The sequence below is a fragment of the Thermobia domestica genome, chromosome 14 (genome assembly GCF_964235325.1).
Source record: "Thermobia domestica chromosome 14, izTheDome1.hap1.1, whole genome shotgun sequence".
NCBI classification, from domain to species: domain Eukaryota; kingdom Metazoa; phylum Arthropoda; class Insecta; order Zygentoma; family Lepismatidae; genus Thermobia; species Thermobia domestica.
This window is the reverse complement of record NC_137467.1, coordinates 199209819-199353997: the sequence shown is the minus strand read 5'-3', so window position 1 is coordinate 199353997 and position 144179 is coordinate 199209819.

Genomic DNA, 144179 nt, shown 5'->3' with positions numbered 1-144179 from the left:
ATATGAGGTAGTTTAATTTTGCTGTGGTGAAGACTTTTAAGGTTTTAAATTCTAGGAGGTCCTACTTTCATTTTTCATATTTCATTAATAGAAGGTCAATTTCATATTTTTCTGAGGTGGAGGGGCAAATATTAATGCTTGCCCCTCCAGGAATTTAAAGTTACGAAACTGAACCTGGGTCTTATGCGTAAAAGTAAAGATCATTAATCATTTAGCCATTGAGAAAAATCCGTCACATTGTACAAATCTACGGAACCCTCATATTTACTACATAAATCAGTACGGAGCATAACGTCCACATGCTATACACGTACTGCCATTTTCCCCGCTTAGATGTTACACCATGCCGTTGCCTGACGTCTGATATCTAACAGTGCTCCGTATATTACATATGTATACATATGTATACATATGTTACATACGTCCATTTGTATGTGAGATCCTGACCGCCTATATACAGTTCTTTCGTTCGTACGCAAAGTACGTTAATTCGTAGCGCTTGTACAGAAAATACGTATAAAATATACTTTTTCAGTTATACGTTTGCTGTACGTTAAGTCCAAAAGCTACAGGATTTACACATGTATCTTACGTTTTTACGTAAGTCACATGCGAATTTTTTTCTCAGTGCAGAGTTACATACATAATAATAATGAAGAACGTCTACTCTTACTAAGCTAATTATAACTGTAACAATAATTTACTTTAAATGGGGTTAAAAGTCATGTGCAATGCAAAAATAGCAAGGGTGGTTCTATGGGTAACACTACTGGAATAAATAATTCTTTCTTTTTAACTCTCTGCTTTGTGTGTTTCCTAATGCTTATTTCGGTTGTGGTGAAGATGTATGGTTCTGAGTTTCTGAACTCGAGAAACAAAGGAAAAAGTGTTAGATGGAGTTTTTTTTAAAAAAGCGGATACTGTAGTCCATTTCAGCTTCCGAGGGGATGGTAAAGAGGGGAAAATAAATATTCGAACATGAAAATGCGAGGTTAGCCATAACTAGGCGTAAAATTTCAAACCCAATTATACGTTTGATGTCAGAAGTAACACGGGTCGTAACGGTGAAATCAAACAATGTGTTTCCAGACTCACTCTTCTCCCCTCCCCCTTTCTCGCACTGAAAATGATTTGCGTGCTGGTAATGGACCGAATATGACTTGTGGGTTGCTCTTCTGATGATAAACTGACTACGAACATCAGGGTTGGAAACTTATTTAATATCAATGGTTGTAGAGTACGTGCTATTAAAGCAACTGTATTTGGTCTTTAATCACAGTACATTCTCGTAAATCCGATGAAATCATGAGTTTGAGTTTTTCACGAAAGCATTACTTTGTTGTCTTGTTTGGTAGCTCGAAGTTGAAAGCGGTAACATGAATTAAGCTCAATAATTACGTCTTCAAACACTTCCAGGGCCGAATTTCCCAATAGGCCCAGTAGGCCCGGGCCTATGGGCGCAAGCTGCCAGGGGGCGCACGGCCGAGAGAAAAAAATTTAATAATACCTAGAAATAAAAGTAAATAGCCATAACTTAACATAATTTTTGAATTGATTAAAAAAAGTCATGCTAATAAAGCATTCTGATTTTGAAGTTCATTGGGACAAATAATTATTGGTAAAGTTAAACTATTTTTCAACATTAGGCATCAACTTCGTTACAACATTGATCTCAAACACGGGAGAACTGGCTGTAGGGATGTCGTTGAGCGGTACGCATCGTTGAGTGGAAATCTCGTAATCAAACGGAAAAATGTCATTTTTTTATACTAGTACAATTTACTATTTGTACATACAAAATATCTAGTTTTACTTTAAAACACAGTTTTTGTGTCACGTTATCAAAATACTTCATGTAAGCTGTGTTTCTGAGATTAAAACTATTTTATAATGTATTACAGAGTCTTTTTTTTATTTATTTGCCCAAATGGCTAAATTGAACAAAACCAAAGTTATTCACCAATCTTTTGTTAATACATTAACGGTATTTTTTTAAGGCCAGAACTAAGCAAATTCCTCAAAAAACTTGCAATGATAAAATTGCATCGTGGAGTGGTGTTTAACCAATTAACATATAGTCCTGATATATATTTTTAATAAAGATTTTTGGAAAAGTAACTTTAACGAGACTAGGGGGCGGAAAAAATTATTGGGCCTAGGGGCGCCAAAATGCTATATCCGGCCCTGAACACTTCAATAACATACTATTGTTGTATGTATTGTAGGAACAAAATTCGAATTCTGAATATTTGCCTGGTCTAAAATTTTAAGAAAGGATACAAACATTTTCTTAACTGCATTTTCAATGTTTTCATACCTCTATATAATTTAGGCCGCAGTGACTCAGTGGTACAGTGTTCACCTCTGGTGCGTGGAATCCATGGTTCGACCCCCCACTTATGCCAAGTGAACTTCGTAGTGGACAAACTCCGTGTGTGTGGATTTTCTCGGAATTCTCCCGTTTCTTCCCACCCTTTTCATTCATTTCTCATCTTCACTGTCTCCTTTAGCCTACACGACATAATCGTGGGACGTAAAACTGAAAGATTTTATTTTATTTCCTTTCTGTATATAATTCTTGATAATTCTTGACATGACATGATGTTATACTTGTATGATCTTTGGTATTAGAACTGCGAATAAACAATTGAATTATTATTTGTAAACATCTTCCGACAAATATCTCATTTAGGAAGATACTTACTTGCTGAGGGGAGAGATTCAGTGCTGGGGTGATATTTTTAGATTTGTTGCCATTAATTTAATACAGAAAGACCTTGAATGGGATAGCCAAACAATGAATGTTTTGAGAGAAACAGAAGTTCTCTGAGTAGTCAAATTATACAGATGTTAGACTTGAGCCTAGTCATAGTAATTTTGATGAATGGAATACAACTGTATGGAATGCAACGTTAAATGTTGGCCACACTGCTTTCCCACGTTTGCCGCAAACGGAAATAGGAAAAAATGTACAATTTTAATTTGGAATTCAAAATAGGTATAAGAGAGTACCTCATTAATTGGTTGATTGGTTGTATTGGAGTTTAGAGTACTCATCACCAGCGAGGAAATTTGCTACATGGAGCTATAATTTAACATGAAACTGCTTGTATCCACGTGGAGAGAATTACGTATCTGGACAGCTTAACCGTTTGGCTACCACTATACTAAACGCAATGTTAACTTGAGAGCCGCATCACAAGCGCATTAATACATGTCGGCGCGCGAACCTTTTCACAGGGAAGCCTTTGTATGTGTGTGTGTGTGTTTTGGTTTGGCTCTCAATCGCCAGGGTTTCAACTGGCGCTGTTCTGAGTTTCAGCTGATACGCGCGGAGCGATGATTTCTCGTCATTTTCCTGCCGCTTACGAAAAATATGTTTCTTGGTTTATTTGTTTTAATAATTCATGAAGACACGACAATAGTAATAAATGTATTGGAAATTCGCACGTCATATATTTTCAATCCTCACAATTAAAACCCGAGAGCATGAAAACTATTTTGCTTATTCATTTCAATTGATTAAGGTAAGAAAGGATAAGAAATGAAGTTATTCTCATATATCTACCTGGAAAAGGTCAATCATAAACAGAAACATACGAGCAGCTACCCTTCCACACAATAAATTAAAAATACGATTTTTTTTTCTAAAAGCACAGCAACTCTACATTGACACTGAGTAAACCACAGCGAACCGGCAACAATCATATTAACAATTTCTTCAATAGTTGTGTCTGCATACTCTTCTCTTAATCGAGCGTACAAATTGTTGGCAATTTACTTTGCTTGACTTTAAAGAGGTTTCCCTTCCTCGTGTTTGCGATAATACTGAGAAGATGATAATTCGGATTCATTCATATTTTCAACTTCGCGCTTAACACTCTTCATGGTTTCAATTTCAGTACACCCACGTACCCACTCTAACGCACGCGCGAAGACGATATTTGGCAGAGCAGTGTTACTCTCTGCACAAAAATTGCAGAAGTTACATGTGAGTTCCGTTATTTCTTTTGTTTCATTTATCAGCAGGCAATGAAGTTTCTTACGGGGTAGTTACTCTATTTAATTTATATATCATATAAAAATATTAAGCCATTTCCTATCCATCGTGGACGGTTTCTAACATTGACCAATTAAGTAATTTTACTAGTCCTCTGCTTTTGTTATAAGATTTTTCAAGTTTATAGTCTTGCAACACTTGCAAGAGACTCGCATCTTAGCTGCCGGCTTTTCACTCCTTTCTTTCCTTCTCTCTTTCCGATTCTGAGTCGTGACGTCATTTTCATAACCCTTTACTAATAAATGTAGTATCATTTATTTTAAATATAGTTTCTGTTTTGACATTTTTATATACTTAAACTCAATTAGCTCTTTGAATTGATCTCCTAAGTAATGTTTTACTTGTGTAACGCGAGGAACTATGTAATGTGCGCGGAGTCGCCTGAATTCAAGCTGCGTATCTCGGCTATCAGGATAAGGTCGCGGCAAGTATACGTACGGCAGTACAGAGCTGGTTCCAACGGCTGAAGGGAAAATATTCTTTTATGGTAATGGCCACGAAAATATACGAATGATTCCATTCTGGAAGGACCGAAGTCTACGTGTTGCTATGACATCAGAGCACGTGAGCTTTGCAAGCAATGAGCAAAGTACGATCGTTACGCCATCTGTTGCTGCGATTTATGAGAAGTGTGTTTTTGTTCTTGTGTACTTTGTATCACAAGAGCAGTTGAGTTGAGTTGATTTTGAGTTTAACGTCTTGTTCAGCAGCGAGGCTATATGAGACGTGGACCTACTGATTAACGTGGAATCCGAACCACATGAGCTCCCGCCGGGAATCGAACCCGGATCTCCCACGCCAAAGGCGCGTACGCTAACCACTTAGCCACGAAGGAGCTCGTATCACAAGAGCAGTAGAACATGGAGGAACAGGAGGGTTCCTAGTTCGTCAGATTATGTTTCGGTGGAAGAGGAAAGTGAATTAGCAACCAATGTGGTTGATGATTTGTTTACGCTATTCGTTTCCTAATGATCTCCGCTTAGCATGGTTGTAAGATTCTGCACTCTATCTATAGGACTGGGATTCAAGGGGTTAATGTACACAATAAGTTTTTTTTTTTTTTTTTTGCTATATCTCGACCACAATAAGATCAGCTTTGCTCATCGAATAGAGTAGTATCTACGTCATTGAGTAAACAGATTGTCAGATCCACATCACCGACTCGCAGCTCAGAAGACTTTCTACAATCAACCCCACCTACTTTATTTTTAACTGTTTCACTGAGCAAAGTAGTCGCGGCTAATATGCAGTCAAACCGAGATACTGTGCATAAAATGAACGTGTATGCTAGCAACTACATTAGGGATAAACTATCTATATAGATATTCTCGTAAGAAACCACTTACATCATATTGTAAGGAATGTTACTGAAATATTGGCATAGTTTTCGATTTGGGGGGCTAAAATTAGGTAAAAAAAAAAAAAAAAAAAAAAACAAGAAAATCGAGTTGATGTTAGTGAAGGGTAATTACTATGCAAAGGACAATTGTTGTAGGGACTACTTCCATCTAGCGGAAGAGTACGTCATAGTGTAAGAATACAAAACTGAAATTATTTGGCATTGTGATTTCAAGTATGGGAGGATCAACGTAAATTCTAGTCTAACTTAATCTAACTTAAAATCACCTCACCAGTACCATCAAAAAATACAGAAAATATACCGAGAAAATTCGAATTTTAATCAAACAATTCTGACCTTCAAATCCAAAATTATGCCGAAATATATATAAAATAAGAACAAAATATCCTGAAAGAAAATTCATCCCTCAAAAATAAATGGAACCTATGGTTTAACAGCTCAAATTTGCAATCAAACCAGAGTCTTTCGAGACTAAAGCACGTACGCCAACGAGCTTCCCAATTGCATCACGATGATTGAAATCTGTGCTACATTAAGAATAGGACATGAAACCTTTAGTATAAAAGGAGCCCGCGCTAAACAAAGGTTACAGGTAAGCGTTTATTCCGTATCAACAAGGATGTTACTGTATGAATACAGTAAATGGCGCACAATTTCCATCCCTGATATAACATGCTTTGTTTCTTTCTCTCTTTATACGTGTATGAGAGAGAGAGAGAGAGAGAGAGAGAGAGAGAGAGATTGTAGAGAGAGAAGAAAGGGATTCCAGAAAACAACTACGCAATGATGCTTTCTACTGTGTTTTTGAGACCCCGAGAGTCGTTTTGCTAAATCCTACCAATTACCTCGAATAGGTGCACAGACGCAAAAGGGTAAAGGGTGGAAAGAGAGAAATACTATTGGGGGAGAGAACCGAAGAAAGTAACCGTGTAGAAAATTTAATTGGCTACGCCGGGCAGAAATGGTTTAGGACGCGCAAGGGAACTGAGAAAACACAACGAGATTTTTTTATAGCCAGAACAATGAAAAAAGTCAGGGTTTTTGAAAGGGCACCCTTTGCTCTCTTTCTACTTCCACTCTATCATCATCGTCATCATCATTGTAATTATCCGCCCTCGCTCTCTGTATTTTGTGTTGAACCCTTTGGCCCGCATTTTGTAGGCAACTTGTGTGTTAATTCCCCCGATGTCACCAGACCTTTCCGCTATCTGTCAGCGTATTTGTCTACGAAGCTGATCCGCTCAAAGAGATACACCCCTTTCTCCTCTGGATACAAAGCGAAGGGCACTTTCAGGGAGAAAAAAGGGCAACGTATAGTCTATTTGAAACCATAGTGATGCATTTGGATGGATGCTGTTGTAAAATTCTATGATAAGTAAAGACTTGTTATAGTGAAATAATGATGTAAAGGAGAGAGGCAGCATCGTGTACACATTTTTTCTATTCTCAAATTATTCCAGGTTCACAGAATTCTATACAATCATTCATTTGCAGTTTTTATTTGATAGCAGGACGTAAACGTTGGACGTTAAGCTAAATTCAATTTCAGTTAATTTCACATAGCTAATCAGACTTAATGGACGGTGACCCTACTTGTTTTCTAATCAGAGTACACGAATTTTACTTGGTTGGTTGATTTCTTGACGTTTTCTGTCACGTTTCAGCAATAAAGAATATATAAAAAAGACTATAGAACAACAGTTTAAGGATATTTGATATAATAACAGTGGTATACAAAATAAATAATTAAACAAATAAAGTTTCTGTCACAAGAACAAAAAAATATTGTTTTTGTAAGATAATTTGGCCTTGAATCCAGATTAAATTGCAGAATTTCTCCATCGGTCTCAGTTTTCATGTGAAAATACTTTTGTGCATGCCTATGGTAGCTTACGTATTAGTATATGTATTTATATAACGACATGGTCTTGCACCAATAGTTTTTTACATAAGTTTTTAAAAATCGGTATTAGCACACGAAGGAATAAAAAGAGTGAGCAGCATAGAAGTAAGTAAAAATTAAGAAACTTTAAGTCCTGTCGTATGATCCACCAATAGTCAGACAACATTGCTGCATTCCATTTCAATTGATAACGTTTTTCCATTTGAGAAATATTCTGGTGAAAGCGTTCACAATGTTCGTCATTAATGGCACCAAGGTTACCCGGGAAGAAGTCCAATTGGCAGTTCAGGAAATGCAGTTTAAGTGACATGTTACCTCCCATTCGGTGATATGATCTCACTAGTTCATATACAGTATCGTCATAATTCTTTGACTTATAGTTACCTAAAACCTTCTTGCACACATTTACAAAGGACAGCCATGCCATTTTCTCAACATCACTAAACGAGTCAACAAAATTCTCATAATTCATTAATTCTCTAATTTGCGGTCCTATCTTCCTTTCTTTTAGCATCACTGACCTTTGAAAACTTAGCTTAGAGCCCCCCTCCTCTCTCTCTCTCTCAAGAGAGAGAGAGAGCCTCAAAAATAATTTAAAGCAAAGAAAACTGGATGCACCTTTCAAAAACATAAGATAAAAGCAATTACAATGAATTCTACCTATCCTTACAACAACAGTGTTTTGTGTTCTGTAAGCTCCTGTGATGTAAGTAATTGGCGCCCCTCTTGCTAGCCTTCTTCCTAAAATACATTACTAGTTTGCTCATCTCTGTATATAAGGTGCCTACGTTCTACATGGATTGGTTGCATGGCAACATGGAGCATACAAATGAAGACTGCTGTTCAGCCAAATTTGTCATGGAAAAGAAGAGCTGAACATTAGCGTGGAACGAAAAAAAAATGATCTTTTAAAAATTTTATTTCCAATAGTGTGGAAAGGTTACTTTTCGATGCGAAACAAGACAAAAATAAAATTTTAGGGTGATCGGAACATGTTTACTTCGTGTACTATTTCAGAATTTACCTTTATTGTTCTTGTTATACCTATGTATTGATGAAACAAACTTCTGGGTTGGGGAAGGTGAAGAAATTTAAATTTATGATTAAGTTAAAAAAAATGATAAGGCAAAAATGGACAAAAAATATATTCTTTTAGAAGACAGATTACTGCATTCGAAGGTAGAATTATTTCTGCTTATTCCTCCTTCTCTTTCCAAAATGTTTGTTTTTTTTCAGTAATAAGAAATAACAAGTTCAATCAACGTTTTTATAGTGCAAGTAAAAGAAGAGTGAAAAAGGTTGAAATGGAATAAGAAATATCAATTTATGAAACTTTATCGTTCTTGAGGCACCTCAATTCATACTTCGATTACCATGAAATCTTATTTTTCTGTTTTATTTATTTATTTATTTTGTTTACATCAAAAGGCAACTTTTCTACACTATTAGAAATAAAATTTTAAAATTTGAGTTTTTTTTCGTTCCACCCTACTGAACATATAAAGCACCCCGATTACCTTCAATAGCTCAGGATTTCATCAATCCTAAATCCGACTCTGATTATAATAGGTTTTACAATAATGTTTGTTATCGAGCACAATTTTCATGTTTTAATACCTTCGGTCAGTTATGGATTCGATATATTTTGTTACACAGAATCCAAATTTCTAAACCCCACGACGATCGATTGTGTCAATTTTTTTATGGGCGTAAAATTTCTGGGATTTTGCATAGGGAGAATACACGTAAGATAGTCATACAAAAAAAAGTTCTGTGCAGTGGATTCCAGGGTGTGGATTCGATATATTTTGGTATACAGAATCCAGATTTTGATATCTCAAGACGATCGACCGTGTCGGTTTCTTTCATTGGCAAAACTAGCGAATTTTGGTATGTAAGACAGCACATACGATTTTCGCCCATAAAATAAAATTGGCACGATCAATCGTCCTGCGGTTTCTAAAATTGGATTCTGTGTACTAAAATACATCGAACTATTCCTTGGGGGTAAGCTGCACAGAACTTTTTTTTCGTATTTTTATGTTACGTGTATCCTCCCTATTTAAATTCGCTACAGGTTTTCGTCCATAAAAAAAATGACACAATGAATCGTGCTGAGGTTTCTAAATTTGGATTCTGTGTACTAAAATACATCGAATCCAAGCCGTAGGTTCTCGTGCACAGACCTTTTATCCTTTTGTATGTAGCTGTGTTCAAGGGCGCCCATGTTGTGGTTTCCAGGGGGGGAAATATAAGCGACGTTTCAAAATTAGTTTCAAATTTTGCTGTAACTAATGTAAAAATATTATTGGATTTTCGATATTCTGAAGTACAATTTCCTCTAGGGGGGCGGGCGCCCCACCTTGCCCCCCTGATGGGCGCCGTTGGCTGTGTTATCGAGCACAATTTTCATGTTTAATACCTTCGTTCTATTCCAAGTGTCGCCAATACCTTTATGGTGTGTTTAAATCAGAGATGTGCGTCTACGCGTAAAAAACGATAGTTTACGTTTACGTGTCAACTATGCGTAGACAATGTAAACAACGTAGACTATGTAGAATATGCCAACAACACGTAATTTAATATGGCTTCGTGGACAATAAAGGAGCTTTATTTTGTCGTTACCTTGCGAAATTGCGTACAAAATAAAATGCCTAGACCAGCGAATAGTAACTTTCGAATACTTAGTTTCGTCTTGATGAAGGAAAATGAAAAATATTATGCATTTTGTAAAATATGCAAGAAAAAATTGGCAAATACAGCATATTCAAGACTGAAAGCTCACAGGTGAGTATTAATTTTGTAAATTTCATTATAAAAGCATTGCTCGAAGTGGAAAATCTTAGGAAGTGGTATGTGCAGAACAGAGTAAACATACAGATTAGATAATTCCCTCTACTTTTTATATGTTAGTCGTTTCCCTAATCTTTCGCTGCACGGAAGCAAAACAACTGAATGAGGAAATATGAACAAACAAGCAACGAAATTGTTCCTTACATTTGATAGTGGTTGTCTACATAGTCTACACGGGAAGAGGTGTAATGTAGATTACGTATAGATTACAGTAGACAATCGCGTAGACGTAAAATTATAGTTTACGGCACATCACTGGTTTAAATATTGATAAAAGCAAAATATTAACATTATTTTTTAAGAGAAAAAGCCTTCGAATCTTGCTAAACCACATAATTCATTGCTAGAGGCGATTTTCCTCTAGGTACAAAAGTCTCTGCTTTTTCTCTCATTCTTTCCTGCTTCTTAAGAATTTACAAGAGTCATTATTTTTCCTTCGTTTTCTGAGTCTTTTCTGCTTTCACAAATTGTGTTGGTATTTAGTGAGATCTTTTCTTCTCTTACTTCTTTTCAGAATGCGACATTCCTTCTTCACAGTGACAAGGATAACCGTAGAATTTTGTTTGTTCCTTTAAGAAAAAAATAAAATCTCCCGAAGTCCTCACAACAAAAATCTGCCAAAGAAAGCGCATTCTTTCACGAACCTTTGTCGTATGCTTTATTGTTGTTATAAAGTTCGTCTTTCTTTGAAATTCTTTTTGGATCACCCGACGAGGAAAGAAGTTCCAACAGAAAAATTTAGTTTCTGGAATTTTTTTTACTTAATTCTTCCAGTACAATTATTTCTGCGCGGCACGATTTTTTTTTTTAAGAAACACTTTTTCTAATTTGTTTGCTCTGACATTTAACGAAATGTTTTTCACTTTATTCCTTTAATAATAACGATGTAGGTAAACTAACGTCATTAAACAGAGTCAAACTTTGTCCTTATTATTGTATACTCGAAAAACTGAATAATGAAAATAAACGAATTTACATGCTTATTTAATGTACTGACAAAAATTACCCGTTCTCCGCAGGGCAAAATTGACATATGGGAAGTTTAGTTATCTTTTCCCCCCCCCTACTAGAATATACGTTTCAATGAAAAGTAATAATAAAAATCCGGAACGTCAACCCTTCCTATCTCCATCCATCACCCTTTCTCACCCCTATACTGATTGGAGTTGATCTTGGACTTGAACGTCATTCGGAGTCACTATTCATATCTTCTTGTTCACCTCAATCATAGGTTGGTGCGCAACATGGAAATTTTAAATATTTTCTCTCCCTTGGGAGAGCTGTTTTATAGTTTGATAACTGAATCTAGATATTCTATCCTTGGTCTTCCTTTTTCTGGTTTTCCTTCTGTCTTTCCTTATATCATCACAGTGATCCAATCGGAGTGACGAATAAGATGATCAAGCATCCTGTTTCATCTTTTTCCTACTATCTTCATGATCTGTCGTTCCTCATTACCTTCCTTTAATACATCTTCATTCCTTTTCCTTTCGGTACATGATATGTGAAACATCCTGCATCAACACCACATTTCAAATTCTTCTAGTTTGGATATTTCAGCTTTTCTCAATGTCCACGTCTCCGATGCATAAAGCGCCATGCTCCATACCAGAGTCTTAATAAATCGTTTAGGAAAGTCCAATGACACATTTTTTGATGTAGTTCTTTTCTCCTATTGAATTCTTGTTTAGTCTTTGCTATTCTGGAACTGACGTCTTTTTCACTTCTTCCTAAATAGGGAAACGTCTTAACGTCTTCGATTTTCTCTCCATCTAGCCATACGTTTGCTCCTTCCTGTCCTGCTCTTTTGTACTTTATCACTTAGGTTTTATTCTTATTTATCTTCAATTTGCACGTTCTTTTCAGTTGATCGTTCAAATTTGAAAGTGCTTCCTGCAAGTCTTTTTCGTTCTAATTGTGCTGAAAACCTGACTATTTACTTTTATATCAACGGTTCAAAAAACTATAGTTTGTACACTAATATCCATCGTTTTCGTTTACATTTACATATAACCCAATTCTTACCCCTATGCAAAAAAATGTTATAAAATCTTCATATTATAAAAATAGTAAGTTTTTATACTACTAGCATACCAAAAAATAGTATACCACTAGTGATCCATTAGCACACCAAAAATATTTTGAAAAAATAAAATAAATTTGGCGCAGTGGTCTTGAAAGAGTTGGCAGTCAAGCATCCTTATATTTCACGTTTATAGAAAATGCCTCGTACCGCCTTTAATTCGAAAAGTTTTTGAACCACTGGGAAGGGGTCGTCTTATGTAGCCTTCACACTAGGATCCAATGAGCCGCTCGTGTGAGCTGCAACTGCTAGCTTAACATTGTGTTAAATGTATGTCTCTATACATACGCTTCGGTGCAAGTGAGCGTCGCTCTAAGCTCCTATTATCAACCCGCCAGTAGCTGGTGGCTCGAGCGGGTTGTTGGCGGGTAAGAAAATAACACGCATTCTCAAGATAGCCCTTCACGTGAGCGTGAACTCTGTTGCAATGGAGAAAAGTGTACATATTTTTTATGTTGAAAATTTTCTCATTTTAGTGTTACTGTGATAAAATGCACATTTTATACTATTATACAGTTGGTCAAACGAAAAAGTAGACATCCTGAAGAAATTGAAAAATGTTATTTCATCTTCTCTTAGTTTAGGAAACAAACTCTAAAATGAACATTCTTCCAGTCTTGATCGATTAATATAATGAATCCATATTGTTCTATATCTTCTTTTTCTTTATTTCCTTGCAATGTATCTCCAAGACTAAAGCTGCAGCTTCTTTTGGCTCTAGCATAGCTGCCATTTTGTTATAATGATCTTTTGAGTGGCTTACAAATATTCAATGCCTTCATACTACAGGTTGACATGAGCGGCTCACAAGATCCTAGTGTGAAGGCAGCCTTACTTTTAAGAAGGAGTTCATGTAACAAGTTTTGTCTCCCTAACTTGCCGAGGAATTACGGAAATATGCAATTGTAATTAATCTGTTACAGGAGAAAATTTAAGCAGCTGAAGACAGCACAGAATTATATTGCTTACATCTCGAGAGTCTAAATACACCAAAAGGAATGGATCAACGATTTCGGTAATTGTCGTCTTGTGATTTTATAAGTCAGATAAAAGACCACCATATTAGATGTAATAAGTGTCAGAAATCGCATTTAAAGACAAAGGGCCTTATACAGAGTCGTTTTGATGTATGATAAGCATCATACTAATGATCTGACTACTACAAGAAACATGTTAGTCGAACTCCTTAATATGGCACTAATCAAGCGTCAGAATGACTCTGCGTAAGGTCCAAAGTGTCCTTTAGTAAATGTTTTTGGAAGGTTCTAGAATGCTGCTAATATATAGGTGAAGATTGGTTAATGGTAGATTGGTTCTTTTATCAAAGCTCAATATTCAAAATTCACATAGTAACTCTGACTGAGAGATAGCAACTGAAGGTGGATTAGTAGTCAGGTTGATTACTTCTTTTATTACGACTTAATGGGGATGAGGACCAGCGTGCTAGAACTTTGTCCGTTGTTCACGATGCACTGGGCTACATCATTTAGCAGCACCGTGTGTTTTATAATCAACGAACATCCTCAGAGGTAAAGCAATTAAAGAGGAAAACTTTGAAGAAAGTTAAAACGGTACCAGAAAAAAATAGTGTCAAGAATTTTGGTGTATTACCAGTTATCTAAGAAGTTGAAACAGTGGCGGAGCCTATCTTTACTATGGACAAATTAAATTGCTAATCTGAGGATGACCTTCAGATCAACAGTCAAACAGTAAGGAGACGATATACCAAATGGGAGGAAGGCGATATACCAAATGGGAGGACGGCAGCCGAAGATCATAGTGTAGTAATCAGTCAGAGCCAATTGAACAAGGAAACCAATTCTGAAGTACATTCAGCATGGTTACATAGTGAACTCAAGAAAATAAAAAAAATCTGGCAATAAAAGAAAACGGTTCACAGGTGAAGAAAAATAAAATGAAGTTCTTAATGATCAAACGCAAAGCGAAAACAAAGCAACTAGAAGGATTAGGCGATATAGAGAAAGAAAGAAAATGAGCAGATATTTAACCAAAAGCAAGAGATATTACAATGTTTGTTTCTAGAGTTCTTGATTAGGATAAATAGATTCAAGAGATGAGTGACAAGATTATGAAAAATGGGACATCAGTACAGATGCTTAGAGGAGAAAAGAAGACCGGAGAGAAAAAAAGAAGAAAGAAGTCTAGGTAGAAGCAGTAAAAAAATGTTGAAGTATGACTTTTTTGGTAACATCCCGGAAGAATGTTAAAATTTGTAAGGTTTCGGACAAAGTATTAATTAAGAATAATCGGGCAAAGGGTTCAGAGATTGAATGGAAAATGAATGGTGTTACTATGGCAGGGCGCAAAATTTCAAAGTCAGTGGCAATCGCTAATCCAAAAATGATGATCGCTAGTATTTCTCACGTACAAATTACGAGAGGCCCCCCACCCACCCACGAAGACAAACCATTTCGATTGAGGGTGGGAAAGGAGGAGCGAATTACAACGTTGTCAAGACTTCACATTCTGCGTTTTCTCCCCCTCAGTGACAATTATTTTCGTGCGGAACAAACTGCGATGCCCTGTGAGTTTAGACAGAAACCATTCCTAGTAAACAATGGTCGCCAGGTCTAAATTTCCAGTCGGGGGCCGCGGTGGCTCAGTGGTAGAGCGTTCACCTCTGGTGCATGGGGTCTCGGGTTCAAATCCTGCTCCCGCCAAGTGAACTTTGTGGTGGACAAACACCGTGTGCGTGGGTTTTCTCGGGGTTCTCCCGTTTCATCCCACTTTCTTCATTTCATTCATTTCTCATCTTCACCGTCTCCTTTAGCTTAGCCGGCATAAGCGTTTTACGTAAAACTCAAAGATTTCATTTCATATATAAATTTCCATTCGGAAATTTTGCGCCCTGTACTATGCTGTTTATTGTACGTAGTATTGGTTGTAAAAAGGAAAACCCTTGTTAACCTTCGGATTTGGGCTAGAGTGGCTGATAGGATTATGTGACATGAGCCATACGTTGGTGAAGTTATAGTAGTTACTAAGTTAAAATTGTAATAGATTGAGAATTGTATATTTATATGATGCAACAAATAAGATCCTGGAAGAGTTAGTGTCACATACATTACACTTAGTGGTTACAATAGGGCATGTACGAGGGTAGTCTCAAAATACCCGACTTAATAAAGAAAACATAAAAAAATGAGAAAAAAATTATCTTTATTTCTCAACATAGCCTCCTTTTAACTGAATACACTTTTCCCAGCAACGTTCAATAGCTTCGAAACCCTGTTTATATTGTGAACCGTCGAGCTCTTCAAAACATCCATTAACCACAGACTCCAGTTCTTCATTATTCGCAAATCTTTTACCATCGAGCAATTTTTTTCAAGTTTGGAAAGAGAAAATTATTCTAAACGGCTAAATCTTTCGAATAGAGTGTTTGAACAAGCAATTCAAACTTTAGCTCATTGATTTTGGCCATCACGATAAGGGATGTGTATGGTAGTATATTGTTTTCATAAAAAGAAAACACTTTCTTTTTCGCCAAATGTGTTTTTTTCTGATTTCATCACTTAAATGCTGGAAATTAGTTTGCATAATACCTGGCGTTGATCGATTTTCCTTTCTGAAGGTAATGAATAAAATTTATTCCAAGCGCATCCCAAAAAAACTGACGCCATGACCTTGACAGCAGAAAGATCTGTCTTTGCCTTCTTTGAAACTGACCCTCCCATTTTAATCCATTGTTTTGACTGTTTCTTCGCCTCAGTATGAAGTGATGGACCTGTTTCATCCATTGTTATGAATCGAAGCAAAACCTCAGCTTTATTGCTGTGAAACATCAGCAAACACTCAATTTAAACATCCCCACGACGCTGTTTTTCTTCTATAGTGAGGAAACGCGGGAGCCAGCTCTCGCACAGCTTTCTGATGTCCAAATTTTCAATTAATGTGCGAATTAAGCCCTTTTTAAAATTCCTGCCATGTCTGCTAGCTCGCACACTATCAGTCGTTGGTCATCCAATACCACTTTGTAGATTTTCTTCACCATATTTGGCGCGGTAACCTCATTTGGTTCACTATTACGATGTTTGCCTCTGCAGCTCGTACGGCTCCATTGAAACTCTGCCACACAATGTTCTACTGATGTAAACCTGTTGGGGGCAGAAAGAGTTATGGTTTTGTGCACATGCACTCATCTAAAAAAAAAAGAAGAGAAAGAGTTGAAAACAGGAGTGGAGCTTCTCCTCGACTTCAAAGATGGTTTCTTCTTTCAGCCAATTATAACTTTGATATTGTTTATAACAAATCTGTAAAGGTGGCTGATTTTTTGTCCAGATTTCTCATAGAGTTATCTACTGAGAAACATTTACTAGCTCCTAATTATATAATTGAGATTTCGTCGAGTATTTTGGATAAATCAGAGGTAGAAGACGAATCTAAGAAGGATCTCACGATTACAAAAGTTAAAGAGTGGATGTTACACGGCTGGCCTAAGAGGCTACCGGTTAGCCGTACATTAAGGAATATCAGGAGATGTATAAGAGAATATATCAACTAGAATTAAATAATGATTGCTTATTTTGAAAAGGAAAAATCGTACTCTCTAGAAAATTAAGAGCTTCCTATAAGGAGAAATTACATAAGGACCACCTGGGAGTTTTTGCCACACTGGATTTGGCGAATAATGACATGAGTATGGTGGCCCGACATGAATAATGAATTACGTAGTTACCTTAAGAGTTGTGAAGTTTGTTTGGCAATGGCTAACTGCACGCCCGAAAGTAACAATAGTTCGAGCCTAGTTCGGAAAAACCTTTTGATAGAATTCATGTAGACCACTGTCAAATATTCTGTTTCATCTTCCTTATTATGGTAGATTCTACGAACGCTTCTACCACTTTAACTTGTCTAGAAGAGCTGTTTGCTTTGGTGGAGTTTCCTAATACTTTGGTATCGGACAATGGGTCACCATTTAGGAGTAATGAATTTCAAGAATATTGTAAGAATAGAAGCATTAAGTTAGTTTTTACTCTACCATACTCTCCAGAAGGTAATGGCAGTGCGAAGAGAGCGGTGCAAACTTTTAAAAAAACTATTAAAGAAAATATATTTAGAAAATGGTTGTAGAGTCTCCAACCAAAGTGTGGTTAACTAGTTATCTGATATTAATTATGCTTTTCTACACACTCCTACTAAAGTCATCAATTGTTCGCCAGCTTCTCTTTTGTATTCTTTTAAGCCTCGTACTTGGTACAATGTTTCTCCAGCAGTAATTGTCAATATGCTAAAGAGCAAAACTGAAGAGAACTAGGCTTGAAAAAAGGAAGACCTATATGAGTGAGAAATTACAGGGCTGTCTTACCAAAATTTATTAAGGCTTATTTTGTACGATAAAGGGGGAAATAATGTTTTGGAGGTTCAAGTAGATGATTCTATCAGAAGGGTTCGCAGACATCAGATAAGGATTGCAGATGGGAAATCAAGTGCAGAAAATTAAGTAATAAAATACTCAGGCAATAAGTGTGGGTGGAATCAGTAAGTAACGAGTACAAGAATAAAGTTCGTAGAGGAGTAGACCGAAGGTTGGAGACAAAATATCAGAATGAAGCAGAGAGAAGAGCCTGTGTTTGTTCATGAAAGTCAAACAAACAATGAAGATACAGGGCTACAATGAGAGGCAATTGGTCAAAGATATGGGAGAAAATCACAAAGAATAAGAAGACCGCCTGATAGATGGGGATGCGGACAATAGTTGTCTTTTTGAAGGGGAGGAGGATGTTTTGGGCAGAAAGAGTTATAGCTTTGTGCACATGCACTCATCTAAAAAAGAAGAGAAAGAGTTGAAAAAAGAGATGCAAATGGCGAAGATCTTTCAAAGAAAGTTTGTTACTAAGCAATTATGTATTATGGATTGTAAACAAATAGCTAAAAACGGAGGCCTGTTGATTTAGGTTATTTACCAAGTAATTAAGGGAATGTTATAACTAGTAAATAACCATTTTACCAAACCAGGGAGTAGACTTCCTCAAAGTAGAATCTAGTTCAGCATTTATATTTGTTGGGTTGAGGCCTTTCAAATGGAAGTATTGTATACATAGCGATGATCTATTTTTTCAATGTTTACAAATCCACTGACAGTGTTCATTACTTTTGGCTACCAAACAAATACGAAACAACGTAGCGTGTTCAAACATAAAAATTTAAAAGTATTCGTACTTTTGACCATAATAGTGTTTTTCAAACAACAACTGACATCTATAGGTCAGGTCGAGTATTTTTTGGACTACCCTTACACTTATACTCAATATCATATTAGAGACGGATGGAATATGGATAAAGATTATAATAATTAGTTAATAGTCACTTTTTTAAATGAATCAATTTATTAAGACAGTCTACTAACAGTGAGTTTTTTTTCCCAGAATATCTTACGTAAAATCGCTGAGTCGATTTTTACTTATTCCATAAAGAAACTCTTTAATAACAACTTTATAATATGGTATGAATTATTTTCCATGTAGTTTACTTTCGAAAGTGAAATTCTTCAATAACGCCTGTTATAATTTTGTTCACATTTCATAAACAAATGTTTCAGTAATAACTGCAGGATGACTTGATTTAATTTAAGAAATCGGTGCGATAAAGTTTAATATGATGCTTTCTACTTTTATTTTGTTTTTCGTTAGAGAAATATTTTCCCAAATTTGACGGTGTTATCAAACTTATAATCATACAGGGTGGTTCGCTAAGATATACCAAAACTTCAGAAGGTGATTTCTCTGTATGATACCGCGGCGCTTTGGAGACATACAGAGTGTTAAAGAATATGTTCACTAGTTGACAGGATGCCTTTCATACAGGTAACATGGCAGTCATAGTTCTTATTGTAGTCATTTTGAACACCAGTCACGTTAAGTTCACTACGGGATCATGTCTCTACAACCCTCGGAGAGGAACGTGTTATTCTCAAAGTAGTAACAATTGAATGATGCTTCTAATATTTGTCATCATTCCACCTGCCCGTAATAACTATCCCTACGCTACTGAGGTGACTGTTTGAAGGCTATTAGTGTGTCTCTAAGGCTCACCGATAGTATGTCCACCTCTAGTACCACATGTTATAACGTTTCGTGTCTTGTGGTTCATTCTGTATGTCTCCAATATGATCCAATATCAAGTATTTTGCAAGGATTCATATACCCCCACGAACTGCAAGCCACATGTTTTCATTACCATGCTTTTACAGTTATAAACAAACAGTAGAAGACAACAAGAAGGTGAATATATACACCTCCGAGAAGAAACGAAGATGGGGACGGTGAACTACGAAGATAGCCGACAACCCCTACATAGGTTCTCCTTCCAAGAATATGTCTATAAAAGAGGACCACAGAACCAAGAAAATATCAGACCAGTACTGATCGCTCACCTACCAAAACCTTCATCCGAGTCCGCCATGGGCTACGGAGATTTCCTTTAATATCTATTCCTGGGTCTGCTATGAGCTACGGAGTATATTCCTATAAAAGCATCTCCTGAGACTCCTATTAGTGGCAGAGATATCCTTCAATACATATTCCCACGACTGTTGTGAGCTGCTGAGTATAACCTATCACCGTCTGAGGCCGCTGTTGGTTAAGATAAATGAGGTATCAAAATCCGCCACATTCATTTCGCTAAAATTTCGAGTAATCTCGCAAAACGTGCAGAGAAGCTCCATATACACGCGTACAAAGTCCCATATTTGAACTTGTTTTTAAGTATGAAATATTTAGCTTTTAAACAAAATACTGTTTCCATGGAATTCCTTTAGATTAAACATATAACAGGAGATATATAACTCAATTTCGGTAAAAAAAAAAAAAAAATGATTTGGTGGCTTTTGATGCTATAGTCGACTCAAATATCCTGTATTCCGTAGCCATATCGTGTACCGAGGAACTTTGCACTTATTGTACACTGCAAACATTTAAAGACTTAGAGAAAAGTCTTACAAAAACTTCGTAATTTTTTTCATAATACATTATTTTTATAATAAAAGGTAAAGTGTTGAAATTCCGTATACATTATTTAGGCTTTGCCCGCAGAACGTTTGCAATATATTGATATAAAGATTTTTGTTGATTTCCTTAAAGCAATAAGTAGCGGAAGTTTGGCCATACCTTACCGAATCACCCCGTATGAGCAAGCATTACTAATACTATTATAACTATTTAGACGAAGTTAAAAGAGTCCATTCTCTAAACAGCTCCAAATACTCTTGGTTGGTTACTTTGTTGAGAGTCAGAAAGAAGTTTTTAAAGTTAAGAAAGGAAATAAATGTATCTTTTAAATTGCTCAATTAAGTTAAGTTCTTTGTATCTCATTCGTAAAATTAGCAATATTCTTTCTTTTATTTGTGTTGTGTTGAAGCGTAATAAGGGGAAACTTCGGCTATTAAGAACTAGGGAAACGGAAGTTTGTCAGTTTGTTGACAGCAGTGTTTACTTTCGAAAATGGGCACTTTACCAGAACGTTGATGTCAATGTTTACATGAAAACCATTAGCAAAATGGGTTAAAAACAAGAACAAAGAAGAGAAGGCGACTTTTCTTTGTTTTTAAAATTGTGTAACAAATACTCTTATGCACTCTTTATTGCCAAGACGACAAAACAAAATTATATCCTTGTTATGTTGAGACATCCAATATGGAAGAGAATAAATATATAAAAAGCAATAAGTGACCATAATCTACACTCCTTATTTGTTTATGAAGATATAATGTATGATATTATATCTAGAATTAAGTTTAATTTTCTTTTGGGACATCCTTCAATCGATTTTACAACCCCCCGAAAAACGAACGAACAAACAAACAAATCAAAGGAGAAAATAGGAATGCCTGGCATAACACCATTTTCCACAGCATAAGTTTTCCTATACAATAATGGAACGTATCACTCACTAGGCCCAGTGACTCGTAACTCGGTCTGACCCAGACATACCCGTGAATAGGAGTGTGGTGTATAATTCGTTGAGATCCGTGACCTGGTGTGCCCCACAGGCGTAGACCCGTCATACTGAGGTGGAGATATGAAGATGCTGTTAATTAAATTTTAATAGAAATTTTGACTAAGTTTGTGTGCTTCCTTTGTTATTTCTTGATGGTGTACTAGAACTATTATTAGATGTGCCTGCCTCGTGAACGAGATGGTGGGAGTTAGTGAAACAAGATGGCAGCATGTTGCGAAACAAGATGGAAATTCACTGGCGGATGGTAGTGCAATTCGGTGGAAGTGGTTTGAGTAGAACACAAGTGTACGAGTGGGCAGATAAGCTGAAACGAAGTGTAACAAGTGTTAAAGATTCGTAGAACAACATTGCGAGAGTTGTGAGTAACTACGGGAAGGGGCGGACCAAGGGCTGGGCAATCCAGGCAACGCCGGGGTGCCACAGTCAAAGGGCTCCAAAACGAGCCTCAAAAGAAATTTTCTAACGTATTTTCTACTTTTTTGGTTTATATTCTTGTAAAGTAGCTGTCAATTACATCATATTTTTCCATTCCACCATGGAAGAAGAGTTTCACAGTATTAGAGGGCATGTATCGGCAAATTGAGACATGGCATGTCGAAGAAAGAGTGGAAGGGGAGTTGGTATTGTTTATAGCGGACCATGTACTTTGTGAACTTTTCACAGGCAATGGATGTTATTGGACTTTATGTATATATGCTCCTCTTTTAAAGTGATAGTAGAAGGAGGACAGTGTATACAGCACTTACTTTTGATTTCTTAGAAACGACACCACTGCGCCAAACTGTCAGCCTTTGTTGAAAGTAGTGTCTAGAAGATGTTATTATTTCACTATGTAGAAGTATACAGTTCTTCCCAAACTATTCGTTTCGACAGTATTTGTGAAATCGAATAAACCACTCTTCAATAACATAGGAGGGAGATAGAAGCGGCACAAAAAAAAAAAAAAAAAAAAAACGGTGAACTCGTTGGGAAAGTAATATTGATACAGTGACTGATATTGATCTCAGAAGTGATGCGTTTCAGAAAAGCAAAGCTAATACGAGCCCACACGATTAAGACTTTCACTTGCTGTCTCGTACTGTGACATACAGTTCTATTACGAATCAATCTTGTAAGAAAAATGCTTCATAAAGAAGAAATGAACATTTCAAAAGCAATTGAAGTGATTGCGAAAATGTAAAGTCATTTCGAAGCAATGCGAACCGTTAGAGGGTATGAAGAGCTACTAGTGGATGCAAAAGAAATTGCAGAGACTGGAAATCGATCCCCTTTTTCCAAGTTAGTTACAATTACGACCACGGAAAACCAAACACCAGTTTGAATACGAGAGCCCTGGTGAGCGCATTGCGGATCTCAATTTTTTTTTCAAAATTAACATTTTCTTTTGTGTTTTGGATCAAACCCTAAGCTCACTAGAAGAACAGTCTTCTCAACTAAACTACCATCATGATCTATTTTGGTTTTTAGTCAGAATCAAAACTGAAGACAAGGATTCCCTGATGAAGAAATGTACTGACCTTTAGATGGCTTTAACAGATGAAGAGTATTGTGATATTGAGAGTTTCTAACTTTAACAGGAACTATTAGTTTTACTCTCCCTACTACCAGATGAAAATGCTAAAAGCTCTCTTGAAGTATTAAAATACTTGACGAGTAGCCAAGTGACTGAATTTTCCTAATGTATCTATTGCATTCAAAATTGCCCTCACTGTTCCTATCAGTGTGGCTTCAGGCGTAAGGAGCTTCTCAAAATCAAAATTAATTAAAAATTAGAGATCTATCATGTGCCAAGTGCGCCTCGTAGGACACTACATGATGTCCATTGAGTTCGACATTCTTCAAGACATTAACATAAATTTCATTGTCGGAGATTTTACAGACAAAACAGCTCGGAAGGTTATATTATAATTGTTGTGAGATGCTCAATACAAATGTATTTAAAATTGTTTCATTTGTTGATAATTTTCAGTAATAGTGGAATTTAACATTTTACTTAGTTTCTCTTAAGTTTTGTTTTGCCATTAATTATCACGCCTGAGGCCAAAGGTTGCAAAATTAGGAAAACAATTTGTGTAAATTATTCTAGATTTTAAGGTAACTGTTTTTAAGCAAGGAAAAAAAAGGATATGGACACTTTCTGATATAATTCCCTAAATTGACTTTGGTTGGTTGGTAAGTGTGATATTTTTTACTTATCAAACTTACGAAACTTATAGGATTTCTAATGCTTAATAAAACCTATTATTAAACTTTAGTGTTGCAAGTACTCAGCTTTTGTACAAATTCATGAGATAGGTTTCATGAGTGCAATGGGCAGTGGCGTATTTAGGGGGTGGCTTCCGGGCTTAAGCCCCCCCGAAATCTTACTTAGTATAGTAAAGTAAATGAAATATCTTGCAGAATTTTCACATTTCCAGGCAAAGCCCCCCCCCCCGAAAGTTAGCAAAGCCCCTTCTGAAACAAAATCGTAAATACGCCACTGGCAATGGGATTCAACTACTAGGGCCTACATGATAAAGGTTGTTAATATTGCTGTGAGTAAAAAACGTTCAACATATGTGAAATGTATTTATTGGTATTTCACATTATTAGAATAGATTTTTGCATAGTCGGATACATGGTAGAATCACTCCTGATGTTATTGATATAACAAAACAATTTACATCATAGCAGTAATCATATCAGTATTAGTAGTATTCAATAAATGCTGTTCGATATTGTTTTTGTTTATACATATCGGCAAATAAATAATAATAGCAATAAAGAACACAATGTAATTAATACCATATGTATATTTTTAAGTACTAAATAAATGTAGTGAGTGTGACATGAAATACATAGGGGAGATGGGAAAAAGGCTCATGGACAGATTGAAACAACATAAAGATGATATTCGAATGAAAAGAGAAAATAATGCTATTTACAAACATGTGAAAGAAACGGGACATATGATAGATTGGGAAGGGGCTAAAGGTTTAGAAAGAGAAAAAAGAAAGATTATTAGGAAGTGGAAGGAAGCAAGAAGAATAAAGAAAGAACAAGAGGAGAACTTAATGAACTGAACAAGTGGGATGAATATACACGAGCAATGGGAGAAATTATTAGAAGTGATAGAAAAGAAAAATGCATAAGACTATTAGTGCGATTTGAATATTTTCAAATTTCTGTTATTTTATTTTATTTTATATAAAGATCAATAGAATTGTAAAAATGCATTGACAATTAATATGTATTAACAATGTAATTATATGAATGTTAAAGGGAATATAGTCTGAGTGAAGCATGAACGAATATGTCATTTGATTTCTACCTTTCTATTAGTTTCGTTCTTCTACGGATGCAAGTGTTCTTTTATTGTATTTTTTCTCATCTTTCAGAGGATTTCATTTGGATTTCAATATTTTTGTTGTACTGATTATGCATGTAGATGCTTCCGTTGTTATATAAAATTAAATATTTTGTTTAATTATGATATTGTTACATATTACAAATTTAAAATTTTATATATATAAAAACAACAAAAATAACTGTTCAAAATTTGCTGTTTATCAGTCTGTAAAAAAATGTCAAATATGTTCCAATTTATAGTTAAAAAAATATTCATTAAATTATCAAAATGCACCAAAAAAAAAATAAAAAATAAATAAAAACAACAATTAAAATTATATAAATGAAAATGCTAACTAACGGCTGAGGAAGATATAAGATTTGCTGTCATCTGTCTTTTCTCAATGTCTGATGAAGAGGACGTTAGGTCCTTGAAACTGTAACAAAAATCGTATAGTTATTAAATAATTCATTTTGTTCTGGTCAAAAAAATGTTTTAAAATGTTATTGTGATTATCCAGAACTATAGAGTATATTTATTAAATATACCTATATTAATATTTGAGTATTAATTTTTCTTTTTGAAAAATGGGTTTAAAATATTAAAAATTACTGTAATTAAATATAAAATATGGGCTAGGACTGGGCTTACATAAAAACATTATGCTCTGTCCAAATTTAAAGTTTCAAGCTTACGTAAATTATTTGACCTGAGCACTGAAAATGATTCAATAAGTCAGGACTTTTTCTTTTATATATATACTGGGTGGCCTATTTTAATCTTTCCACGGAAATGTCTCAAAAACGGTTGAACATAAATGAACTGAACAAAAACTCAAATAGGAAATACCATGTCGCAATCCGAATGGTGATGTCGCGGTGCTCCCCAGGGCCGCTCTTCATAGAGGCCTGGGGCCCAACTTTAAAATTTTAAATAGAAACATGGAGCGAGTGACACCTCGCTCGATAGATCTTTAAAAACTAAAAAGCGCAATGCCAAAAGATTTCCCTATCGGTCACCGTATTCAAAATGGCCGCCAAGATATGTTACCTGTATCAGATAAACGTCCAGTACCACTAATATGAAAACGGTTGAATATAAATTAACTTTAAAAAATCTTAAATAGAAAATGCCACGGGGCAAATTGAACGATGATGTCGCGTTGTCCCCAGGGCCGCCTTTCATGGGGGCCCAGGCCCAACTTAGAAATTTTAAACGAAATTATGGGTCAAGTGATACCTCCTTCGATAGATTTTCATACACTAAACAGCGTTGTGGTAAAAGATTGTTCATATGAGTCACCATATTCAAAATGGCCGCTAAGACATGGTGCTTCTATCAGATAAAACGTCCAGTACCAATAATATGAAAACGGTTGGAGATAAATGAACAGAATAAAACTCGTATAGTACACTGAGAAAAATCCGTTCTCCGGACAGCGGTATATTGTACTGTACAAATATATGCTATCCTCTTGCTTACTACGGAAATCAGTACGGATCATACGTTATCCGTATGCTACACAAGCACTGCCCTTAGATGTTACATCATGCCGTTGCAGGATATCTGACATCTAACAGTTTTCCGTATATCACATGCATATAGTTATGTTACATTCCTCAGCTATATGTTACGTACGTCCATTTGTATGTGAGATCCTGACCGCCTACATTGTTTCATACGAAAAGTACGTATATATGGAACACTTATACAGAAAGTATTATAAAACATGCGTTTTCAGTTATACGTCTGCTGTACGTTAAGTCCAAAAACTACAGGAATTACGCATGTAAATTACCTTTTTAAGTACGTCACCTACATTTTTTCTCAGTGTAAATCAGAGTATAAATTGTTCCCTTATAAATTGTTACGTGGTGACATGCATACAGTTTGAATTACGTGCATTAACATTATTATGTATGTCACAGATAAGATCCTCATATATTTTAAATAATTATACATTACTCATGTGAAATAAAGTAGCACATTCTCTCCATAAATTTTCTAAATGTACAGGGTGGGCCGAAAGTAGTATACAACTCTGCATTGATCAAGAATGACATTTTAATTTGTTAAAATATTAATTTTATTTTCTTTGGTCTGTTCCGAGATTAAGATGTAAGTGAAAGTTACGAACAAACAATAAAATAATGGATAACAGTATGAAATATCTGTCTGGATAACAATAAGAAACTATGCAAAATGGCATATGCAGATCAGTACGGTGCTGTATACCTACTTTTAGGCTACCCTGTATGTGCTTCTAAACTAGAACAGCACTGTATGCACAGGGTACTTTAAAAAGAGTGACCTGAATTTAAAAGTCCATATGTATTGATAAAAGCATACTACAAAAATGGGGTAAATGCAAAATACTCACAAAACCTTCAAGTTTTATCTTTGTTAGTACAAAAGCTCTATGTGTCCACCAGCAGCAACACTAACAACATCTAGACGATAGCTAAATTCGTCATGAACTTTACACAATGTATCTGCGTTTACACCAGTTACCAGTTACATCAGCTGTTATTCTGTTCTTCACTTCTTGTATGTCATGAGGTAAAGTGGGTATGAACACATTGTCCTTCACATATCCCCACAGGAAAAAATCGCATGGGTTCATGTCTGGATTAAAATCACTGACTCAGTCTTGGCAAACTGCAGCACACAAAACGCCTTCTGTTGAGCGGACGCCATCTTAAATATGAGTGACTGGCGATTTTCTGAAATTCCAGGCTACGCCCGTACAAACAACACTCATTTCCTTGCCGGCACGTCTCACGTTCCGTAATTATTACCGTCCAAAATCGGGCCATTCTTTTTGAAACACGGTGTATTTCTGCTCCCCTTTAAATACTTGTTCTCAGTTCATTAGAGTGTTACCTCAAGATAATTTTCAGTGAGGTAGATATTATTTAATTCACGGTGTTCCATTATGAGTCTCTATTACTTTTGATGCCTCATTATAGGTTATTTCCATGTACTATTAATACAACAACAGCAAAGTTGCTACAACTCTAGTTAATAAACCTTTATTCTACGTAATTACGATGAGTTCAAGTTTCGAAGACAAGCTGTGTTTACTTTAACAACCAATTAATTTGTAACAGAACTTGGCAATTTCTTGTACTTGTTTTGCCTCCTATATACTTCACTAATTAATCCCACAAACAAATATTTGTGTTGAAGGATCAAAATGACTTGCTTCACACAGTTAAAGCTTAGAAACACCAACGGCAATTAACATAAACAAACTGGCAAAAACAAATTTTTTTTATACTGTCTTTTGCTCAACTTCATTTTAGAGTAAATTCTAAAACAATACAATATTACTGGTGTTTAACGTAAACAAAATGACTAAAAATGAGTTACATACTAATACATTGGTCTTACTAAGATAAATAAAATAATATTGGTTGAGTTGAGTTGAGTTGAGTTGAGTTGAGTTGAGTTGAGTTGAGTTGAGTTGAGTTGAGTTGAGTTGAGTTGAGTTCAGTTGAGTTGACTTGAGTTGACTTGAGTTGACTTGAGTTGACTTGACTTGAGTTGACTTGAGTTGAGTTGACTTGAGTTGACTTGACTTGAGTTGACTTGAGTTGACTTGACTTGAGTTGACTTGACTTGAGTTGACTTGACTTGACTTGACTTGAGTTGAGTTGACTTGAGTTGACTTGACTTGAGTTGACTTGACTTGAGTTGAGTTGAGTTGACTTGACTTGACTTGACTTGAGTTGACTTGACTTGACTTGAGTTGACTTGACTTGACTTGACTTGAGTTGACTTGACTTGACTTGAGTTTAACGTCCCATTCAGCAGCGAGGCTGTATGAGACGTGGACCTACTGATTAACGTGGAATCCTAACCACATGAGCTCCAGCCGGGAATCGAACCCGGGTCTCCCACGCCAAAGGCGCGTACGCTAACCGCTTAGCCACGAAGGAGCTCAAAATAATATTGGTGACGAAGAATGAATATAAATATTAGGCTGGGGCGAAGAAAACTTTTTAAATTCAATTTTCGATTATGGGTACTGCGGAAGAGGCTATGGAACCCTGAGGTTCAATGCAGCGTTCACCAAAGATATCCACTGACTTCTGTCCTTAGCCTACTGGATCCGGTTTCTACTTTGTGTTCCTATCTGTGCGAGATCCATCTTAATATTATTCTCTCATCTGCACATAGATCTCCCTAAAGGTCATTTTCCAATCGGATTCCCAGTTAAAACTTCAAAGGTGTACTTACTTTCTTCCATCTTGGCTACATGACCTGCCCATCTGAGCCTCCTAGATTGGTAATCCGTATAAATTATGTAGTTTCTCGTTATGAAGTTTCCGCCACTCTCCATTCCCGATCCTCTTAGGTCCGATTATTTATGTCAGGATCTTGTTGTCAAATACTTTGAGTCTACGTTCTTCCATCAGAGTAAGCGATCATGTTTTGCAACCATACGAAACAACAGGATTGATTATCGTTTTATATATTGTTGGAACTAAGTTTACAATAATAATAATAATAATAATAATAATAATAATAATAATAATAATAATAATAATAATAATCATACAAAGTAGAAACTGGATGCAGTTAGCTAAGGACAGAAGTCAGTGGAGAGCCTTTGTGAACGCGGTATTGAACCTCCGGGTTCCATAGGCCATAGAGTTAGTTAGTTAGTTAGAACAACTCCTTGATCTGTCAAAAATGCCTTGAAGTTTTCCTAGAATGCAGACTTTTTTAAACAAAAGATACTTCTTTCATTTTTAGTGTATGTATATGTTGTAAATGCCTAGGAAAGCCCTGATTAAGTATTATTTAAGCGTAATGTGCTTCCAAGAGTAGTTGATTTGTTCCGATCATCGCAAATCAATACTCTAAAGTTGTAAGTTTTGTTTAGATTCCATACCGATTTTTTAAAATTTATTTTCTTTGCAATTATTTCTTTTGTTCTGTTCGAGGTGTAGGTGAGTCATATTTTTAGGTGACGTACAATGTGACTTGATTATAAGACCGAAAGTGGAAGAGAGTGTCGAACTGGACTGAACACAGTTTCTTGATAAAACGAATAAAGCGTTTTTTTTCTCGTTCACACTGCAGCATTTGCTCAATGTGGACGTGAAAACATTTTCTAATGGGACAGTGCTTTTATTTTGTATTCTTAATTGATAAACGTGGCCACTATTTTGTTTCGCGCGTTGTTATTGAGACGATTTTACGAATACTTTACGAGTGGCTAGAGCTAAGGGCAAGAGCGCCGATCCCAGGGAGGCCGGGGGACCGACGCCCCCTAAAGCTCATGTGGGACCCCCTATTGTATTTATGAATATACAATATTTTGTATAATTTGAACGCAATATATATATATATATATATATATATATATATATATATATATATATATACCTTCTGTATCTGAATGGGTCCCCCCAAATTTACAGAGAAATCAGCGTCCTTGGTAAAGGGCCATTGTCGCTTAGAAATACTCATTGATGCGAAAAGAGCTTTTCGGGACACCGTGTGAATTGAAAGACTGGCAATTGCTAACTTATGATCATACTATGATTATCATGCTCCATTACTAGTGGTTGCGACATGACAGATGAAAATCGTCATACCTATCCTCAACCAGTGGATGATCTTTTTAAGATGATCGGACAAAAAGGATCCGAAAATCTGGATAAACGAATGCATCCATACTTACGTGCACACTAAGGAAATGTTGCATCCTAGTTGAGGACACAACCACACACACATACACATACGGTTGATTAAGGCAAGTGAATGTGAGGAAAAAATTGGTGGAAATAGATTGCGGAAGAAAACGGGAATATCGTAAGAAAACCCACGGATACGATATTGTCCATCGGAAACTTACTTGCCGGAATCGAACCAAGAATTCCCCAAGCACCAGAGGTAAACCCTCTACCACTGGGTCACCGTGCTCCCAAGCCGGAATTGAACAAAAGAAAAGAAAAGAACATATATATATATATATATATATATATATATATATATATATATATATATATATATATATATATATTTTAGGAGGCACCCAATCGTATTCCAACTATTTTATTTCATGCTTCGTTTGTCAATCTTTAGAACGAATCATGGTCTCGAACGGTAATATATATATATATATATATATATATATATATATATATATATATATATATACAAGGGCGGATCCAAGGGGGCTAAGGGGCTACAGCCCCCCCTTGACGCTCAGGTTTACACTGGATAAAATGGACTTGAATTCTGCTTTACACTGGATAAAACGGTAAATTATGGTTTAGCCCCTCCCTTGATCATATCCAGGATCCGCCACTGTATATATATATATATATATATATATATATATATATATATATATATATATATATATATATATATATGTGTGTGTGTGTGTGTGTATATATGTATATGCATGCCTCACGAATTATGAATTCGTGGAAATTCGCGAAAATTCGGTAAGTGTCAAGGGAAAATGTTTCTGAGATCTGAGTTCACTTGTTGGAGTAACAGCAAGTGTTAAATGTACCAAATATACTGAAAAACGTATCTTGTTCTAGATTATATTCATATTTTTGCCAGGTTCCACTGACGTACGATTTGTAGGTACGAGGAGAGAAACATTTCTCAAAATATGTTGGGACATTTTAAAATATTTTTTTAAAAATGTACGAGAAACTTTAAGAAGCCCGTGCTCATAACCTAAATTATCATATGTTCATGAATTGTATGCCATTGTCTCTAGATAATGCAGTCTTCCGAATAGGGTAATTACTTGACCGAGTTTTGTAGAAAGTCTCGATGTTGCAGAAACAGACTTGCGTCCCGGCGTAACTCTATCAGGACTTTTAATATGTCATGATTTTCATGTTTATTGATGAAGTTGGTGATTTTGTTATCATTCTCATTAGAATTTAGTTCTTGCGTTATTATACATAACCTTCAAATAAAAAGAATGAAATGAATGAAATGAAATCTTTGAGTTTTACGTCCCACGCTTATGCCGGTTAGGCTAAAAAAGACGGTGATTATGAGAAATGAATGAATCGGTGGAATTAAGAAAGTGGGAGGAAACGGGAGAACCCCGAGAAAACCCACGCACACGGTGTTTGTCAACCACAAAGTTTACTTGGCGGGGGCTGGGATCGAACCCGGGACCCCAAGCACCCGAGGTGAACGCTCTACCACTGAGCCACCGCGGCCCCTTCAAATAAGAGGAAACCTCGGGCGTCAGGTAGGTAGGCATGTAACATTTAAGCGTACGCAGCGAAAAATGAGTTGTTGAAATAACACAAAATGACTACCACTTTAGCGTGTTGTTTGTGTGTCAATTCAACACCAAACACATCGCCTTCAGAGCATATCAGAAATACCTTCTTACTGGCTGTGAGTATTTGCATAGGTTTTTATTGTTTGGTATGAGCAAAGCTTTGCAAAATATATTTCGCATTTATAGCAAGTAACTAATAATATTCTATGTTTTCTGTAATCGGTCACAATAATATAGTTGTAAACCTGTGAGTCATCTGACAACAGTTACACAGGTAGCAGTGCTTTCATCTATTTTCTTTATTTATTATTCTTGTGTCTTAGCACGTGTGAACATAAGATGGCAGCACTGTTTCTTATGTAACTGTTGTCAGACGATTCACAGGTTTACACAATATTATTGTGACCGATTACAGAAAACATAGAACATTATTCGTTACTTGGTATAAGTACCAAATATATTTCGCAAAGCTTTGCTTATATTAATCGATAAATACCAATGCAAATTCTCTCAGGTAGTAAGTAGTTATTTCTGATATGCTCGGAAGGCGATGTGCTTGTTGCTTAATCTTCCATTTACGTAATACTCTTCTCTAAGAGAGGGCGTAACCCTCTAAACGGTGCTAGTCATTATGACTAGCTATGAACGAACGAAAAGAAAAGAAAGGTGCTTGGTGCTAAATTAACACACAAGTAACACGCTAAAGTGGTAGTCGTTTTGTGTTGTTTCAACATCTCATTTTTTACAGTGTAAGTGTATACTTAGGCTACATACTGTTTAAATTGGCTATATTGTTATTGTTATTGTTATTGCTAATAAGGAAATAGGGAAGGAAAGCGAGGGATAGGAAGAAGAAGAACACAACACGTTCGATGATTTGAAAAACAGGAGAAAATATTAGGAGTTAAAAGAGGAAGCAGAGAATCGAGAAACATGGTAGAAAAATTACTAGACCCAAACCTGAACTGAAAAAAATCCTCCTTATTAGTGCCAGAACCTGCCAAAAGGTAGAATACTTAATAATAATAATAATAATAATAATAATAATAATAATAATAATAATAATAATAATAATAATAATAATAATAATAATAATAATAATAATAATAATAGTAAAGTTTAATATATCGTCGCTGCGCCTCGAAGAACCGCTATGTAACATTTATGTCGAAAATGAGTTATGTCGTGCAAATAAACCTGAAAGCTGCTAGGCAGCGTCCCTTATAATGTGATAAGTTAATATTCAATTGTTTTGCTACAACAACGAAAAAAATTATAGACTGAAATTAAAGGGTTCAGGTTCTTATCCCGTACGTATTGATTAATGTATGCAAATCCTCTATGTGCTTATAAAGGCGCAAAAGGTGCTACGTAAACACAAAAGTAGTAATATAATATTGTTGAAGCAAGCAACAACAATGTCCAGTGCATAATATAGGCAGAATCAATTTTATTATATTTTTCAAGAATTTCCATGTATATTTGGCAAAATGTTAAGAGTTCGGAATGTTTTTTGCTTCTCCTGAAAAGTTCTGGTTTTAACACATAGCTGTTCTTCGAGGCGAAGCGACGATATAGTATATAATATAGTGTTACATCATTTGTCTCACTTTTATTTTATAAATTAAATACAATATGTAAATATGATTCACTTTTCACTAGACATATATAACTACGGGGGGAAATATCACTCGTACATTTTCCCGTTGTTCCATTAGCAACATGAAATATCCTTACATTTTACTCTCGAAAAATGGCAGTTCTACCTCCCGAATGAAATCACAAATGTGTAACGATTCAAAAATTTGAGTGAAGATTCAAGATATTTTTTCTGCAAATTTTTAAAATAAAACTTACGCACGATCGGGCCTCTTTGATCAGCTACCTGCATAAAAATAAATTCCAAAATGTTTCGCTATAACTGTACTAGGTTTTAGCGACACACGATTAGTAAGTATATAGATAATTTTTTTTATCAAAATAGTGATAAGAGAAACAAAAATAAATATGACTTCTTCAGAGAGGAAATATGCAGAGCCATAAAGGGAGAGAGATTATAGAGAAGCCTTTAGAAAGTAAGTTCCGATCGACTGTAAAATGAAAGACAATATCAGATGACAATGATTGCATTATTGTGGAGTTAGTGTTATATAACCAGCTTCTCAACATGGGCCTATGCACCATCTTTGTAGAGGCATTTGTCGTAATGCGGCACTAGTTTTTGAATACCTTTGTCAAAGACTTTTGTCGACAACCACAGGAACCAAATTTCTCCTAACTGTCTGCAAGTTAGCTATGCTGTCAAACTGTTGTAGGGCTAGAAATTGCTTCAGAAACTCTATGTCGACAACATGTGGGTGGTTGCTTGGTTTCTGGCGTCACGTAGGATATCCATGTTTCGTCCCTGATGACGATACGATTGAGAAAATAATCACCTTCCTGGTGGTAACGGATTAAGATCATAGCGGATATTAGACGGTTCTGTTTTTGCATCGCTGTCAATTGTTTTGAAACCCATCACGTAAACAACTTGGAAAACTGTAATCGTTGATTGAATTACTTTGCACTCAGAGGAAGACTGTATGCATGTAGCCTGTGTACTGTGCCACAGTTCTCTCACTACTCACTCCATGCATCTGCACTTGCACCCCGCAGTTGCTGGCTATGTGTTTCTTCTACACGTATGCGGAAGCACGTCCAAAGCTGATTACTCTTATCATCTTGGGACACTTACGAAACTTGCTTTCTGAATGCGCTTTGTACTTTAATATGTATATGATAGCCAGGACGTAAGGGTTGTGTAAGAAGGGTTGCATAAGCCACACTTACTAGATACTTAAGTAAATGTAATCACCTTTCAAATAACTTTTTTCTTTACCTTATATTGTTGCAAACGGATTAACTAACTGGTCCTGTTTCAATTAACCTCAGTTCTGAAAAGAGATATTAAGTTTCAATCAATGTAAGTCAGGGAGTAAAAGTGAAGGGAACGCTGGAGGACGCCGTCTCCCCACCTCACGAAAATATCTGTGACATCTCCCCACTTTATAAAAAAAATACAATGGGCAAAGATAGGCATGGGTGACGTCAAGCATCCCCCTACCTTTTCAGATCCACCTTTACCCCTGTGTAAGCTATTCACAAACTTAAGCAAACGTGTTGCGAGTATAAGCCGGAATGGCTCAATAGTAGAGCTCTCAGCTCCAGTCCATAGAGTCCCAGGTTCGATCTCAGCTCTTGCAAGGTGAGTTTTGTGGCGGATAAATACAGTGTGCATGGGCTTTGTTGTGCTTCTCCCATATCTTCATTCATCATTAGTAATTATTCATCCATTTTTGTCTTAAAAAAGCATATTCGTGGTACGTAAAATAGAAACTTAAGTTATTTTCATTATGTATTTAGTAGCACAGAATAGGATATACAGGGCGTCTGGAATGGGACTGACAGCTTTTAAAAGTGTATTGTTTTAATATCGCCAGATATAGAGAAGAAAAAAAAAAACATCCATTTTAAAGTAGAACTCAAAACGTTTATTTGGTCTTACAAGTCATTTTAACTCAGTGCAACTCCACGTGAGGTCCATTTGTAACTCTTACAATATCTAGCCTGAACTCAATTTCTCTCTACGCATTCTGTAACATCTGAGGTGTTACTGAAGCAATTGCATTCGTAATACGGTTCTTCAGTTCATCAAGGTTGTGCACCTTTTTACCAGAATACACAAGGTCATTCATATACCCCCACAGGAAGAAGTCCAGGGGCACACATTTTGTCTGTGCAAACCACCACATGCATTCCGCCTTTTCGACTGCCGACGCCATTTCTGTTTATCGACGATACTAGCGTCATCACCGGTAGTTGTTCAAGTACGAAAATTTGCAGAACAAAACTTTTTGAATTTTATTTCAATATGAATGTTTTTTTCTGTATCTCTGACTATATTAAAACTATACACTTTTAAAAACTGCCAGTCCCATTCCGGACACACTGTAATATCGTACTTCTGTTTATGCGGCGCTGAATATCCGGACTAGTTAGTTCCTAGTGCTAGTTTATTGAGTGCACGAAAACGTAATAACATAAATAGTTCTGGGTTGCGTAGTTGCTAACGCTCCCATCTTTGATGTGAGTGGTCCCAAGTTCAATTCCCGGTGTTGTGATTTGGCCGAAAAATGTAAAAGCTTCTTCAGAACAGCCATCCTGAGTGAGGTTTCCTTGGATTTTCCTCAATCCCACCAGGCAAATCCCTGGATAGTACCTGACATACAGGTCCCACGTAGCTTTCTTCCTTCCCTCTCCTTGGATAGTATGATCGCCAAGGAAAATCATCCCTCATACGTGACGGGCTAACGGGACCATAGATACGGTAAACCCAGAAATCTAATTCCTAATTTCTAACGTAATAGCACAGAACAGTGATGAATATTGTTTAAATAAACTCTTCAACAGATTCCAATTCCTGAAAGAGTTGTACTGTGCTTTCAGTGTAATAAAGTTCGACACGGCTCATCAGAATTATTGGACCAATAGCTGTTATGCGTTAGGCTGTGAAAACCAAACTTGACTGTTATTATTAAAGGATATAGAAAACAAGAACCATTTGTCATTCAAATATTTCCAATTGATTGATCAAAAGGTTTCATGCAGGAAATTCCACTTAATTACAATTTTATGAGGGTTAATTAGTGTCAGTTGTTCACACGTTAAATAGCAGAGACAGTTCTAATAAGCGTTTGCCCTACATTACCCATACTGAGAGAGAGTTGCTGGGGAAAATACCCAAATACATTTTTTTTTAGATATAATTAAACGCTAGCATTGATGACAACTTTAGTTCAATTATTCTTATTTAGATCAGCTCTGAAAATATTGGAATATCTGATCCAGTTGTGTTACTATATTACTGTAGTTGATTCCGTCTTAATTGCATTAACATTGATGTGTCAATATTAATGCAATAAGGTAAAAAATATAGTAATAATCGAGCAGATTGCTCTAAAAAATAACATATATACTTATCACAAATATACTGTGCAATGTATGACCGAGCGAAAGCTTACTTTATTTCTTTGAATGCAGATTTTTATCATTTACCATTTAAAATTTGACTATCGTAAAAAAAATAATGGAACCAAATTTTTACGCGTGACTATCATGCTGGCCAGGCAAAAAGAGACGTGATGATGACAAATGAATGAAATGGTCGAACGAAGAAAATTGGGAGGAAACGGGAGAACCACTAGAAAACAAATGCACTCGGTGTTTGTCCAGCACAAAGCTCACTTGGCGCGAACTGGGACAGAATCAAGGACCACATAATCCAGAGGAAAACGCTCTACCACTGAGCCGCTACGGCCCCATCGATTTTAACAGTAAACAGCACTGCTGTGTCGTGACAAAACGCTGTAACTTTGGCGGAGAAGTTTTGCGAAAATGAGCCGTAAAGTTTTCATTCGAAAATGTGATCATTATCGTGTAGAACCAGTGTAGCTAGGCAATAATGGTCGACGAATCAATTTTCACCAAATGTAATCACACAACATGCATTTACGTAACATTACATGTAACCACGTGTTTCCAAAGTCAAGATACACTGGTTCTACACGATACAGATCACATTTTCGAATGAAAACTTTACGGCTCATTTTCGCAAAACTTCTTCGCCAAAGTTACAGCGTTTTGTCACGACACGGCAGAGCAAACGTCCGTCTGTGCATAATGGTAGTCCTAATAGTAAACATTTACGCTAATAGGTGTCGCTTGTCTATATGGGGGTACGGTAGATCAGTGGTAGAGCGCTTACCTCTGGTGCGTAAGGTCCCTAGTTCGTTCCTTGGCCAAGTAAGTTTGTGGTGGACAACATCCTGACCGTGAGTTTTCTCGGGGTACTCCCGTTTCCTCCCACATTCTATTTCCACCAATTCTTCCATTATCATTCACTAGCATTAATCATCGTCTCCCTTAGCCTAACAGGTATAGTCGTTCGACGTTAAGGATCTTCACTACAGCGAAATTTAATTACTGCTAATTTTAAAGTTTTTTTCTGTAATATCTTCAAAACTAATAAAAATATTCGAAAAGCAGAAACGTAGTGAACTAAACAATACGATTTTGCATGTGATATCTTTGTCACAATTCATCTATCTGTCTTTGGTATGCTGCTATTTACAGAACCCGCAAAAAATGCTAAATGTATCTACAGTTGCAAATCAAAAGCAGATACATAAGTTATGATAGCGGTATCATGCAAAATCTTATTGTCTAGTTCACTACATTTCTAATTTTCGAATATTTTTTATCTGTTTTGAAGATATTACAGAAAAACTCTAAAATTAGCGGTAGTTAAATTTTAGAGTTTTTTGTTTTTTCTCTATCTGCTTGTCTGTATAATGCAGTTTTTGAACAGCTGCATACATATACGAGTAGTAGGAAATTTTAGTTGATATAAACAACAACATAAAAGTGAAATATAGACAATCATAAGTTTTAATTAACCATAATTTTAACTTATAGTGTACAGCGAGACGAAGGTTGGGCGGAATAATCTGAAATCTGAAATATATTTACAAAATTCTTGAGAAACATTTTTTTAAAATAGTTGTGATACATGGTTAGTTACATCGACAGAAAAACTATAGACTGAAAATATTTAAAAATAAAATCTGGGGGTAAATTCTGACCCAAGAGTGACGGAAATGGCGAAAAGTAGAAGCTTCCTAACGAGAAACTATATAATTTATACCGTATACCTAACTTTCCTAGGATCACTAAATGTAGGTGCTTAGGTGGGCAGTCGTGTAGCTTGGATGAAAAGAAGTAGGAATGCTTCCCAATTTTAACTGGAAATTCAATTGATAAAGACAACTAGGAAGACCTAGGATCAGGTGGGAGACAATATTAAGATGGATTTCGAAGAAATAGGAATAGAAAGTAGAAACTGGATCCAGTTTACTCAGAAGGAAAGTCAATGGAGGGCTTTTGTGAACGCAGCATTGAACCTCTGGATTCCATAGACCATAGAGTTAATTAGTTATGTTTTGTAATCGGAGAGGGAAAGTGAATTTACTCCCTGGTTATTGATTGTTTTGGCGAAGGGTTATCCACTTGTCTATATTCCAGGACGCACAAATGGGAAACTAACCTGTTATTCATTTCAACAACACTACCTGTACGTCTTTAGTTTCTAGGTAAACGTAAATCTCTTTATTTGTGTGTCCGAAATATAGTTGATGATATCATTGTCTTATTTAACTAACACCTGTAATAAGATTATATTTCATTACTTCGATCGATTCTGTTGTTGGCATAGGTTAGAGTTTTATATAAAACAGAAAGTTGCAGTCTCAGGAGGGTTTAAATTTAAGTTCAGATTCATAAAATGACATTTTCATTTTTTTTATATTCTTCTGTAATATTAGAGATGTTTCATCGTCGAAACATTTAAAAAGCACGATCACCGAAGATGGTGGTTAAATTCCAAAGTAGGTAATCCATTTCTAGCAAAACGTTTGAAAATTTACAGGAAAAAATGGGTAATTTGCTCGCTTATGTGCTTCATAATATATAAGGAGATCGTAGGTTGTGTTTTTTTGTTTTGTTATAAGAGGTTATAAACATGGAACTATTTGGCAAGCGGAGAAAGGTTATCGCATGGTTGAATTGTGGGGAAAATAACAAACATTTGTACTTTGAACATGGCTGAAGGTATACAGGGACGCTCTATTTGGTATCCTTACACAGAGACAAGCAATTAAACATTTATTATTCAACAAAATGGGTCCAAACTTTTCTGACCCTAAGCTAACTCGACTTTAATCTACTCTACTTACCCCTCCCTTACTGTACTCTATGCAACCCTACTCTATTATACCCTCTTAAAGTGGCCTTACAAATTTATGTTTTTTAAATTTTTGTAGATGCTATTAAGCTTTTTGTCGAAAACCAGGCAGTTGTCCAACCTCAGAATAAATGCCGAAGATGGTACTTGTTGTCAATAGACCGTAATATGTATAGTGTTGATCGAAGCAGAACCCTTCTTACAAATTGAAGCATCTCTGAGACACTGAGCAAATGACTGACAAAAACCTTATAACTGGGCAGTGTTTTTATGTAGGTCCAAAACCTGCATTAGTAACAAGCTAGAAAAATTGGTGTTGTAGACCAATAAGAAAGATAAGCAAGGAAAAAGTATTACAGTTAGTAGGTAAAGAAAGATGTGTTATCCAAAGCTATAAGAACGAGTGGATTGATTAACGCCCTGCCATAGTGGTTTAACTATTAGATGATTCAATGCAAAACCGCATCAAAGGGAAAAATAGAATAATATATATCCCGAAATACATGGATGGGCAGTAATTGACTCATGATCAGGATGCACAAGATAACAAGGATGAAACAAAAAGCCTGCGTCCTGAAGAGATGGAGGACACTCGACATAGGAACGAACCAGTCTAAAGACTGAGTTACTGATGATGACGATTTATGAATTAATAATCTGGCTTCTTTGTATTGTGATGTTCTTACTTTCTACTGGTGATAGGAGAGAAGAAAGCATGATGATCGTGAAAAAATGAGAATTCAACGTGTTAATGGATTTACGAAGTTTCATACCCCAAACATGCCACCAAGGGACTTTCTGATGCCTCTCTGTTATTTTGTCTGTCCAAATATATGTGCATTCGCTTAAAATTCATACTATTTACTGTCACCAAACCAAAGTTTACATGTAAGTTTCTTTTATATATATATATATATATATATATATATATATATATATATAAGATTCTGCGTTTTTGTCCTTTCGAACTTCGCTTCTCTCCCAAAACATAAGGGTAACTTACTGAACGATGGAAATCAATATTTGCATTTAAAAAATAAATTCTAACGATTTTGTTTATCTCTCTATCTATTAAAATGCTACAATAGCAATAGAAACGTTTTTTTTTTTAAGTTTAAAGGATTAGGTTTAGGAAATTTCTTTAATCATCTATTTTGTTGGTTTCATGATACTTGGTTTCATATCAAACAAACTAAACTAACCCCAGCCATTAGAGGGTTACGGCCTCTCGTCGGCAAAGGTTTCAATACATGTTGGTGGTGCAAATACATACACAATAGATGGTCTAAGTGCAATACCAAACAACAACAAATTGTCATCATCATAGGTGTTCTGCCTTTATTGGCAGGTCACTTGCAGCAGCTGAGAAGCTTCCATGCTCCACGGTCCTCCGCTAACTTCTTCGTCTTCGCGTATGATCTTTCTGTTTTAATATCATCCATTAATTGTAGTCTCCTTCGCCCTCTCCCTCTCTTTCCCGCCACCATACCCTCTAGGACGTCCCTCATGATACAATCTCTTCTTAGGCAATGTCCCAACCAGTTTCTCTTCCTCTTCCTAATAATATCTAAAAGTGTTCTTTTCTCACCCACCATTTCTAACACTCTCTCATTCGTTTTCCGCTCGACCCAACTAATTCTTTCCATTCTTCTTCACACCCGCATTTCGAAGGCTTCCAGTCGATTTTTGTCATCTTTACGTAATGTCCACGTTTCCGCCCCATACAGTACTACACTTCACACAAATTGAGAAAAGAAAAAAACTACGTAAAATTAGTCTTGATAAACAAAACAATATATAATGTAGTGCAAGCTATCATACTAATGATGCAAATATACAAATATAATATAATTAAAGGATAAACGTAACTAGGTATATATAAGCAGGTATGATAATGATATGAAGTGCATTGACGTCACAAACACATTGGGAACATTAGTTGAGACACATGAGCGTTAGATCTTCTGTCTCGGGGCGACTCGAGACTGATGTAAGACGTGATGATAGCCCAATGTTAGTGATGAGTGAGAAACATGTGCTAAAATAAAAAAAAGAGGTATATGATATCTGATGACGTAAATATCAAATATTGCTCTCTCTGTGGCGTCCAAATTTGTTGTCTTAGCATAGAGTGTGTTGAGTATGTTGAGCGGTGAATGCTGGTATCGAGATTGAGCATCCGTAAGAGAATCAAGTCTTAAAGTGTCCAGATAGCGTTTATGAGCATTTGTAATGCGTGATTGAGTGTATCTTGTCCGGTGTGTAGCAAGATGATTGAAAATGGCTGGAAAGTAGATATGTTCGTAGGTCATGTAATTTGGATATGGCAAGCGAATCCGATATGTCAGGCGAATAACATGGCGGTCCATAACTGCTAACTTCTCGTAGAGTTTAGGTGAAGCATGACACCAGGCAATGACACCAAAAGTGAGAAGAGGTCGGAGAAAAACTTCGTATGTCTTTAGTAAGACATCCGCACATAGTCCCCAAGTTGTGCCCGTAAGACGGCGTAGAAGAGTTAATCTAGTGGATGCTTTTTCGCCAGTTTATGAAAGAAGGCTTCCAGGTGAGTTTGGTATCGAATACCACACCTAGATACGTAGCAGAGGCGCTTGGTCGAAGAAAATGCCCGTCAACTGATATAGTAAGATTAGCAGGATTTCAGCCTACCTTAGTTCTACGTTTCGGTGGAAGAAATACAAGAGATTGCGTTTTCTCTGAATTTACAGTTTATTTTCACTTCCTGCACCAGATGAGAAAATTGTCGAGTGTCAGTTGTAGGCTTCTGATGATCTGAAATATAGTTTTCCCGAGCGATAAAAATGCTGTGTCGTCAGCATATTGGAAAATGTAGACATTAATCGGTGGTCGAGGCATATCTGAGGCATATAATAATGGACTAAGTGCAGATCCCTGAGGTAGGCCTGTGTGTGGAAAAATAGGTCTAGATAGGACATTTCCTATTGAAACATACACTATTCGATTACTTTAAAAAGAGTAAATGAGACGAATGTAGTAAGTGGGTCATCGGAGTGACTGTAGTTTCCGCAGCAAGCAATAGTGCCGTACTTTATCAAAAGCTTTTTCTAAGTCCATTAGGACTAGACATTATGAAAAGGCTTTATTGTATTGATTAGTGAGAACAGTGGTGAGACGTAGCAGTTGGTTGCTAATAGAAAAGGCAGGCCTAAAACCTGCTTGATGTATTGGTTACAAATCGTGTTCTTTAAGATGAATATGTAGTCTGTTGAAGAGAATTTTTTCAAATAGCTTACTGAAGACAGAAGTTAACTGAATGGGCCTGTAAAATTAACATCATGAATGGGCTTGTTCGGTTTATGAAACATGCATACCTTTGAGACTTTCCAATATAACGGATGATATCCAGTGCCGAGAATGAAATTATAAATAGATATTAATAAAGAAATAAAGAGAAGCAAAGATTCTTTCATCCTATAAGAGATGCCATCTATTCCTGGAGCTGTGTTGCGTTTCCGTCGGATAGCGGAATGTAATTCGGGAGCAGTAATTGGTCTGGTAAGAGAATGATTTGAGTAGATTTGATGTGTTACAAAGGGTTGTAGAGATGGTACACTGGAAATATCAACACGTTCGCTCTTGCATGGAGACTCAGTTGGAGTGAATACCGCTTGTAGTTGATCTGCAAAAGCATTTGCTTTTTTGTGTCTGAAAGTAGTGGAATACTATTGAGATGGAGCGGATATATTGTAACAGTATTCTTTTCCGTTAATTGATGAAATTTTTTCCAGTAGCGGGTAGGATGTGCTTCTTCTCGCAACTTATTGCAAGCACTAATCCAGTCTCCGTTTATATGCAATAAGGTAGTTTTTCACTGCTCATTGCCATTGTCTATAGCAATGAAGATGTGCCTAGTTTCCAGTACGATGGTGTTCTCGAATGTGCTGCCGTGTATGTTTTACAATGGCCAGATAGTTAGGCGGTAGCTTTGGTTTATAGGGATAAATTTGAATATATACCAATCTTGTCCACAGGAATAGATGCTTCAGCATTAGAGGTATCTGTAAGTCGTGAGATAGTGTTATACAATTCAGATTCAGTAGTCGGTGCTGTAAGATCAGTAATATCTTTTGCAATCTTTGTCCTAAACGTATTCCAATCTGCTTTATCGTAACGTTTGACGGTACGGAACACCGCAGTATTGTTGCAGTAACGGTCCTTATTTAGCGTTAGTTTTACTGGGCAGTGGTCGCTGCCTATTGTGTCAAGTATCTGGGCATTACAATCGCCGACCAGATTAAGTGACGTAATTACAATATCTGGTGTTGTTGACTACTTGGTCTGGTATGACTAGGTAAGGCATGGATATGTAAATGTAAGGCATGGATATGTAGCTGTTGAGTTACGTAGTTGATAAATTGTTGTTTTTCTCGGTCGTTGAGACTGTGAATATTGATATGAGCTATAATGATGATATTCCGAAAATTTTGGGCAACGTAATTGAAAAAAATCAAATGGTATTGTGTGTCTCGGCCGGATATAGATTGTAGCAATGTTGAGAACAATGGAGGGATAATAAACGAACAACAGACAATGCTCTAGATGATTGTCAAAAGCCTGTGGATGATATTGTCGGAATGGTAATTTTGGTGCAAAACCTACTGCAACTCTACCTTGAGCTCTGGCGGCTCGTTCTCTATAATCACGTCGGTGATGGAGATAACCCTGGATGCAAGCTGTGACATTAGGTTTGAGTGCAGTTTCATTGAGAGCAAAATACCAATTTGTTCTTCCAGTAAGAGATGTTCTAAGAGAAGTTTATGTTGCTGGAAAGATCGAATATTAATAAAGAATAAATTCATAATTAGGATCAGAAAGGACATGGCTTTAAACGACAGTTTCAAGGGGCGCGATTTGAAAGTAAGCATACTGTCTTGAATATGTACCATGCATATTGATGTTAAAGAAAGATTTTGCTGTCGCAGTTATGGTGAGAAGTACATGATCGCGTTGAAATAGCTGCACGTTATGGAGCACTATAGTGAAGTAACGAAGAAAATCTTCGAAAATGAGTGGATGCAGAATAGATTGAGCTGGAAATGTAGTTTTTTCAGAACTTCGAATGGGTGCACTAAACTCCGGACGAGTGGGTTCTGCCGGCAGCTTTGCCTTGCAGCGGTAACTTGCATCTCACCACATGTGAAACATTTTGGAGCTTGTTGATTTTGGCAAAACCTGGTTTCATGTTGGTTCTCACAATATCCGCATCGCGGTTGATTTGGACAGCTGTTTGTGAAATGAGAGTTGTAGGTCTGACATCTCTCGCACCGAAGAGGCACTGGCCCAGGAGTTTTAGAAGGCTCTACCGTATTAAGTTTCTTATAAATAGGTGCAACGTGCGCCAGAAGATGATCGATAGCCTGCTGGTTTTGGGACAAAGCACGAATCATATATGTTGGTCCATTATTGTTTTAATTCGTATTGATTTGTCAATGTTAATGTCCTCTTGAATAAGCTCTTCGCGCACTTCGTCGTCCGTAAACTCTGGAAGAATACCACTAATAACAACAGATAACATTGGCAGTTTCTTTGGTGGTGGTGGTTGTTTAGGCCTAGAATAAGACTTTTTTTTGTTAATTTTGCGTTTTTTCCCTAAGATTTCATAAGATGCCTTATTACGTAAATAGGTTTCAAAATTTGGATGTTTTGATTTTATAAAATATCCATTTCTAGTGTGGACTATTTGTTATACACTTACACGTGGATCGTATTTAATGATCTGAAGAAAGATCATCTTTAGATGTGTGTACTTCGGGTCAAAGTCAGTTAGTAGAAAATTGTAAATGGGATCTGGAGTTATGTTGAGAGGTTCGGATAATGATTCTAAAAGTGGCGATCCAGTTGGACGCATGGCACTGTCTATTGGTTGGACGTTTGAGGATTGTGATCCACTGCGAAATCTCTTTGCAGACTGGACTGCCTCAGTGGATGTCAGTGACAGACTGGACTGACTGACTGGACTGACTGGATGTCTCTCTTTAGGTGTGCTTGCTACTGGTTGACTTCCCCAGGAAAAGTGTCGAGTACGGTTGGTAGTTCCAGTGGATGTAGTTTTAACACGCGAAGTATTTGAATTTGTAGAAAGAAAAGCTGGTAGTCCTGTATGGAACCGAGAACCGATTGTCCGTTAGCATTGCCAGAGTTCGCCATCGCAATGAAGTATCGTAGGGCCGAAGCCCAAATGAATGTGAAAATGAATGAAAAGATGATGAATGAGATTCAGGAAACAAGTTTGCCCTCCGAAAGTGTAAACTTCTGTCAACCATCTAAGTGCTGTATATGTGCTTTAGCTCACAAATGCGTATTGCAACACTTGGTCTTCGCTAGCACATTAACAGACACAAGAGAGGTTAGGCTCCTTGGTTCAATAATCGATAAGAAACGTCTGAGCTCCAGTCTCTAACCTTTGATTTCAAACCTTTTATTTACAGTTATTTGTGATTCACGTTAAGCAAAGATAAATATTTTAAACGTTGTGTACTTTAATAAATTATTTAAATATATCTTTTTCATAAAGTTTAATTTTTAAATTATTGTTCAAAGCCTTTACATTTTAATAAGCCTTCTCGAAAATCAACGCAAGGAAATGGTCCTGTATCTTTGGAGTTTTTTTAAAATTATATATTTGTGGATGTTTACATGTTTGTGGCCAATCCTTTCGGCAATGAGATCTCGAAAACTACAGACTCTAGAAAGATGACGTTTTCACTGATCGATCGTAAATTTTGTGTAGATTGTCCAGCTTTAATTGAATATTTAAAAAACGTGGCTATTATTTCTTTATTATATTTTTACGGGTACACTGGAAGTGTTGAAATTAAAAAAAAAAAAAAAAAGAGGACTAAAGCATCATGTCCTGCATATTATACATTCCAACACCACATAATTGAATGTAGGGGTTGCATATGTTTCAGGCGTTTGTTTCATGGCCAAACTTTAATGAAAAACGAAGGATAACCAGTCTAAGTTGAATCTTTATTGTTTGGAATGTTTTTTCCAATGAACACCATATATCACTGACATTATAATTAATTGTGTGTGTAATGTATTTGCTTATTACATACTACATGCAAGAAGAAAGAAAACACTCATCATAGATGAATTAAAAACTCCATCCGGAAGTAGGCTCAAATCTTACAAACGATGCGAGATACTGGAAAAGTAATCTTTAAAAAATCTTAACTTTACGGTGTCTCTTGCCAATTCTTTATCAAGACGTATTTCACTTGTCTCTGTAAAGGAACATAAACAAATGTAAGGAATAACAAGGAGATTCATTGTCATATGACAATAATGTGCTGTGTAGAGAGCGCAGGTTCAGTTAGTCTAAATATTAAAATGATAGGTTTATATGTTTGTCTTCAATCTTTTCGACAATGAGATCTCTAAAACACAAGTGTTAGAAACGTGCCGTTTTTGCTGATTTTGTTCCAAATTTTGTGTAGATTGTCCAGTTCTGATTGAATACTTAAAAAAACGTAGCCGTGATTCCTTTCTTACTTTTTAGGGGCACGCTGGAAGTGTCGAAATTTAAAAAAAATCATATGCTATGAGTTATACATTCCAGCACCACATAATTGTATAGGTGGTTTATATCTCTCAGGCATTTGCTTCATGGCAAACTGATAATAGAAAACGAAGGATAACCATTTCTCCAAGCTAAGATGAATAGTTATTGTTTGGAGTGTTTTGCCCAATGAACACTATATAGAGGTATCATTGACATTATAACTAATTGTGTATGTAATGTATTTGCTTATTACATACTGTTTGCAAGAAGAAGGGAAATACTGGTCATATATGAATTAGAAACCCCAACTGGAAGTAGGCCCCATCTTACAAACAATGCGAGAAATTTAAAAAAATCGAAGAAATCTCCACTTTGTGGTACCCCTTGTGGATTTTTATCAAGATGTCTTTCACTTGTGTCTGTAAAGGGACATGTACAGATGTTGTGAGGAATGACAAGGAGATCAATGCTCATATGTGAATAATGTGTTGTGTAGAGAGCACAGATTCAGCTAGTACATATAACAATGAAAGTGACTATGTTTGTGCCCTTTGTATCTCTTGAACCACCCGACCGGTCTCGATCAAATTTTCAACATAGATGAAGTACGGATCTGGGATAGTTTTTATCATTTCACATCGACTGTAAAACTTAGGGTTGGAGGAGAGAGGAAACATATAAAAGGGAAAGTGACTATGTTTGTGTCTTAATAACTATTGAACCACACGACTGACTTTGATCAAACTTTACACACGGATGAGGTTCGGCTGTGCAATGCTTTTTATCATTTCACTTTGACAGAAGGGGCATTAGATATTTAATAATGATCGAAAATGACCGATATTAGCGTCGAAGTTTTCGATGTTGATGAGATGAACAATGACACTTCGATGCTGTTTAAATCTAAATTCAGCCCTGCAACTTGGAGGAGGTGAAGAAGGAGATATATGAAAAATGATCGAGTATGATCAATATCATAGAACATTTCAGTACCAGTAGAAAGTAAAATGAAATGAAATGAAATCTTTAAGTTTTACGTCCCACGGTTATGCCGGTTAGGCTAAAGGAGACGGTGATAATGAGAGATGAGTGAAATGGTGGAATGAAGAAAGTGGGAGGAAACGGGAGAACCCCGAGAAAACCCACGAGCACGGTGTTTGTCCACCACAAAGTTCACTTGGCGGGGGCTGGGAGCAAACCCGGGACCCCAAGCACCAGAGGTGAACGCTCTACCACTGAGCCACCGCGTCCCCCCAGTAGAAAGTAACTGACTAAAGAAACATGTTACTTTTTTTTTCTTATTTTAACCCAACGAAGCGGATAATTGAGCCAGTATTTTATAAATAAATATTTTATTAAGAAGTGTACAGCATGGTATTAGTCGTTTGCCATGAAAAGATCCTCAAACCATAGTTTACTTTTGGGGATGAGTTCCCGCCAAAATTTTCTGTATACACAATTTTTGCTCGTATTTGGAAAACAAAATGTTTCATTAGTAACTGCAGTATGATTTCGTTTCAATTAAGAAATAGAAGCGTGCAGGTCCGGGTTCATGTCTTTTTATGTGTCAACTTCTGAGCACGATGCGCACTTATATGAGCATAATACGTCTGACAGTCTATAATAGAAATTAATGTTCAAACATTCAGAACAAATCAAGTTAGTTGAAACTAATAGCGATTTACAAAGAAACTGTTTTCTTTAGAATCACTGAAACGTTATGTTACAAATTAATTAGAAGGAAATTCTGTAACTTCAAGCATAAAAAGACAAAAGATACCTTTTTTTACCCTTTAGAAATTCTATAATCATCTGATTTTCCTACAAATTAAAAGCATCCCAAGGGGAAAGCAGTAGGATTACTTTGTCTTTACTTGGCAGTAAAGCTTTATTATAAAAGAATTATTATTTGGTCTAAAGAAGTCAAAGGAAAATCAGAACCAACCACAAGCTTTAAGGTACTACGCTCTGGTGCACAAACTTCTAAGTAATGTTAAGAAGCTAAGCTTTGCGTTTATATGTTGGGACTAAAAAGCTTAGTTGTTTATCCTTACGTAGAGCAGAAGTGAAAAATAACTTATTATTACAAGATTTCCTAGTATATTTCTCGTTTTCCCTTGTTATCAGATTTTTAAATGAAATTTATTCTTGCAGTCTCAGTATTTAGTATTTAACATTGAGACTTCTGAAAGTCAATTCAAAGTACAAGAAATACACCTTATATTCTTGTGTGATATTTCAGGTACAATATCAACTAGCAGGCGCCATATGCAATACTTCCGGAACCATTCCTTCTTCCCCCAAAAATAATGATGTGCGATTTCAAATACACTATATTTAAACTTACTAAATTTGAAATTTCTGTCGTTGCTGTTGTCACTTGATATTATAAAGTTCTGCTTGTGTAAGTGTTGTTAGAGCATAGGTAGAGCAAATTACAGTCCGGAATCGTTTTCCCACTACCGGCTTTTTTTTTTTTTTTTTAACAAAATTCACTGTAAATAGAATATTACAAATATCACTATAAGGTGAATTATCTGATACTGGGTTTAAGAAAGGTAACCCAAAGCGCGAGCAGTCTAGAGTAGCATATCCACAAAGCTCCGAAGCAAGATAGGTGGAATGGATTTTTAGGATCCCCAATGCTCCGTGCAAGTAGTGAGGGAGTTAAGAGTCACAGAGCTCCGAAGCAAGCTAGAGGTTTTGAGATAGATATCTCCTAGAGCTCCAGAGCAAGCTAAAGGAGGGATGAATAATCACAGACTGATCCTTGAAATCCTGACGTTTATATGGGTACTCCAAGTGAGGCGGTATCGCTGCTGTTCTCCTGTTATCATCTGACCAGTGAGAGATCTGTTGGATCTGTTGTCTGCAGTCATAGTAATCCATAGTAAGAAGCACATGTGAATGTTTATAAATAGAAGCACTTGTTGGGTGCTTGTAAACCCAAGCACATGTTGGGTGTTTGTAAACACAAACATAGAGGATATTACAATATTAATATCCTTCAAGTTACAATTACATGGAGAAAATAGTTTTTGTCCAGAATTTGTCCAGAATCAAGTTATAGGGTATACTAGATTTATTAAAATCCGGGGACATAACACAACTCTGTTATTTGTAAATATGCGAAAAATTACATGTTAGAAATAGATGGTGTTCAGTCTAAAATTGTATTTTCTTTCCAATTGCACCAGCCGCTTGAGCTCAATACTAGTAAACTGCCCTATGTTAAATGAAAAGGCTACGTTGGCGGTTTAGGAGGCGTTTCCTTGGACACTCACCATACTAGTGACACAGTATTCTTGCGCAGCGGACGCGAGGTGTTCTAGGATCAATCACATAACAATGTGCATGTTTCCTGCGTCGCTTCAGCATGGGGTTGATAACCGTCCAGTATTTTACCTGACAGTTGATTTATTGTCCTCTTTGTCCATTGTTCGGTACGACCTCCAAACCAGATTTTAAATATCTGGTAATTTTTCCTCTTACTAGTCCTATTCTGTGTTCCATTCAGATTATTTTGAAGTGACGAAAGTAATCGTTTGTCGATGAACATGGTTAAAACTTGAGCTTATAATTCACTTTGATATCGACATGACGGAGTTTGCTGTAGAGCTGAAGGCATGATAATTTACTGTACTTATCAAAACTGATAAAGGTGAACAAAAGTACTCTGAAAAAAGTGGCGTCCATAGAAACGTAGGATACATGTGTAAACCCTGAAGTTTTTGGACTTAACGTATAGCAAACATATAACTGAAAAAGCACATATTGTACGTACTTTCTTTGTAAGTGTTCCAAATAAACACTTTCCGTAAGAACGAAGGAACTATATTGGTGGTCAGATTCTCATATATAGATGGACGTATATAGCATATAGCTGACGTACGTAACATACGCATACGTATTTAATATACAGTTTACCGTTAGATGTAAGGCATCCTGCAACGGCATGATGTAATATCTACGGGCAGTGCTTATATAGCATATGGATAAGTATGTTACGTACTGATTTCTACAGTACCATAAGGATTCCGTACGTTTGTACAATATACTGCTGTCCAGATAATGGATTTTTCTCAGCGTACAGTTTTAAGAGCGCAGCTAGCACTTCTTCATCTTCACCTATACCGTATTAATTAAATAATGCATCTTGATTCAGTAAAAGTATGTAGACATGATGAAACATTACTACCCCGAGCGAAGCTAGTAAGACTTATTTTTCAAGAATATGTTGTGCATACCATAATTATATTGCCAATTAAATTTTGTTTTTGTGTTTTAACTATAATGTATTATTGATGGTAGAGGACAGAAATTACACGTGCTGACTCAACCAAAACTGGAATAAGTAAGTTTAAAAAAATACTTCAAAACTAACTAAAGTTGTGAAATTCGAACTAAGAATCGCACAATTGTATGTGTAGTAACCATTTACAGGTTGTTCACATTTTTGACTAGCGATGATGTCACAATCTTAAGGTTAGTGTAAAGGGACAAGTGTAGCCGATAGATGTCACTACAGTCTTCGTATCTTTTCCATGTATTTTTTGCCTTTCACAAAAATTTACAATTTCTTTTACAAATTTCAACGTAGAGACTTCAAATTTTTAGAGAAGGAACTTCATAACCTATTAAAGGGAACAATCCATGCCTTTTTTATTTAGAATTTTCTTCATTGTTGAAACAGTTCCATTGTTAAAGATTTGGATATCCATTTTAACAATCAAGCCATTTCAACAATGAAGAAAATTCTAAATAAAAAATCGGCACGGATTATTCCCTTTGATAGATTATGAAGTTTTCTAAAAAAATTGAAGTCTGTAGGTTGAAATTATTAATAGAAGTCGTGAATTTTCGTGAAAGGTAAAAAGTACATGGAAGAGATACGAAGATTGTACTGCCATCTATCGACAAAGGTTACCCTTTAAACTGACCTTAAAGAGTCTACGTACTCCAGAAGACAGTCCGGTATTTCCATTTTCAAAAATTGGCAGCTCTATATTCAGTACCGTATTCCTTTACGTTCCGTTCGAACAGTCTGCTGAAAGAAAATACTACTTTCTCAACTAACACAGGGACTCTTCCAGTATTCCTTGTCCTTTGTCCACCTCAAAATACCTGTCCCTTCAGGCGTTTAACGAAACATCTATATTTCTTTCTATTGTCCTCATATCATCTCCTATAAGAATTACATCAGGAGACGTCATAACTAGGGATGGGCAAAACAGGTTTTTATAAAAACCGGTTTCTAGAAAAACCGAAACCAGAAAATCCAACATTTCGGTTTTCTCCAAAACCAGGTTCGGTTTTCTCCACCAAAACGGTTTCGGCTTTCTTCGAAACCGGTTCAGTTTTCACCGAAACTGGTTTCAGTGAAAACTTTTGGAAAACACACAAAACTATTTCTGTGGAAACGGATTCGGTTTCCGGAGAACAACGAAACACTATTCTGGTCAGAAATAGAAAAGTTTTTGGAAAAAAATCGGAACCGGTTTTGGAGAAAACCGAAAAACTTGTTTTTGTGCCCACCACTAGTTATAACCTGGTGAGTATCATTCAACTCTTGAGAAGAAGGAACATCAAAAGAAGGACGAAGAGAATTGAAAATAGATGAAGGACAAACCGGAAAACTTTAAAATACAGTAGAAGAAAATCAATCAAAGGAAAGTCGAAGAGAAATGTCAAATAAATGACGAGAACAAAAATCTAGTGATAAAACACAAAGAAAACTATTGAAATGAAGGTTGGAAAAAAATAACAGGTATAAAAATAATAAAAGTTACCAAAAGATTGGTCAAGGTCTAGAGCAGTGGTTCTCATCCGATGTGTCGCGACACACTGGTGTGTCACGCAGACCCCTAAGGTATGTCACAAAATTTTAGAATTTAAAAATCATGAAGAATTTAATAATAATTAGTTAAAATCGAGAGAGAGACTGTACCAATCAACACCTCCAGCGGTAGCCGTAATGGTCAGTGATATATAGAGTCATTATAAAAACTAATTGGTTTTATTATTATTATTATTATTATTATTATTATTATTATTATTATTATTATTATTATTATTATTATTATTATTATTATTATTATTATTATTATTATTTATAATAAACATATCAAACAGGTGGGTCGTGATGCCCTGAACGTTCAGTAAAGTGTGCCGTTAATTTAAAAAAGATTGGGAATCACTGGCTGAGAGGATCAAAAGCTAGAATCGAGTTCTTTGAAGAGGCGATGTTCAAACCGCAAATGATAAATCAACTACTTCAGGGATTGTTCATGTTGGTCAGTATAGAACAAAGACGGTAATAAATAATGAAAACTGGCTTTACTGAAATCGAATATGCGTCCAAAGAATACATAATTATCCTCATCCTTAAACTCTGCGCTAAAACAAGAACTGATAAAAATCTACTGAAATTCTGGGTTCCTTTCCGGCGGGAGCTCATGTGGTTCGGATTCTAAGTTAATCAGTAGGTCCACATCTCATATAGCCTCGCTGCTGAACGGGACGTTAAACTGAAAATCAACTCAACTAAACTCAATTCTGGTTTCTGTATTGATCTATATGTAGTGAAAACGATAGAAGATAGCGTGAAAACTTTTTTTAAATCGATTTAGCAATCTCAGAATAGGTACTATCGTTTTTTAAAATCATATTTAAATCTTAAGTGCACAAATGATCGACTTCCCATTTAAAAGTTGTTCATTATCTATATATTAAAATGTTTATATGTTTGTGGTCAAGAAAATTTTATATGTTTGTGGACGTTTATATGTTTGTGGTCAATTCTTTTGACAACGTTATCTCGGAAACCACAAGCTCTAGAAAGATGCCGTTTTCACTGATCGATTGCAAATTTTATGTAGATTGTTTAGTTCTAATTGATTATTTAACACAAATGGTCCTTATTTCTTTATTATATTATAAGGGGTACACTGGAAGTATTGATTTTTTAATCCTACGAGTTATACATTCCAACACCACATATTTGTATACGGGATAGTATATATCTCTCAGACGTTTGTTTCATGGCCAAATGATAATGAAAAACGAAGGATAACAGGTTCTCCAGTATAAGATAAATCTTTATTGTTTGAAGTGTTTTGCCCAATGAATGCCATATATTACTGACATCATAATTAATCGTGTGTCTAATGCATTTGCTTATTACAGAGCCTACTGCATGCAAGAAGAAAGAAAACACTGATCATACATGAATTAGAAAATCCAACTGGAAGTAGGCTCAAATCTTGCAAACGATGCAAGATATTGATAAAAATAATCGAAAAAAATCTCCCCATTATAGTACCCCTTGCCGATTTTTATCAAGATGTCCTTCATTTGTTTGTGTAAAAAGACATGTATAAACGATGTGAGGAATAACAACGAAATTCATGCTCATAATGTAAATGATGTGCTGTGTAGAGAGCGCAGGTTCGGCTAGTAAATAAAAATTATAATATTTATATTAAAATCGGGTCCAATAATATATTCCTATCCACTCTAATATCTCAACTAAAACCGGAAGTGGGGCCGCGGTGGCTCAATGGTAGAGCGTTCATCTGTGGTACATGGGGTCCTTGGTTCGATTCAGGCTTGCGCCATGTGAGCTTTGTGGTGGACAAACACTGTGTACGTGGGTTTTCTCGAGGTTCTCCACTTTCCTCTCACTTTCTTCATTCCACCATTTTCTTCATTTCCAATCATCACCGTCTCCTTTACCCTCGACGGCATAACCTTGGGACGTAAAAGTTAAAGATTTCATTTCTTAAAGCGGAAATGGAATCCCGCATCCTAGAGGGAAAGAAAAGTCCTTTCCGTGTTGCTCATGTAATACTGATACTTGTGACAGTAGCGATTATACATCCAAAAACCCAAAAATTCTTTCAAACTCTTGATATTTACAAATTATACAAGTTTCTAATGTGCAATTTCATTCCAATCAGTGAAGCCAACCTCAAACATTATAAAAATATCGTAAGAACCAGAAATTCCCATTTTGCTCTTGAATTCCCCACGCTATACTAATGATAAAATTTATCTAGAGTTTGAAAACATGAATAGTGAAATTATTGCTTATCAGCCATGTTCTTCGATATATGAGTGAATGATCCAAAAATTCCGATTGTCTACGTTTATCAAGCTGCTTATGAGCAAGCATTTATCTTAATTGAAATAGCTTTTGTGAATTGATCTTCCACTGAACGTAATAGGAGGTAAACGTCATTGTTCAGTCATTTTGTATGGAACATTTTGGAAGTTGGACGTTTTCCGTTTTATTTTTTTTCTGTTAATTGTGATTCTGTTAATTCTGTCAATCGTTTCCCATGTTTCCTTTTTTTCTAAATACCAGAGTAATTACAATTAACGTTCTTTAGTGATTGTTTTTGGAGATTCACAAGTCAGTATGTAAATCACTTTAATACCAATATGCATTTCCTAGTAACAAAATTTAACATTTAGCATTCATTTCATGTTGATTGAAGATTCACTTGTCTTCTCGCCCATGGAATAGGTATATGGAAAAATCTCATAAATCCTGCCAAATTTTACAAAATAATCCCTTTATCCCATTTTGAGAAATCATTGTCAAAAAATCGCATAATATAGTATTTTTCTCATGAGTTGGGATCACTGATTAAATTCGAAGATGTTAGGGCTGTAGAAAGTGGCGCCTTCTCTGGGACCAAGGGCGCCCATGTTGTGGTTTCCAAGGGGGCAAGTATAAGCGACGTTTCAAAAATAGTTTCAAATTTTTGGTGTAACTAATGTAAAAATTCTATTGGGTGTTCGATATTCCGAAGTTCAATTTCCTATAGGGGGTGAGCGCCCCACCTTGCCCTCCCTGATGGGCGCCCTTGTCTGGGACAATGAACATTTAATTATCGGTAGTATCATTGGGAGATGGGATCAGGATTTAGTTATTTATTAATATATTTATCAGGGTTAAGCATGCAGGAAAAGGCGACCAGAGTATGGTTAATTTACAGTAACAAATGTTTTTCTTTTTTTGCTAGAAGAGGGTTACGGAGGTGTTTGCTCCCTGCCGGAGGGTTACGCCCTCCATGAGGAAAGAGAAGTTTGGGAATTGAGAGGAAAGGGCTGGGAGATGGTCTAGGGGATTTTTCATTATTTTATTATCACTTTATTTCATAATATCTAGTATACAGAAGTTGGATATTGCTATCTTTGCGATAGCAATCGTAAGGTAGAGGAGTGTCGGCATTGCTTGATAAATTGATTACACTACACTGTAGGATTGGACAATATTTCTTTATTAGGGAGGAAAGAGGAATGAGATGACTATGAGATGATGTGCACTTGACAACACAACACGAGGGTGACTGTTAGAGGACAGATGTAAGTTAATTTTCTTGATTGGGGCTGCTCCAAGCATTGAGTAACAAAACTGTTTTTTTTTATGCTAGCTCGTGAGCTAGCAACCTCTTAGAGGGGTGCGCCCTCTTTTAGAAAAGGAATGTGAAGGAAAAGTTTGTATAAGGATATTGGGCGAGGATACGGATAAGGGATGTATAGGTTACAGTTTTCAATCTTTATTTACTTTATTCCATCATTTATTTACAATACAAAATATAGTCATGATTACGTAGGGACATTATGATCTTTACGATCATAAACATACTGACTGGTGGATGCACAGGCAATAATATGAACACATAAGAGGAAGAAATCATAAAGAAGGTACAAGCGGATCGGCAGATTATGAAATTATAAACATAACAAAGACGGTATAGTACGGTAATTATAAGTAGATGCGATGAATATGAATAATGAACCGGCAAGCACGTCACAACACGAAGAAACGATTAAATCAACTAATACCGTTATCTTCTGCCTAGAGGCGACTAACAAAACTATTTTGTACCTTATATTATGTAAAAATAGATGAAAACTTCCATGTGTGTTTCTTACTTTCTTTCTATGTATTTCCAACCCTTCAGTTAATACAGCCTTATTTTTCTTTTAAAAATAAGGGAATAGAACTTCACAATTTTTTGAGTACAAAAGAGGCTTCCGGTGAAAGATATCACCATCCACTAAAAGAGAAGAACTTGAGCGCTATCTCTTATACAAATTATGCGGCATCCAGATAATTAATTTAAACAGCATGAAATTGTGCGTACTGCACATTCCTTGCAGAAGACAACTCATGGAATGCCAGTCAGAAGAAGATGAAGAAAAAGATCTCGAAAATCAAGACGATGCGATGCGATGTAAGGGATTTCCTTTTACATTGAGACCGTCTATGTCTCTTCTTTCGCCATTTCCTTCCTTCCTCAGTCCTCCTCCTCTTATCCGCCCTTGAAGACTACAGCTTGTACTCGACTCAGCAGCAGACAATTCCGGGTTAATTGTGCTGGAAGAAGCGAAGTAGCAGCGCCTAAATGAAGACGACTCGCTTAGCTTCTTCTTCTGACGATGAAGAGTGCATTTTAAACGAAACGCGAATCAAGACAACAGGACTTATAATGAATCAGGTCTTCATGCTTTTTTTGACTTCTTCAGCCTCGCTGCAGATACGGCATAAGAATGAAGTATTTCTTTAGGTGCATATGGATGCTGGGTCTAAGGGAATAAATGTTTTACGAAATAATTTTTGGTTGGCTGGTGGAATTGGAATATAGCACCCCTTCCTTCTTCAAAATTATAAGAGACGTGAGCATACAGTTTTAAAGGGAGTCTGAACCACATGAGCTCCTACCTAAATCGAACCCAGACTTCTTGCACGGAAAAAGGATACATTAACCATACAGCTACAAGGATCTCAGTAAAGGATTTGGAGCGAGAAAGTGGTTAATTTGATCATTTTCATTAATGTTTTCACGAGTTCGGTATCTGGTATAACTACAATATATTTTGCGCCCTTTTATGCCCAAGTACAGTCGGCGTATTGTAATCGAGCGGTTTGGGGCGTTTTCCTGACAATCGTGGGCAAAGGCGGATCTCGAAGGTGAAAACTAAGGGGCCAACTACAACCCCAGGGATATCACGAGTTTACTATAAACTTCCAAAGATATATAAATAATAGCTTTAATTATTGCACCCAGATTGGTCTATACTTTTTGTCTTATCTTGGTGTCAGGAATCACCTCCCAAACTTTGTCGGTGTTGTTTTGAAACACCCTGTATAATAAGTGTACTTATACCTTAATTTGGGTTTAAACTACATTAAAATCCATCTGGAAATCGTATCTAGATTTCTTACATCGAAGGACCATAGCATATGATAACAACATAGTATAAACAAGGAACGGTAGTTCAATGTGTAACGAAACTCTCTTAATCACCCATTTTCAGGATGACGAGCCCTTGAGCAAAAGCCGTACTTGAAAGAAAAAGTACAAATAAAGTACAAGTCTACCTTTCAACCACCGACCCAACTTCCTGGGAAATAATCCAAAAATTTAGTGATAGATTTCGCCAGTATTGTACGAAAAGACCGCTAAGATTCGGAAAGTGATAATGTTTCTCTCTGAAGTTTGGAAAATTCGTAGCATTGATAATAACAATAAAAAATATTCATTATAAAAAACTAACAATACAGAAAAAATAAGAATAGGATACACAATAATTGTGAACTACAGTTCCGAAAAGGATCAACTCAGGCTGCCAACCGTCCCTATTCTGTCGGGATTCTACCGATTTCTGATTTACTTATGCCGCGTCTCAGCCGGATACTCGTCGGGACGCATATTGTCCCGATTTATCGATTTTCAAAGTTAATTAATATTTTACTGGGCCTTTTTACAATGGAATAACTTATTATCTTTACACTCACAGTTTTATGTATAAAATTAATTTGGCTAATGTAAAAACAGTTAACACCTCGTCTTTACTTTATAGTTATTCCTTAACTGATTCGAGTTGCTAATCCAGCCGATTATGATGATAGTATATTCCACGCAGGAAAATACAAAATAACGCCGAATTCATTCGAGTTCGTGTTATTCAGCTGATTATTATTATTGTTTTCAAGGACTCGCCGTACTTGTAGTCGTCTCCGGGGGGGGGGGGGGGAGGCTCCAACACCGATTGTCCTGTTCCAATTTTTTTCTTAAGGAAAGTTGGCAAGCCTGAAACAACCTGAAAAACATGTCTCAACCGGCCATTTCAATATGGTCTACAGCAAAATTATAGTTTCTCCTTTAAATTTCTGAAAAGATACGTTTTTGTAAAAAGAAGAATCTTCACTTTCTCATTAGCCAAATCTGAATCATGGAAGGTTTTTAATTGCATAGTTTGAATATTCTCTCGCTTATCTAGAAGACAATTTTACATCATTTTAAACAAAAGCAAAAATAAATAAATAAATAAATAAATAAAAAATAAAAATAAAATAAATAAATAAATAAACTTACCAAAATGTAATATACGTAAGCTACATACCCCAATTTCAGTCCAACCGACGTCAGTTGAGCCCTGTTTTCCTTGACAGGTTCAAAACCAACCAATCATAGTCGAACATGCAAATCACGAGGCCTTTATCATATCGTCCCTTTGTTTGCAAAGTGTCGTATCTCAAAAAATCGATTTTTTAATTAATACCAGCCAGGAATTCCCCTTTAGAAGCTCTACTATTATCTTTAATAGCCGTACCTAAATTCCTAAATATAACTTTTGAATAAGCAGTTTCATGTTTGTCGTATCTCAATTGTAGAGAATTAAATTTCTCTCAAACTGCCGTAACTCAAGATACGACAGTTTGCAAGAAAAATTAAGATAAGTTTCTATTGTTCACGCAGAGTAGTATCTCAGGTAACTTTCTATTTGTGTGTGTGTGTGTGTCTTCACCTTAATGTGTAATTTGTTTTAATATGTTATTTAAAGAGACAGGAAATATTTATGTGCTTTCACAACTGGTCCCTCTGATCAAGATGGCTCGTAAAAAAAATCCTTTTGAGGTGCTGGAGCTACAACATAGAGAATTCCTCAACTTCAAGAAACTCTTCAAAGAACTTAGAATTCTATAAATTATAGAATCAGAGGGAAGTAATGCAAAAGACGTAGGGAGCATGATGGAAATAAGTTTCGAAGAGGTCACCAACAACCAGCGACTAACAAAAACACGGCTTAGCGACCCCTGACCAATCAAACCAAAACTCTCCTCAACTACACCTGATATGTATTGGCATCACACAGTAAGTCTCCTATTCCATCTTTTCTTGAAGTGGTAAAGCTTGATTTCAAAATTGCAGTACAAAATTTAATTTTTAGTACAAGATAAAACACTAAACTAATTAGTAGTAGATTGCCAAATAATCGAAGAGTAACATGCTTGAGATATTCTTATAGTCTTATCATAATAACTGCAAATCACAATGTTTTTGGAATTATATCGGGGTGTGCATGAGTGTCGAATGAATCAACAGTCTGTTGCTTTGGAATAGAATATTTAATTATGACAAACAGTCAAGCTGTTGTCTCGAGTGTTATACTTGCTGATTTTGCAAATCTCTTAAATCAATGTAAATTAAATGAAAACAAAAAGCTGGAACTAAAATTTAACTTTGCTGGCTCTTTTGTTTGTAACGGTTTTTACAATGTCCTCAAAATATAGCTTTGAAGCTAACTTGTGTTCTATGGATATGATCCTAAGGTTGGTGAGTCGTTGTAGTCCTGTTAAGTTTCTGAGATTTTTTGTTTTTAATGATTTTTAGTTTGCTAAAACTCCTTCCCTTGCCTTATAGTGAAAATAAGTATTTGCCTAGTTTTGCGCCCCACAATCCGGCGCCCGTGGCACAAGCCCAGTTCTCCCTAGTTACGTCACTGTCGACAACTATTTTCTACAAAACCAGCCACTTACAATTAGACTACAACGAAGTCCAACTTCAACGCTTCAAGAAGAACGTAAAAGATTATAAGGTCGAAAAGATTAAACTGCTAAAAGATTAAAAGCTAAAAGTCACCCAAAACAAATACGCAGACTTAATATTTCTGTGCAAGGGACCTGCTCCTGTCAAACGAATGTCTTAGTACCAACAATTTTACCAACCTCGACCATTAGGACGTTTTCAAACAAAAACGAGTTTTTTCTATTTGTAGTTTTGTTAAGTTCAGGACTGTTTTTGCTAATTACTTTATGAACATAGTTCAGTAATTTTAAGTATTGTATGAAAGTGGTATTAATTATGCTCATACTCATATTTACTTAAAAGAATACTATTATACTCTAGTTTAGTTACGATAACATTTTTAAAATTTTATTATTTAGATGCTATCTTGAATTATATGTTTCTTTTATAAAGATTCATATTCAGTTAATAGTGTTAATTTGTAGTATTAATTTCACACCACATTGTTCCCTTTTTTTGGTGAAAGATAGTAAGCCTTATTAGTTTCTTCTTTTATTATTAATTTTATAAACCTGCTTAATGAATTATTGAAAGAAGTAAGACTTTTGGTTCTATCGTTTGTTTACTATTTTTTTTAATAACTAGCTAATATCCAAACTGAATACAGCATCTTAAATGTTTGCAAGTGGCCAAATTTACAGTTTTCTAAATTTAGTTTGGCATTATTCTTATATCCCAAGAACTAGGTATAGTGATGTAACTCATTCTTAATTTTTTTTCTGAAAAGTGACATATCTCAAATAACATATTTTTTATGGCTTAATATTACAATATTATATAATTTAAACATGTGAAATTAACGAATAGTATTTTTGGCTACATTGTATCAAAAATTGAGGGGGTGAGTGCAACAGTGGTTTAACCCACATTTTAAAAAATGGAGAAAAATCAAGTTAAACTTAAACACATACATTTTTTTGTGCAATATATATATGTACAATGTATGACACATTCAACTACTTGTGGTTGCTTTCGGTATATTGTACAAAAAGCACATGTATTTTACTTTAACTTGATTTTTCTCCATTTTTAAAAAATGTCGGTTAGACTATTGTTGCGCTCACCCCCTCAATTGGTAAATATTTGTTGGTAAACACGAGAGTAACAGAAAAGTGAAATAGGTGCATTCGTTCGTTCGTTCGTTCATAGCTAGTCATAATGACTAGCAGCCTTTTAGAGGGTTACACCCTCTCTTAGGGAAGAGTATTACGTAAATGGAAGATTTAAGGGATTTGGTGACGGTCTCATAGAAGTTCTTTATTATAATAATTGCTAAGATCTTTCCGATCCTTAACATTTGGTAGGAAATTAACGAGGAAATGGCAGTTAATTTCATATTGTACAGAACTGGAACAGCAGAAATATGAAAGTAATAATGGGTACCTAGTGATAAGGCATATCATACTTATATAGATTGTGAATGATGAGCATGAAGAATGAGGCGAGGTGTGCTATCACATCACAACACTAAAAGTGTTAGTCAGACAGACGAAGTTTTCTTCTCGCCTACGGGCTGCTCTAGGCTTCAATGTAGACAATGGGAGCAAATAGGTGCAAAATTTCAAATCGCTCTCCTAAAAAATGAGAAAAATTGAGATACGACACTTTGCAAACAAAGGGACGATATTACACAACCAGTTTGTACCAGATCGTTCAATATAATTTCCCAATATATAACATATCTCGGATTTAAAGCCGGAAAGTTAAGGAGGAAAGGACAAAACGGAAATGTTCAAACTCGTAAGTCAGGATAGAGATAGAAGATGGCGCCATCTACTTTCAACTAAATCCACATTATTACATTTACCTTAAAATATATGTACACAATGCTCCTTTGGCCATTTCTGTGACGATCCATGTCGCCACAAGTGGTAGAGTGCTCATGTTTGCTACAAGAGACTTCTGATTCAATTTTCAAAGTATGAGTTTGTGCTGGAGATCATTAAATCTGTGGGTTTTCTCCGGGATTTTCAGCTTCCTCCTACGTTCTCATTCTACTAACTCAGTTGTTAATAATTCACTTTAATTAATGTTTGTGGGACCTTGAATAAAGTGTTGAGAAAAAGACTCATAAACTGCTTCGTGTGGAGTGTTGTACTGTATGGGGCGGAAACGTAGACATTACGTAAAGGTGACGAAAATCGACTGGAAGCCTTCGAAATGTGGGTGTGGAGAAGAATGGAAAGAATTAGTTGGGTCGAGCGGAAAACGAATGAGAGAGTGTTAGAAATGGTGGGTGAGAAAAGAACACTTTTAGATATTATTAGGAAGAGGAAGAGAAACTGGTTGGGACATTGCCTAAGAAAAGATTGTATCATGAGGGACGCCCTAGAGCGTATGGTGGCGGGAAAGAGAGGGAGGGGGCGAAGGAGACTACAATTAATGGATTATTATATTAAAACAGAAAGATCATACGCGAAGACGAAGAGGTTAGCGGAGGACCGTGGAGCATGGAAGCTTCTCAGCTGCGGCAAGTGACCTACCAATAAAGGCAGAATACCTATGATGATGATGATGATTAATTAATCACCCGTTTCCTTTAGCCTACAGAGCATTATCCTGGGACGCAAAACAAATATTTCTTTTCATTTTTACATAATATAATGTCTCTAAAATGAAACAAAATGTTAGAAGATAAACAAGGAAGGTGGACCAAGATGAATGGTTATTTTTCCCTTACATAATCATATCTCCAGAATCAAATCCCACGACTCAAGGCTATAAAACCTTCAAACAAGATAGAAGTTGAAAATCGTAAAGATATTCCAGAAAACAATAGACAGAAATCATCAGGCTATAATCTATTTAACGTCCAACTTCAATTTTCTATTACACAAATAATTAAATTTCCGAAACACCACTCGTTTTGACTCAATCAATCAAATGAGCCTCCAAGAGGATTTAGATAAAGAAAAGATAAATTCGTAGACAATAGACAAAGAAGTGTAAAGGACAAAATGTGCCAACAAAGTTTTGTGTGCTTAAAACTACGATTCAAGTTGGTAGGAGGACGTCTTCTTTCCCCGCGCCGCCCTGCCCCACCCGAAGCCTTGTCCGTCGCTTAGATTGCAGGATTAGACTTTTGTGTAGCATTACAGATAACTCAAAGTGACCTATTCGGGTCAGAGGAAAATCCATTCACTCTGAGTTTGTCCAATGACTAATTCTATCCTTCATTTTGTTTCTCCAGGAAATAACTTCCCATTTTAAGTCAATCCTTTACTAAAATGAACATTGAAAAAGACAAGAAAATTACTTCTTTTTTATTATTTTTAGAACTGGGAAATTTCCTCACTATGTCACCCAAGCTTTTTATTTACTTTAAATCATATTTTTTCATCCCCCCCCCCTTAGAGCTATAGCACATACAATTTTATCGGTACCCAAAATGTTTTCTAATGGCATGATGTGTAGCGAGAACACTTATTATTTTACCATTGGTGAAAACCTAGAGTGACTATTTTATTTACAACTAGTGTCTTTTCATCACTAGCGATGATTAGTTCGTCGGGATCTTAATTCAGCAAATTATGGATTCGTTAAAATATTAAATAATACTTTTGATAGAGTGGATACTTTCAAATATTTAGGATCAATATTAACAGACGAAAACCATATTCACGAAGCAATTAAATGTCGACTAAAAGAAGGAAATTCATGTTATTATTCAGTTCAAAAAGTCTTGCCGTAGCGAATTCTCTAAAACTATAGTCATGCCTGTTGTTCTGTATGGTTGCAAAACATTGTTCCTTACGTGAGGGAAGAATGTAAACTGAAAGTATTTGCGAACAAGATTTTGAGACGAGTGTTCGGACCCAAGAGAAACAAAAATGAGGAATGGCGGAAACTTCATAATGCGATACTACCTAATTTATACCGTTTACCAAACATTGTTAGAGTCATCAAATCTCAGAGGATCAGGTGGGCAAGTGTTATAGTCAGAATGGTATATAGTAAGAACTGTTTTGAAGTCTTAACTGGAAGACCAATCGGAAAATGACCATCCGGAAGACCTAGGCGCAGATGGAAGGACAATATTAAGATGGATCTCGCCGAAATAGGAATATAATAGATCCAGTTGGCTAAGGATAGAAGTCAGTGGAGAGCTTTTGTGAATGTAGTATTGAACCTCCGGGTTCTATAGGTTATAGAGTTAGTTAGTTAGTGATGGTAAACCATTAGTGAACGAATTCACCACTACTTTAACCATTAGAGACTATACTAATACTTTAACCATTAGATTTAACATTAATGACTTATCACCATTAGCAATAAGCAATATAGTTATTATTGCTATATGATTGATGACTATTAGTTACTATGAAACCATTGGTAACAATCATTCATGACTCTTCCTCACAAGTGACTATTTCACCACTAGTGATAATTATTAGTAACTATTTCACCATTAGTCACTGTTATCACTATTACTTCTGGCTTTCTAGATTGTAATTGCTGCCTGCTGATTCAATTATCTTCCTACTAACGACATAGAACTTCTTACTATTTAAATAGTTTGTACTCCTGCTTTGCTTATCTTCTAGGTTGGGAATTCAGTGAGATATCTACTAGGGATCATATGTGCTTCAGTGTCTGATACAGCTTTCCTCCATAGGTTGTACTTGACTCCACTAACGGTAGATTCGCTTTATCTGTATTCTACCCTTATATTGTCACTTATAAGCGCTTGGTTCCTGTTAGGTCTGAACTTTGTGAAGAACACGACAAGAAAAAGAAAGAATCTTTGTTGGAATTAGGTAGGAGATTGGTCTTTATCTTTGGTGGCCACTCCTACAAGTGACCCAGTTGAAGGCGAAGGACCCGTCTACAAGAAGTATCTCGTCAAGTTACATTGAAGCATATGTTTAATTATTTTAGAATAAAAGTTCAAAACAGCAAATTTCATGCCTCTAACCTTAAGGGATTTACAGATGTGGATATCTTATCCTAACAATTGGAGCCTCTTACCCTCTTTCTTCCCACGTCGTTTCTTACCTTCTAGGATAAATATAAACAACGCTGTAATAGATGTTTAATTGTTTTAAATGTAAAGGGCAAATACCAATTTTCATGTTTCCATCGTTAAGGAAATCCGAGATGTGACCATATTTTTATAACATTATGAAGCCATAGTCTTCAAGTTTAATTATTTAAAATCATAATTTTGGAAAACAAGTTTTAGCTATTTTAAAATCTCACTAATTTCATTTCTATTATTATGTATTTGTGTATCATAAGCAAAGTCTGGTATTGTATGTCATTGGGGTGAACTATTTTGTTATGTTATTGTAAAACATTGTATAATCTGCTTGTAGACAACATCACAACCACCGGACAGCATGTTGAAAAATATTTTATATTAGTCTGATGTCAAAACGAATGATATCAGGAAGGCTTTTGGTGAATTAAAATTTCAACAAAGAATCTTGAGATCACGAGTAAGATTTCAACCAGATTATGGAAACAGTATGACTGCAATTAAGTGGAACTGAAAAGGTAGGGGGCAGTAGATAGGCATGACACCACGTCGTCTCCTGCCTATATTTGCTCATTGTAATTTTATAGCAACTGCGGAACGCCATATATAAATTTTTGGAGGTGGAGGATGGTGCCCACCGCGTTAACCCTCACTTTTACTCCTACTGTAATTCATCACTTCCCAGTAGTATATAATCCTCACGTAACCCCCTGAAACTTCAGAGATCACAGATCACAGACATATACCGAGAGAGTGATGGAGATCTAGCCAGTGATATATAAATAGAAATTTACGTCGTTTTAAAAATTCGTACATTCTCAGTACTTTTCGTTGTAACACAACTGAGTTTATTACTATGGAAGGAAGCTGAACCAAATGCGTTGTTTCCATTCTCAGGAGATCTATACGATGCGAAGGTACGTACCTTTCAACCAGAAACTTACCTCCAACCGTTTAAAGACTGACACTCACATCCATGGGAGGCGATTAGGTGGGGGACAAAGGGGGCAGTTGCCCCCACTTTTTTTGAAGTAACCCATTAAAGTATATAGTTTCATTTGGAAATGTAAAGTTTTTGTATGTATTACTGGTTCATAGAGAAAATGGTGCCATATCATATTTGCCGTTGCGTGAGTACGTATTGGATGTCTTCCCGTGGAGTTAAGAAAGCTACAGGAACTGCGTTTTAATTGCTGCGGAAAATAACCCAAAAATTAACCTTTGGAGCACAACAATACCAGCATACTTTCACTTTTCTTACAAGGGCGGTATGTTACTCAGTAGCTTTAAAAATAATTGAGAAAACATTTCGCAAAGAAAAAAAATCTTTTACAAGTTATTCTTTAATTGCACAAAATTGAAAATTCCTAAAATGTCTTCTCTTCTTTTTAATAGTAAGGAATATTTACTAAAAAGAGAGTAATAAGAAACAACTTCTACCTTTTCCATTCTTTTGCAGTGTAATACACGAGTGAAGTGGTGTGTTTAGGGGTGTACGAGTGTATATACAATCAAATTTAGTGAATTCAAGCATAATTCTAGGTTTTAGAATTATTGTGTATAACTGGAGTGTGGAGTAATTCAAAGTATTATGTTTTGATGTGTTCCAAGAAAGTGAAACCTGCACTTAATGTCAACGAACATGTTTCAGAAAGCTGGAAAAGGAAATATTTCTTTAAATGTCATAGCATATGCTTGTAGTATTTACTGTCTTTCATTTTCTAAGAGTAACATACATTTAATAGCACGTGAGAAATTAAAAATTAAGTTGTTCATTAATCCCCAGTTTCAATATAACTTTTACAAAACAAACCTTATTGTTCATTATTATGATTAATATTATCCTTTCTATGTATTTGTTTTGTAAATTTGGTATTAAATAATCTGATCACACAATTTTCCAGACAGAATTTTAAGATGTTTATGAGCAAAGAATCAATTTTCTTCTTACATCTTCTTTGTTTAGGAGTACAAAGGGCTAGTACCTACTTCCTTTGGTGTTGCCAATTTACTTAATAAAATATGAATTACAATATACCGGATCTTAACCGAAAAAGGTAGTATCCTATTCGTTATACAACCTTTTGTCAAACGAAGTGTTAGAAACAACTAGGGAAACTAAGATTGATATTCAAATATTCAGATCATGTCTTGCCCCCCCCCCCCACTTTTAACGAGCAATCGCCGCCACTACTCACATCTAAGATAATATCTCATAGAACTGCTACACAAATAATACAACGACACATCACTTTCAATTCAGTTTATTGTGAATGTACTGAATAATTCATAATAATTCAATGACTTGTTTTTCATTTTATCACGGTTCTGTTTGGACGATAAACAAACAGTGGTGGAACATCCCCGAATTATCGACATCTCTCGCTCGCACATCATAGGTAAGTTAAAAATGTACTGTTGGTTTCTAATACTAACAGCTGCAATCTGGGTTACCCACGAGTCTCTAATAGCTTCAGTCTGTAATATTTTTGACCAAAAGGAACCCAGATTCACAATATGAGTGTGTTAAAATAATAACTTCAATTCCACCACTTTCTTTTAGCCCACTTCATTTTGTTTCCTTTCCGGTCAAATACAAGAAGAAACATGAAACACGTGTCGCTATAAAATTTCAAATACCAAGTATAATATCTTGAACCTCAAAAGATTCCGAGGTATTATAATGTTATTATTTTCTCTTTCTCTTTCCACCTGCTTTTCTTCGTTTCGAGAAAAAATGTGAAAGGAAACTCTAAAACATGACAATTCCTAAAATGTCTTCTCTCATTTTTTTTTTTTTTTTTTTTTTACTTATTTTAAATAGAAATCCAAATACTGAATTTCATGTCTGTAACCTTAAGACTCTGAGATATGGACATTTTATTTTAGAAATGTATTCCGCGCACGTTTTCCTTCTAATTTCGTTTTCTTCTCTTCTAGGTCAAATATTAAGAGTGAAATAAATGTCTAATAATTATAAATAAGAGATTTATATCACAAATGTAATACCCATATATTTTAAAGATTCTGAGACATACCCATAATATAATATTTATCCTTAATATTTTCCTTCCATCCTCGTCAAATTTCCCAAAATTCTTCCGTAGTTGGTACTTTACATTACAAGTCCCATGTACTTTCCAAATTTGAAATTTCTAGCTTAAGCGGTTGGGATTGGATGTTGATCAGTTAGTGAGTCATTCCGGATTTCTTTTACATATGGAAATATTAGATATGGATCCTTTACGTTCTGAAACTTCAGAATGAACTTTGATGAATTATGGCTAAAAGGGACTTGATTCCCTTGTGCACTCAACTCGTCATATGAATTTTGATACTTTAATTTCAGGTTGTCGATTTAAAGCGCTTTTAACCGTTTAACTTTCTCGACCGAGTATTTTAACCCTCTTGACTGTAGTCCATTCTGACGAGAGGCTCCATTGTCCTGGGTTCTTCTATCGCGGGACCGTTTTGACGCAGGACAGTTGTACCTAGGGCCCTTCTGATGTGAGGCCATTTGACCAGGGTACTTCTGACTTGAGCTTTTCTGTCTTCATTCTATTGAGGTTTCTGCAATGGATTCTCAAGTATAGCTTGTATGTTCAATTTGAACTGGCATCGTTAAAAATCGGTAATAACCATATGGATAACAATGGTAACCGAAGTTGCCGAGAAATCATATTACAGAAAACACTCCCAGTATTCATCACCTAGTAAGCTGAGTAAAAGAATGGAAAACCTCCTACTCTACTGCAGCCAAATGCCTAACTTGACTGTTTTTCGTGGGCACCATTGAGATTGTTAGTCTCGCATACCACTTTACGTAGTAGATTTTGTCTTTTATGTATCTCGGTGCTGAAAATTGGCCGTTATCCAATGAACTTCCAGCAAGATCAGTCAAATTTGTATACATTCATTTATTAATCATACATTCTCTAAGATTACTTATCGACTAGAACGCATTTTTATGTGTGCACCGCCGTAGTTTTAAAACTTTTTACTTTACGCCTGACATACTATGCAACCAACTTAACAGCACAATTAATAAGGTTGCTTAATTATAGTGATAGAGATTACTTCTTAAAGAACGTTAAATAAGATTTATACTCCTGCTTTGTGATGCTTGCTTTCCTTTGTGATACCCACGATTTTGCACCCTTTTATAACGATATTGTGTATTTTTCATGTAATCTTAAACATCATTTCCTGTATTTACGGGCAACATTTGCTATTGAAATATGCACAAGCTAGTTAGAAGAAGAAGAAGAACATATGAAAAGAAGTAAAAATTAATTGTTTTCTGATATTATTATTGATATTTTGTTAACATGGTAATCTGACGATATGTGCTATTGATCGTCATAGAAACGAGAAACATAATATATACCAGAAGATCCATCTTGTAGAACCAACATGTATAAGATTTAAAAGATATACATGTTTATTATAATAAAAAGGAAATATCAAAATGGCGTGTTCAACTGAATTTGAGAAAAGGGTAGTAGACTGGATTATATTTATTCGAACTGTTTGCTGAAATATAACTCTGAAAATACTAAAGAAATACAGTATATTGGTTACAATTTTACATCAAGCATTTGCTCTGTATTTCCCGAACTCTGTGTTCTGTTATCCACATTCTTCTTCCAGAAAACTTCGACACTGGAGGTAGAGGATAGATCACTCGGACAACCTCATATCCTCTACGGCCACGAACGAAGTTACTTTGTGCCTAAAAGGCTTTCTTGTAGGAAGAGTGCAGGCACGGTTATTGAATAATACAGAGCTCATCTCTGGTGCTAACGTTTCTCTTTAGATCCTTGGACATACAAGTTTGTGATGGACAATATTGTGTCCTTGGCAGATGCACTCCCAGAATTCTTTGTTGGGAGAAGTCCAAGCTTTGGGGGATTCCAATACTACATAGACAGTATTATTCTCCACTCGAAAAGACGAAAAGTAATTGTAAAATATTTCCACTTATATTTTCAACAAAAATGATAGAACTAGATAGTTTTTATAAGAGAAAGAGTACAGATGAAGTATAAGATAAAATTCTCATGCTACATCAATGATTTCCCTGTTAAACAAGTAGAAAAAATGAAATTAAATCTTTAAATTTTACTTCCGACGGTTATGCAGGGTAATCTAAAAGAGATAGTGATGATGAGAAATGAATGAAATGGTGAAGTGAAGAAAGTGGGATGAAGCGGGAGGAGCCCGAGGAAACCCACGCACACAGTGTTTGTCCACCATAAAACCCACTTGGAGCGACCTAGAATCGAATCAAGGATCTAACGTACCAGAGGTGAACGCTCTCCCACTGAGCGTTAAACAAGTAGAGTCTTATTGAGAAAGTGTACGAATATATATTGAGATAGGAAAATTTGCAGGGAGTCGAAGCCGATGGATCACGTAAGTGCGGTCCTGGTCCTCGTCCCGGGACTTTTCGAAAATCTTTCATATTCTTATATAACAATTATTTCATGTTCATTCAGTTTAAATAATCATTCAGCTCCTTTATCCTAAACGGCATAGCGTGGAGTGGGAGGTGTGTTTCATTATGTAAGCCGTTAATAAGTTTATCGTGAAAAATTTTAATTATCGACTTGCGGTACATATAATTGGTATACTATATTTAATTGCGGTGTTGTGAACCAACGATTTTATTCATCATTTTGTCATGTTCATTATCGCTATTATTTTGGTAAATCGTGTACGAATGGGCAAACGATTGTCAGAGGGAAAGGGAAAACATGGGAAATGACAAGAGTGTGAGGCGACCTGTAACGAGTCCAACAGACGAAAACAATGCCAAAATTTGTCAAATTGTCCGCGCAAATAGAGGACTGACTGTGCGATTCATAGCATTGGTTGATTGATTGATTTGGTTTGATTTTAGCGCCCCCTTCAGCATCGAGGCTGTACGAGATGTGGACCTATTAATTAACGTGTAATAAGAAGCACATGAACTCCCACTGGGGACAGAATTCTGATCTCTCAGCCAAACGTGCTTACGCTAACTTCTGGCATTTGATGGCATTGAGGCTGATACGACGACAGTTCTGTAGGTCATTCCATAAATTGAGTTCCAGAAAATGCTTCGAAAAGTAAGTAGGCGCTGGTATCAGTATATAACTTTGCAAAGGGAGTACTTTGAATGGGATTAGAGCTGTTTGTAGAAATAAGGTATGTAGCACATTTTATGGAATGAGTTTGCTAATTTAAGTCAGACCTTAAACTTAGTTGGTTGTCAAAGAAACTGGTTTTTAACATGAAGAAAAACGGAAATGGATTTCAACATTTCAGTTTAAATTCATTGAAATTTAAGTTCTAATTTTCCTACTTTATTTGATTTGTCTTTATAAAAATCAATAATTAAAAATATAACGCGATTCATAAAACCTATCCAAGTTTGACCAAATTTGGCACATTTACTAGATCATGACAAGCTCAATACCTATTTGAAACGCCATGATGTACAGCTGTTTGGTTTCCGTGGAACGTATGTCCCGGGAAAGTTAAAGCTCGGGCTTAGTCAAATTTTGGCGGGAAAAATGTCTTAATTGCTACTTAGAACAAAATTACCTAAAACAACCAAATTAATAAAATTTAATTTAAATATAACAAAGGAAACGATGCTGACTGAAAGTAAATGATATTGATTGAAAATAAATTATGTTGATTGAAAGTAAATCATATTGATTGAAATTAAATAATGTTGTTTGATATTAAATGAGTTGATTGAAAGTAAATGACATTGATTGAAAGTATATGATGTGATTGAAAATAAACGATGTTCGTTAAAATTAAACTATGTTGATTGAAAGCAAATATCATTTATTCAAGGTAAATGTTGTTGATTGAAAGTAAACAATGTTCATTGAGAATAAATAACACTGATTGATAGTAAATGATGCTGATTGAAAGTAAATGATATTGATTAAAAGTAAATGATATTGATTGAAAGTACATGATGTTGATTGAAAATAAACTATATTGATTGGAAGTAAATTATATTGATTGAAAATAAATAACATTGATTGAAAATATATGATGTTGATTGAAAGTAAATAATGATCATTGAAAGTAAATAGTGCTGATTGATAGTGAATGATGTTTTTGAAAGTAAATTACGTTGATTGAAAGTAAATAATGTTAATTGAAAGTTAATTATTTTGATTGTAAACAAATAACATTGATTCAAAGTAAAGGATATTGATTGAAAGAAAATGATGTTGATTGAAAATTAATGATGTTGACTGAAAAGAAACAATGTTGATTAAAAGTAAACGATATTGATTGATAGTAAATGATGTTGGTTGAAAGTAATTGATGTTAATTGAAAGTAAATGACGTTGATTTGAAAGTAACTGATGTTGATTGAAAGTAAATGACATTGATTGAAAGTAAATGATGTTGATTAAAAGTAAATGATATTGATTGAATGTAAATGATGTTAGTTGAAAGCAAATGACGTTAATTGAAAGTAAATGATGTTAATTGAAAGTAATTGATGTTAATTGAAAGTAAATGACATTGATTTGAAAGTAACTTATGTTGATTGAAAGTAAATGATGTTGATTGAACGTATATAATGATAATTGAAAGTTAATTATTTTGATTGAAAATAAATGATGTTGATTGAATGTAAATGATGTTAGTTGAAAGCAAATGACGTTAATTGAAAGTAAATTATTTTAATTGAAAGTAAATAATGTTAATTAAAAGTAAACTGTGTTGATTGAAAGCAAATCGTTAATTCAAAGTAAATGATGTTGATTGAAAGTAAATAATGTTGATGGAAAGTAAATAATGGTGATTGATAGTGAATTATATTGATTGAAAATAATTGATGTTGATTGAAAGTAAATGATGTTGATTGAAAGCAAATGATGTTAATTGAAAGTAAATGATGTTGATTGAAAGTAAATTATATTGACGTTTGATTAGCAATGTTGGAAATGCAGTGTATACTTGTAATAAAGATTTTCCGCAAAAAAAAGTTCTACTACTTTCAAAATTACTTGAACGTACAAATAATGTTTAAGAACACCTCTAGTAAACATAAATTATACTGTTTTATATATATGTGATCAGTGCTTTATTTATGTGATGTTAAGTATGAAACATTGATATTAATAAATTTTACATCAAATTTAAAATTAAAATTATCCTGGTTACTGCAGCCAATAAAATCGTATATTAAAGATTTTATTATTGTTACAGTAGTGTTTGTTTTACTTATAATACCACATTGGCTTTTAAAGATTTCTCATCTGTTTCAGCGTTTCCAGAACAAGCAGCATGAGATTCCTATATATTGTGTCTTTGTTTAGAGAACATCTATATAAGCGCTTTATAGAGATCTGCTGCCGCTATTTGCTTCTTCTTTTTTTCTGTTTCTAGCAGCCCCCTCCCCAGCCTCGTCTTAGCCTTCTCTCCTCTTCTTTTGCTCTCACGGAGTCTCTAGAAGTGATCTATAGAGGTTGGATAACTTCCAAATCTTAGCGCTTTGTGCTTCGAGTTCTGCTGCAGCGGCAATGGATTCGGTTTCTAGCCAAGCGTCCTCCACGCGGTGAGACCAGTACTATTGGAAAAGGCGCTCAACGCAGTGTTGCAAAGTAATTCCATTCCAAATTTCCCACGAAAAGTTTCTCGCACTTTTGCTGGCCTTACGATTAGCCCTTATAAGGTACATGGTACGTTTTCGTACCATAATGCAGTATTGTCTTTAACAGCTTATTTAGGTTCTATAACAGGTATTTATGGTGGTCAAGTCAGACAGTTTCTTTTATTGGTCAAGTCAGATATGGACCAAAGAACACCCGAAATGCTTTTTGGGACCCGATGGTCAACTTGATGGCCCCAAATGGGGCGGCAGGCGTGACATCATATTTTTTTTCTTGAGGCAATTTTCAAAAATTGTCTGTCAAGATATATTGGAATTTTTCATATTCATTGTGTACACCTCTAACTATTTACGAGGTGCACCTCTAACTGTTGTGTACACCTCTTAACTATTTTTCATACGTATTGTGTACACCTTAATTACTGTGTACATCTCTGATGAACAATTTTTTGAAGTCTCTTCGTCAATCCGGGCACGAGACCGAGGGACCCAAAGGTTTCAAGAAGGGCTTTTTTCAGAAAATTTCCCGAATTTTCCCTAATTTTTAATTTTTGGTGTATGATACGGACAAGCTAGTGGTACCGTTGGAAAGACTGCTCTATTGTGAAACGAACGAGGTATGAACCATGATTCTACAATAAATAGCTATGAAATAGTACCTGGTTGACTGAAAGCCTAAAATTTACCTTTTAAAACGAGGAATTTCTAAGGGTTAGAGCTCGTAATTTTTTTTTACAGGAGACCTAAGTTCGATTTTGAACGTTAAAATTCATGTAAACTTAAACTCGTCTCAGCCTGTTGCTTAACGCATCAATTTTTGACACTTGTGTTCAATTTCTACGAAACAGAACCAAATGTCGGACAAGTTCTGTATTTTGCTCTAGAAATAATCGATTATAAAATTACGTTACCTTCACTCTGAGTAGTTAACAATACAAAAGCAAGAATTTTAGAAACAAAAAATGCATCAAAAGATTGCGATCTGGACCAATAATTAGGAATCATGGGATACAAAAGGTTTGAACGGTTCCTAAATCGAGTTTTCGTATTTTCTACGGAATAAGCACATCATACTTAGTTAACTGGCACTTTGTGTTCGCTACACTATAAGAAGTTCTCCAGATACATATGGAGTACAATAAAATTTTTGAAGAAATATATTAGATCTTTTGATCCAATAAGGGATTTCTTCAGGATTTATTTCTGAATTTTGTCCTAAGTCCTGGAACAATGTAAATACAATGCTGCCGTGCTATGTCTAATAGAAAAAATATTATCTGTGTATAATGGAAACATGGCCATCCGCAACAGAGAGCAAGAGCGGCAGTTGCCCCATGGATTTTCGTAGTGTGTTCAGTTCTTCGAAATACATGTCAAAACATACTAATTCCTCTCACATACTTAATATAAAGGTAACCAAGAAAGTTCTAGCTCTTTTCTCACCCTCTACATTCGAACTTCGATGTGTCATCTAAGATGTGCATGAAATATTAAAAATAGTCTCCATCAGCATTGACGACCTTCTGCCAACATTCTGGAAGGCCATGGACTCCATAGCGATAGAATTTAGTGGTCCTGAAGCGAAGAAGATATCAAGTGCTTTTTGTACTTCTACTAGGGGTTTGAACTGGTGTCCTCTAAAGTTATTCTCCAAGGAATGGAAATGTGATAATCGGTCGGTGCAATGTCCGCGGAGTATGGCGTATGCAATAGCGTTTCCCATCCAAGGCGTAGAATAGTGTCCCGGGTCATCCTAGCCACGGAGGGCTTAGCGTTGTCCTGTAACAGGAGGACCCCTTTGCGATTCAAAAGTGCTGGCTCCAGAGTTTTGAGTTTTTCTTGAACACGGCTCAACTGCTGACAGTTGCATTGATGCTCCTACCAGCTGGTAGCAGTTCCCAATGCATGATACTGCGAGCAGTCCACCAAACACACAGGAGTACCTTCTTCTGGTGCAGTGCTGGTTTCGGCTATTTTGGAACCGGTCCATGGGATGCTAACCAATGATGACTTCGCCATGGAGCTTTGTATAGGACCCATTTCTTATCAAATGTCAACACCCTGTCCAGAAATGGCTCCTTCAAACTCAATTGCTGCCTGAATATCTTGATTTTGTACATGTGTTGGTCTTCCGGCAATGGTGCGTCTTCGAGTATTTCATCAGCGTCCTTAATATTATTAAACATGGCCGCGTGCGTTGTCCGCGTAGTCACGACACCCTCACCAAGGGTCTGGTATATCTTCCGCCCCGCTACAGCGGCGCTTGACCCCAGCTTGAACTCGTACAGCGTAAGCAAGTTTACGATGTAACTGAACTGCCACAACCAAATAGTATGTTGGATATACCCACAACAACAACTGACTTTCACCTTATCTCCATTCGCATTCAACTCACGATGTGTGGGTCGATTGAACACAGACCTCCACAAAAAGCGACAGAACTTTCTTGGTTACCTTTATATGTAATAATTTTATTGAATATTATTAATATATATTTTATACAATATATTATAGTACTTAATATATTATATTAAATATTATAGTAGTATAGTTCGTTTATTCTAAGTTGAAATGTGTGTAAATATTTCTTGTTTTATATTATGCATTATTTGTACGTGTATCAGGGTGTGTTTATCGCGACTGTGCTTGTCTGTTGGTCTTTTCCTCCATGGAATCAGTCTTTTCACTCCTTGCAAAAAAATCTGCACACGTCACTGGTGGAAATCATTTTGTCCAAAGACCAAACACATAAATTAATAGACCTCATTGAACTGGACTGAAGTATAAATCTTTATATATAGTTTCCGATCAAATGTATGAAAAACGAATTTCCTTTTATTAACATTAAAGTTTTATTAACATGCTATGCAAGAATCACACCACCAATTAAAGTAATACTGATACTAAAACACACCACCATTAAGCATTCCTTTATAACTCTAGCAATGGGACGTAGAGGCACGATTGCTCAATGGTAGAACGCTCACCTCTTGTACGTGGGGTCCATAGTTCGAACTTGGGTCAAGTAAGTTTGTGGTGGACAACATCGTGTCCGTGGGTTTTCTCAGGGTACTCCCAATTTCTCATGCCACCAATTCTTCCATCATCATTCACTTGCCTTAATCATCGTCTTCCTTAGCCTAGAAGGCATAATTCTGGGACGTTAAACTGAAATATCTAAACATCTAGCAATACGACAGAGCACATGAGTAACACATCATTAATTCTTAAACTCTAGTGTTTTTGTTAATTTGTTAATTATTATAACGTAAATATTAAATAATACACCTGAAAACAGAACCTCATGCGTAATTAATTAATGCGGTCATGTACAGTACACAGCAAAAAAAAAACCTCCAACATGAGCGTGTAAGTCTATTGTGCAACTACGCCTAACAGCGTAGGGAATCAACATAACGACTAAGTAGCATGAATCAGGCCAGAAGAAATCTCGGCGTCCTCCCCTGCACGCTTATTTTGGAGCAAAAGACTTCGTCGTTTCACAATAAACTTACATGCTCATGTTGCAGGTTTTTCGTTGCGGACTGTACAACTGCATTCATTCATTTGCTTGTAAATCAAACGATTATTTTTCGTCTTTGGAGCCAACTCCTTCTTTTTACCCTTTACCGAATTCATTTCCAAGCAATATTGGTAATCTTAAGCCTCAAAGCGGACTACAGTAGCTTAGTGGTAGAGCGTTCACCTCTGTCTGGTGCGTGGAGTCTCTGGTTCGATATAAGCTCGCACCAAGTGGAGTGGCGGACAAATACCGTGTGTGTGTGTTTCTCAGGATTCTCCCGTTTTCTCCCACTTTATTTATTCCACCATTCCATTCATTTCTCATCATTACCGCCTCCTTTAATCTAGCCGACATAATCGTGGGACGTAATTTACGTCCCACAACACGTAAAACTTAAAGATATAATTTCATTTTATTTAGCCTCAAAGAAAAGACGCATCACGTTTCTAGAAAACCAAGAAGTTTTTCCTTTTCTTCAAACTTTTCGCTTGCATGGACTCAAAGTGTACTTTTGTAGGGTATAAGATGCCAAAAATATATGGAAACAATAAGAAACAGAAAATAGGTTTCTATCCCTAGCTTTGAATCCAGGGAATATTGATCGTACTTTGTCAAAATATAACGATACCGCTATTCTATTTACAAGTATTAGAAGTTAGATCATAGACATTAAACTCAAATACAATATCCGACGTCAATATATACATTTACATAACTACTAAGGTTCTTATTGAATCTCTTTGCTGTGCCAAATAATAAACTTAGACATTAAAATAAAATATTACAACGTTACTGAACAAAACATAAATCCTGTACGTACATTAGGCGAATTGTAAGGAATTGATTTTGTCTTTCTTAAAGTAGAGAAGCATGATTTATTATTTTTATTTTAGATGGCTGAAGGATAATGTTATTTCATTTAGAAATACGAGGCTAGTAATTTTGTTCTTTAATAGAATGTTTCCGCTACGAGTTGCAATAAAAGCATTTTATAGTTAACTGTCAGATTCGAATAAGGATAGTTTTAGGTTTTGATACCATGTTTGCTCTCATGTGAGAATATATATATATATATATATATATATAATCAAGGGCGGATCCAAGGGGGGCTAAGGGGCTCTACCCCCCGTTGACGCTCAGGTTTACACTGGATAAAATGGGATTCAATTCTGCTTTACACTGGATAAAACGGCAAATTATGGTTTAGCCCCTCCCTTGATCATATCCTGGATCCGCCACTGTGTATATATATATATATATATATATATATATATATATATATATATATATATATATATATATATATATATATATATAATTTTTTTCAAGATGCTGACATTTTTATGATTATACGTATTTCTTACTCTCTCAGGGTATACGTAAAATATTATACCTTCAAAATTCTAATTTATTTGAAATAATGTAGTGTCCTATTTTCATCCTAACACAATTCCATTCCTCTTGCCAATGGCATCTACAACTAAGTTTAGACTGAATATAATTGTTCCCTCGCAATCAGCCAGATAAATTCTACACTAAGAAAAATCCTTTATCCGGACAGCGGTAAATTGTACGAATTTTACGGAATCTATATGTTTACTACGGAAATCTATGCGGAGCACATTATTCATATGCTACATACATACTGCCATATGTTACACGGACAGTATTATAAAACATATGTTTTCAGTTATACGTTTCCTACTAGCTGTTATATATAGTAGTAGTTTAAGTCTAAAAAATACAGGATTTGCGTATGTAACTTACTTTTCTACGTCCACCAGATACGTTTTTTCTTCTCTGCGTGCGTCGTCCAACGTTTCGAGAACCGACAACATTGTTCTCGTCTTCAGGGCAAAGTATACTAGACTGAAAAGAAAGCAGAGAACTCAATAGAAACTCATGCGTACGGTACTTTTGCACACAAAGTCCACTTGCCAAGAACTGGGATCGAACCAAGGACTTCACACAACAGAGGTGAATACTTCTTTCTTCCTGAAGACGAGAGCAATGTTGTCGGTTCTCGAAACGTTGGACGATCTACAATTCACCTGGCTGATTGTCCGAGAACAACTATATTCATCACCACACCAGGGACGCTTCAGTTCTTTTTTAAGTTTAGACTGTTTGGTGAAAATGAATAATATTGGCTAGAACTTACTTGAATTAATAGCAGGAGCTGCTGTGACTCTGTGATGGAGTGCACACCTCTGATATGTTGACTTCTTGGTTCGATCCCAGCTAAGGAAAGAAGGCCTTGTCGTGGAAAAAGACATATGCATGGGCTTCGTTTGCGTTCTTATATTTTCTCCCACTTTTTCATTCTACCAATTCATTAATTTATTATCATAATCATCGTCTTCTTTAGCCTCAGAGCATAATCCCGAGACGCTAAACTCAGAACAAAGAAGACATATTGAATTGATAGTAAAGGTCGAAGTACGAAAATAGAGGAAATCAGATACCAGAACACATAAAGGGGAATAACCATACAGTAGCGTCATTTTAGAACTTACTTGAGGGACGAGGGGAAGACTATTCATTGACATAAGTTGTTTCATGTTTTACATAAGTATATTATTCTATTATTGAGTAATATATATTTTTTCTGACCTACGTTCCAGGCTCATAAGACATGATGGCTGGGATTTTTCAATCCCTATACCTTCATATAAGAAGTAAAAAAGACGTAAGTTCCAGAATAGCGCAGGCTAAACAAGCCTTCAATAGGAAAAGAGGACTGCTAACATCGTTAGAAAGGACGCTAACAAGAGAAATGTGTTGTTGGACATTAGAAAATGATTTATTAAGACTCTGGTATGGAGCGTGGCGCTTAACGGATCAGAGACGTGAGCACTGAGAAAAGCTAAAATATCCAAGCTGGAAGCATTTGAAATGTGGTGTTGGTGCACAAGCATGTCCGTATCTTAGACCGAAAGTAAAAGGAATTAAGACGTACTAAAGGAAGCTAATGAAGGATGACAGGTCATGAAGATAGTAGGAAAAAAGAAGAAACAGCATGCTTCGGCAATGCGATTGGATGACCGTGTTGATAGAAGGAAAGACAGAAGGAAAACCAGGACAAGAAAGACCAAGGATAGAATATCTAGATTCAGTTACGAAGAAGAAACCTTATCAAACTATAAAAGAGCTCTCCCAAGCGAGAGAAAAGTTTTAAAATCTCCATGTTGCCTACCAACCTATGGTTGAGGTGAACAAGAAGAAGATATCTTTATATATCAAAGTCAACGGGTCAAATGTCATATATGATCCTACTAAATGGCTTTCATGTCTTTGTTTGACCGAGTAACCTAGATCCTAGTTGAAAAAGTTTACGACTGTTGTCGGTAGCAAAACCGGAGTTGAACTCTCTACCAAATCTGAAGCTAGGAAATCTTCCCATGATTTGGCAACATTGGTTCAAAGATGAAGAAATAGAGAAAAAGGCCCTTTTGCTGTGTAAGCGATGTTATCATCCAACACACACATACACACAGACACATGAAAGATTAAAGCTGTAATTACTTTCATCTCATCATGGTCTCTCCTTTTAAAAAAATTCTTTTTGGGAGAATTTTTAAGTTTGATATCTGCAGAGACAATTCTCATTCTATCTATCTACCAACTTCTATATTCCAAGGCTCAAGTTTCTTTATTTATCTACTTGCTCATTGTCTATCTACAAAGTTTTAATTACCAAACATTAAGGGCTAACGTTTTCCATGCAGACATTACAGAGGAACGTGATCGATTTTAGTACAAAATCTGCTTTATTATTACAGCGTAAATTCTACAAGGAATCATTAAACTATTAACGGCTATTATTGTAAATTATTAAGACTCCCCATTACGGTGAAATTAAAATACCGCTAATTTTACAGTAATTATGCGATATCTTTAAACAAATATAATATAATTAAAAAGTGGAACAAGAGCTCGCTAGACAATATTATTTTACGTGAGATACCGTTATCACGGCTCGCTTATCTGCTTTCTATTTTCAGCCATTTAGAAAATCGGCGTTTATTTTCGCGTTTTTAAATTTCTGCGAACGGAAAACAACTAGGTGATTCGTGATAACGGTGCCTCATACAAAATAATATTGTCTAACGCGCTCTTGTTCCACATTTCAATTATATTTTATCTATTTGAAGATATCACATAATTACTGTAAAATTAACGATATTTTAATTTTGCAATGATTAGGCCTCTTAAACAAATTTAATTTCAGAACAGATCTTTTAAAAATTTCTGAAAAAATACGCCTACGCCATAGATTTTCCGCTTTCTTTTATGTATTTTAAAAATCTAGAATTATACGTCTGAAGATGTCCATCCTAACTAAAGATAATTTAGCAATATTTCCAATCGGAACAGTTGAGTTTTGTTATACACTGTGAAACGACAATACAATTCAAGTTATGAAAATTCAATATTGAAACCGGAAATACTAGTATATTACTTCCTCTTCCGGTTTTAGTAGGGAGATGAAGGTAATGATGGTATCTTTACCTGGGATGCTGAATCGACTCCAAAGAATAGCTTGTTGCTATTTGCTCCCATTTTCTCTTCTATTTCGATCAGTATTGAAATCTGAAAAAGTCAATTTCCCTCACTTTTAATTTGAATAGACTGTTAAGGTTAGTGTAAAGGGACAAGTTTTGCCGATAGATGTCACTACAGTCTTTGAATCTCCCCTATGTATTTTTTTATCTTTCACGAAAATTTACAATTTCTCTTACAAAATTCAACCTAGAGACTTCAAATTTTTAGAGAAGGAACTTCATAACCTATTAAAGGGAACAATCCGTGTCGATTTTTTATTTAGAATTTTCTTCATTGTTGAAACAGTTCCATTGTTAAAGGTTTGGATATCCATTTCAATAATCAAGCCCTTTCAGCAATGAAGAAAATTTTCAATAAAAAATCGGCACGGATTATTGGCTTCGATAGATTATGAAGTTCCTTTTCTAAAAATTTGAAGTCTGTAGGTTGAAATTTGTAAGAGAAATCGTGAATTTTCGTGAAAGGTAAAAAATACATGGGAGATATTTGAAGACTGTAGTGTCATCTATCGACAAAACATGTCCCTTTAAACCAACCTTAACGGAAGAGATGGAATTCTTGGGATCCTCAATCGATTCCGAAAAGACTGTTTCTCGCTATCTATTACAGTTTTTCCACTGATACTTGCCGACAGACAGACGGACGGCCGCAGAGAGTGACATGCAATTATAGTAGTCCAGTCAATAAAGGAAAAAAAATAGGATTTTGCTGGGGTTAATTAGTAAAAAGCTCAAAATTGGCCGTTATTACATTATAAGAGAAGCATTTTCCCAAAATTTTCCGATCCTCCCCCTCTTGGTCCCCCTTCCAAAGCCCAAAATATGTAAATTTGCGTATTTAAGTTGAAGTGAATAACTCGATGAAATCAACACGTTTCAATACGACTTTTTTAAAGTTAGTTTCCTCACATTACGGTCTTTAAGTCATGTTCTTACGTGTTTTTAGCTAAGGTAAGTATATATGACGCTGTTGAAATAAATTGCTGGAAAGGTAGATTTTTTCAACGTGATGTTCTTATTTCTTTTTTATTTTTCTTATTACTATTAAAAATCTGATAACGCTACAACGAAACGTTTCAAATAAAACTTCTATCTTGTTTTCTTAGCCTTAGAATGATATATGTACTTGAATGTTTACAATGAAATAATTAACTAAGAAAATATACAAAAATGTACAAAAGCGTATGAAATTGTACGGTAAAACCTAGCAGGGGCGGAACCGGGGTGGGGTGATCGGGACAATCGCCCCCCCCCAAAAAAGGAAACTTTCTTATTTTATATATAAATAAAACCCATTCCTGATTTTGGAGCTCTTAAAAGTAGCTGTAAGTAGTAGTATTACAACCCAACGCCCCGCCCCAGAAGTCCGTTCTGGATCCGTCCCTAAAAGCTAGTAGTCTTAAGTTACAAATAGGAAGTGCTTCCTGTGAATCATGATCATTTTTTCTGTCTCTTGAAGGCCCAGGAATGAAACGGTAGTGATTTCCCCACTTTTATCATTTATAAAGGGTGACCCAAAAGTGGATATACTGTACCGTACTGCATTTTATATAATTTCTTATTGTTATCCATCAGGTAGACTTAGTTTGTTTATTATTTGTTCTTAATGTGTTTTTACTTACATCTTAAGCTCGGAAGAGCCGAAGCAAATAAACCCATAAACTAGAATCTTATATTTGATGAATGCAGAGGTGTATACCTACTTTTCGGTCACCCTATACTTCTTCCTCTCTCTGTGCGTAATTTCCTATAACAGGCTAAAGAAGTTTGAATCTTCCTGGAAATATCGGTACTTCTTTCCGTGTTTGGCTCGTTTTCCTAAATTATTTTAATTGCCATCTCAATGTGCTGAATAAATGAAGTCAGCTGTTTCTTAGAAAGTTGTTTGATGGGATCAACATTAAATAACCTCTCCTATTTATAATTTTTGCTGTCGTTTTCCGTTTCCAGAAGACTTTTCATTGGTCAGCTCTAATGAATAGAATTCAGCAAGAATGCACATTGGTTTGGTCTACATCCTCAAATCCAATTGATTTTTCTTGTTAACGATGTCTTGTTTTAAATGCTAAACCTTGTTCTCCGAAGGGAAGTTATTGAAGAATATTATAACTTTTGTTTACTTAAATCGCGTAAAAGCGAAAACGCGTATGATATCACATATAATGGGGTAGGGGACAAGGGCGCCCATGTTGTGGTTTCCAAGGGGGCACGTATAAGCGACGTTTCAAAAATAGTTTCAAATTTTGCTGTAACTTATGTAAAAATTCTAATGGATTTTCGATATTCTGAAGTACAATTTCCTCTAGGGGGAGTGAGCGCCCCACCTTGCCCCCCCCCCTGATGGGCGCCCTTGGGGGGGGGGCCTGGTGATCGAAAGAAGTGGTCGGTGTCAAATATAGAAATAGGAGAGACGAAAATAGAACAAGTGAATAGTTTTGGATACCTGGGTACAATTATTAGTGCTGATATAAAGTGCGAACCTGAAATAAAAGCTAGGATAGGAATGGTGAAAGAAGCCTTTAGGAGGAAGAAAATACTATTTTGTGGGACCTTCAATAATAAGTTGGAAAAATACTCATAAAATGCTTCGTATGGAATATTATACTGTATGGAGCAGAAACATGGACATTACGCAAAATTATGAAAAACGATTGGAAGCTATCGAAATGTGGGTGTGCATTAGTATGCTGAGAATTAGTTGGGTCCAAGGGCGCCAATCAGGGGGGTCAAGGTGGGGCCCTGGCCCCCCTTTAGAGGAAATTGAGTTTCGGAAGATCGAAAACCCAATATATATTTTAGAATAGTTACCGCAAAATTTGATACTACATTTGAAATGTCACTTATACTTGCCCTCCCTTGGAAACCACAACATGGACGCCCTTGGTTGGGTCGTGTGGAAAATGAATGAGATAGTGTTAGAAATAGTGGGGGAGAAAAGAATAGTTTTAAATATTATTAAGAAGAGTAAGAGAAACTGGTTTTGACATTGGCTAGTATCATGTGGGACTCGCTAGAGGGTTTAGTGTCAGGAAAGACAGGGAGAGGGTGAGGGAAGCTGCAATTGGTGGATGATATCAAAACAGAAAAATCGTACTTGAACACGAAGAGGTCAGAAGAAGACCGTGGAGTATGAAAGCATTTCAGTTGCAGCAAGTAACTTACCAATAATATCACAATACCTATGATGTTAACGATTATGTATTAACCTCTACAGACCTGATTTTTTTTACTGCACCAAAAAATTATTTCTGAATATTTTCCAGTTAAATATATGTATTTCCGTGTATTAAACGATATTTCTTATTAAAAAGTGCCACAGGGGCACAGGGAGGGCATGTGCTCATTTAAGTACTTTTGGGGCGTACTACATGTATTTATTCTAAATATAAAAATAAAGAAAGATTGCTTTTGCTAGGAAGAGGCAAATATTATCAGCTAGTTTTCAATAAAAATTTATTTGCTTTCGTTTTCAAGTAGAATTCTTCCTTTAACATAATTTTAGATCCATTTAGTATGAGTATAATTACTCCCGAGAATTTGGTTGAATTCACTCCATACTGTAAACGACATTTTACAAATGTTAAATGAAAAATCGAATGTTAATGGCAAAAATATTGTTGCAGTATTTACAACAAAGTTGGAACAAAGTAGACTATATTGTTGTGATGTATCCTAACAAAATAATAAACAAAAAAAAAATGTATTAATTGCATATTCACCTTTAGTACCTTATAAGATAAACTGCTATTATAATCATGTACCGTCAATGTTTTATTAGAACAATCATATATTTTACATCACGAGAATAACTTTAACGAGAACACTCTTATTGTAATCTAATTCATACATGCTGTGTTCCCATATCATGTATCTCTTTGGTGCTTCATTTGGAAAACAAGAAATGGAATCTGATTCCATCTTAGTCTGCTGAGCATTATACTCTGATACAGTACTGGTGCTGGTTTCATTCAATGTGAAGTCACTATTGCTTGCCTCATTGTCGTCTGATATTGAAATGTCACTAGGACATTACCTAAATTTGTAGAATGTGATCAGGATTATGCAGTACTTTTCTTCTATAAGATGCTGAAATAAATTAAGAACAATTCCTTAGAATTTAAGTAGCTACTGCTGAACATTACTCCATAAAAGAAAGTTACTTAAATGTAGTCGCAAGCAAAGAAAAACTGGTAAAATTAAAACAAAGAAAGAGCGCAATTTAATATAGAAATATTTAGAAATTATAGTAACGATCACCTCTCATGATATTCCAGCAGTTAAAACTTTCATTAACACTACTTAATCGGAAAACAAGTTAAAAGCATAAACAGAGAAAGGTTAAAATCGATGCTATGGTCGGTAACGGCAATTACGGCTTATTCTCGTAGCATAAATAGATGTAAAACTGTTACAAAGAGAATATTACAATACAAGCCTATTTTATTACATGATTTATATCTCAATTGCTTTTAACACATCTTCTTAATCCAGGATTTAATGCATATTTATTTCTAAATGCAACTGGAACAAAACAAAACTTAAATTAGCGTTTTAGAGATTGAAAATATCTAGTAATATGAAATGTACTCAAATGAGTGCAGGGGAACAATATGTATACGTAAGTACCAAAGTACTCATTTGAGTACATGGTAGTTTTTACTCAGTTCTGAAATGCACAGAACGTCCCTACTACAAATAATACCTTTATATCAAGAAGTTGATATTAAATTACAAGAAAATATTTTTTTAAACCATGCGGAAGGTCAATAAGAGAATATACTCACGTTTTTTGTCAGGACCTTCAATCCTTTCCTCTCCTGCTGCAGCCATTCTTCTGAATCTCACACTGTATGCTCAATGATGCCATCCAATAGACCCATAGTGCACTAAATGTGTCCTCGAATAAGTACTTGAGTATCAAAACGTGTGAGGATGCGATTGAAATAAAACAACATATATTAACGTAATATTAAAATGAATGTACTCAAATGAGCACTAGGGGACCGTAGAGGTTAAGAAACACGGATTTTCTTTCTGACCATATAAGATTGTTTCAGAAGAGTTCATTGTAGGAAGTAAATCGTTTTGTATATACGTTTATGCTTTTAAATATAACAAAGCTTGCAATATTTATCTTAGTGTGTGCGGAAAGTAAACATATCAGAATGCAGAAGTGGTAAGAAATTGCGCTCTTAGCGTGTTCTTGAGATTTTCAAACTGTGCTAAAGTCTTACAGAACTGTTATGTCTGGTCGTGTTAAAAGGTATCGAAGCTGAAACAGGAAGAGGTTGCGAGAAATGATTTTTTCATGTGGGATCAGTGTTCCAAGAATTAGTTTCATTTCTGTTCATTTCTCTCTACTCAAATTGACATCAGTAGAAATTTGCTAGAGCTGATGATTTCAATATTGATACTCATAATATGTAAATGGCAATACGTAGTAAGAAACATTATCTTAATATCGATTCAGGACCCTGATTATAGTTTGAATTTCAACACTCCCTATTAAGACCGAAAATGGTAAAAATCTATTACGGTTTCCTGTTTCTTTTTTATTCCCATTGTCAAAAAGATATTGAGATACAGAAAAAAAAACTGTTTTGATATGCATTCAATTCGCTAGAACATTTTCCAATTTCGACGTTATCGCTCTATCATTATACCATCTCAAATTTCAATATTATATCTTCTAACATTTAGGTCTACCACATATTCACGAGCTTCTTAAATATAAGCATGTTGGTTTAGCTGCTATAATTTCGTTGCCGGTTTTATACCACACGTTTGTCTGTCACTTCTTATCTATTGGTTGCATTAGCGTTAATATTTCTAATTATATCTAAATGTAACTTGACAATAATTGCAAACAATCTTCTACGATTAATGGTTTGACGATCTGATCCATATAAGCTTCTTTTCATAATTAGCCCAAAATATGGTTCTGCGGAATATTAATCAGAAATATCAAAATAGCTATTTTATTGCTGTTGAACATAATCCACTTTAGTTCAATGCATCTATATCAGCGCTTGAGAAGGCCATTTATACCACAGGGAGAAAATCTTCCGAATGCGTGTGTAACTACTCATCTATCTCCGGTTGCACTTCCTTGTCACCCTGGCCCCAACTCACAGATGACGAGAACCCTAAAACAGGGTTAGCAGGGAAAGGTCAACGACATGGTCAAGTCCATTTTCGGTTTTTGAGGTGTGGTCTATACTTAGATGTCGTCTGCTACTTCGGATAGTTATCTGTGTGCTATTCCGTGGTGCCATTTGAAACAACCGTGCGAAAAGTGGGCGAGCCCATACCTACGTCACAATACTTCTGCTAGGGTTCTTCTCGTCATCTGTGAGCTGTACCTTCGTTAAGTTAATGCATCTTTGCACTGGCCAAGGGTGTGGAAATTTTAATGTAACTTTCTTCTCTAGTAGCAATACAACAAAAAAATGCCTCACCATTAGATTCATCTGGCTGAAAAGCTTTCTGTGCACTTCAACATTTCCGATTCAAACGTTTCGATACCCAGCTCATACTGACTTTGCTAAACCTCAGGACGTCATAAATGATATTGTGCACTGTCTGTGCAATTATTTTAATCTGTGAAGCAATTTCACATAGTAATACGACTATTTTGCCGTGTGGAAATCTCCACTTTAAGAATGCTGCTTTCCTTGACCTGAGTGAAAGATTTATCTGAACGCACAGAAGAGTCAATAGTGGTTATGCAGTGTTTCAAGTCCTCAGACAACTCCTACACTTATGTTCGGCTCATACCATACTGAACTGCCATGAGACAATGCATTTCTGTCAGTGTGACTCCTTCACTCGACAGAAATGCAACGAAACATTGCTGCCTACACTTGGAACAATCCTGTAGTAGTGCCACTATTTTGTAAATTCCCGTGTGCAACACATGCGTGCTAGTCTGAGCTATCAATATATGGATCTGGGTTGTTAGCGTTACATAAATCATAGAACAATCCGTTAAGAGTTTTTATTACAACATTTCCCGGTATTTATCGAAGGAGCCTTGTAGTTAAATTTCTTTTGTTCAGGAAACCATGTAAAATGAACACTTTAATATTAATTATTCTTGTATGGAAATACCAGAATTGGTTCTTGCATTCATTTTTACCACTAGAAAGGGGAAAAGGGAAAGAAAAAATAGAAAGAGACGCACTAAACAAAGAACGAAAAACGTTTGTAGAAAGATAATGACAAAAACGCTGAATACTTCAATTCTTCTGCTATTACGTTTTAAAGAAGGGAACTCAAACAGTAAACGGACTGATATATATATATATATATATATATATATATATATATATATATATATATATATATATATATATATATATATATATATATATATATATATATATATATATATATATATATTAAAAAAAAGACATTTTAAGTAATCAGCAAATATTGAATATTTCATATCCGTACTGCAATGTATGAAACACTTCACGTTTGAATAACCATTTTGATCTTTAGTCTTCCGGCGGGGAAAAAAAAATGAAAAACGGAGGGTGTCGTATAAAATCCAAAGCTGTGTGAGAATTAGGTGTACAAGCTTTATTGTATTGTATTCGTTTCCCAGATTGATTTGATATATATCTACTCCATCGAACACTGGGAATTAAAGGCAATGTGCGTTCGTCACAATATGGAATATATCCGCACTCTCTCTGCTTGCATGTAGTCTGGCATTGCTGAATGTAAAATAGTGGCGCCCGAGGTAATGAAATCAGAAGGCTTTTCAATGTTCTGTTTCTTCTTTCTTTTATTTTGGTCCTCTCAAACCCTTTCACTGATTCGAGTAGCGTGCCACCACTACATTCACAATCATATATGCTAAATAAGGACAAGCATAAAGTTTGAATATATATATATATATATATATATATATATATATATATATATATATATATATATATATATATATATATATATATATATATATGAAAGATATATTTTTCAATTGTTCCTTTTTCATATCGCTTTTGGAAAATCACTGTTGAATACGTTTGAAGAGCCATTTTGGGTAGTAATCAGCAGTTATTGAACGAAACAGGGGTTCTTTTTTTTTTTAGTCATAATAAATAAAAATGATCAACGGATAGAAGTTGATTGATAATCGCTGTTATATGTGCAAATGCCTGAATGAAAGAAGGGAATTCCAATAACAAAACAATATTCGTTTTTTTCTTTCATTCTTTTTTTTATCATTATTGTTGTCATACAGTATTTTATTATCAATTTTTACCAAAGTTTCTCTTTGATCTAAAATATGTGTTTTGCTTTGTTACATTTATCCAGTATGTAATGGTAGAAATAATAGTGGAAATCGTATAGAAATTTGGAGCGCTGTAGCTAACTCAGAAAAGACAAAATAAATCTCAATAAAAAGTAAATTTATACCAAAGAAAATAGAAGTAAAAACTTCAAAATTTAGAAATTTTTGTTGTTATGTTGACTGCGTTTGAATTTCAACTCTCAAGAACATTTAACTCCTAAAAGTGTCTATAAGCTCGTAAATAAGATTAGTCTTTTACACATAGAAGTCGGTGTCAAATGTAGGAGAGGAGAAAATAGAACATGTGAGTAATTTTCGATAACTGGGATAGTATTATTCGTAATGATAGGAAATGTGATCGTGAATTAAAAGCACGGATAGGAATGGCGAAAGAAGCCTTTAGATGGAAGAAAATACTATTTTGTGAAGCCTTGAATAAAGAGTTGAAGAAAAGATTCATAAAATGCTTGTACTCATGGGTCAGAAACATAGACATTACGGGAAAATTATATATAAAAAAAGACTGGAAGCGTTCAAATATGGGTATGGAGAAGTATGGAGAAAAATAGCTGGGTCCAACGGAAAATGAATGAGAGGGTGTTAGAAATGGTGAAAGAGAAAAAGAACAATTTTAGATATTATTAATAAGAGAAAGGGAAACTGTTTGGGACATTGACTAACAAGGGAGGGTCACTCAGTGGCTCCGCTGAGATCAGAACCAGACAATTGTGTTTGCATTTGATATAGTATAACTAGACGAATCCCAAAGTTATACGTGCCACCAGGCGGAATGTAGTGAGTTACAAAATATTTTGTAATGTAAGAGCTACTAAGCTGGCAGAATAGCTTGAACCGGGTCATTTGTTCGGAAATGGTTGGATACATGGAAAGCTCCGAGAACACATATCCCATCATTTTCAAGGACACACTTTTTGGGATAAGAAAAAGTTTGCCCTAGGGTGCCCCGCAGGGTCCCAGACGGGGTCCAACTCAAAATTTTCAAATGACAAGGGGGTTACGTAGCACATCGGTTGAAAGCTGTTGTTAAATGAGAGAAGATGGAGGAAGTCTCGACTTTCTACGTCAACCCTGTGCAAAATGGCGACGGGTCAAAATATAAGCAAAAACTTAATTGAAAATCTATGGCCACCTTGAATCCAAGATGGCCGTTTAAAACCTATGTCATTCATACCAGTACAAATCTAAATCTCTATTTTTCTCTATTATGTACTTAGAAACACTAGAAAGACAAAAGAATAATTAAATTTTGACTCACTTCAACTATTATTTCATTCCGTTGTGCTGCCCACAGTTGAAGCTGCCCATGCATTACCGGGGGGTACAAGATGAGCAGCCAAAAACTACCCCCCAATAAATCATATTGACATCCGCTTTTATTCTTTCCTTCTTGTGGAACCAGATATATTACCAAAAGGATACCGTCTTTTAAGTTGGTTTCAGGGTTGCCAGTAATATAAAGGTACGAGTAAGGGACAGGGTGATCATTCAGCGAGTTCAAGTAGTGCTTATACACAAAGATTACCCCCTAATAAATTATTTTGACAAACACATGTAGTAGCTCTTTCTTCTAAAAGGAGATGACTTTCACCAACAGGTGCCGTCTATGAATACCAGTTTTAAAGAAAACCGAAGATTGACAATAAAGCAGGAGGAAAGGATAAGGAAGTTTAGTTCTCCCTACCTGCTCACGCGGTCATCGGGTCTCTAGTTGGCGTCAAAAGACATAAACAAAGCTCTTTATTCGATTTACAGCCACACCCCTAAATTCTTCGACCTTTTTAGCCAATACGATTCCAGTGTCTAATGTCAAACTCTCATCAACTCCACGTGGAGTAACACTTCTTTGAGAAACTTTTGTGTATCCGTTTGTAATGAGTAACGTAAGTTTCGAGGAGCAAAAGCCAACGAAGAGAATTATGAAAGTCAGCTCAAATAATTGTCATATTTCTTACCTGCTGCAATACTTACAGATTCATTGAAGCTATTATGTCTATTCCTTCTTGCGTTTCATGTTAATTTTGTCTGATTTTAAAGTAGGAAATTTTCCATAATATTATTGTAAATATATATTTGTTTTGTGGTTTTCTTTGTTTTATTTCATTTTCAAGGCGTGTTATTTTTTAAAACATTTCTTTTACCGAGAGTTACTTTTTTGTAAAAAAATCCGACTTTAAAAAGTCAGTTATTATACAAGAATAGTTATTATTTATTACTTTATTTATTGTACTGCTTATTAAATTTTCTTTATTTTTCTGCCTGCATTATGTTTTAAATAAATGTTTTAGTAATGCTTATAAGAAAAAGAGACAAATGATTGGATAATGAACCAATTAGTTAAAATAGATACACATATTTTCCCAAGTTGTAGTTCATAAAATTACCTGTATGCTTATTCGAAGTGACTGCAAATTGCAAGGAATAATCAATGGAAATCATAACACTATTTCACTTTGAAATAAGTATAATAGATCTGATTCTCGTTTTATTGGTTTGGATTAGATATCTGAGTTTAGTGTCCCGTTCAGCAGCAAGGCTGTATGAGACGTGGATCTACAGCTTAACGTGGAATCCAGACCACATGAATTCCCGCTGAGAATCGAACCTGGGCATCCCACCCCAAAGGCGCGTATGCTATACACACGAGGGAGTTATTTCTAGTCTGGTATACACTAACGCACATACATATTATATAGAGAGAGTGTGTTATGTATCCACATAATTAAAACAATACACAACTAGATAGATAGGTATGCAGAGAAGAAATATCCTGGCGATACAAGTAGTTGATGGAGAAATCATAACAAATTCCTTCAAATTGGAAGCATTTCATATGTCAATGGAGTGAAAAAAATCACTGATAGTGATCCGTCTTTGAAAAAGACGAAATTCGCTGGGTTTAGTTATGACCCTTAAGCTCCTATTCTACAACTGCTTCAACTTCAAAAATGTTATTATTCCCCTTGTTTACCTTCATTTTCAACGAATTTAAATAGTTGGTTACTGAATTCTCTATGTCTGTGTGTCTGATATCTGCATTTTTTTTTCAATTTTGAGTCGTCCATTCCATAGAGCATCAAAAACTACCTGAAAGAAGTGATGACATTTTTTGCGTCACTCTTACCGTTTACAAGATATTGGAAGAAGTTCCGATTTCGGTAGATTTAAGGAGCCATATCTCGGGAACCTTAAGTGATAGTGAGATCATATTGGTGTTGATCAATACCTAAGAGAATGGTGAACATTTTGGTACCAAATAATAACCGATGGCCACTGGTTATATCTGCATTTTCAGTATATATACGGTGATAAAAATGTGACAGCTCTATATAGCTAATTCAATAGATCCCCTAATACGCAGGTTCCAAATATGTAAGTGTATTATCTATCGAATTTAAACAAATAAATTAATTATTAAATTTCATATAAATTTCGGAAAAAAATAATTCGTTCTAAGTTAGTTCTGGCAATACTCTTCGAGCATTCTCAACTGGTTAATGTTCCTGCGCAAACAGCAACTTGCATGTCTCTTCGCTACTCTCATTTTCATATCTTCATTCTCACCATCGTGGTTAATCTGATTGAGTAAAAAATTATGATTAACTAAGCAAATTCATCACCATCGCAATGCCGAACACGTATTTCAAACTTGGAAACGCCGTTTCCGATTTTGAAAACGCTCCTCCGTACACTATAAGATATTATTACACCCTACCTTGTATATCACATCGTTATTAAAAAATCATATACAATACATTTTTTAACTAATAAGTTAAAACTTGCAATCACTCTTATTGAAACGTTCGAATTGCAAGCGGAGCGAGTAAAAATTTTTTTAAATCTATTTTTTTTTTTTTTGCAAACTGATAAACATATTGATTTAATAGGACACCAATAAGTTTTTGGAATGACTCGTCATTTACTCATTTCCAGCGCTTTTTCTTTCTTGCTTGTTCGTCGCCCCTTACTATCAGCGCCCGGTGCGACCGTTCTTCTTGTCCCCCTCTTTAGCTACGGCTCTGACAATGTACGAACTGCTTTATATATATATATATATATATATATATATATATATATATATATATATCAGAGATGGAGTGGGTCAGTGGATCGTGGGCCAACAGCATGTGACCCACTGTGACCTACCACCCACCGTGACCCACTGCGACCCACCACCCACCATGACCTACCACCCACCGTGACCCACTGCGACCCACCGACTCAGTATGATCTACCGACCGTCTCTGCTCACTGCATTGTAGACAGTATCTTCTGAAGACTGGTAAATTTGTCTCCGTTTTACTTTCAAGACCTTCATTTCCCTTCCTTTTCCACTTGTTTCTGTCTACTTACCTGAGGTAAGTATATCTAACCAAGTGAAAAAAGAACTTCAAGCACTTTTGGATATTCATATTTTTAATAGTAATAATAGCAATAGGACTTACACTACATCTTGGCTTTCGAGACCTGTGAGTTTTTAGAGCTAACTACTGGAAAAAATACATTTTTGAATCACTGTAATATATAAAAAATTGAATGTAACTATGTGTGCCTGATCATCACGGTCAAATTGCAAAGTCAAATGTAATTACTTTCGGTATATAGTTCGGCCTTAATCCAAATTGGGATGTTATATTGCTTTTATTATAATGCATAATATCCTAAGGAGGTAGTGAGGATTCAAATTTTTGCGAAAAAAAAATGAGTATCTTGCAAGCCGTTAAACTTACGGAGCTGAAGTTCAGTGTATTAACTCTTTATTGAAAATAAACAGAATGTGTCCTAGCATTTTTTTAAATTCTCCTTTATGTGGGGGAGGGGCACTTTCTATATTTCTATATGGAAAATTGGTAGTGAGTTGGTTTGTAAAAATTAGGGATGGGCACGAGCGAGTTCGAGCGAGTTTTCTTTGAAACTTGATTCGACTCGAAACAGACATGTTTGAACCCGACTCTAGAACTCGGCTCGAAAAATTTCCTCCAACTCGACTCGAAACTCGACTCGAATTTGGTTCGAGTTTCGAGTCGAGTCTAGCCAAAACGAGCCTAATCGTGTGTGTAGTTCAAGTACTCTCTTCAAGTATCATACATACACAATACAATTATTATCAATGACCCTTGAACACCGTGTGCATGGGTTTCCTCGGGGCCCGCCCATTTCCTCCCACTTTCTTCATTCCGACATTTCATTCATTTCTCATCATTCCCATCTCCTTTAGCCTAGCCGACATAAGAGTGGGACGTAAAACTCAAAGATTTATTATTATTACAGCGTTTTTGCTTCGCAATCGGAAGGTCCAATGCTCGAATCCAGACTTCAGTATCCTGACTAAGGTTTTCCAGGGTTTTCCTCAGTTACACCAGATCAATGTTGAGATGGTATCTTAAAATACAGACCCTGGTCGCCATCCTTCCACTTCCTTTCCCAATGTTGTTATTATTGTTGAATTGAGGGCTCCAGTGTAAAATGGCCTCTGAGATTGTATCTGGTAGCTTAGTAATAAATAAATGAATATATCTCTCGTTCACTTAATTCTGCAAAAGATGGCTGATGGTGGGCATGAAGTCATACGTTTCCAGGTACATAGGCCTATACAGTTCCTAAGAGACGATACTTTTTCGATATGAGACAGACACAAACTTTGTCTCCTAGACTATTGTCATGGTCTGTATATGAGTAACTTTAAGACACAATCTATGCTCGCGAAGTGTTCTCTCGGTATTCTTTTAAAATTGATTCAAATGCGAAGTTCTCCGCGGCCCAATACATATTGCACTAATTTTAACGGCCCATATGTAACTTGCATATTTATGGGCCTTCATATATCCGGAATTCATTCATACACTACTATAACGCTCGGGAACAAATATTTTTTTACACTAGTTTCTTTAGATGGAACTGGACATGAATGTGGGTATATACAACAAAAAGTTGGATCAAGTATTGGATCAAAGAATTGTTTTGAATGAATATTAGTCTAGTAGTACTTTACTGAGTAAATAAGCAGAACGATACGGAGGAGAGATTTGAATCGAATAAGCATAACAGTGGCTTGTGATTGAAGAAGACAAAATTATGTATGTAACACTGCTATCAGAAATAAGATAAAGTATGAATAATGATAATATATTGTAGATATTCACTATTATTATTATTATTATTATTATTATTATTATTATTATTATTATTAATTTCAGCATGCAAAGTGTCACACGTAAATATTTCGTGAAAGCAGAGAAATGAACTTGTTTTTCCGATTGCCTTTGTAAATAGCTGTGGGATTCTTCCTGTTATTTGAGGAGTGTCTGCAAATTTTGACTACCATAGCTTTGCTCAAGTAAATGACACACTGCCGCAGAAAAGTAATATTGTTCTTCTCCTATTTTTATTTCCTACTATAAAAAAGGAAAGAGCTTAAAACTATTCAGTAAAGAAAAGTCTGAACCTCTGTAGGGAGGGACCTCTGATTACAGATTCCGTTTGGTGGTAACTTGTTCACTTGCAGAGTTGCAGGGCTATTGAACAATAAACCACACGTGTTCAGTTGCAGTCCAGTCTAAATCTGTAAGAACGTTTGCCTCCAATGAATAAGATAAAAGAGAATTTCCGGCCATACAAAATATGAAGAAGCGAAGTCAGCACTTTATTTACCATGATATGTGGGGGGCGCGGTAGCTCAGTAGTAGAGCGTTCACCTCCGGTGCTTGGGGTCCCTGGTTCGATCCCAGCTCGCGCCGTGTGGACTTTGTGGTGGACAAACACCGTGTTCGTGGGTTTTCTCGGGATTCTCCCGTTTCCTCCCACTTTCTTCAATCCACCATTTCACTCATCTCTCATCATCACCGTTTCCTTTAGCGTAACCGGCAAAACCGTGGGACATAAAACATAAAGATTTCATTTCGTTTTTATCATGATATGAGAGGATTTAGCGAACATCATGATAATTGTCACTTCTGGTAAAATTAAGTTATTAGGTGGACTGGATTGGTATTAAACCACAAGGGAAACTTGCTTGGTATGTGTCATTGTATCAAATTGCATAGGAATGATGAACTTTCTTTTCATACTTACTCGAAAGTCAGAAAATGTGGCATACAATTATGTTTCCACGAGCTGCCCATATTATACAAATAACAACATTGTTATCAGGAATATGCTTTTTATAATATTGGTAATAATAATAATAATAATAATAATAATAATAATAATAATAATAATAATAATATGTAGAAACTAGATGACGATTATTCTTCTCGCAAGAAATTCTAAATATGAGGAATTTTAAAATACCATAGGAAAATTATAAAGCTAAAGACAATATAGGAATATTACGAAAGAGTATTATGAAGATAATTTAAAGTTAAGTATGATTTCTTTTCTCACTAGAATTCTTAATAATGATGATACTAACAGAAAAACAGACTAATAAAGCAATATGTTAATACTGAAAAATTAGTAATTTCTCCATATAGCCTATGATAAGATATTAAGAAAAGTGATCAATTTTGAATTATCCCTTTTATTAATCATTCATAATGGGGGCCATTTCAACACAGCTATACACAGTCACATATACAGTATAAAGACAAGGAGATTTAATGTTGATAATTATGGTTGCAGGGGTTATTCGATATATATATATATATATATATATATATATATATATATATATATATATATATATATATATATATATATATATGATAAAATATTGGAAAATATGGTAAATTTTACGTATTAATTAATTAATTACGAGTATTCATAACGTGAGAGCTGCTTCAACACGGCTATAGCATAAAGGTGTATACCAGGAGATAAATTAATACCCACATCAATTTGATTAAAGAGGGGTTACATGAGACACATCATGTATAGGCCTATATCAATCTTAGAATACCCCGGCAACCCTGTTATTTTTCTATTCGGGAGTTAGCAGTTATCTGAATCACCGCGGTGCTCCGCCCGGGTTTAGGGTTGTCACGGATCGAGTGGCTCGGCTCACAGCTCATCTACTATCGATCCGAACCGAGAAATGAGTCGAGTCAACACCTCACCTAACCGAGACGGCAAAAACCGATGGCTCACCTAAGCCGAACCGAACCGATTCGGTGGCTCATCCCGAACGAGTCGGCTCAGGCCATCGGCTCAATTGAGCCGAGCCGATGGCTCATCCCAACCGAGCCGGCTCGAGCTGTTTGCTCAGTTGAACCGAGCCGAGCCCGTTGACATCACTACCTGGGTTAGGCTTCTGCTTAGGTTCAGAAATACGACCGTGCAGGTCTCATCCTTGATGGTAAAAACTACAGTATATACATATATTGGTGCTCACATTATTTGAGGCTGTCCTTTTATTTAAAAAAAAATCTATTGCGGTCTCGTTATCGAGACGAGATGAGATGCAAGCAGTGTCCCCTCTCGTGAGCAACACTTAAAGTATTCCACAGTACGGCTTACATTTCTCATGGCTTTCGCTTTCCAGTTTAATCAGGCCATGATTTCAAATCGAGCTAAAACGAGCTAAACGAGCGAGCCATGTATCAAACTCGACTCGACTCGGAACTCAATCTCAAAAACAGTAACTCGGCTCGAAACTCGACTCGAGAAAACTACCTTTTACACGGCTCGAAACTCGACTTGAATTCGAGTCGAGCTTAGAGTCGAGTCGAGTTTCAGCTCGACTAGTGCCCATCCCTAGTAAAAATGATCGAAAACGATCAATGTTATTTAAGAAAAAAATCAGAAACAAAAAATACAGTGCTTGGCTTCATATATCCATTGCTTTCTGTTGTAATAATTGCTGAAGCTTATGTTTATTATATGGAGCGCTTACAGCACAGGGAATCAACCCATAAAGTTGTGAGAAAAATAGGCATAAAATTTGTACTGTAAGCTTAATTACACGGAAATTTTAAGTTTGGATTGTACGCATAATTGTATGGAAAATTTTACACTTTTTTTCCCTTTACGTTGGTCTACTTACTTTGATTTGGGACTTTCAAATTTCATCCTTTTTTCCACTGAAAAGTATTGATAATTCAACAAGGAAATAATTATATTATAATAATTTAATTGAAATTCATCGTAATTTGGCACATGGCAAACAGCAGTGTGGTAATTGAAGGGGAAGAAGGAAGGAAATTCCCATTCACCTCTGAACACTTTCCAGGAACCTCGTTCCCTTTCGCTTTCTAGACGGGGGAGGAAACTTGGTAATGGTATCAAACCTTCATGTGTAATTACAAAAATTAAATTTATAAACAAATAAGAAATCATCAGTTTATCAGGCTTTAATTGATAATTTATTCACAAGATTCCCTATTAAAGGCGTGGTAGATGAAGTTTCTGTTCTACATGGGTCGACATTGCCAACTGACATGGTCGATATGGAAAAGATGTTGTATGGTGATACAGAGATGATACTTCTTGCTGAGTATTTCAAATCTGACCAAGAAAAATCGTTATCAGACTTAAGTCTAACAAGTAGATTGTCGATGAGAAGTTGTAGAAATCGGGTAGAAGTATTATCAATTTCCACGACAGAGTGCGAACAGGGATTTCCCCTTATGAATTTACAGATGACTGATATTAGAAATAGACTAAGTGCTCAAACATTGTCTAACTTGTTGCTCATCAATGTTAATGGCCCACCGCTAGACTAGCTCGAAATAGACGAGCTAGTTATTTCTTGGCTGAAGGATGGACATCATTCCGCTGCGGACGATTTACCACGAAAATGTTACAAACAGAAAATAAATCCGATTTCAGATTTGTTTTAAGGTGGAAAATTACGAGTTACGGAAAATGTATACTTGTATTACTAATGGCTTATTTATGTTATTCAACTTTGTACCTAATTTTTAGTAAGTCTCTTCTTTGCTTTAGGTAAACTACTTTGAATAAATATTCATAATAATTGCAATTATGCATATTTGTAACTTAAATTTAACGTGGTGTTTTAGTGATTACACAAATTACAATTATGAGAATGCTTTATGGAAATGCTCTCACATAGGGTACCCGAGCACCTATAATATACCCTATGAACAACTGATTTTTCAAGTCGTTTGTGAGAAAAATACTGTGAACTGCGAAAGCATAACCTTTTCCATATTGTACAGGGATATTTTCCTGCGAATAGAAGTTTCTTGTGGAATGCGTTCAGAAATTAACACTTGCAAGAATACTCTCTTAGTACAAGTATATTTTAGGCACACACTAATTTCCCCCCACCTCGAACTGTTTCAATTTCCTCACTGACAAACACTTTACCGTTTTATATCGTAAAGGTCAGATCCACCGTTATTGTAACAGAGTTGTGCTTGAGCGATTGACTAGAAATTCAAACTCCGATTAGTGACAATTTCACAGTCTTGTTTTATTACAAGTGTAAACTCTTTAGTCAGTTTCGAAGAAGCCGTGGATCGTGTTCAGAGTTGATGACGATGGATTTTGGTGAGTCAGAGTAGGTCAAAGTGGATGAGAGTGGTTCATGGTGGGTGGTGGGTTACGGTGGGTCAGAGTGGGTCACCGTGGGTGGTGGGTCAGAGTGGGTCACCGTGGGTGGTGGGTCATGGCGGGTCACAGTGGGTCATGGTGGATGGTGGGTCACAGTGGGTCACGGTGGGTCGTGGGTCATGGTGGGTCGTGGGTCACAGTGGGTCATGGTGGGTGGTGGGTCAGTGGGTCGTGTGTCACGGTGGGTGGTGGGTCAAGTTTTCATTATATATATATTTGAGTTTTCAAAATAGCAGGATATTGAAGAATTTATTTCGTGTTTTCATAATTACTAACAAATTTCAGTGAAAATATATATCCTATATCCTAGCACAGTGGTGAGCAAATTTTTGTGAGTCCAAAGAGAAAACTTGAGGTGGGTATATATATATATATATATATATATATATATAAGGAACTTCTTGTAATAGTAAAACAATGTTATTAAACTCTGAAAGATTATGAACTAGATGGTGAATACATGAACATCCGAACCAAATAGAATATACTTACATTATTAATATTTATTTATAATAATTAAGGGTAAAAGTGAGGGGGAACGCGGGGAGATACCGTCCTCCGACCTTGAAAAAATATGTACGGCGTCCCTCCAGTTCCTAAAAATTATAATGGGCAAAGATAGGCAAGGGGACGGCGCGACCTCATGCCGCTACCTACCATACCCCTACCTTTTCAGATCCGCTTTTACCCGTGATAACAATTAATACGATTATCAATAACACGCATGCTAAGATAATTTTATAATTAATGTCACGTATTTATGTATTGTAATAACGTATTAAATAATCTTAGTGAATGCCTCATCATTACAAAACACTCATCCTCTGAAACACTCATCGCAGGTTTGACAATAGCGCGCTGATCACTAATTGGTTGCCAAAAGTTAGTTTAGCTGGCTCACTGTATGGTAACTAACTACAGTGAATATAAGTGTTGTCTACTGTAGGGATATGTATCTTTCTTTAACTTCACTGTTGACAACCATTAACATATTTAGACATTTCTGGTAACCGTAGGAACATATGGACGGAATTTTAGAAATTGGTGCGGAAGATAGGGATTTAAATAAAAACTTTGTGAGTGAAAATAAAATGCAATTAATCCTAATATTGGTAATAGTAATTGTTCAAGGTCACAGTGTTTCATACTAGAGATGGAGGGGTCATTGGGTCGTGGGTCAACAGCATGTGACCTACTGAGACCCACCACCCATCATGACCCACTGCAACCCACCACTCACCATGGCTCGACTCTCTGCATTATAGACAGCATCTTCTGAATACTGGTGAATTTGTCTACGTTTTACTTGCATGGCTTTCATTTCCTTTCCTTTTTCATTTGTTTCTGTTTACTTACTTGAGATGAGTATATTTAAGTGAAAAAAGAACTTCAGGCATTTTTGGATATTGATATTTGTAATCGTAATACAAGCAATAGGACTTATAGTACTACTTGGCTTTTGAGAAACAGCGTGTGAACTTTTAGAGGAGCTAAATACTGGAAATAATAATTTTTGAATTACTGTAATATATAAATTATTATAATAAAAATTTGAATGTAATTATGTGTGCTTAACCATCACGGCCAAATTGAAAAGTCAAATGAAATGACTTTTGGTTTAGGTCTTAATCCAAACTGGGATGGTATCACATAGCTTTTATTATAAAACATATCCTAAGGGGGTAGTGGGGATCCGATTTTTTGCGCAAAAAAAAAATGAGTATCTGCTACGGATGGGCACGGGAGTTTTCTTTGAAACTCGACTCGACTCGAAACAGACATTTTTCAGCTCGACTCGAAACAGACATTTTTCAGCTCGACTCGAAAATATCGTGCAACTCGATTCGAATTTGGGCCGTTTCGAGTCGAGTCGAGTCAAAATGAGCCAATTCGAGCTAAACCCTGTGTGTAGTTCCAAGTACTCTTTTCAAGTATCCTACAGAGACAAAATAATTATCAATTATGCTACTCCTACTACTACTTCTTATATTATTATTATTATTATTATTATTATTATTATTATTATTATTATTATTATTATTACTATTACTATTACTATTATTATTATTATTATTATTATTATTATTATTATTATTATTATTATTATTATTATTATTATCAGAACAATACCGTGTATAACCATGAAAGGTAGGCGGTTTGTATCTGAATAATGAAAACTAGTTGACTGTAGATCTCGGTCTTCGAAAAGTCTTCAGGAGGCAAAAACATCGGTCACGAGGTTCTGGGTTTGAGTTCCGGAGGAATAAGTATTCGGACTCGAGCGAAAAGTTGTTAAAAGTTATACGGCGCCGGCCAAAGATGTTCAATACTGCTCGGCCTGGGTTTATGGTTGTCAACATCTCGAACGGCTCGGCTCACAGCTCATTCATATCGAGCCGAACCGAGAAGTGACCTGAGCCAACAGCTCACCTAAATGAGCAGGCTCGAACCGATGGCTCACCCAAGCCGAACCAAACCGAGCTGATTGATCACCCAACCGAGCCAGTTCGAGCCATCGACTCATTTGACCTGAGTCGAACCAAGCCGATGGACTCGTTTCAACGGAGCTAGCTAGAGCCGAGTCGGTGGCTCATCCCAACCTAGCTGGCTCGAACCATCGGCTCAGTCGATGGCTTGTCCCTACCGAGCCGATGGCTAATCACAATCGAGCCGGAGCGATCAGCTCGCTCAGTTGAACTGAGCCGAGTCGGTTGACATCACTACCCGGATTGAGCTTCTGTTTGGGCTCAAACATTAGACCGTGCAGGTCTCAGCCTTGATGGTAAGAACTACATACTTATATTGGTGGTCATGACATTTGAGGCAGTCTCGTTATTAAAATCTATTGCCTCGTTATCAAGATGAGACGAGACGCACTAAAAGTTCCCCACAAGATGCACTAAAAGTACGAGACGAGGTGATTCCCTGTCGTGAACAACATTAAAAGTATTCCGCATTACTGTTTACATTCCTCATGGCTTTCGTTTTCCAGGTTGATCTGGCGATGATTTCAAAACGAGTTAAAACGAGCTGAACGAGCAAGCCATTTATCAAACTCGACTCGACTCGAAACTCGACCTCAAAACAGTGACTCGACTCAAGAAAATTGAATTTGACTCGACTCGAAATTCAAGTCGAGTTGAGTTATAGCTCGACTCGTGCCCATCCTTAAGTATCTCGCAAGTTCTTAAACTTACAGAGCTGAAATTCAGTGTGTTAACTCTTTATTGAAAATGAACAGAACGTGTCCTAGCATTTTTAAAAATTCTCCTTTATGGGAAGGGGGTCTTTCTGTATATGGAAAAAGGATAGTGGGTTGGTTTGTAAAAATAATCGAAAACGATCGATATTAGTTGAGAACAAATTCAGAAACAATTACTAATTAATTGAGAAACAAAAAATAGTGCTTCGCTTCATATATCCATTGCTTCTTATTATTGTTGAATCTTATGTTTATTATATGGAGCGCTTAGACCACAGGGGGCAATCAACCCATAAAGTTATGAGAAAAATAGACACAAAATTTGTACTGTAAGCTTGATTACACGGAAATTTTAAGTTTGGACTGTACGCATAACTATATGGAAAATTTTACACTTTTTTCCCCTTTACGTTAGTGTACTTACCTTGATTTCAGACTCAAATTTCATCCTTTTTCCATTGAAAAGTATCAATAATTCAACAAGGAAATGTTAATTTAATACAATGATAATTTAATTGAAATTTAATTTAGACCATGACAAACACTACCATTTTATATCAAAAAGGTCAAATCCACCGATATTCTAACAGAGTGGTGCTTGAGCGATTGATCATAGAAATACAAACTCCGATTAGTCAGAATTTCACAGCCTGGTTTTATTACAAGTGTAAACACTTTAGAGGCCATGGATCATGTGTCAGACTTGATAACGATGGGTTTTGGTGGGTCAGAGTGGGTCACAGTGAGTGAGTGGTTTATGATTGGTGGTGCGTCGGAGTGTGTCATAGTGGGTGATGGGTCAGAGTGAGTCATGGTGGGTCGTGGGTCACGATGGGTGGTGGGTCAGTGGGTCGTGGGTCAAGATTTCATTGACCGACGGCATCTCTGCCCATTAGTACCTCTGGGGTGGTGGGAAGGAATTGACATGTGAAATCAATCAAAAACGATCAATATTAGTGTAGAATCCATAGTTATCGATGTCGCAGAGATTAACAATTACAATCCTAATACTGTTAAAAAATGAATGAAATCTTTCAGTTTTACGTCCTACGGTTATGCCGGGTAGGCTAAAGGAGACGGTGATGATAAGAAATTAATACAATGATGGAATGAATAAAGTGGGAGAAAACGGAATAACCCCAAGAAATCCCACGAACATGGTGTTTTCCACCCCAAAGCCCATTTAGTGAGAGCTGGGATCGAACCAGGGACCTCTCGCACCAGAGGTGAACAATCTACCACTGAGCCTTCGTGCCCTGATAGCGTTAAACTCCAAACTCAGCCCCCACAGGTATGAGGTTGACAAGATTGAAAAATGAAATGTCTGAAATGATTGAGATTAGTGTCGAATCTATAGTTTGTAATCGTCAAGCTATTAGATTACAATAGCAATGGCATTTAAACAGAAGTTTAGGCATAAACGGCATGTCAGCTGCATTGAGAATTTACAAGGGCAGCACTGAAGGCGTTGGTCGCACAACTATAAATATTTTGATGTACGTGTATGAATTTATATTCCAGCGAACTTCTGGAGCTATTTTAACGAAACTTTCATATGAATTTCAATATTAAAAGAAATAATTAAAAAAGATAAAACTGTGGAAGGAAGTAAGATACTTCAATGGATGGGAATTTGGTGGAATGGCATGTAAAAATAATGCACAAAGACTGATATTAGTATGCTATCCATAGTTTTCTGGGTCGCTGAAATGAATAGTGACGCTCCCAAGGACGTTTAAGCCCAAGTTCATCCCATCTGCAGAGAATTACAGAAGGAGGGGGTGAAAAATAAAATATTAAAAAATACTTAATTTTTGTCTAATTCGTAATTTTCGAGGTCAGGAAAACGTCTGATCCGTTTTTAATGCCTTTTGAAAGGTAGGTAGTATTCACAAGCAGGGTGTTTTAGTCATATCAATTTGATTAAAGGAGTATTTTGTGAGGTTAGGGTTTTTCAATATTTATGTCAAAAGTAGAGTATTTTCTGTATATTTTTATTAAACTTTCATTGAAATAAATATTCTAAGCGGAAGGATATTCGAATACTTCTCGTAAACCTACATATATTATATAACGTGCGCGCGTTAGTAAAATCTGTTGAGTGTATAAAACTATTAGCCGTCTTTCGGAGTGAAGATTAAAGAAAATTATCTCAACAATTATAATAGAACTCAGAAAACGACATACGTAAAATAAAACTTTCCAATTGAAAATTAACTCTTGATAATACGGAACCAAGGAAAAGTCGAATTTCCAATCTTTTATTGTAAAAAGAAATGTAACTCCGCCTTCGAAATTGAAACAATGACGCACCGTGGGTAAAGTTATGGGCATTTCTTTTATCTAAGACTGTCCATGTAGAAACTATACAGTTACATGATCGACCTACAGTGACAACAGAGTGGTACGTTACTTATTACCTTCCGAGTGTCTTTGAAGCTTGGAGATCTACTCACAGAAAGTCTTCACAGTCTCGCTTTCTTTATTAACACGACAATGGACGGCCATATATAGCAGCGAAAAGTTTAGAATTTCTACAGAAAATGGGTGTCCATATTTTACCGTACCCGGCTATCTCCAGTTATATTATTATTATTATTATTATTATTATCGAAGATTTGAGAAGTCGCAGAAGGGGTGAGCCAAAAACTACTTATGGTCAACGAGCAAAAAGGGTGAGGAATGGGGGTGATTGAAGTATGCGAGATTTATGAATGGGACGCCAAGTAACAAACTTGGGAAGCATTGCATTAGACAAAGTACAATTCTATTAATACACAACTTTGGCAGTAAGTTAAATAAATATCAGATTCAAATGTCCTAAGATGAAGCATAACTGTAATCTAGCCCCTGCTTCAGTAAAACGCTAACTGAGGCCCTAGAAGTAATAAAAATGTAAATTACGGTTTTAAATTCTAGGAGGGGCCCAAATTTCATATTTCAAATTTTAATAGGGGTTATTGCTTCATATTTTTTTCTAGAAGCCCAAATATTAATGCTTGTCCTTCCAGAAGAAGTTTAAAATTATGGGTTTGACATGATGTTTTCATTATTTCTCCTTGTTCTGTTTCTGGTGCAGTTAATGAGTTTTGCAACTCGACCACTCATGTACTGTTACACGTTTTTTCACTAGTGTCTTTAATGCTTCAACGATACGGGAGTTGGAAAGTTAAGAAAGTTCGAAAAGTAACAACTGCGTCTGGTCTAAGATAAAATGAAAACTTGCATGTTTTGCAGTTGTCCTTGTATACTAAGGAGCTTGACTTGAAGTGAAAGTATATGATAATTAAATAATTAACCGAAAGAAAACAGTAGGAGAGAATTCAGAGGGAAGGAAATATGCTCTCTTTCATCACAAATTAACATGATTTGGATCTCGAACTAAAGGCGACTTGTATGAACACTATTTTTTTAAAATTCTTGTTGAACATCATAAGTAAAAAGGGTATTGCGCAAGTCCATGTATAGCAAGCATGTGGAATCCAAATCATACTAGAATGTTATCAGATTCTTTGTGTAAATCTTGTTTTAAAATGTTGGAATCGCCTAACGCTTGTATCGTACAAACAATTTGTAGGTCATTGCTCTTGTTTCTTTAATTAACTATTGATTAGTATGCACAGTTTTATCCATAATACTGTATCTGTAAATTTTTGGCACGCCAAATTTTCAAATACGAACAATGAAATACCTAGTAGTTTTGTTAAAGGACCATAAATAGAGAAGGCCTCATCGGGATAAGTTACAAGCTGTCATGCAATAGAATAGAATAATAGAATAGAATAACTTCATCTTCGGGAGTTTTGTTGTTGAAAATGTCTTTTTAATATTTTTGTGCTAATTTCCATTTGTTGTCTGCACTCTATAATATAGACAACAAGTGAATTAATACGAAAAAAAAAAAAAAACATTTAAGGAAAAATATTATTGACATTCTTCCTTTATAGGAACGACGGAACAAAAAATGTTAGTTATTTTAATATGGAGTCTACTACCTTCATTAATGTTCGAGAGAGATTTAGCACCGTAGGGAAGTCAGGACGCTTGTCAAGTATTCTGGCTTGTATCTGTCAAGCGTTCGCCTCCCTCACAGAACAGCCCTTCAAATGCTTGCCCTTGTGAACAATGTAATGACACTTTTAATGTAATTAAAAAAAAAAAAAAAACTTGCTTTCTATAGTTACATACAGTGTGCGAAATAGATAATCTATATTGGGGGGGATAAAATTAGGCCAAAGGACATAGTCTGAAGGTTCAAATTTCAAAATGAGACAATAAATGCCTTACCCCCATAATACCTTATATATATATATATATATATATATATATATATATATATATATATATATATATATATATATATATGTGTGTGTGTGTGTGTGTGTGTGACATCTGTAATAAATAAGAGATTTATTAATTTAATAAATCTACCGACAATAACTATGCACATATATATTGTCTGCACATACACACACCCCACTAAACCTTTCTGAACGTGTTTTAATGTTGTACTCACTCTTGTCCCCGTAGCTCTCTAAGGTTTATTTAGTTAATAATTTGGCTCGAGCGATAGCCATGATCACAAGCATATGTTAATTTTTCCACTCATATTGAAAGCTTCCACTTCGCATTAATACATACAGGTTGCGAAAAGAAACCTACTTCAGTCTTGTGAAAACCACTAAAATTATCAGTTAAACCGGACATTTTTTTTAAAAGAAAATCTAGATATTAGCGTATCAAATAAGAAATGGATTGTTGCTGGACCCGATTTCTCACATCAAGGTCAAATCGAAGGCCAAATATTTAAAATCTCTCAATTCAAATTTCGAGCTTGTGCTTCTACTTCCCGCTAAAGCTGTGCTCATCACGACTTTTTTCTCCAAATATCGACTCCGTGATGGGCACGGAAAGTCAACACTTAAAAATTACTTTACTGTTAGGTTGAAGATGAGTTGATTCACTATGGGTTACGTTATTCAAATAAAGTAAAACATTACACTGAAGTTTTTCAGACAACATTAATTGCGTGGACAGCAAACTGTACAGCGAAAATATGGAAAAATGAAGGATTAACTTTAAAAAAAATCCGCTCCAGTTGAAATGCTTATACAGACACGGACAATGACACGGAGAATCAGTCGTATTAACAAATGCTGAAACAAATCTTGAATTATTCGCTTATTCACCTAAAAATCACCTTCATTAACCTGTCTGCTCACTAGGAGCGTATCCCCAGCGTGTACGTTAACATATACTTACGAGAGAATACCTATATCTCAGATTTTGAGTACAGTTTCAAAAGTTCATTTCCGTAAACTGTAAAAGCAGTGATTACTATGCTAATTATCACAAATTAAATGCAACTCTTGAGTTGCATACACACAACCTACTAGGGAATGAAGACCTGTGCTAACAAAGAGTACACTGGAAAATGAAATAACATGTTATAAGAAAAATTAAAATAAGATGATAATTGATACAAATATAGAGGATGAATATGACATATCCGAACTTCGCCAAGTATGGTAGAAGAAGCTATTTGTTTACTTCTTCTTGGCCAACCGCTAAGAACATTTATAAATCTATATGTGGCTTTGTTATACGCAATTAGTACATTCAAATTCACAAACTATGACGAACTGAAGGGTACGAAGGTACAGTTGCAAGTAACAACCGTAGTCATAATAATATAGTTCTACTAAACAACGTTGAAAATAGTGGGTAATTAGGTGGTAAGTAGAAATGACCAAAACTGAACAGTTTACATCGATCATTTCGAAATACAGCTAGAAGATTAAATTTACAAGAAATAACAAAAATCAGTGAAATTTGGAGTTTACTAAGCATACTTTGAGGGGGGAAAGCGAGCATCCCCGTTGGGGATACTTCAGCTGACTTCTTTGGGGGGGAAGAAAATGTGATTGAGGGGGAAAATCCCCCTCATCCCCCCCGGTAATTCGCACCCTGGTTACATACGTCTTGCGGGCGAGAGAAGAGGAAATTGCGTCCAGCCCCTCAACTCTGTGCTAACACGTATTACATTACGCGTGAAAAGGAGTGGTTTGTGCTCCTTCCAAAAAAGGAATAACTAACTTTGTTTCAAGGGCGAAAATACTCCGCAGATTTTCGAAGCAATAATGTTTTCTTTACAACGCTCATATATACATTATTTTGAAGAGAAAAAATAAAATAATTCTTTTATTAATTTTATAATTTCGGAAAGTTACGTTTTGATGTATGTTTAGGTTTAATTTTGTTTACTTTTTGTAAGCATGCAGAAAACGAATTAATATTTTTGAACTACATTTTAAATTTGTTTACCTCTAAAATGATACTGTAAAAACAAACATACGAAGCCACAGACAAACGTATTAAACGTTTTAATTGAAATAAATAATTAAATAATACCAACAAAAGAGAATAGTCAATTGTCAATTCATATAGGGTATGTTCAAGGCTTGGAACTCTAATGGAAGCTCAGTAACTTCCGTTCCCGAATAGAATTGCGGAACTTCACGTCAATTGATGATACCTCGTGGATATGATCTGCAAATGTGACTTCGGCATAAGATAAAAGGGTTCAATTCCCGATTGGATCACATGTGATTCAGATTCTGCCCACCTACTTTAAGGTCCTTTTTATCATCTAGCTTTTATTAAAGGATACATCCTAAGGAAGATGGTGGTTTTAAACATATGTAAAAAATAAAGTTCGTAATTATCACTACACTTTTATAGATGGGTTTGGAACCGTGGTTGATTATCGGTAGATCGTTCACCTCTTCTGCACCGGGTCTCTGGTTCGATCCCAGCTGGTATCAATTGAGTTTTATGATAAATAAACACCATGTGAATGGATGTTCTCGGAGTTCTCCCGTTTGCTCCCACTTTCTTCATTGAATCATTTTATTCATTCTCATCATCACCGTCTTTTTAAGCCTAAAGGCATTTCACCTGGTTACAAACATTACGAATGTTGTAACATAGAAGCGTTTGTAGAAGTCTTGCTGGAAATAAATGTAATTTATAGATTCTTCTTCTTCTTCTTCTTCTTCTTCTTCTTCTTATTATTATTATTATTATTATTATTATTATTATTATTATTATTATTATTATTATTATTATTATTATTATTATTATTGTGGAAGATTCAATAATTCAATGCAGTATCTAAAATCGCAAAAAGGGTCAGATCAATGAGCGGCAGGAAAGAGGAGAGACGTGAAGTATATAGGATTCACGAAGAGGTAGCCGTCAAACATAGTTTGGGAAATGCTGTCTTGGAAGAAATTGTATGATTGAAGTAAGAGTAATCAAAGATTCTTCAAAGTTAATTGAAATGATAACATAGTACTAATGAAATGTCAGTTACATTTGACGTGATAATCGAAAAATTCAAATTTATATTGGCCATGGGATTTTGAGAAGCTGAAAAATAATACTACATCTTGAATGAATTTCAAACAGCGATAGGAAGAGAGACAAGCAAACACCATAAATAATCATTACATAAAAATCTATAATAATTAATATATGCAATTAAAAAAAAAAGATGTATTGATTGGAGCTTAATATTCTTTTCAACACAGAGGCTATACGTTACGCGACATACTATTTAAAATGGAATCCAAATTGCTTTTGGTCTGTATCTCAGGCAAGCCCTACTGGGAACAAGGGTGCCGATTTCTCTGTAACTTTGGGGGGCCCATTCATAAAAAGTGCATATAACAATACATATAACAAGAGAAAATACATATAAAATACATAGATATTCATAAAAATACAGGGGTCACATGAGCTTTGGGTTCCCCCCACCCTCCCAGGATCGGCGCCCTTGACTGGGAACCAAATCCAGCATCACTTCTATTATTCAGTTCTTGTACAGTATATTTGAGTGTCTTCATTAACGAGTGTGTAGGTAAAGAAGAGAATATGCCGAAAAGGCTTCGACAACAGAGGAACAGGAGAGACAGAATACACGTTATTGAAGGAGAGTACAGGAAATCCAGAAATTCAGAGCAGAGCAAAGCAAGGAAAAGAATAAGAAATATAACGTGCAAATGCACGAAAATGAAACAAATTGGCATAAGAGCAATACACTAAAATCGTACATTCCAGTACAATATTGCTTAATGGAAATAAAAGGCAACAGTCGAATAGTCTCAAGGATGACCAGGTGTTTTATGAGGGTATCAATGCGGTGCAAGGAATGCATATAAACTTTGTATGGGATGAAGACGAGGAATTGTTTGAAAAAGACACACAGAGGAATACGATTTAGCATTTCAATTTCAAATTATGAATTTGAGGAATATTATAAATATCCCACGGATAAACTTAGTCAACATGTAAAATTTGTCCGATTGGGCATGCCTTAGGTACCATTGCAAGTGTGAACGTTTATCACTATTTCTCTATTCAGAAAAGAATAAAAATATATTCATTTTGGGGAATATTTTCTTCTGATTAATTACAACATTGTTTCGAGGATTAGGCCCTATTCCTCAATTATATGATCGATCATAATCATTTCTCTTCCGATCGTGGCTATTATCATTGTACTGTACTGTATATCATTATTGTATATAGTGTAAAATACTGTATAAGAGTCTGAATACTTCGTTTGACCACTTTTCTGCTTAATAGATTTTCATCATATGTTATGCTTATTTTGTGTTTTCGCCTAACATTCTAAGAACGAATGCTTATATTGTTTCATGGTATATTGACCGCACATAGTTGTAGATTGGTATGCACCGCACTTAAAATAGCCTAATGGCCCATTTTCCTATATTTCTCTCACTCTCTCTCCACACTACTTCAAATAGTAGCCGGCTATGGATCTGGTACCGTGGGAAAGAGTATTATGGTTTCTTTCAGATGAACACGATATTTTGTGGATGTGGTATTTATAGATTCGTATTCTTCAAGCTGCGTCTTGTAGGAAAGGCAACCTTTCTTTTCTTCCAGTTCCTCTCTTATCATTATGAGTCAGCTTTATTTCACGAAGCACTTGTTCTTTGAAACATTGTTTCTCAATGAGAAAGTGTCCCATGCGGAGTAAGGCGCAAGGCAAAGTGGTAATATCAAAATCACTGCCTCCTCGATCCACCTAGTGGAAGCGGATCGGAGGTAGGAGGCGGTGGACAAGATATATTACTTTAGGAATATACGTAGCTTATGCTTGTTAGATACAAAGGATGTATAGTACTAGGTGAGTTGTCTACTTGCGTTTCTCACGAGGTCTTGTTCTAGCGGATTAGGAACAAGAAGGCCGAAGATCCTCATGGGACCAAGTCACATGCTGTGTAGTGTAAAAATGATCAACCAGGTACTCATCTGTTGTATGAACATCTGTGAAATAAGCAGTATGTTCGTCTCGGAGAAATAAAGGCGCTTTTCTTTATTTTCAAGACAACAAACTATAATGTCAATCACGTCTGGACATACTGAAACTGGCATAAAAACAAGTTCTCTGTTTTAATATAAAATGTTATCAGACTTCCTATCAAAAACACACAGCATTTCCATTCAAAATCAAGTATAGTACAAGATATAAGCTTCAAATAACATACAACATGAATCAAAGTAAATAACCTTGTGTCTTAAGAGGGCAGAAAGTTCATTGTCACAGAAAAATAATGGCAGTGGCGACTTATGCTTTCAAGTTCATATAATTTCAGGCACATATCTCAACACAGGAAATATTTATTTTTTCATGATGTCTTACTCAATTTTAATCTTAAAGTAAACATCTTCTTTCGACAAATCAAGCAAGTAATTTAATAAATTACTAGGAGAATGTCCGTTCTTCGCACGGAAAAAAATAGGTTTATGAAAAAATATTTGATATATGTGCAAATTTTCTTCATTTAAAACACTTCTTAATAGAATTTTGATTTCCCTGGAATTCGTAAAACTTCACGCAACAGCTCCTAAATAACTTTTCGCAACGTTAAGGCTGGATCAGACCGTTTTTAGCAGCAAAAAATGGCGGATTCACCAAAATCTACGTAAATCATTAGGCAAAATTTTTAGGCGATACGCATAATCCCAAAATCTATTGTTTTAAATGTATTTTATCAAAGTTGAGACTGAGGTGAATCAATTTCTTGCACCGGAAATCACAAGATTTTCACAGTGTCAACGGAAATTGTTACTAAATCTCATATTCATCGAAATTAATTTTCCGTAAAGCACCTTTAAATGTCTTTTCTCAGTTTCCAAACTTGACCAAGTCGATCTCTCGCACAATATACTAATATTCTGCATGCCAAAATATAGCTAGTTTCAAAAGAAGTTAGGGAGAGGAAGGTGGCTCAGTGGTATAGATACGCTTACCTCTGGTATGTGGAGTCCCTGGTTCGATCCCCGGCCACATAAATTTATGGTGGACAACATTGTGTCCGTGATTTTTATCAGGATACTCCCACTTCTCTCAATTCTCATTCCACCAATTCTTCCATCATCATTCACTTGCCTTAATCGTCGTCTCCCTTAGCCTAAAGAGAGGAATCGTGGGACGTTAAACTGAAAAGTTTCACTTTATTTCATTCAAAAGAAATTAGCAAATTACTAATAATGCGAAATCTTTTGATTCTAACTCGTGTCCTTGGAGTTATCACTCAAATTCTGTCTTCCGTGCTCGTGGGTTTTCTCGGGGTTCTCCCGTTTCCTCCCACTTTCTTCATTCCACTATTTCACTCATCTCTCATCATCACCGTCTCCTTTAGCCTAACCGGCATAACCGTGGGACGTAAAACTTAAAGATTTCATTTTCAAATTCTGTCTTAAAGTATACAGTTTATTATATATTCACAAAATTTCAACTTTCTAGTGCGAGAAAACCTCTAACCCCATTTCCACCTCCTTACATGATTCATTTTTTTAAAAAGTTTTAACCATAAATTTATACCCTAATATCTATACAAAATTATGATTATGTACACCTATTTCGGAGATCTGGGGAACGAGAAGGAAGAGATACAGACCGTTTCCTCAGACCGAGGATCTCATTTCGTAAAACCGTGTCTAATTCAGAAGGTAGAAATGAAAAGTTTTCAAGATCAATCACCTAATGTTTTAGGATATCCAGAATGAAAAAAATTACATCATGTTTTTTTTCTTATTTGTTTTTCTTAGTGGTACCATTTCAAAAATCCCGTGTCATCTAGAGCCTGAGTGAATCAAGAATATTTATGAAAAAGTTCAAAGACCAACAGAAAGGCAATAAGTTTAAGCCTCAGTCTCCCCTTGAAGCTCAAATTTCGCAAAATCACTTGGTGTGAATTGAAAATGCTTAAGCAAATTGTTCAAGGTTTTATACTTAATAGGGTTAAAGATCCGGAGAACGGAAAGAAAAAAGCCCTTTTTCCCATCTTTTTAGGAAGTCACAATTAAAAAAAAAAAAAATCTGCAGTAGGGAAAGAAAAATATTTACTCAAAATGTAATAGTTCTACTCTCAAAATTGTACTGAACGACAAGAAAACAATCTTCCCTCCATTACATAGGAAGTTGCATTTCGAAAATACCCGTATAGTCTACAGCCCAGGGTGCGATAAAAAAAAAAAAAAAAAAAAAAAGATTTTAAGGTTGTACGGTGAGTAGTTTCGGAGATTTGTCGAGGGCAAAAATCATTGAAGCTCTCCCCTTGTTCTTAGCTTTAGGAGTTACATTAAAAAAAAAAAAAAAAAAAAAAAAAAACTGTCTTATCTTCAATATAGACTAGAAGGAGAACATTCATATATAATTTCAAAGTTCGTCTAATAACAGTGAGATTTGTTTATGAATGACTCAGTGAATGAGCCATTGAATTTATACATATTCGCACGGGGAGAATGCGTTTTCGCACGGAGAGAATGCGTTTCATGTTGGACATAAAAAGCGTCAAAACTGTCCCCAATCAACTTAGGGACCGCAAAAAATATGAATTTAACACTAATATCGGTCATTTTCAATTATTTTTATATGGTACCATCTTCTCTTAGAAGTACTAATAGGGACTGAAACGGCATCGAAGTGTCACTGTTGATCTCACCGACCCCGAAAACTATGGATTCGGCACTAATATCGCTCATTTTCACTCATTTTTACACATTTCCCCCTCCCCAAATTTCACCATCAAAATGAAATTATGAAAATCATCCCAGACCTCATTTATGTTGAAAATTTGATCGAGATCAGTCTTATTGTTGAAGAGTTAATAAGTCACAACATAGTCATTTTCATTTTTATTTATACAATATAGAAAGATAGATTTGAAAGTAAAGAAATATGTTAAGTGAATAAATAAGGAAGAGTAGTTCTCTTGACGTTGTACCCAGGAGCGTACCAAGGGCCAGGCAACCCGGGCAACTACCCGAGGCGCCACAGTCAGGGGGTGCCAAAACGAGTCTCAAAAAGCAAATTTTATAACGTGTTCTCTACTGATTTTTTTTTTATATTGTAAACTAGCGTCAATTAGATAATCTTTTTCCATTCCACCATGGAAGAAGAGAGTTTCATATTAGTAGGGGACTGTATCGACAAATGGAGACATGGCATGTACAAGAGAGAGTGGAGGGGGATTTAATATTGTTTATAGCGGCCCATTTTCTTTGTAAACTTTTCCCAGGCAATGAATGTTTTGGAGTTTATATGTGCTACTCATTTAAAGTTGTAGTGGAGGGTTAACAGGCACCACTTATTTTTGTGTTCTTAGATACGATGCCGCCACATCTAACTGTCGGCCTTTGTTGAAAGTAGTGTCTAGGAAATGTTATTGTATCGCTATGCACAGTTCTTGCAAAATCATTCATTTCGACCCAACAACATGACCTATTTGGGTTTTTATACAGGATCAAAAAGGAAGACTAGGATACCCTGATGAAGAAATTTGCTGACCTAGAGCATTGTGATATTGAGGGTTTCCAACTTCAACAGGAACTATTGGTTTTACTCCTCCTACTACCAGATGGAAAAAAAAAAAAAAAAAAAAAAAACTTGAAGCAAGGTCGCCGATCCTGGAGAACGTGGGGGCCCGGGCCTTCCAATGCTTATGTGGCCCCCCATGTATTTTTTGAATATTTTTTATGGTTATATTTTTTATGAATATACAATATTTTGCATAATTTGAATTTAATTTGTCTTAAAATTCTTAGACCCTTATTTGCAACCAAACACATCTTAATGCCCCCCACCCTCCCAAAGTTACAAAGAAAATGTCAGCCTTGCTTTGAAGTATTAAAATACTTAAGGAGTAACCAGCAAACCGGTATCCAGGGGGGTTTGGGGGCCGCCCCCTCTTTTGTCAGCGTGGCTTCAGGCGAAAGGAGATTCTCAAAATTAAAATTAATTAAAAATTATTTGAGATCTACCATGTGCCAGGAGCGCCTCGTGGGGATTGCCATGATGCCGATTGAGTTCGACATTCTTCAAGACATTGACACAGGTGTCATTGTTAGGTATTTTGCAGACAAAAAAGACTTGGAAAATTATATTTTAATTGTTGTGAGTGCTGAAAACAAATATATTTAAAGTTGTTTAATTTGTTGTTAATTTTCAGTAATAGTAAAGTTTAACTTTTTATTTAGTTTCTAAATTTTATTACACTATTAATTATCACGCCTGAGGCTAAATGTTGCAAAATTAGGAAACTAATTTGAGTAAATTATTCAAGATTTTAAGGTACTGTTTTTATGGAAGAAAAAGACATGGACGTTCTTTCTCATAAAGTTCCATAAATTGATATTGATATGATCTACTTACTTATCAAAGTCAGAGGATTTCTAATACTTAATAAAACCTGTTATTAAGCTTTAGTCTTGTAAGAGTGTTCAGCTTTTGTACAAATTCATGAGATATGTTTTATGAATGCTATGGACTTCAACTAGTAGGACCTACTTAAAAAGGGTGGTTTATATTGCTGTGCGTAAAAGACATTCAACATATGTGAAGTGTCTTTATTGGTATTTCACGTTATTAGAATGGATTGTTACATAGTGGGATTTATGGTAGTGGGTGGTATTGAATACTACTACTGATGTTATTGATAACAAAACAATTGATTATATAGCACTAATCATGTCAGCATTAGTAGTATTCAATAAATGGTGTTCGATATTGTTTTTGTTGTTAGATATCGATACATTAATAATAATAATAATAATAATAATAATAATAATAATAATAATAATAATAATAATAATAATAATAATAATAATAATATAAACACAATATATCTGATATCATATTCATTTTTTAAGTACTAAATATATCTACATATGTCATGTATTTGAATATTAATTTTTCTCTTTGAACAATGGGTTTAAAATATTAAAATCACTCGAATAAAATGTAAAATATATGTTAGAACTTGGAGAAAGTGACAGAAAGTCACTTTGCCCGGGTGAAAATTTTGCCTTGGTCCGCGCCTGGTTGTACCTGTCTATTCCCGGGCCAACTGACATGCCCCTTTCTGCCTAAACTTGGGCTTCAATGTCATCATGACTAACACCAATCAGCTTGCAAATTCGATACTAATATCGGTGATTTTGGATGTACTGCTTTTCTCTCCGTCCCCCTCGATGATAATGGGTAGAGAATATAACTTGAACGGCTTCGGGAGTGTTATTATTCGTCTAAGTGACACCGAAAACTATGAATTAGACACTAATATCCGGCTTCCCGGGAATTATTAATCTCCCTTTATGCATAAATTTCGAGTCCTCTATAATGTCTTCAGTGGCGAAATAAAAAAAGAAAGTGCTTCATATAGAATTAGATCTAGTAACCTACCAAATTTGATAGCTCTAGGTCACGTCCTTCTCTGCGGAAAGCCGATGAGAGACAAAAGACACACATAAACGATATTTTATTGTATTAGTATAGATAGACAGAGAAAAGTAATTCATGTAGGTAATAATAATAATAATAATAATAATAATAATAATAATAATAATAATAATAATAATAATAATAATAATAATAATAATAATAATAATAATAAAGTACCCTATGTGAGAATCAGTATTTAAATATTGTTATTAAATATTCCACGGACTAGCGGAACAAACGGTACACTCAAAACTATTTTAAAATTGAATGATACATGCATAATCACTGAAGTACGGTACCAAGTCCAAGAGTTGACTAGAAGAGTAAATTTATTGTCATGAATCAGGTGTGTAATGTTGGTTATAAAACTATAATGTGATCCTTATTATTATTATTATTATTATTATTATTATTATTATTATTATTATTATTATTATTATTATTATTATTATTATTATTATTATTATTATTAGTTTAGCGTCCCATGATTATGCACTGAGGTTAAGGAAGACGTTGATGATTACAGCCGGATTTATATGCGAAATGCATGTTTATAGTGAATATTTTGGGGTTTGTTTATGTATGGAAATCCGGGCTCTATTGATGATAATGATTGAATAAAGAAAGCCGAAGGTAACAGAATACCGAGAAAACTCGCGCACACAACTTGTCAGTCACTAAACTCACTTGCCAAGAGCTGAGATCGAACCTCGGACACATCGACCCACCACTGGACACAGTAAGGCCTACATGACTGAACAACTCAAAGGTCAAATTTCTTAACCTGGAAGCAATTTTTACAGTGCATGGGATTTGTAATGTGGGATACCATTAAGGAGAGATTTTTAGAAAATCGATATGGAAGGAAGGAAAGGGTGCTGGCAATAATTATACTAAAATTTCCATATCTCCGAATCTCTGCAGGCAGAGAGAGACATAAAATTTGGTATATAGACTTGCCATTTAAAATAATTATACACGTGTTTCGTCGGTTTTTGGTATTTTCCCTAGAATGGAAGAAGAGGAAGGAATGGGGTAACAATTATTATAACAAAATGAAAATATCTCAAAATCCTTTAAGGTTAGAGACATGAAATTTGGTATTTAGACTTTTCGTTTAAAGTTATTAAAGACGTGTTTCAGCGTTTTTAGATATTTCCCTTAGAAGGGAAGAGAAAACCAGAAAGTGAAAAAGGCGGTAAGAAAATTGGTGGATGCTGCAATTGTTAAAATAAGATAGCCATATCTCGAAATTCCTAAAGCTTAGAGACATAATTTATTTTATTTAGACTTCATTTAAAATAGTTAAAGAATTGTTTCTGCATTTTCTGGATTTCCTTAGAAGGGGAAGAGAAAGGTGGGAGGAAAAAGGGATTGGTTTGCAACTGTTATAATAAGATGGCCCTATCTCGAAATACCGGAAAATTTGAGACATATGAGGGATATGAAAAGTGGTATTTAAACTCCTTAATCAACGAACTTCAATATGGATACATCACAAAATCTCAAAAAGGCGAGCATTCAGAGAGAGCACTTGACTTGGCAAAATTAACAACTTTAATAGCCAGTGATAATGCCTGCTTCAGGTTTTCTGTTTTTTTTTTTTTTTTTTTTTTTTTTTTTTTTTTTTTTTTTTTTTTTACTAAGGCTTGTGTGTGAATTAAGTAGTGCAAACCCATAACTGTAGAATTTTTGTTCTTTGCCAGCTTTATAAATCCAGACTGCGAAGCTAACATCGCTGGAGCTGCATCACCACATATTTCTACAACTCTGTTCCAGGACAAACCATTTTCAAGAAAAAATTATTGCGAGCAGGAAAAACAACAGAACCTTTTGATGATGTCTCCAATTTTTTTGAAAACAATATTTTCATGGAGTGCTCTGCTTGTGTCACCGTGTAACCTATTGCTGTGGCTATCCGAAAATCTTACATGATAAAGTATGTAATTTGATATATCATTGAAAAGATAATGACAAAAAGAAAATTTATATAAAAAAAAGTTTTGTCTCGCTGTTCTTAAACAATAAGCGAGATATCAGATATGCCCCTTCGACAGAAACTTATAAAACTGAGAAAGAATGGGTAGGTTATTCATTTATTTATGTTTGGAAGACTTAAGTACTCGATATATTTTTAATTTAGATTATTTGAGTTGGTCATGTCAGGACAGTTGCGTGATCCTCTAATCCAACTCTCTAAAAAGTGAGACAGTGTGGTGGAAAATACTTATTCTGAGAAAGTTGATCTTATATGATTGTTTGTACACCCGCCGGTGGCTGTTCAAGGCCCACGTTCCGTCCTTCATAACCTTGGTGTTGCGTAATGACTAAAGAAATTGAATTTAATTGAAACACATTCTGGAGTAACATTTCTGGAGTAATGTTATCTACTAATGAACGTTTTCCATTAGTATTTCATTATACACCTCAGACTTAGGGGACATAAATAAATAAATGACATTCCTGATTAAACTAATAAATTTCATTTCAAGTAACTTAATTTTAATATATACAAAGATAATATTTGCAGTCTGGAACATAATTTGTCAACACTGATTAATTGATTTAAAATATATATATAGTGGACGCTCAAGTGTACACTGGATAAAATGGGCTTCAATCCTGCTTTACACTGGATAAAAGTGCAAACTATGGTTTAGCCCCTCCCTTGATTATATCCTGGATCCGCCACTATATATATATATATATATATATATGTTTATGACTGATCCAATGAACAGTGACAGTTTTATTTATCTTGTGAAAGCATTAATATTTTACAAAAAGTAAAATGTATTGATTAATATAGAAGATTTTTCAAGAGACCGATTCTCCGCATTGAGCGGTTGGTTTATTACCTGTCACTCAATGTGTCGCGTGCCAATTTTTCCTCTCCTAAATTTGTGGTCAAGACGTGTGGTAGTTTTATTGCTCCGTGCCTTTTCCTTATTTTATTGGGGGTACAGAAATATTCTATCGTTGGACAAACTCCTCTCTGCAGTCCGTGCACTGGCAACCATGTATGACTACAAAACTTGTACCTCAAAAGCCTTCGTTTGAAAAAGCCATCTGCTGTTTTAACACAGTATGTTTCGACATTTTACAACTATGATTTATGAGGGGGTAAAAATTGGGACCCCGGTATTTCGTGCGCGCCACACCGTAACAACACATATGTTTTGTTCCTAATGTACGTTCGTCATGGTTCTCTAGATATCTCTTGCGTGAATATAACGAACTAGCATGTATTACCCGCTTCGCTGGGTTGATATAAATAATTTAAATGCACACTGATATTGCTCATTTTGGATCATTTTAATGTATGTCATCCCTCCTCATCCCCCCAGTGTCAGGGCTGAAAATGGACTTAAAGAGCATCAGCAGTGTCACTGTTCATTTCGGCGACCTCAAGAACTATAGATTCAACAGTGGTATCTGTCATTTTTGAGCAGATATATATATCCCCACCCCATGTTGCGGGCCATGGCATCGGAAGTGTCACCGTTCATCTCAGCGACCTCAAAAAATGTGGATTCAGCAGTAATATCGGTTATTTTCGATGATATTTAAATATCTCATCCTCTCCCTCCCCAAGGTGTGGGTTTGAATTTGGATTTAGACGGGATCGAAAGTACCACTGTTCATCTAAGGGATCCAGAAAACTATAAATTCGACACTGATAGTGGCCATTTTCGATCATTTTTATATATCTCTTACTTCCTCTCCCCCAAGTGTCGGGGCTGATTTTAGATTTAAACCGGATAGGAAATGTCACAGTTCATCTGAATGATCCCGAAAACTATGGATTAGACACTAATATTGGTCATTTTCGATCATTATTTTATATATAGCTCCCCTTCCCTCTCCTCCTTGCTGCGACACACGGCAACACAATTATCACTGTCAATCTGAGCTACTCCTAAAACTGTGGATTCCACACTAATATTAGTCATTTTCGATCATTTTTAAATGTTTACCCCCTCCCCTACGTTGTACTCTCCCCCTCCCCAACTTTCAGGGCTGAACTTGGATTCAAAACAGCATCAGAAGTGTCACTGTTTCTCTCATCGACCTCGAAAACTATGGATTAAACACTAATATCGGTCATTTTTAATCATTTTGAAATTTCTCTCCCCCGTCCCCCTCCCCTAACTTGCATCCTCAAAGGGAATAGCCTAAAGTAATCCCTGCTCCTAAACTCATATATGTTAAAATTTTGATTGAGATCGGTCGGATGGTTGAAGAGTAATGAAGTCACAAAGGCAGTCATTTTTATTTTTTACATATATCTCCCCTTTCCCTTCCGCTACGTTGGCTGGTCAAAGTGAAACGATAAAAAAATTCCCAAGGCCCGACCCTCATATATGTTGAAAATTTGGTCGAGATTGGTTGGGTGGTTCAAAAGTTATTAGGTTTTATTAGTTTTTATTTATACGTCTCCCTCTAGTCCCCCTCCCCTAGGATCTACCCTTAAAGTGAAATTGCAAATATGTTTTCAGATCCGACCAACCTCATGTATCTTGGAAATTTGATTGAGACGGTCGGATAGTTCAAGAGTTATTAAGTTACAAAAATAGTAGACTTTCAGTCTTATATAAATTGATTTATATATATATATATATATATATATATATATATATATATATATATATATATATATATATATATATATATATATATTCTCCCTCCCCCTCCCCTAGGTTGCACCGTAAAAGTGAAATGACGAAAACATCCCAGCCCCGAACCCTGTCTATGTTGAAACTTTGATCGAGATCGGTTGGGTGGTTCAAGATTTGTTAAGTTTTATTCATTTTGACATATTTACCCCCTCCCCTCTCCCTCCGCTAAGATCTTCTGTCAAAATGAAATGATAAAAAACTTCCCAGGTTTGAACTTCATATATGTTGAAAATATGATTGAGATCGATCGGGTGGTTCAAGAGTTATTAATTCACAAACATAGTCACTTTTATTTTTATATTTATTGATTTTTGTATATTTTCCCCTCCACCCCCTCCCCGGCATTGCTCTATCAAAGTCAAATGATAAAAATCATTTCAGTCCCAAACCTCACTTACATTGAAAATTTGATCAAGATCGGTCGGGTGGTTCAAGAATTATTAAGTTTTATTTATTTTTTCTATGTCCCACTCCTCCCCCTTCCCTAAGTTCTACCGTCAAAGTAAATAGCTAGAAACACTTCTAGCTCAGAACCGCATCTACGTGAAAAATTTGATCGAGATCTGTCGGGCGGTTCAAGAGATTAAGAGTCACAAACATAGTCACTTTCAATTTTATAACATAGATATGCGATGAATACACAACTCTGACTTCGTATTCATACTGATAAACAGAAGCTGAATACCTTCGGGTATTTTTCTAATTTTGTCATAAGTAGTTCATACATAAAGGACTTGCTGCACCAGTCAGGTTGGGGGCTCTATTTTAAGGTATTCGTGATGGTTACATTTGTATGCTATTCGTTGGTTTGAAAGCAAAATTTCAATCAATACCAAATATACAAAAAAAAAAAAAAAAGTTCATTTACATGATTGACGAGCAGTACCAAACCACATGTAAATCATTGCAGTGCATCTAGCTGCGCAAACTTTTTTGGTTTGTCACAATATTCCAAGAAATAGCATATTTACATTGAAACTCATTTTTCACGATGGCAGCCATATTGGACTACAGATGATACTTTTTGATAGTTTGAGGATATCTGCTATTGACCATAAACGTAAATACCACATCTCACTTCTGCAACACCAGTGGTTTGATCTGGACTTGCGTTCGATACATATTGCGGCATTTTGAACTCACGTTTTTACCCAAAAAAAGGTGGGATCAGTGCATTGCGTGAGGCAGTTGGTGTAACATTTTCTCAATTAATATTCAAACTAGAAGTAGATTTCTATCAGTGGAGTTATTATAGTAAAGATTGACTATATCTTGGGATGCTTAATTGATTGAAGAAATTTGCTTCAAGCTACCTATTGCAATTTCTACTGTACGGCGCTCAACGTTAAAACAAGAAGTAGGTGATTTTCAGTTTGAATGGAGACTTAATAAAGAAAATTTTACCTATTCTTCGGACGGCAAACCCGATTTCAAAAAGGGACCCGCGGTGGCTCAGTGATAGAGAGTTCACCTCTGTTGCTTGGGGTCCCGGGTTCGATCCCAGCCCCCGCCAAATGAACTTTGTGGTGGACAAACACCGTGTGCGTGGGTTTTCTCGGGGTTCTCCTGCTTCCTCCCACTTTCTTCATTCCACCATTTCATTCATTATTCATCATTACCGTCTCCTTTAGCCTAACTGTAAAACTCAAAGATTTCATTTCATTTTTTTCTTTTCGATTTCAAAAAACCCGTTCTCAGTTTTATGTAGATTAATATTGAAACGTAATTTGTAATGGATTTCTTTCACTTTCGATTATAGTAATAGATACTTAAGGATGAAGACAAAATGTATTGATGGGACACAATCGATTGCAGAAAACAGCTCCTCGCTGTATATTTTAAATTTTGTTTTGTAATTACTTCTACCACTTCTAGTTCCAACATCAACACCAGAAACAAACTCGATTCCTAAGTTGTAGCCTTCTAAATCTTAGCCAAAATTAATAATGACCCATCAAATAACATTTGAGATTTTCGCCTCGTGCAGGGATGGACACATGAACAGACAGGGTAAATATTAGGGATGGGCAAAACCGGTTTTTATTAAAACCGAAAACCGGTTTTTATTAAAACCGAAAACCGGTTTCTATAAAAACCGAAACCCGAAAAACCGAGATTTCGGTTTTCTCCAAAACCGGGTCGGTTTTTCACCGGAACCGGTTTCGGTTTTCTAAAAAACCGGGTCGGTTTTTCGCCGAAAACGGTTTCGGTTTTCTCCAAAACCGGTTCTGTGAAAACTTTTCGAAAACACATAAAACTATTTCTGAGGAAATGGATTCGGTTTCCGGAGAACAACGAAACACCATTCTGGTCAGAAATAGAACAAATTTTGAAAAAAAAAACGGAATTGGTCTTGAAGAAAACCAAAACCGGATCAGGTGAAAAACCGAAACCGGTTTTTTAAAATTTTCAAAAACCGGTTTCGGATTTTCTAAAAACCGAAAACCGAAAAACCGGTTTTTGTGCCCACCACTAGTAAATATAGCTATAAGAGAGATTTTGAAAAGTACCAATACAAAATCAAACTTAAAATGTGGTTTCCAAATAAGAGGAAAATAAACTTCTAAAAAAAACTCCATTAAATGTGTAACAGAAGAAACCCCAAAGTAAAAACTGTCAAATATAAAATTATAACATAACCATTACAAGCCTAAACAAGCATAAACGCTAAGAGGAGATATCAATAAAAATAACGATAAGGAAAACAAAACTAAGCTGAAAAGTAAAGCTTCAGGAACGTTGTCTATTTTAGTGGAACAAAAAGGGACCAAGAATGTGGCCATAAAAGACCGTTACCCACTCAAAACCAGACTAAGGTAGTTAGGTATCCTACACTGAGAAAAAAAAATGTAGGAGCGTACTTAAAAAGGCAGGTTACATACGTGATTCCTGTAGTTTTTGGACTTAACGTACAGCAAATGTATAACTGAAAATGCATATTTTATGATACCTTCTGTATAAGTGTTCCATCTGTACGTACTTTCCTCTTGAAACAATATAGGTGGTCAGGATCTCACACACAAAATGACGTAAATAACGCATAGCTGAGAAATGTAACATAAGTATATGCATGTGACATACAGAAAACTGTTAGATGTCAGACATCCTGCAACGGCATGATGTAACATGTAAGGGCAGTGTGTGTGTTGCATATGGATAACGTGTGTTCCGTACTGATTTCTGTAGTAAGCAACAGGATTCCTTATATTTGTACAATATACCGCTGTCCGGAGAACGGATTTTTCTCAGTGTAAGTCATGTCATTCGGGTTACACGTTATACTGTAGGCAAGGCCACCTGTAGGGGAGAGCAATTCTTAGAAACTTCGGGATCAGAGCTCCTACTTGGCTAAGTGCTTAGCGCACACGCTTTTGGTGTGAGAGACCAGAGTTCGATTCCCGGCGGGAACTCACGTGATTCGGGTCCGACGTTAAGCTGTAGGTCCACATCTCATATAGCTTCACTGCTAAAAAAGACTCTGTCAAATCAATCAAATGTCGGCGTCCCTTGGCTTTAGTGGACCCAGTTGCAAATAAGAGTGCATGACTTTTCGAATAGAAGTGGAAGGCCATGTGTTTTTTGAACAAGACTGTACATGAAGTAACGGTAATCACCTCACTTCGGTTATCTTTATCCTCAGGTTTCTTTCGGTTTGCTACTTATAATAGATCAGAATGTACAGGTAAAGAATATCATGATATATTTATATCTATTTGTAACAATGTAACAATGGTAATATAATAATAGTTAATCTACAGTTAGCCACTTCTAAAATATCTAATCAACCTTCATATAACTGTTTAAGGGTTACTTATTAGAAGTATGTGCATCACTGTAGGAATAGAATGGGAAAGGCAGTTGTAGAAATAATTTAATAATTAGCAACACATTTTGCTAATATACAGTATATACATAAACAATTTACGATGGTCGTATCTCAAAATCTCACTTTTTCAGCCATAGAGAAAGAAATAAAAATTCCGTAGACAGGGAATTACGCTATAAGGAAAATCAAAGATAGTAACCAGGGTCTGGAGTTGAAGGGTATTCACCAGGTTATGACATATACTGATGATGTAAATTTAATAGGGGATGATAGGAGAACAAAAGAAAGAAATGCAGAGATCTTATTAAACGCTTGCAGGGATATGGGTTTAGAAGTAAATGCAGAGAAAACTAAATACATGGAAGTGCGTCGGGACCGTAATACAGCAAATTATGGATGCGTTAAAATATTAAATAATACTTTTAATAAAGTGGATAGTTTCAAATATCTAGGATCAATATTAACAGACCAAAATCATATTCACGAAAAAAAATTAAATGTCGACTAAAAGCAGGGAATTCGTGTTACTATTCGGTTCAAAATTTCTTGTCATCTCGAATTCTATCGAGGAATTTGAAGTTTAAAATATATAAAACGATAATCATGCCTGTTGTTCTGTATGGTTGCGAAACATGGTCACTTACTCTAAGGGAAGAACATAGACTGAAAGTATTTGAGAACAAGATCCTGAGACGAATATTCGGACCCAAGAGGAACGGGAATGGGGAATGGCGGAAACTTCATAACGAGAAACTACATAATTTATATGGTTTACCCAACATTGTTAGGGTCGTCAAGTCTAGGAGGCTTAGATGGGCAGGTCATGTAGCTAGAATGGAAGAAAGTAGAAACGGTTTGAAAGTCTTGACTGGAAGACCAATCGGAAAACGACCCTTAGGAAGACCTAGGCGCAGATGGGAGGACAATATTAAGATGGATCTCGCAGAGATTGGAATACAAAGTAGAAACTGGATGCAGTTAGCTAAGGATAGAAGTCAGTGGAGAGCTTTTGTGAACGCGGCATTGAACCTCAGGGTTCCATAGGCCACAGAGTTAGTTAGTTAGTTAGTTAGTAGACAGGAAATAAATTGAATATGTAAATAACTCGTCACCTATTCCAGATAATAATTATGTGGGATACATGATCAATTATTTAACTTTGTTCTCCTTTATGGAATTATATTTCTTTCTTTATGTCTGAAAAAGTGAGATTTTGAGATACGACCTTTCATCAAATTGCTGACGATATGTAAACGATCTATTCCAGCAGAATTAAAGCTGCCAAATACTCTTGGCAAATAATGACGTACCTTTTAGTGCCACAAAATGCGTTTTCGTCGATTTGCTCGGAAATTATACATAAAGATGAAAAAAAAGAAAAAAAGAAACAAAGAAAAGAGAAAAAGTTCTCTTTATGGGATGGAGATTTTTCCAAAATAATGTCGACTTTTGAGGAAAAACGAAAATTTTCGTTTTTTCTAAACTTTTCTTACTCGAGGATCTTATTTGATTCTCTGTAGCGTATTCTACAATTAAATATAGTACCTTTACTGCATTCATTACTTATATAAGCCCTATGTTTAATTTGCTACCAGCCATCTTTGTTTTCAAAATGGCATTTCAACGGTAGGGAGCAAATATAAGTTATGTAACCCACATACCATTAGAATCATGTTGGTTGTCTAACCACAGAAATTTCCGGAAAGTTATACACCTTGTTATGTACTGACTGCCTAAATTCAAACTGGTAGAAAAGATCAAAGTATCAATTTTTGCAAAATTTGCTGGTCGCAAAACAAGTAATTATAACTCTTATGCCGATTATTGAAAAGCAAGACGTTGACGCAAAACGTTACAGAATGAGGCTCAAGAAAGAATATTATAAACGAAAAAAACAGACGCAAACCCACATTTGTTTTGGTATAGAATTTTGCTTGTTATCAGTTTAGGATACACTATTCTCAGCTTGATATATTCTATAAGAGTTGAGTTGAGTCGATTTTGAGTTTAACGTCCCTTTTTAAAAGCTAGGCTATATGAGACGGGACCTACTGTTTAAACGTGGAATCCGGGCCACATGAGCTCCCGCCGGGAATCGAACCCGAGTCTCTCACGCCAAATATTTTATAAGAGTCTCTATAAGTTCACTTTACAAAATTAAAGTTATTAACGGTAATTTTCCGTATAATGTTCGTTTAATGGTAGTACGTTATTTACAGAATGTATTCTTTGTTTATATCTTGGAACAGAAAACGTCGGCGTAGTGTTTTCAACTATTTTTTCAACTTTAACGGGTTCAGTGAATACTATGTATACATATAGATACACTTTTTCTACATAATTCCCATTATAAAAAGTGCCTTTAGCTACCAAAAATGTTTATCGAGTCTTAATTACTACATTTTTAAAACAAAACTACTTCTGTCGTAGAATATTATTGTAATAACTCTAGAAACAACTCGTTCGAACTACAAATCCCATTGTGTCGCGTCCATCAATTTGGCTTTTCTCTTTTCTATCGAGTGACCCATTATGCTTAATTAAATTCGTATTTTTTTCACAATGCAGTAATTAAATGAATATTCGTGTTATAGTGCGAAAAGAAATATGGAACACACTGTTATTTCTTTATTAAAGGTGAGGTGTTAAAAAAAACTCCCAGGCAATTTCCCAGGTAAAAACTTATTTTTTCTAGCACATCCGTTTCTAATTAAGCATGAGTACTTATCTTCAAGCATGCTACTTCGTTCAGTTCCATCCATTGACAGATATCTCATTCTGAAGCAATATCAGAATTAACTTAAATTCTAAGAGTGAATCATAATGTTGATCTATACCTCATGAACCATATTATATTATGTCGTCTTTGCTAGTCCCACAAAGAATAGATTAATGAAGATGTAAAAAGAATGCTGGAAAAGTTTCAATATGAAATCAATATGAGAGAAAAAAAAGATTTGTGACAATATGGAAATTACTTCATGGTTTTTCAAATTTAGTCATCTTTAAGATCCGTACACTTTTGGGTGCGCTCAAACCAATTTTGAAAACACCTTTCCGACTCTGAAGCTGCTGCAACAGAAACCATTTCCCAGAATTCGTCAACAGCTACTTCATGCAACCCAAATCGCTTACCACATATCTTATTTTTTTATATATAGGAACAGAATGAATCGTTAGGTGATAATTCAGGTGAGTACGGACAATGAGATATTAATTACACAGTTTTACTGGAGAAAAAGATCACCAATTTGGTGTGCTGATTTCTGGAAGTTGTGTTACCGTAGTGAACAATGATGTGACTAATTTTACGCAACTCGTTGATGGACTCTAGAAAACAAATTATTGTGTACTTCTCAACATTTACAGTCCTTAAATGTTGTAAGTTCTTGTTGTCTCATGTCCGATATAACCGAAGAAATAGGCAGTTATTTGCTTGGCAGTATTCCTACAATTTTTGTTGGTTTCCGCTCACTTTGATACACCTAAACAGTGCACTGCTGTTTAGTTTTGGGTTCGTATGAATACTTTGAATACATCCAAGATTTGTCCCCTTAAATAATGTCGTACACCAAATTTTACTTAGGGGGTGCGGTAGAGCGTTCACCTCTGGTGCTTGGGGTCCCTCGTTTGATTCCAACTCGCGCCGTGTGGACTTTATGGTGGACAAACACCGTGCTCGTGGGTTTTCTGGTGTTCTCCCGTTTTCTCACACTTTCTTCATTCCACCATTTCACTCATTATCACCGCCTCCTTTAGCCTAACCGGCATGACCGTGCTAGGTAAAACTTAAAGATTTCATTTTTCATTTCATATTTTACTTACCTCGGTTGGGTTTTTTAAACATTTTTTTAAACAAACAATTGACACAAGCCTGTTTAGAGGTGTCAAGTGGTGTGCGATCCAATCGCTTAAAAGCTTCCGTACGTTCAGGTGACCATGAAAAATCGTATGTGTCAGTTTCATGCCAATTTTCAAGAATAACAAAATCTCATGGTATGTCATATGCCGATCTCTTTCAATCCTTTCAAGCACAGCATTAAAGTTCTGGCAACAACCAATGTGAATAGGCAATCTTTATGAAATTCATCACCGAGAAATGTGTGACCACGTTGGAGCTACCGGAACCTTTGCGAAACCAATTAAACATAGTCTTATTGGATGGTGCTTCTACTCCAAAACACAAATAAAGTCACTCGATGCATTGTTTTGTTGTTAAACTACATTTCAAATCATTACCCATTAGTGTACACGAGAAATGTCCATTTCTCACACAAAACTTCTTCTTCAAACTGCTGTTAAATATAAATGAATTGGCTTAAACAATGAAAGATAATTGAAATACAGAATCGTCTAATCTTCTGAATTTTATAATAGCGTAAGCACTGGCGCTACTGTAAGTAATAGTTTAGGAAACTGTTCCAACAGTTCTCATATTTCAATATCAGTTTACCTAAATTAGTGTCATGGTTCTTGTACGGTATCAATTTTTGGTTTTACAAAGAACTTTTCTTGTTCTCACTTTCTCAAAACTACACTAGAGGTTTTGAACTCAAGTACATCATTTCACTGTTATTCGTTATCTGAAAAAATATGTTATCCGGACAGCGGTATATTTTACAAATATACGGAAACAATATGTTTACTACGGAAATATGGTACATACGTACTGCCTTTTTATCTTGCTTAAATGTTACACCATGCCGCTGCAGAATATCTGACATCTAACAGTCTTCCGATATTACATACGTGTGTGTATGTTACAGACGTCAGCTATAGTTTTATTATATACACCCATCTGTATGTGAAATCTTGACAACTTATATAAGTTCTTTTGGAAAGTACATTTATTCGGAACATTTATAAGGAAAGTACGTATAAACCATCGTTTTCAGTTATACCTTTAGTGCAGGATGTGAAATAGAGTTCTACTTTAAGTTCAAAAACTACAATATTTTCGCACATAACCAACGGTTTTACGTACGCCAGATGAGTGTTTTTTTTCTAATGTAAATATATATATATATATATCTTCCTTGGGCATTTTCTCCAGTTAAAAACAAATAATATTGACTTCCGTTGTACAGTCTGCAGCAAAAAAACCTGCAACATGAGCATGTAAGTTTATTGTGAAACTATGCCTAACAGCGCAGGGAATCAACATAACTTCTAGGTGGCACGAATCACGCCAGGAAAAACCTCAGCATCCGCCTCTGCACACTTATTTTGGAGCAAAAGATTTCGTCGTTTCACAATAAACTTACTTGGTGATGTTGCAGGGTTTTTTTGCTGCGGACTGTACAAACTACAAAAAAAGTGATACTGAATATATTTCCTTCTCTTGCTTATCATATTTGAAGATATCCTGGGGGGGCACAGTGGCTCAGTAGTAAAGCATTTACGTCTGATGCTTGATGTCCCTTGTTCAATTCCCGCCCAAGTAAGTTTGTGGCGGAAAACACCGTGCCCATAAGTTTTCTCGGGGGTACTTTTGTTTCCTCTTACACTCTTATCTCAACAATTTTTCTTAATCCAGTAGCGTAGCCAGGATGTGTCTTTGGGGGGGGGGCAAGTGGTGTTATAGGTACATATAGAAAATTTACAAACAAAAAAATATATAAATATAAAAATATATGAAAAAATACAAACATCAAAGTACCAAAGTACATTGTCGAACCTCTTTGGAGGGCGGCCCCTCTGGGCCCCCCTTCCCTACCTCACTGCCTTAAATCATAGTTTTCCTTAGCTTAACGGACATAATCGCAGGATGTTAAAATGAAATTTTCATTTCATTTCATTTTTAAATATACACTTTGTAAGCAACACATAAATACTAAATAAAAGGTACTAAACTGTGCCGCTCTCATTTTTTCAATAAAACCAAGACATACCATATTGTCGGACCATTAATGAAATACGTATGAACACAAATCATCTAAGATATTTTAGAGAAACCCAGCCGGAAACGAAACTCATCTTAAGAGTGAAATACTTCTCCTCCATTTTTTTTCAGAGAAAACTACTGATTCTATATTATAAGTTTGTTAATGAAACATAGATTTACGAAATAGAAACATAATTCCTATCGTTGTTAAAATTGTTGAGAGAAAATTACAGTTTTTAATTTCTACCCTATAAACTAACTTCAGACCTGGAGGTAGGAAGTAAATTCGAAACATAGCCCTAGAGGATTCTATAAAATACTATTACGTTTAAGATTTAGTGTTTCAATTGAATGGTACCTAGACTTCTGTCAACTCTAGGCGTTTATACATAACCGCAGGACCAGTGACAGATCCAGCCCTGGGCCAAGGGAGCTTAGACCCCAAAGTTTTTGGGCGTCAGAGATAATTTAAACTATTATTTACATATTTTTGAAAGTTTATAGTAAACTCATGGTGTAACTATTTCAGTTTGGATTCTGGCTACCTCCTTCCCCATATTTTACCTTCTAGATCTGACCTGCTTAGGACTAAAAGACGGTAAACATTCCAAAAATATGTTTTTCTTCGTATAAGGTCCATGGAACGTGGAAAATGTTGAATATTCCACGGTTACTATATCTTTACTCGAGAAAACAAAAAGCATGTGGCTATGTGTATACAGACAGCAGAAGACACATGAAAAATGCTATGCACAGGTACTTAATCTTATTTAGATTACTATGAACAATTATGTTCCTCAGTGCTTCAGAATTTGCAATCTGCATCCTACCAATGATAGAACACTTAGATATTGACGTCACTATAAATGAACTAAGACAACTCACAGCAGCTAATAGAGTGAAATAGGATTTGAATAAGACATGGTTGTCCTAATTATTCCTACAATAACGGAGAATGTAAATGACTTCGTTAAGCATGAGAATTGCAAAAAAGTAAACATCTGTAGCAGCTGTTGGGAAACTTTGTTTTACTATATCCTTCCCGAGTCTTTCATCCTTCTTTCTTAAAAACACAACCAAAGACACGTTTCTTTCTTTGTGTTAAGAATCTTCAATTCACTTTTGAGCAGGGTTGATGAAAGATAAACTTGTAGCTTGGTTAATCGATGGATGTTTGCAAATACCTCTCAGAGGCAATCTATTGAAATTATATTGGCTGAGGAGAGACTTCGGTAGTTTTAACGCTGTCAGCATTTTGCTCAAGGACCATCTTGTCCTTATAAAGTATTTAGGTCAGCGGAATATGCTTTCCGTCTCCGCTTCTCTTGAGTTAATCTTGAAACGAACTCTTGAACCCTTAGGCCATCTCATCTCAACGACTTCCACATTCACTGTCTGTAGGGGGCTGAAGGATAATTCAAAGAATCATTGTTGCCAACTCTGGTTCAAAACTGTGAAATTTCATTGTTAGAAAGTTACTTGGAGTAAATAAAGAAGTGCCATGAAATCCTCGTTTTAGAATTATACTAAGGGAACAAGGTGGCTCAGTAGTAGAGCTGGTAGTAAGGACTCCTGGTTCGATCCGCGGACATGAGTTTGTGGTGGACAACATCGTGTTCGCGAGCTTCCCTGAGGTTTTGTCCTTTCTTCCCACATTATTATTCCACCATTTGCTTCTAACCAATTACTCTCGTTAATCATCCGTCTCCGTTAGCTTAAAGAGTGTAAAACTAGAAGTTTTATTTTATTTCATTTTCAAACTACCTGAATATACCCATTCTTCGCATGGGGGCTGTATTTGGAAGGCAACCCTATGAGAGTATCACCATTCATTTCAGCGACCGGCAAATCTATGAATTTGACACTAAAATCGACCATTTTGGGCTATTTTTACATGTCTCGGTATCCCTCCCTACCCACTGACTCCCCAGCCCGCATACAATAGTAGTTGAGTTTGCAAGTCATTGCTAATGGAAGTATCACCATTGATCTCTTTTGAATCGTAAACATACGTACAAGACATTGTATACATGGTGGTCCGGAAGTGGGCGTGCCCCTAATTGGTGTTTTCTGACGATTTTAGGTTTCACCACATTTGTTTGGAAACATTGCTTTTTATTGTCTAGCAACATTGTTTTTCTGCTTGGTAATAGTTATTTGCAATGAAGTTTCGCGATTTACGTGCGTAATTACCAGAATCAGACCTTTCCTGGCCTTTGGATTAGAAGAGCTTGTGCATCTTCATCAAATCTCTTTGCCTGGCCTCCAGGAAATATCGATTTGTCGACATCAGACAATGCTCTTTGGGGTTTCATAAAGCAACAAGTAAAAACACTCGATATTATACAATGCAGGAATTACCAGCAGCTTGGAACACGCCTTCATCCTTGTGACTCAGGAGTATTTCCGCAAAACATCTGCGAGAACTTGGCGCAGAATTCAGCTGAGCTACGACATGGATGGTGATCATAACCGATGTTTATGACTCTTAAGACTTCAAGGTAACTGGGTACAGACATTCTACCAAAACTAACATTGTAGTGTTGAAACTAAAGGGGGAGGTACGCTTACTTTCAGACCACCCTGTACAATAACTTCTCACTATATAGATTATAATGGATATTGTGGATACCTTATTCATTAGCACACATTTTTAGATATTTCAACCAGGCCATACGTTGGTAGAGGAAATGACATGTTTCTTTAGAGCCGTGGTATATAAAGACACAGCACGATGTACCGTGTAGCTTCAAAACAACTAGAATGGAAAATATTTCACTCACTTTTGTGAATTCAATATGGAGGAATCAAAGGGAGGGGGAAACAAAATGGATTAGTAGTAAACGGACTAATTTTCTACCAAATAATAACGTTTATTGCTGTAATGCTATTAGAACAATTAATATTAATTATAAAGTATTTGTCTGCGTATATTGTTTGATTATTTGTTTGTCGAGGAAAGCTCAGCACCTCTTTTAAGACCCGAGGCTACAGGAGACGTGGAACTACAGTTTAATGCGGGATCTCAGCACTGCAATTAGTTCAATGCTCTTCCAAGGGATATTAAATACGCAACTACGTGCACTAGAGGAGCACACACTAGCCACTAATCAGTGGTTCTCAACCTTTTATGACTGACAGCGCACTTTACTGAAAGTCCCGGATATCGCGACACCTCTTGATATCATTATTATTATTATTATTATTATTATTATTATTATTATTATTATTATTATTATTATTATTATTATTATTATTATTATTATAACAATATCTGTTATAATAGGGAAAACAAATAATTTTTATAATGACTATATATCACTGAGCATTACAGCTGGATGTATTGACTGGAACAGTCTGTCTCGATTTTAACTAATTATTATTAAATTCTTCATGATTATTAAATTCTAAAATTTCCCGACACACCTTAGGAGCCTACGTGACACATCGGTTAAGAACTACTGCACTAGACAAGCAGAGTGGGTTATAGTTGCGTTTATGTAAGTGGAATTATGGTCTGGGATCTACTTGATAAACCTTCTCGGTACGAGTTGCGAGGTCAATTTATACAGAAATCATTTAAAATGAATAATAATAAGAAAGGAATACGCCAGGGCAATAGTTAAAGGTACTATGCCGAGATTTGTCTCTTGAAATGAAGGGTAAACGTTGGGAAAAACTCATCCAGAGAGGCCTACAAGCGGAGTTGAACCAAACATCTCCCGACTTTGAAGAAAGAACTCTAACTACTAACCCACATTGGCATGCAAAGAGAGAAAACCAGTCAAAAAGTTCTATCAGTATGAATTACGGATGAATCATATATTTTGTTACTGGTCTTCCAGTAAAATTGTAAAACTATCTCTCTGTACTTTGTTTAAGGTAAGAAAAATGTTATATTTAATTATTTGATTGTTAGATGGCACTGTGGTATTTGGGCTTTCCCATTCTGGTTTCCCGTATAACTTATTCGTTTTGTGCTGGCTTCTTCCAGTCTTCGTCCGGAAAATCAATACACAGAGAGAGAAGAGAAAAGGAACCAAAGGCATCTTCAGAAGCTTCGTCTTTTGCAGGTTTCTCTTAAGTGCTCCAGTCTTGCTTCCAAGCCATCTCCAGGTGAAAATGATTTAGGTCTTGTCTTAACATGACTCTTACATCAAGGTGTTATCTTACATGATTTACATACATTTATCATTTTGTACTAATATGGTACTATTAGATAGTGATATGGTACTATTAGATATTTATCATTTTGTACTAATATGGTACTATTAAATAGTGATAACGCAAATATGGTACTATTAGAACTATGCGTTATCACTGTTAGTACCATTAGAAGAAGATAATAGGTATGCACACAGAAATTTTTGTTGCGGGGGCTGATTATCTGGGGGTGGGGTTCAATACTGCAAGACACTCCAAAACTGTTGCTATTCGAAAAAGAAACGTTAAATACCTAGTTCGTCTTTAAGCACTATAACCTACATTTTCGGAAAAAAGATGACAAAATTAAATTGTTTTTGAGAGAAAAGAAAGAGTACAAATAAAAGTAAGATCAAATGTATGAGCTTATAGGCTACATCAATTATTACTTTTCTAAAGCAAGTATATTTTATTAAGAAAGTGAATAAATATCTTTTAGCAAATAGAATCTTTGAGTTTTACGTCCCACGTTTATGCCGGCTAGGCAAAAGAAGAAGATGATGATGAGAAATGAATAAAATGGTGGAATGAAGAAAGTGGGAGAAAACGGGAGAACCCCGGGAGAAAATTCACGCATACGATGTTTGTCCACAACGAAGTCCACTTGGCACAAACGTGGATCGAACCATTGAACCCATGCACGAGAGGTGAACACTCTAGCACTGAGCCAAATGTCTTTTGTGTTACGAAGTTAGGGAAAGGGGACACGAACCCCGTCATGGGTTGTCCTCCTGGCAACGGACAAAATATGTTGTATACTATTATTTTACTTATCCGGTATATCAAACTTAATAAATAGACATTTTGTTCCAGCAGATTATTATTAACAACGAAGAACATATCTTCTAGTGCCATAGGAACAGTTTTCTAAGTTTTTGAAAAACTCCGTATCACGATTTTATTTTAAAATATCTCATTGCAGTTTCTTATAAAGTTATACTTAAGCATTTTAGACGTATTGTGTGTAAATTAGAGTTACATAAAGGTTTAGGGAACGCAGTAATTCTGTAAATCTCAGAACTACTAAATGACAATTTCTAACATTTTTCCTATTATCTTTGACGTTTGGAACACGAATGAAAATAAAATTTTACTTTGAATCGACAATCTGTACGCTGTTGACTTTATCAGTATCACTGAAGTTAAAGTAACTGTTGACTTTATCAGTAACACTGCAGCTCAGTACATGACAGATAACCTGCTACTCATTCATGGTATCATTTGTCCTTGTTTTTCACGTACTAATAAGGAACGGACATGAACGTGTCATCCGGACATCCGAATCAAACCTAGTCCATTAAATAAACATAACAAAGGTATGTTCATGCACAAAAAAATAGGTGCCAAGGACAATGGAGTAAATTCCTGGGGTCCGTCAACTCTGTTAGTATAAAGAAAATCGTAGACTTGCACTGAAATAGCTATTGCATCAACACTGTTCATTGGAAAGTCATGTTTTATAGTTCTTTCTCTTCAGCATGAAACAAACTTTCCAGAGGTGCTATGTATTTGGGCCCATAACGTACTTGAACAGCAAAATTTGGGAGAAGTCGGAAAAATTCCCTCCAGAAGTACCTCCCATCAACTTTGGTCCCCTTTGGCATGGCTCCGAATAAAAACACATAATCCAAATGTATCTCGAAAAATACTGTAGGAGATAATAAATGTGTGTGTCAAATTTTGTATTGGTAGACAGAATAGTTATGCGGGGAAAGCGTATACTGGTATACAACCTTCTACCTCATATCTATTCCGTCTTCACCACTCCAGAAGGGTCGAAAGTTCATGGGAGGGACTTCCAGAGTCAACTTTCCTGACATTCTCCCAATTTTCCTGTTCAAGTACTTTATGGGCCCCAATACATAGCACATCTGGAAAGCTTGTTTCATGCTGAAGAGAATGAACTATAAACCATGACTTTCCAATGAACAGTGTTGATGCAATAGCTATTTCACTGCGAGTCTACGATTTTCTTTATATTAACAGAGTTAATGGGCCTCAAGGACTTACTCCGTTGTCCATGACACCTAATTTTTTGTACATGAACATATTTTTGTTATGTTTATCGAATAGACTAGGTTTGATTCGGATGTCCGAATGACACGTTCTTGTCCGTTCCTTGTAGGGCATGCTTTCCTTAATTTAAATACTTTAAGCTTTTTTTTTTTTTTTTTTCTCAACGCACGCCTGATTATTCTCGACATTCCTACCTAAACATATTACTTTTCCTTTTCGTGTTTGAGCGAACAATTGCATCCTTGAATACGATATGGAATCCAGGAAGTATAACGATAAAGTCGGATTCCAATGATAAGTGAAGAATTGAAGCATCCATCTATGAAAATATTTGACGAAATCAAGTCATTTCAAACAAGAATGTAACCGTATTTTTCGATATGTAGTGTAAAGTAAGAAAAAATGCGAGATATTTCAATATAACTTCGGAGTATTTGATCGAGGAACGCCCGCGCTGTGATTGATTTTCTCATCGGCTACAAAGTTAACAGAGAACTTCTGTATGGTCTCTTTTTTCGTTTTGTATCAAACATTTTGCATTTGTAGTGCTCTGTGAAATGAGTGAATAGTTTGTAAGGTTTTCCTTTTTTATTAGGAATGCTTTATTCAGTATCAGAGACAGAGTATTATTGTTAAATAGTATTAAATGCCTTTATGCATCCGAGCGACTATAGCAGTAAAAACATAAGTTTATAATTTAGAAAATCTCAATATGTAGACGAATACAGTTGTAGCTATTTGCCCATAAAGTTACATTAGGATTTCAATCCAGACCTTGTTTTCTCTATAGAGGTTCCGTGAAAATAGTTCTTTTTGAGTTTCAATTTTTTCTTTGTACTCTTATAAAAGGTTAAAAAGAACATTTTCTACTATAAACATAAACACTGGACAATAACATGAGCTCAAGTCTGGTGTATTTAGTGGATGCATATACTATCATACTGTTTTTTAATCTACTTTAACAGGAGCACGGTGGCTCAGTGGTAGAGCCCTTATCTCTGATGCGTGGGGTGCTGGGTTCGATCCCCGTAGCCGGTGGATAATGCTGATCAGTCTGAGGCTTTACACTCTAAAAGTGGTATAGTTGGATCAACCAGAAGTATGATTGAATACAAACATATGGCTCCAGCAATGTTTACTGCTGGGAAGACAACATTATATGGTTAAAAGTACAACTGGGTGAACAAAATGTATTGATGTTACAATTATTCTTATGATGGTAAAAAACTATGCCAATTATGGTAATTGTAATTATAAAATATTGTGATGGTATTGGCATTTCCAATTATGGTAGTTTTGTAATTACAAGTACCATAGTTGACATAGTTCTTACCACCGTTACCACCAATACCATAATTGTGACACCCAGTGGCGTATTTAGGGGGGTGGCTTCCGGGCTTAAGCCCCCCCCCGAAATCTTACTTAGTATAGTAAAATAAATGAAATATCTTGCAGAATTTTCACATTTCCAGGTCAAGCCCCCCCGAAAGTTAGCAAAGCCCCTCCCGAAACAAAATCGTAAATACGCCACTGGTGACACCAATACATTTTCTTGATCCAGTTGTACTTTTAACCATATAATGTTGTCTTCCAAGCTGTAAGTATTGCTGGAGCCATATTGTTGCATTCAATCATATTCTGGTTCTTACAACTATACCGTTTTTAGAGTGTAGGCTGACGGTTGTGAGATGAAGCCAATTGAGGGTTCAAATCCCTCTGAAGAGCAAAGTCGGAATTTTAACTGTCCTCTTATTTCTGTGTTCGTGTTCCTGTCGGATTTTAAATACGTCCAAGGAACGTGAGGTGCCACTTTATGAGCAATACCCCGATTGCGGTGATTTTTTTTTTTAAAAAAAAGGTCCCGGCCAAGTAAGATTTTGGTGGACAACATCGTGTCTGAGAGTTCCTTCCGTTTCCTACCGTTTCCCCAATCCACCATTTTTTCATCATTATTCATTTACAGTGGCTTAATAATTGTCTTCCTTAGCCTAAAGGGCATACATGTGGGACGTTAAACTGAAATATTTAATCTTTTCATTTGAATTTATCGTTCCTTTCAGCAGCGAGGTTATATGAGACGTGAACCTAAATATTAATGTGGAATCTTAACTATAAGAGCTCCTTCCAGGAATCGAATTCGGATCTCGCACGCCCATGGAACGTACGATAACCATATAGCCCATGAGGGAGCTCTTATCATGTAAGATCTAAGGATTAACACACGTTTTCTGTTACCGGACAATTCCTCTTTTCCGGACTCTCAAAATGGCCTGGCCAGTTTTTGGGAAAACCGGAAAATGTTCTCCTTTTGAAATTACACACTATTGCTTCAACTTAAAGATTCGTAATATAATCGGTGTTTTGTCTTCGAGAATTCTGTGGAGGAATTTGAAGCATAAAATATATTAATGATAACCATAAAATATAATAAAGAAAACGATATGACAGACAATGATAATATAATATTTGCCTGCTGTTCTATATGGTTGCAAAACATGATCGCTTACTCTGAGGGAAGAAAGTAGACTGAAAATATTAGAGAACACGGTCCTGAGACGAATATTTGGACCCAAGAGGAACTGGAACGGAGAATGGCGGAAACTTTATAACGAGGAGCTACATAATTTACCAAACATTGTTAGAGTCATCACATCGAAGAGGTTCAGGTGGTCATGAAGCCAGAATGAAAGAAAATAGGAACACTCCCAAAGTCTTAACTGGAAATCCAATCGGAACACTACTATTAGAAAGATGTAGGCTCAGATGGGAGGACAATATCAAGATGGGTCTCACAAAATTAAAAATACAAAGTAGAAACTGGATATAGTTGGCTAAAGATAGAAGTCAATGCAGAGCTTTTGAGAACGCGGCATTGAACCTTCGCGTTCCATCGGCTATAAAGTTAGTTTTAGTTATTGTATGACGGAGATACTTGTGAATAATCAATAAATTTACAATGTTCAATTTACAATGTTCAATTTACAATGTTCAATGTTCAATTTACAATGAATTTACAATGTTCAATTTACAAGTAAATACTACACATATAGTTATATACGCAAAGGAAAGAAAAATATTTCCGTTATTGGTATTGTAAAAGTCTAATTATTGGTTCATTTGGAGGTTGTTCCTTTCAGCAACGTGGCTATATAAAATGTAGACCTGAAGCTTAATATGGAATTCGATCCACATGAGTTGCTACCGGACATCCCACGTCGAAGACGCGTACAGTAACCGCATAACCATAAGGAAACTGAAGAGTTTAGTTTTGTCAATTACATTCTTTCTTTATACTATTAAGAGATTTGTTGAATAATTTCTAGGTATAACTCTTTTAGTAAAATCGGAGAATGTTCTAGTTTTTGAAGTACATGTCCAGTGTCGGATTGGGGCTTCGAGGGCCCCGGCTGAAAAGAGTTTAGGGTCCTCACGGTAGAAGTCGTATACATCCCGTAAGCAAAATGTGTAATTATTCTAACTTTAACGAAGAAAACGGGGCCCCATTGTGTTTGCTTGTAAATGCATTCTATAAGGCTCATCATAATTGAACGAGTAATGACGGATATGCCATGTTTTCTAAATGCTATTTCTGTTGTACATCGTAGTAACCTTTGAGAAGGAGCCCGTAAGGTACTGGGGTCCTTCTGGACGTAGTTAGATCCAGAGTTATCTTTCTGATGTCTGTGGGAATACTCATTAACGTGCATCTGATGTAGACCCGAATTTCGTGGTTCTTTTCGTTATGCTGTAGATACTTACATTAAAATTATATAACATTTATATATATAAGAAATTGAGGGTGATACCCCGGCCGGTATTACTGCCTTGGTCAGTCCGAGACTGTATATATATATCTTACAGTAAACCTGATTTTCTTGTATCAAAACTTTCACAATGA